The 144179-nt window shown below is 39.0% G+C and overlaps 1 protein-coding gene and 2 long non-coding RNA genes across 3 annotated transcripts; all 3 read right to left on the bottom strand.

The window, feature by feature from the left end:
• Nucleotides 1-1535: 1535 nt before the first annotated feature.
• On the bottom strand, nt 1536-23533 carry Itm2b (integral membrane protein 2B). The gene is made up of 6 exons (XM_046454139.2): nt 23242-23533; nt 7607-7735; nt 5629-5835; nt 4209-4319; nt 3444-3594; nt 1536-2275 (listed from the first exon to the last, which is right to left on the bottom strand). The coding sequence occupies exons 1-6, from the start codon at nt 23356-23358 to the stop codon at nt 2190-2192; spliced, it is 801 nt and encodes a 266-aa protein (XP_046310095.1). The 5' UTR covers nt 23359-23533; the 3' UTR covers nt 1536-2189.
• Nucleotides 18688-22288, bottom strand: LOC124099128 (uncharacterized). The gene is made up of 2 exons (XR_006853831.2): nt 19225-22288; nt 18688-19023 (listed from the first exon to the last, which is right to left on the bottom strand). It is a non-coding gene; the product is annotated as an uncharacterized LOC124099128 (long non-coding RNA).
• Nucleotides 23534-57567: 34034 nt separating the features above from the next.
• On the bottom strand, nt 57568-95816 carry LOC124099182 (uncharacterized). Its single transcript, XR_006853854.2, has 5 exons — nt 95468-95816; nt 91214-91324; nt 75392-75780; nt 73783-73998; nt 57568-58086 (listed from the first exon to the last, which is right to left on the bottom strand). It is a non-coding gene; the product is annotated as an uncharacterized LOC124099182 (long non-coding RNA).
• Between the last annotated feature and the right edge of the window lie 48363 nt (nt 95817-144179).

The raw sequence follows: 144179 nt of genomic DNA on the forward strand, positions 1-144179 counted from the left end.
GTGTGGGAAAGCTGAAAGAAGACCTTAGCTATAAAAAAGGGAAGACCTGCCTCTTCCAGGGATTCCGGATTCTGCCTTTTGGGTCCCCTTCTTCCTCTGGGGAGAAGTCCTTTCTGCTGTTCTTTAATAAAGCTTCTCCTTTCCACTCTAAACTTGCCTTGGTGTGTTTCTCTGATGTTATACTTCAGCATTCGGGTAAGCAAGAACTCGTCACCATGCCGATAAACAGCAGTAACATTATAATTGGCTGGTTATACATAAGTCCCTTTTAGTATACTGTAAGCCTCCACAAAGCTGTATCTTTTAACATACAGTGTTGGGTATATATAGGATGCTCAGCAAGTATTTGATGAATGAATAATATGCTCCTACATTTTTATCATGAAGTCATAAAATTTTAGTAGTTCTCCTTTTATCAGAATGCGATCATTATGTATAATTTAAGGCACCAATTTTTAAAAAAATGAACATAACTCTTTTAAAACGAATTCTCAATCCCTAGGTATCCACCTAGCTGAAATCTCTCTCAGGTTGGTTGGTTTGTTTTTTTTTTGGTACTGGGGATTGAATCTAGGGGAACTCAACCACTGAGACACATTCCCAGTCCCTTTTTTGTATTTTATTTAGGGACAGGGTCTTACTGACTTGCTTAGGGCCTTACTAAATTGCTGAGTCTGGCTTCGAACTTGTGATCTTCCTGCTTTAGCCTCTCAAGCCGCTGGGATTACAGGCATGTGCCACCGCACCTGGCACTCTCAGGTATTTTAAATGGTAGTAGATTCTGAATTATTTCAGACAGGAAGCAACCTTTGACAAATAAATTCACTATAATAGCTTGCTGGACTCCTTGATGCACATCTGTCCTCCCAGTTACTTGGGAGGATGAGGTAGAGGATCACTTGAGACACCCTGAGAAACACAGCAAGACCTCTTATTAACACCAAATGAACATCACTACTTTAACTCAAAATGCACCACTTTTGCTGGGCGCAGTGGCACACACCTATAATCCCAGCGGCTTGGGAGGCTGTAGCAGGATCACAAGTTCAAAGCCAGCCTTAGAAAAAGCAAGGCACTAAGCAACTCAGTGAGACTCTGTCTCTAAATAAAGTATAAGAAGGGCTGGGGATGTGGCTCAGTGGCCAAGTGCCCCTGAGTTCAATCCCTACTACCCCGCACCCCCATCCCAAAATGCACCATTGGTGAAGAGGATATACTCAAAAAAGCACAGCATTTTATGCTTCTTGGAAACTTTAGACTTTACTACTAGTCCTGCAATTAAACATAAAAGGTATTTTATTTTGAACAGCATCATTCAAGGTTGAGTCTTAAATGTTACTTTAATAGTATCCAAAAAGAATCTGGTTTAGTTATTAATGACTTATTTTTATTTTTTAAAAATCTAGTATTTTACTCACTGTATATAGAGAACTGAATTTTTAAAAAATAGTTTCTTTCTTTATGTGGATTATCTTAAGATATGAAGAACCAAACTATTCTTTGGTTTTATTATACGGGAAAAACAACACGCAGTCTAGTCAAACAACTTTGTGATATTTATATTCCATTGCACAGATATGGGTTATACAAATTAGTAACACAAGTTATTTCTTAAATTCCAAACATTTTCTAAAATATTATTACATCATATGCCTAGGATATTAAAACATCAAGGTGGAAATCATACTCTAAATAGTTGAATGCAACACTGAAAATACTGTACATTTTAATTAAAGGAAAATTAAAATGTGTGCTCAAATGCTCTAACAAACTAGGCAGCAGGGAACTAACAACTACAAATAAGTCACTGTGGTCCATTTTAATGTATGCACATATATGATTATTCTTTAGATAACCCCTCCTCTTGAAAATGCATAATTAAAACATAAAAATCCAGATAAATGATTAAGAAATTTTAATTCATCCTAACACTAAGATTGGTGGTGAAGTGCAGTATTATCCATGACTTCATACAATTACTAATTCGAATATAAAAGACACCACACTTAGAAAGAAGAAAAGATGTTTTTAAAGGTAATGGTTTTAATTGAATTAATGAGATGAAAAGATAGTGAAGCCCTGTTTGCTACTTACATGAAAGAAGATTTTAAAAAATAATCACTGCACAAAATACAAAGGATGGGGTTATGCTGTGGTATTAAATTTTTCTTCATGTTTTTCTTGACTGTTCAAGAACAAATTAAAGTTTCCACGGCAAATTTGTTTTCAAAATGCCGAATTGTGACACAATCACTGGCTTCACGTTTCTGAATACCTGTTTGGGAGAAAAAAGTTTTAAAATTTTTGGTTCTTTAATAAAAAATACTCACATTAATCTTCAGAGTAATATTTGAGATACATGAAAACATTTCATTATATTCCATAAACTTCTATAGCTTTGCTTACATTGCAGAAAATTTCTCTCCCTTTTCTGAATTAATTAAGCATCTTCATAGATCATAGCAACAATAATAAGACTTCCAGATTGTTTGCAAATTTTTCAACCTGAAGGTTTTGGAAATGTTTTACATCTTGACTGTGGTAGTATTTGCATGACCATGTGTATATTTGTGGAAACTGAGAAATGTACAATAAAAAGGAAAAATTTCGGTATATATTTTGTTATGTATCCATTTGTATGAATCAGTTTTGACTTTAAAAAATTATGAACCTATCTACAAAGAACAAATAAAAAAAATTATGAACCAAGATAATTTTTAAATGTAAGAAATCAAGTGGTAGTTTTCAGATGACTCATCAGCTCCAGGTAAAGAGAACAGTATTATTATTGTTAATAAAAGCCAGGAAAGCTGGGTGACACAAAGAAATCATACCACAGTGCATCTGAATGGCACTTCTTGATTTCTATAGTTCTGTCACAGGTACTCTTGTATTATTTTTACAATAGAAAGAAAATAGGAACATACTGTTATCCTTATTTCTCAAGTGAGAAAACAAAGGTTAAGTGATTTGGCAAAGTGACATTAGTTGGATCAAAGTTCTTAATTCCTCACCCTAATTCTTTTCTAACTAAACTATGATTATCCTCAATGTGATCTAAAAGATAAACAGCTTGCTTATGATCCAGATCACTGAAAATACAAGTGAAGATCTGGTCTGAAGAGACCTTCTGGATAACAGAATGGATGAGACACGGAGGGGATAGAAAGTCAGACTAGACAGCTATATGGAAAGTGAGACACCTGTTTTTCAAGACAATGCCATTTCAAACTGACTTGTTTTCTCTATCTGCAAAGGATATATTTAGAATTAAGATGATTGTATAAATCTGGAAATATTACATAGTGACACAATATCGTTTTATTTCCTCACTCACTGCAAGCATACTGAAAACGATGATCAAGCTTCGTCTAAATCATTTAACACAATGAAGTGGCATAATGAAATTTTCTTCCAACACTTTTAAAGTTAAAAAGTATTACCTTTAATAGTTTCTCTGCGTTGCAGTTTGTAAGTTTCCTTGTCATGACACAGTCGATAAATAAAGAAACCCAAGTGATCAATGTTTTCAATGCGATCAGTAATAACCATGTGCTCATGAATCAGGTATGACTGTGGCAGATAGGTTCCAGCCTACGTTTAGAAAATAACATATAAGAAAACCTCAAAATGTACATTGAACAAACTAGAAAAAAGGACATAATTCTTAGAGATTTTAGTATTATACAAGAATTGACAAACTACTAACCATCCACCATATACATTTTATATATATATATATATATATAAAAATATTTTTTTTTTCTTATGGATTTTCTTTTTTTGAGACAGGTCCTGCTATGTTGCCCAGGCTAGCCTCAAAATCTTGAGCTCAAGTGATCCTCCTGCCTCACCCTCCGAAATACCTGGGACCATAGGTGCAGGCCACTATGCCCAGCTATAAACAAAGAGTTTTGTTGGAATACAGTCATGCCTAGTTGCTTACATATTGTCTATGGCATCAGAATTAAGTAGTTGGCTAATACTTACTCTCTAGTCCTTTAAGAAAACTTCAGAAATTGTATTTTAATTTCAAAATATAAAACATTCAAAAACTAAAGAAGACAAAAGGTATGAGTCTGAGTAGTTCTTTGTAAAACTCTTGGTTATATTTTGGTAAGATGGGTTCCTATAGTGCTAATTTCTCAGCAGAGAATTCCAAGACACCGTGACAATATTATTAATGAAAATACTAAACATTTTTATACCTTGATGTTAATAAGTAACTCCAACAGGTTTCTGGGCGGCATAACAATGGAAGTGTTCAGAGGGATCACATAGCATTTATCCAGGTTAAGATCTAAATACGCAGTGAGTTTCTGGGAAGAAGATGCATTTTAGTTAGATGAATATCTGTAAGACAGGCAGCAACTAGATTTTTGAGATTAATTGGTACCAATAAAATGTGTTGACTTTAGAATGTATCAATCACCTGTATTTCAATAAATCAAGAATTTGGTGAGATAGGAAAATAAGAATGGGGGAGAAAAAATTACTACTAGTAAACAAAATTCTTACCAGGGGCTTGTTTCTATAATAAGTAATAATAATACCTATTAAAATTAATTACAAATACCTATCATTGGATTGGGAGATTTGATGCCCTTCATTTATAAGCCCAAATACCCCTTCCCCTCTCTCTTATGTATGTGAAATACTAGTACCATCCTTAGAGCACTGGGAAAACGACCTCTTAAAATGATTTTGTCTTCTGTGGTTCAGATGAGAAAGCCCAGTTCACAATATAGCTTTGAGGATAGAGTTAAAGTGAACCCTACAACACTGAGATTTCTAAGAACTCGGTGTTAGCTACTATTATTTACTATTTGCTTTGGCTAAGTGTTTTAACTTGAAGTAATTTCTCAAAATGGTTTATATGAAATGTCTGCAAAATTAACTGCAGGAATACATGTCAATGTACAAAATGGCAAAATCACAGGCAATCAATGAAGTTCTGAATCTCTGAATCCTGGTTTGAGGAAGCAAGTTCCTAAGACGAAAGTACTGGGGAAACTGAAATATAAACTAATATAACTAAATAATCATGTTAGTTTTCTTAGACATGATAATGACATTGTAGTTATGTAGAAGAATATCCCTTTACTTAAGAGATAACAGATTAAGTATTCAGGGGTAAATAGTCAAATGGGAGGAAAATAAAGATGAAGTAAATATGGCAAAATGTTGGAGCCAGATTGGAAGATTTGGGTATCACATCAACTCTTTTCCATTGCATAAAAATGTTGAAAAGTAGGGGGGGAAATGCAGAATGAGAACTTAGACAAAGATCAATAAATAATTAATTTCTGAAAAATTCTATACAGAAGTGGAACACAAATTACATCCTTCTAAGAAAATATGGGAGTAAGAAAAAAATAAAAGTAATTTGCCAGCAAAGGAAGAACAGCCATGAAGTGGGCTTTCACAGTAGGTAAGGCAAGGGAAGAATGGGTGCAAGATGTGAGAAGACCAGGTCCCTAGGGGTCTGCTTCAGAGAAAGCAAAGAAATCCAATTCCATTTTTAAAAGTAAAAATTAAACAGAAAATTTAACAAATACTGAAATTAAACTACAAAAAGCACAAACGAAAAACCTACATTCTTTTTAAAATTCTGGACACTTGGCTCACCTTGTTAAAGTCATGAACAATGTTAGCAGGATCACTATCTGCAAATTCTGGGACAGGCACGCTGATGAATTCAACCGCATCTTCTTCAAAGATTTTAATATTTTCTTCAATTGTCTGGTAGCGAGCAGCTGGGGCATCTGCAGAAGGCTCATTTAAGATGACATCATCTTTGATGTACTTTATTCCACAGTAGTACACGTCATCTGGCTATAGAGAGTTTAAACACTCATTTCAGCAATTCAGGGTGAGACAGGTTTTCAAATGTAAGCATTACTTAAGCTGCCACCTCTATCTAAATAGCATTTTGCTTGCAAACTCTTACTTTTAGATGACAGGTCAGACAGTTTAATTACAGAGTTAACACATTCTTTAAGATCAGGTTCTGAAGTAATATTAAAAAAAAAAAATGGCTTCAGAAGGAGAAAAGCAGCTGATTTTCCCTTTACTTTTTGTGGTAGATAAAAACAGAGTGTAGGAGAAATTATTCATCTAGCGACAAGTAAGTGTGAAGAAACACACAGGCCTACTTCTACCTGCAGGCACTGTTTTTCACAAAAGAATATATGCAGAAACAAGTCATGTTTTTGTCTGAAAGAACTTTCTTTTGATGTAATTTACTTATTACATGATTTTTCCTTTATTAGCCAATACTGATAATTTTCTTGAATTTTACACATAAGTACACATAAATCTGATTTTTGCTTTATATCATAATTAAGTGAAAAACATAGTAAATCTTTGTAATTGTATTATATTTAAATGTAAGCATTTCTGAAAATGCTACAAAGCCAAGTTCCAACCTCTATAGCCTTTTTCTTGCAAACTCTTTTATATTTCGATGATAAATAAACCAAAATATAGACTTCATGTGTGTGTACATGTGGGGGGTGTTTACAGTACACATATATACAATAAATATTGGAGGCCTATTAACAAAACGTTTTGGCGCCAAATGTTATCTCTGAACAGTAGAAATGCCAAATGATTTTTTTCTGTATCACATGTATTTTTATAAAAAAATTATATTTTTAAAAATGACTAGTGGGCTGGGTTTGTAGCTCAGTGGTAGAGTGCCTGTCTAGCATGTGTGAGGCACTGAGTTCAATTCTTAGCGCTGCATATAAATAAATAAATAAATAAATGCCCATCAACTAAAAAGACATTAAAAAAATGACTGGTATTTCAGTAATGTCCATCAACATGCTGTCATCTTGAATAATACAGAAAAAAGTATAAGATTTATTCATTCTATATTTCAAAATTAGTTACTTCAATTTTTAAAGTGAATTAGTTTTCAACTGTTTCTCAAAATTCTGAAACATTGAAATATTTGAAATAGTCATAAAAACTTAATTTCCTACAGCAAAATTCCTAAAGGGGAGAAAAAGCCCTACTGCATGATTGCCTAGAGGAATATACACAAAAGAAGTCATAATTAATTGAAAGAAAAAAACCTATGTCTCAATTCACTGGGATTACTATTAAAAATTCTAACATAAGCAAATTTTACCCTAGTTACTATATTATCACTGCTGCAGTTATCCTACTCTTAAAGAAATCAATGACTTTGGTCTGGGCTCAAAAGCAAATGGCTATTGTAGGGGTAAATCAAATTGGTTTACCCATTAGCCACAAATACTGTCTAATTGTCTAATTGTGGCTAATGTATTTATTCAAATGGCAATTCATGATACTATACCTTTTAGCCACTAATTATAGTAGGAAAATGAAGTTGAGTCGATTCTGAAAAATTACCCAACAGTCTAAACCCTTTAGTCAGCGACATCTCAAAATACTGCTATTCTGCCTTTTGGCAAACATATGATTAGGAGATTTTTTTAAAATACAGCTTTAAAACAGGACCACCATTCTGGCTAAAAGCCACAGACTACAAGTAAAAGCTTAGGACTAGTTAGGAAATCTTTCTGATACACATGATGGGAAGGCCAAATAAAAAAAAAAATTTTTCCCCACTTACTTGAAGTGCAAAATATTTGTACAGATAAGCTCCTCCAAGAATGACACCTGCTAGCATAAATGCTAGTCCAAAGCACATGCACCAACACCAGGCTCTTCTCTGGCCAACTGGTACCACATCATCTGGATCCTAAGATATAAAATGGACAGTTAATATCTCTGAGCAGAATCACAAAAGGCTCAGAATTAGAAAAACCTTAAGGATTATTGTTTTAATGAATGAAGACATAAAGACCAAAAGAGTTGGGACCCTGATCAAAATCAACCCAGGAATAATAACTGGTAGTAATAATAACCTCAATGCCTGCTCATCTGGAGGACACTGGTCCCTAAGGAGAATTAAACCGATTCTAATTTTCAATACCACATCTGCTAATCATGTCTAAAGCAATGATACACTCTATAATTTCTATTTTCCATGCATTTTTGATGCTATTATCTAACATCTAAAAATTCACAAAAGGTTACAACTTTGTCTTGCAGTATTATGATACTAAGCTTCATGTATTACACAGATCTAGGGAAACTATCAGATCAGTCTCAAAATTATGTGTTACCCTGCTATAAGTAGTTCATGCCAGGCATAAAACCATTCCTGATTCATTCATAAGAACAAGTAACAGGAAAATGAGAAAGGACAGAACAGATAATACGATGCTAAAATTCTTTAAAAATTAGAATCTCAAAGAGCACAAAGTTACTCAGAAATAACCCTATAATTCCATTGTTCTAAATTAAATAACAGTTTGCTAAAGTTCCTCATTTTATTCAAAATCAAAGCAGCAGAAAAAAAAAGACCTGTATTAATTAAAAAACTAATTCAATAATTAAAAACTAAAACCCAATATGGAGTATGTTAAGGGAGAAAGTGGATTTAACCTAAGCCATAGAATAGTATGTATAAATTTAGACAGAAAAACTGCATTAATGATGAACAAAAATATTGTGAGATTATCAGACCAAGAAAATATATGTGGTTGAAGCAATCCCTTAAGAAAGAGAGTATGATTATGTTTTTAATTCCAAGATAAGGAATTTTATCTTGATTTTATTGGGAAAAATTCAATCCCAAATGTTACAGCAACCAAGAGCAATGTAACAGTATGCTCCCAGATTGACTGAGGTTCTATTTTTAAAGATAGACTTTAACACTTAACAAATACTATTTAATCTAAGAATCAGATAGATCAAGCACTATGAGTATTACATTTTGCTGTGATACTTGTTCACATGCCAAGTGTGCACACTTAAGGCACTGAGTTCACCACTGGGAAGCAGTACACTTGCAGATAAGCCTGGAAGACATACGTGAAAATAAAGTTAAAAGAATACGGGGGAGTTACTGGGTATTATGACTCTTGAACGATAAAGTCTGTTTTGCTTGAGCCCTAGTCTGATACAAATATCTAGGGAGATAAGAAATTGTTCCTAACATAATTTCAGGGCAGAGACAGGGTGGGGGATGGGCATGACAGATGGAAATAAGTCATTTCCAACATTTGGTATCAGCTGCTGAGACAGTCAAATGTATGAACACACCCACCCTATCTAGCAGGCTTTCTCTTTTAATAGCACATAAATAGACAAAGACCCCAGGCAGATATCTATAAAAGAATATGCAGCCTTAACAGTCAAGTTTTCAAGCTTTTTGATATATCATTTTAACTGTTCATCAAACAACAATTTTCAGAAAAAAACTGTAAATATCTACCGAGTGCCAAGAGCTGTGGTAGGCACTGGGAAGATAGCCTCTGCCAAGGAAAAGACCAATTGGATCAGTCTGAAAAACAGATACATTTACAATTGTAAAGAATGTAAATATGATACGGGCACAGAGAACACATAAGGGATGAGTTTGGAAAGAAGATTTCTTGGGGAGAAAATAACTTGAGTGGAATGTTAAAGGATAAATATTCATTACCAAAGCAGAAGATTGAGTTAAAAGAAATTATATGTAAGACAAAATGATGAATAAAATCATGGAGCAAGAATGTACATTTCCAAGGACTATGTGCTATTTTTAGCTGTAGTACCCAATATGATAGGGAAGGGTCAAGACATGACAATTAGAAGTAACTGGGGAAGATTACAAAGGGCCATTACAGGCTACGGTATGAACCTGAATTCTCATGTTATTAAAAAATCACTTTTCAGAATTATTACAATAAAAGAAAAAAATAGCAATTTCTTGAAAAATTATACTTACAAAATACTTCAATTATTCACAGGTCATTTATTAAGTACCTCAAAAATGTGAAATTTATGGCTTAAGAATGAGAGAATAAACAGTCTTTGAATAATCAAATTATGAACCCAAAGTCCATGCACCATAGTCAGAAGCTTCATAAGAGCTACCAAGGGTTCAAAGTCTAATTTCTTTTTCCTTCTCTACATTCCTAGTAATCATTTCCTATCTTGTGTTATAAAAGTTCACATACAGAGCTTCTCTCTTCCTGATGCACTATAAGGTTCTTAGGAATATCCATTCATAGTCATTTTGTATTACTCGTAACTCAAAACTAAGCATGACACTTAGTAGGCATGAAAATATTTGATGCATGAACAAAACTTAGATACAGAAAAAAAAGTTTTGGCTACTAAATTTTTTATGATTTGCAAAAGTTACATCAGCAACTTACAAGATAATGCAGGAGGGAATCATAATTCACGATGCAACAATAAACTGACAATTTAGCAAAACAGTAGCCTTACTTACTTAGCCCAGTTCAACATTTATTAAAGGCCTATTGTGTGCAACACGGCACTAGATCCTGTGGCAAATTCAAATGTGATTAAGACATGGCTCATACCATGAGCAATTCATGGTCAAGAATTAACACTATGTATGACAGACAAATGTCTCATAATGTGAGTCATGAAAAACGGATTAAAATACATTCAAGATTTAAGTTTTGATTTAAAGTATTCTTAAGTGATTAGATTTTAACATTTAAAAGAGTAAGCTTTACTTGAAGAAAAGCTCCATGACTATCCTTCTGCAAACCTCATAATTACCGGTAAAACTTCAGATTTATATAATGCCTTTTCAAGTAAGGAATAGAGAAATTCCCATTAAAATTGTTTCCTTTCAACATTTTATCAGAGGTCCTAGTCAGTAAACAAGGAACAGGAACAAGAATAGGTATACGATTAGAAAGAGAAAAAAAATTGTCATTATTTGTAAATAATCTTTGCATAATATCTGAGAAAGTCAAATTATTCAAAACTAATTACAAATCAGCAAGATTGCTAAAAATCAAATATCCAAAATCCACTTAAAGATGTCTATGTGAATATTCATAATGGTATATTAAAAATAGCCTCAAACAAAAAAAAATCAAATATCTGTCAATGGTAAATGATAGTGATATATTCACAGTATGAAATAGAGCAATAAAAAGGAATAAAAATAACACAACCCAGCATGGCTGAATCTCAAAAACATGCTAAGTAAAAGAAGTCCAACACAAAAGAGTTTCGTTTAATTTCATTATGAAATTCTAGAAAAGACAAAACCATGGTGACAAAATGCAACTTAGTGGTTGTCATAGTGAGAGGCTGGAAAAACTGACTATACAGAAGCATGAGAATCATTTTAGGGTAATGGAAACATGTCCTATCTTGACTTTTACAGTGGACTCATGACTTTACATTGCTACCATAAACTCAAACTGTACAAATAAAATGGGTAAGTTGTACTGCATGACAATTAATTTCAATGTGGAAGGTGGGGAAGACATCAACTGAGTTCAGGAAATAAAGAAAGTCTAACAATACCAAGTGCTGGGGAAGGAATTGAACAAAGGGAAGGTGTCCATCAAGAGAATAAAGTGTTGGGGCTGGGGTTGTGGCTCAGCAGTAGAGAGTTTCCCTAGTACTTGCAGGGCACCTGGTTTGATCCTCAGCACCACATAAAAATAAAATAAAGGTATTGTGTCGAACTACAACTAAAACACAACTAAAAAAGAGAATAAAGTGTTACAGACTTATATAATACTGTTAAAAAGAATCAACTAGCCCTGTTGACTTAAACATAATAATGAAGTTAAAAAAAAACAGGCAAGTTGTACAATATGTAAGTATATATTTAAGAATACTAAGTATGATATTTAAGACCTTAAAAATACAGTATAGGTTCTCTATATATTCTCTATATTTTCATATACTTGGAATATTTCATAATTAAGGACAATGAAAAAAAATCACTAAGCAGCAGGAGCTTCTTCACTGGGGTATATAACTTTACCTGGCCTCATTTAATAGAAGTCACCCAGGCATTTCCTCCCCCTGTACTGTAATAAAACTGGTACACCTTAAATTGTGTTTACAAGGTAACGGAACTCCCACAGGTGCTGTACAATTATCATCTCATTAATCTCCCTGAAACCTCAAGATTTTAGCCCAGTTTATAAATGAAGACACTGAAGTACATGCTGGCCTATAAACAATAGCAGATACAGAAACGGCAGATATACAAAGTCACGGCTTTCAAAGTATTTCACTGTAGAACCATACTAATTTCTGGCTCAAATAAATCTTACTGGATGATAAAGTAGAATTACTTAGCCACTATATTTTAAAATGAAAGATATAAATTATGTTCTGTTACTTCTATTAGTTAAGAATCAGGTCATCTAAATCAGTTCTCTAAGAGGCTCCAGTAAATGTGCTTGAGTTATAAATTTATAAAATGTTTTTTCCAATAATTTTTTATTCTGTTCTCAAACTAACAAATCACTTCACATCCTCAGGCACTTCTACTGGCACCTTTTTAATATGATAAATGAAGCTTGTAAGAGACATTTTCAAAGCTCAGATGTACTATCTTCTATTATTAAAACAGCAATGCTATACTGAAGAGGAAAATATATCTTAGGTTTAAAAATTAAGAGACAGAAACACATACACAATGGCATAGAAACACTTTAACTATAAAAATAAAACAGAAACATGGAAAAGTACCGACATAATTTACTCAGAGTATCATGGGCTATTTAATCTTCAGAAGTAATTTTTTTTTCTGCTAAGAAACACAATATATTTTCAAAACATGTAAGACATGTAATACATGTAAATTCAGGTATACATAGGTCACCTACCCATGATGTGTTGTTTGGACCACATGTTTCCCCAAACAAAATCAGCTGCCAATATTTTTAAAATTTGCTTATTCACATTTTTAAAAAATGTTCTAGTGTTCTCAACTCCTCTCAACATTTTTCTTGCGGCTTGAAGATCAAACATACAATACAATGTTCTTTTCTACAGTGTTGCTTGATTTTGTACCCTGATCTTCATTTTCAGCTATGACTAAATAAGGCTCCTCCTGTAAACTTATTATTTAATAAAACAATTTAAACTACTTTTCCATATAAAAGATTTTGCATTCTAGGTTTTAGAGGCTGGTAGATGTTCTACTGACCTAACTTCTACTTAGATTACTTTCTTTAACACAGAAATATCAAAAAGACATGATCTAGTGATCTGTCCATTATTAATAGCCTTAATTACCAAATATATCTGCTATATCTAAAATAAACTCTCTAGCTGAGATGTTAACAATCTATAGATACCAAATATGTCTTTGCACTGTGTTCTTATCCACTTAAATCAGTATCTGCATTTTGCTTCCTAATTTGCCTTCTCAAATAGGACTGCTATTGTCTTAACTGGCATTATGAAGTCCATATGGAAAATATACACATAAACAGGAAGCAGTTTTCCAAGTGATTGGCATTATATGGTTAGAAACAGAAAACTGGCTTAATATCTCACAAAGGTCTCTGACCTTTTCAGTACTGGCTTTTGTTCAGCCAAGTTAATTAATATTGAGTCAAAGTTGGTAATTACACCAACATGTTATGATCAATAATATTATTCCCTTATTCTGCATTTGGAATGGGGGAAGTTTAAATAAAGGGGAGAGAACACTCTCCAATTACAATGTCTACAAGTATTTTACTAACATATTTTTTTTTATTAACAAATCCTACAAAGTATAGCAGAAATAGAGGAAGAAAATAAAACCAAAAAGCTATTGTATAACAGTCTAACTCTTGTGAGAAATCTATGGAATCTGAATCAAATTATCAGCACCAGAGAAAATTAGCACAGGCCTAGGTAAAGAAAAATGGGTCAGAACTTAAAAAAAAAAAAAATCAGGCAGGCTATAAAAGCATTTAGGGCTGGATCATAACTTAATCACATGTGTACCGTTAGTGACCAGCAGAGTATGTGGTACAAAGAAAAACAATACTATATGAATACCTTAAAATCTATGCTTTTTTCTATAGTTGAAAAGATGACCATTACTTCTATGTGGTATTTATTCAATCTATGGATAGAATTGTACTAGCAAGAGTAGTTTATGAAGTGAAATTTTAGCAGACTTTCAAATTCATATTTGGGAGTTAAAAGGTATTAGAATAGGAAAAAGAAAGCCTAGACTAGCACAACCAGATGTTTGTACACAGCGGTATTATAGGCAAATGTTCTTTACTGTGAATGATAACCTTTCCCAGGGAAAGCTAAATTAGTTATGACAGATTTTTTTTTTCCCTACCACTGGCTGAATCACACTGGGATCATATTGTTCCCGTGTCAACTACCTTTCAAAAAATTTAAAGCATGATAGGAATGCTCTACTCCTGTATAATTCATTATAAAATTGTCAGGATTGTAAAAGAAAAGCAAAACTGTTTTGGACTCACTTTTTGTATAAATGTTGGACTTTAATGTCATTCACCAAGATAAATATTACTCGTTCATATTCAAATATGGGTAATTCTATTTGAAATGCAGAACAGAATGCCAAGAAAGAGAGGGGATAGGGAGGAGTATTCACTTATTATAATATTGGAAATTGAATCCAGGGCCTCATGAGCTCTACCACTGAACTATATCCCGAGCCTATATAAAATAATAATTTAAATTTGGACAGTTATAGATTATCTTTCACCCAAGTTTGAAATTTTAAAAGTTACACAAAATGACTAACTAGGAAAAAAAAAAACTATAGTTCTTGATATCATGGATAACTGTTTCTCTATAGTGAGCTGGTGTGAAATGCTTTGACCCTTGGGCTCTAATGCCTGGCACTCAATGTGTGGACTGTAAATACTCGGTGAAATTATTTGCTTGCTTTTATTTTTCAGACTCTTGGACTCGGGGACATGATTTTCTTGTGAAAGCAGACACAGACATTTAAGTAGGTTGTGAGTAATTTGGTACATACTGCTTACATAACTGGTAGGTCTTTCCTAGCTACACCATGTGCTTCTGGAAGGCTGGGATGCTTAGGAATTTTTTAATTCTTCATATGCTATCTGACCATGGAGTAATTGCTCCTGAATATGTGATCAATACATTTATCAGAAAGAAAAAAAAATCCCCTATGAAGGACCATGAAAAGTCAGTTATCCCAATACATCGTTTTTTACAGATAAACCTAACAGAGCTCAGGGGAGTTAAGTAAAAATGATTTGTGTAACATTACAAATATCTGGAGCTAATAAGGTCTATCATCTGCCTCCACAGGCGACTTATGGAAAACATGGAGCTATTAGGTCAGCATCTGACTAGATAGCTTAGACAAATTAACTTAGGCAATAAATAAAGTAAAACAATGTCCCATTTGGACAATATACACCCAACCAGATATAATTAACCAGAAATTGCTATAACCATACCCAGAAAAATTGGTTACATGTGTAGTATGTAAATACAAAGAAAGGGCTAACTAGTCACCTTCCATTTAGATATATCTATGGGTAATATCTAAAACCACAAAACAAAAACTATGAAAGAGCAGTATAAGCCAGTATTTAAAGTAGCTGTTTAACTATGGTCAAGGACCTTTGGGGTGAGGGTGGGGGTGTCCATAAGGTCAAACTATTTCCATAATAAAATACTGACACTGCTTCACTTTCATTCTTACTGGTATGCAGTGCTTTCCAGAAGCTAAACATGTGATATCACAATAGACTGCTATTGAGCTATTCATTAAAGAACACTCTAAAAATGTAAAACAATGCTTAGTCTTTAAATCATTTTGGTTGCTTAGAAAATTTTATTATTCATAAAAATGTTATTTATGGAGGCTGGGGTTGTGGCTCAGCAGGACAGTGCTTGCCTTGCATGTGTGAGACACTGGGTTCAATCCTTAGCACCACATAAAATAAACAAAATAAAGGTATTGTGTCCATCTGTAACTAAAAAAAAAAAATCAAAAAATGTTATGTTAACATACTAAGGCTTATTATTATTTTAAATATGTTAAGTTGTAATACAGAAAATATCAAGATATATAATCTGCATAAGGCAAAAGCTCTGAACAATTTTTAATATAAGGAGTTCTGAGACCATAAAGTTTTGAGAACCCTGATTTAGAGAAATACGTAGCTCAGATCACCATGTATGGTCTGGGCAGGTTGTTTCTTTCACACAGATGCTAGCTAAGGGGATCAGAGGGGCTTGTCAAATCCACCCAACTCTATTCACCAAAACCCCAGAGAGGATACTTTTTTCTAATTTTCTCAAAAGCAGAATATGGTTTAGTGGCCACCCTGGAAGCAGAATACAAGAAGAAGCTAAGGAGTAAACATGATTCCTCTAATTAACTTAAGGGCTTAGAAATTAGAACAGTGATTGTTTCTAAGGAGAGAGGATGACAAACTCTAAGAGTATCAGATACATCTGAGTTGACAACAGTGTTTTATCTTTGTTTAGTTCAGGTGTAATTTAAAATTATCTAGCTAGACACTCAAGATCTGTGCATTTTACTATGTATAACGATATTATGATTTTTTAAAAGTATGTTCCTCTGAGGTAGGACAGGACTATTTGCATTTTAAAACTAAGTGTTAACTTTGGTAAAACCCAAAATTGAATTTTAAAAATTATATAAACACCTATTATGTAGGGAAGAAAAACAGTTTTAAATCCTAAGGGTTTTTATGTTGCAGGAATGAATCCTTGACAGTACTGCTTCCTCAACAGCACACCTCATTCAGTGAGGGCACTGAACAAAAGGGAGAAATATCATTCATTTGATTTTCCCCATCAACTATTTAAAAATGTACAAATCATTCCTACTTCACAGGCTATGGGAAAACAAGCATTATACCACATTTGAACACATGGGTCATAACTTTCCAGCCTGCTTTTTACTTTAAAAGGAGACTGTAAAATAACGGCCCAGTGTTTCTGGCTAACTTACTGCACGAATTCAAGTAAAATTCCTGATTTCTAGCTCACTTTTAAAAACTGGAGGATTAGACTGGGCACAGAGGCACAGACTGCAAATTCAAGGCCAGTATGGGCTAGTTAGCTGGATCCTCTCTCTCCACATTCCCCTCCCCACTCTCCTTTAAAAAAAAAATATTATCATTATTATTATTATTATTATTGGTAGCACTGGAAATTGTACACAGACCCTTGCACATGCTAGACAAGCACTCTATCACTGAGCTATACAGCCCCAGCCCAACATAAAAAATTAAAAGGGCTGAGGAGTACCTAAATTCTACTTCAGTACTGCAAACAAACTGGAGGATTGAAAAACAAACAAATGAAAGAAAAAGCTGGAGGAATATTGGGTTAAGGGTGGACTTCAGGGACAGAATGCAGTCTTAGTGTGTGGGAAGCCCTGAGTTTAATCTTCAGCACCATAAAAACTGGAAGACTGAGTATAAAAAAGAAAACCAAGAAAATTCTAACTTGTTTATATGGAAAAAATCATTTTGTTAATTCATCTATTTGGGCATAGGAGCACTGAGTGTACCATCTCTGCTTAACATGTTTAGCAATGCCCTAGTCAAAACTTAAGCTTGGGAAATTTTATGTCCTAGTAGTAAAATAATAGCAATGAAAAAATGAATTGAAGGAGAAAGCTATAAAATGTAAGATGAAAGACTAAAAATGATAATGCAGACCTAAACAGACTGTCTCTCAAAATTGTTTTTCCCAGCATAAAGATGAGGTCTTCTTTTATATGTTGCAATGATTCAAGAGGTTTAATTAACAACACAATTTACCATTTTTTACCATTTGGGTTTTTTTTTTTTAGACTGGGAATTGAGCTCTGGGTGCTTAATCACTGAACCACGTTCCCAGCCCTTCTTTTTATTTTTTATTTTGAAACAGGGTCTTGCTAAATTACTGAGGGTCTTACTAATTCACTGAAGCTGGCTTTGGTCTTGCAGTCCTCCTGCCTCAGCCTCCTGAGCCCCTGGGATTACAAGCATGTGCCACCATGCATAGCACAGTTTTAAACAGTAATATAACATTTTAATTATAGATAAGTTGAGAAAAATTTAGATTTAAGCTTAATTTTTAAACTTATTCTGAAAAAAAACTTGATGTATAATTTTGGCATTAAAGGTTAAATATTTAAATGTGTAAAAACCCACCCAAACTCCTTGCTCCTTAAAGTATGGAATTCAACTATGCCAAAAAGGTTTGTGTAAATATTTGAAATTTTGGAAGGATTAAGTATCTAACACAATGCTTAGAGTCAATTTTCCAAATAAACTTCCAGATATGTTACTTTTAAGTGGTATTTATAAACAGCAAATTTTATTTCAATGTTAATTTCTCTTGTCATATTTATATTAGCTCTAAGTCAAAAAATTACTGCTGAAAACTTATCAGGATTAAAAGATAAAAGCATTAAGTAAAAAAAAAAAATCAGAATATCTATCATACAAAGAAAGGGTAATTTTCTCATTTCTATAACTCAAGATTCAAATTTTTCTGTTTAGGATAAAGAGTCCATGTTCTCAAAATGTACAATTATAGAAATACTGCATAACCAATCAATCAGATTTAAAAATCGGTAATTACTTAATCTTGTTCATTCAATTGTTGAATGAGATTATATTAATTTCCTTAAAGCTGTTAAAAACATATCTCAACTACTGATTAAAGGGGATAATCACAATTAAATGGAGATTTTAAAAAACGATGTCCTCAGAATAATATCTGTAAAAGTAATTTTCAGTTGTCTATTTGGTAAGACTTTCATTGTTAACTTTCTGCAAAGAAGAGGGGCTGGCAATAACTACATTTATACATTACACAAGCTTAAAGTACAGTTTCATTGTTTATTTTCTAGATCATTTACACAAAAACCACCTCAGTTCACATTCAGAATAGTTAAATCCTTTAATAGACAGTAGTTATGGCCTGAAGTCCTTTGGTGTGAAAGTCCTTAAGCTCAATAAAAATAGCACATTTGCCAAAAAAGTTTAAGAGAGTGAATTCATTTGTCCTAATTGAAAAGATAAATTTATTTTTCCTGGATCTCCATTTACATGATGGTATACAAAACAGCTCACAAAGCTTCAGTTAAAACAGGAACTCAGAATTTCCTTTCCGGGGGGAAAAAAAAATGTGGCTTTTGAAGAGACACTCAGTTATCTGTGATAAAGAAAATGTCCCACAATTAGATTGGTATATTTTTTTTTTCCTATGGACAAAAGTCAAGCCTTAGCAATGCATAATAAGCACTTCCTAAATTAAATTCTAAATAAGCCTGTGCCAGAAATGTGTTCATCATTTCTGGTTAAACACACACACACACACACACACACAACAAAACAAAAAACAACTTCTACTCACATAAACCTCTTATACAGCAGAATTGAATTCCGTGAAGTCTTACTGGCTGATTATGCCCAGGATAGTACACCAGCTTGTCTATCTGGGAAGACTACAATCCTGGGAGACCTTCTGGCAGGTATCTTGCCCTCCGATGGCATGATATGCAACCTCACCCACACTCAACAGCAGCAGTGTCCAGCTGGGGATGAGTACCAGGAATGCAAACACAGGAGGTTTTGCCAAGGCACTTGGGACACACAGAGGCAATTCATTTATCTCCCAGCACTGAATCCTCACTTCAGATATCGACACCATCCATGGAGACCAAAATGTAATGACTATAAAAGTTTTACTGGCCAATGTTTGCAAACACAAAATTATATAACTAGGTAATGATATGTATTTGGTTAAAGAGAATTAAGTTTCCAATTCCTTTTCTTAATACATCTCAGTCCTATTATGCATTTTATGATCCTCCCTCAACCCCACAAAACCCATAAAAAACAGAAATCACTACCATAAACAATAAGCTGTATTATGAAATCCTTCAGTCCTAATTGTGCAAATAGGTATAAACAATTGTGCAAAAAGTATAAACAAGTAGGGTCCAAACAGCCATTTTGTGATGGGTAACTCAGAGCTTGGTTGTCTTTCGCTTTCTCTCATGCTCCCTTCCTGCCCCATTTTCTCTCCTATACAAGCACTTTATTTCTCTTTCTTTTAAAGACGTCTACGGACTTAGCAGGCAACACTCTGCATCAGCAAAACTGCTTGTGGGGATAACTAATGAAGCAAACGTAGGCTTTTTCAGGGCCTGATATTGGGAAAGAGGTTTCATAAGCAGGCATCGCAACAAAAGAGTTGTTGACAACTTGTCTGTTCTACAGTGAGGTAACCAAAAATGAAAATTTGCTTTATTACATAATTTCTTTATTCATCTCCTTTTTCTTCAGCCACTGCTACTTCAGATGAGGGAGGAATGTAACATGTTAAACATGGAAAGGAAGAAAGGGAACAGTCTAGTTAGAGTGAGGCAGTAGTTGTTATTTTTCACAATTAAAACAATTTAATTCTTGCCAAAATAAAATTATGCAATCCTAACATCTCCATAGAATTTTAAAAACTGGAAGAATCCTTACAGACCATCTGGTCCTACCCTATCTCACAGACAGGAAAACTAAAATTTAAGCCCAAGATCAAGCAGTTATATAATGACAAAACTGGGGCTTCTGCTTTAGTACATTCAGAATTTTCTTTGATATACCATATACAAACAATTCTCCAAGGTTCAAAGCTACAGACATAAAATAAATGGATTGTTACCTACAATATAAAATGTGTTTATCATTTCAAAATCATTTTTTGTCACTCAAAACGAATTCTATAGATTCTTTGGTGTTTCTATTCCTCCAAGAGCTTTGTGACCACCAAGCCAGGTACAGGAAGGTGAAAACAATTAACAGGAAAATTTAGGGGAAGAGAAAAAAAAAATGCAAGCTACTTGATTGAGATAATCAATAGAAATAGCTGCTGGGATTAACAGCTACTGAAAAGACAAGGCTGAAACCATAATAGAGCAATGGAACTGCTTCTGGAGGGTAGTTCTCCCCCTGTAGAGAGGAAAACAGCAAAAGACAGGAGCAGTGTAAAAGTATTGGAATGCATGTTATATAAGACAGCTGACTAGAGTGATCAGAATTCTTGTGGCATAAGGTAGTAGAATCTGCAGTTTAAAACCAGAACTCCAGATGATACCAGGGCAACTGGTCCTCAAGAGCACGTTTTGAAAAACACTAGTAAATAGATACTGTGGTCTAGGAGGGTTAAAAGGTATTAAAAATTCTTACTTGGGTAAAAGGTATTAAAAATTCTTACCCGGGTGTACTAGTGTTAACTAGCCTCACTAGATCCTCTCAACCAAGCAGGCAAAGGAAATGCCCCAGGCAAAACACATTAGGGCTAATTCCGTTCCCAGTCCAGGCAGTCAGACAAGGTGGTTGCCACACAGTCACCCGCAAGGAACAAGAGAACATTATGTAATCACTGTCCCAGCTTTAAGATGAAGAGATCAGAAGTTCTCTCTCAATTCTGTCATTAAGTAAGGTCTCCCTTAATCTATTAAGAGACTGATTATAAGAATCCTACTTTTAATGTAGAGAAATATTTTGTTACCCAGTGAAGAAAAAAGTCTTTCAGCTTATAGGTGGGAAAAGAATTCATTATTTTTCTATCTACCAATGAATCTGTGACTAACATGTTGGTTATAAAGGAAAAGTCTCTACTAGTTCCAGTATTTTTCTTTGAATATAGGGATCTGAGAAAATAAGAAATGAAAAACAAAGTACAGAGCTGTAAATGGTTACTTTTAATAGCTGCAATAACCACAAAATTTAAATTAGGATGAATTTGTGAGAAAGTCTAAGAACTGAAAATAGGGCCACTAATTCACAAAGAACAAAAACTGTCAGAAGTCAGACTTAAAGCTACTCAGCAAATTTAATTCTGATGTTTGTCCAGAGTTTCAAATCTTCTTCACTACAGTGGAACAGAGAAAAGCTATATGAAATGACATCATCCAATGCTTTCTCCTCTTTTTTTTTTTAATGGGAGGAGTTATATTTGTTTATAGGATTTAAAAATTACATACATATGTAACAGCATTACAAATATATATTTGAGGTTGTTCTGACTGGGTACTTGAATATTAATCTATTTCAGGTACCATGTATGTTAGATTAACAAAGAGCTAAGATAATTTGCTACTGCAATTTTTCTCTGTGCATTCCAAACATTTTCTTTTAAGACCAAGACTGTTTGCAATGGATTCAGGAAAACAATACTAATACCAAAACCAAAACCTTTAATCCTTTTAGGGAAATCAGTTCACTGTCCTATTTCAAGGCAAGACAAGTCATTTAAAAACCAACCCCAGTTATTTCTAACTACAACATTGCCAGAAAATAAGTACAGGCACATACAGATTATCATTATATTCTCAAAAATTTTATAGTATATTAGTGGCCCATTTTTCAGTAGTAATTTTCATTAGACCATATCAAAATTCTTATTACTCAGAGTTGGCACACAAGTCAAAACTAAAATTACCCTGCTAAGTCTTGAAGAGCGCTAAGGAAAAATAAACTAAGCAACATAACTTGTACAGTTAATTTCAACCGTACTGAATTTTGCAACCTAAAAGAAGATCTAGTAGGAAGAGGCAAAACTTCTGAGAAAATCATATTCATATTTAAACCACTAAAAGTTAATAACGGCTCCACTTGTGATTTTTACTTAGGGCCGAAGGGGGAACTTTATAAAACGAAGGAAAATTTTAAGGAGCTGGAGACAAATTTTTTTGGTTTCACTTTGCACAAGAGGCGCTCACAAAGACACTGATAAAATATTGAAATGTCAACTGCTGGTTTTACACTTACATCCACATAGTCATTACTGACCTTTACCTGGAATATAGTTTTAATTATCAAACCAACAGCCAGAACCTACTCCTAGCGGACTATCGCCTCACCCCCTGCTCCAGACCCCACGGTGAAGTTCACCTGCCAACACCGAAGAGCCGTGGAAAAGGAAGGTAAAGAAGAAAACGCTTTTTTAAAAATTAAGACTCTTGCAGTTGCTGGACTTAGTCCAAGTGCTGTTCAGCCTGGAAACGAAAGTAGGAAACAACAGAGGTTTAGGCTTGGAATGATGTCAGCCATTTTAGGCTCATTATTTATACTGGGAAGGGGAAGTGCCAAACTCGGCGGAGCTTGTTTTGCCTGTCGCAGCCGGTCCCAGGTGGAACCAGCCAGCTCCCGGCCCCGCGCACATCCCAGGACCGCACAAGTGGGGGGGGGGGGGGGACGCGCGCAGCTCCGCAACCCCGCGGGGGGCGCCGCTCGCTGCACACGCACCTCGGTACAAAGAAGGAACCGCGGCCGCACCGCGGGGGGAGCACGGGCTCTCCCGGGGTCCCCCACCCTGCGCAGCTGCCCCGCGGGGTCCAGCCCCCGCTCCCCGACCCTCCCGGGCTCGGACCTTGCAGTCCACCGCGACGGCGTCGGGGGGAATGATGAGCGCCTCCTCGCCGCTCTTGGGATCGTCCTTCTTGGCCTCCTTCTGGGCCAGAGCCGAGTTGAACGTCACCTTCACCATGGTGCGGCCTGGAGCGCCCTAGGCCGGCGGCGAAGAGCTGGAGGCGCGGGCTGCGGGATCCCGGCTGCAGCTGCAGCCTCCTCGGCCGGGCTCCGAGCGCGACTCAGAGGCGGCTGTTGAAGCTCCGGCGGCTTTGCAAGGGCTGAGGCGGCGACTAGCTCCGCTCTCGCAGCCTCCCAGCTCTGGCGCGGGGGCGGGCGGGGCCTGAGGTCGGGAGGGGCGGAGCTGGCGGGTGGATGGGCGGGGCCTGAGGACAGGGGCGGGGCCGAACTCTGCGCCAGACCCTGCCCAGGCCCCCAAACCGCGCGCAGAACCCTACCCGTCGCGCTGGAGGGGTGTACCTAGGGGAGGGCAGGTGGCTTCTCTAGGTCGCCTGGATTTTCCGGTTCTGATTTCGCTTTCAACCAGTTTACCTCCAGGCCCAGTGTTGGCAGGTTGGTGGCAAAATCGGGTGAACTTTTGTGGTTCGCCGCACACAATGGGTTAACCTCTAGCAGCACTAAGGCCGCCTCTTCCTTGCCCGCTGCCGCCACCGCGAACCTAAAGGCCAAGGAATTCTTGTGTTAGAAAGATCTCCATTTTTGCAATTTATTAGAGAACCGTTTCACTACAGCACAGAAATGTTCAAAGCTCTGTATTTGTGATCTGATTTTATCTTCCACAGACCTCGCCCAAGGGCGTTGCCTGACTGACTTGTTTCTCCCCTCCCTGGGGAGGTCATTGCCTGCCCTGCCTAGTCCCAGATCAGTTCGGATGAATCCTCTTAGCAGATTTGTATTTTGAACATCTCATACTGGTAAAACAAAATGTTCCTCTCTTGTGCAGGCTTGGAACGAGCCCATGTGAACACTGGACTGATTTGTGATTCAAAGCAAGGTACTCGATGATTAGTCCTTTTCTGCAAAGTGAAAACTGCTCATTTTAAGGCTAAAGCAAAATTCTCATATTTTGAAGAAGTTTCATTTACAGCTGAAACCTCTGTAGAGAGGGAGGATACTGGCCTGTTACTGTTTGTGGGTTTATGACTGTGTCACAGATGGCCCTTTGGACAATGGTTGATTCTGTATCCTTCTCCCAGTGCACTCTCCTGGTTCACCCCAGACTTGTGGCTGTGCTCTGCAAGATTCCAGCTGTGTCAACTCTGGCCTGGGTCAACCCTGAGAAAAGTAGGTTGAGTCTGAGGTCTTTGAGGATTTGACTGCTGAATGAGAGACTTAGGTATCTTAGATCTTTCATAGAAAGTCAGATCACAAATCCCCAAGAAACAACCCAAGGTTACAAATTTCAGAACATCTTGGACTGAGAAAGAAACCCAGGCCAGACTTGGAGCCATCTTGGGTATTCTGAAAGAATTAAGTGTTCAATAAGAGTAGGAGTTGGGTTCCACTTGTAATGAGATTTAACAGAAGCTAGCCATTGAGTTGGAGCAACTTATTTAAACTCCCTTGGTTGTTCTCACTTGGCCAGATGTCAACTCTGGTGTTCACTTTGTGAACTGGCATTTGGTAGTAAAAGTGGAATCTAATTCATCAAAGTTAAGTACTGCTAGCATCTCCTAGTTTTGCAGATTTCCTGAGACATGCCAACTGAAGACCAAGGAATTCTGGAAGCAAGATCTGAAGGATTATAATTATACATATATCAATCTGTGAGAAGACACCATTACAAGTTAGTTTAAGGATCTTAATTGGCTTTACTTTCAATTCTAGAGTTGAGCAACATTTCATTCCATAAAATAGAATAAGTTCCAATGAGGACCACAGAGGAGGTTAGTTTACAGATGAAAAAAAAAAAAAAAAAAAAAAAGCAGGGGGTTGGGAATACAGTTCTGTGGTACAGTACTTGCCTATCATGCAAGAGGCCCTGGGTTCCATCCCCAGTATGACAATAAAAAAAAAAAAGAAGAAGAAGAAGAAGGAGGAGGAGAAATGGGTCATTTCAAAGTCACAGGGACAAAGGGACAGAACAATAGAAAAATAACTGGTTAACATCAGTTTACTTCAGCTTACCTTCTTTGTGTGTAAAGATTAAGGCAAAGGGACTTCACTATCATGCCTATTAGGAAGCTTGACTATTACCTCTCTAATCCTGACTTCTCTTAAGAACAAATAAATACCTTAGTTTCAGCTTGCTGACATGAAGCTTTAAGCATGAGAGACACCGTTTTGACTTTTAGCTTGGTCTGCTGGGGTCTACTGCAGGAGCTTAGTCTAAGACAAAGGCATACTGTAATTCTTATTTAACACTTCTAGGTCTATGTTAGAATGAAATAGTAGAAAAGTACCCAAGGCATCTTATAGTAAAGAGAATTAGAGGGAAAAAAAAAATTCTTCCTGAACAACACTATTAAACAGATGAGGAAACTGAGGCAAACGAAGAACAAATGAGGTGGACAGAACCAGAAATCCTCCGTGATCCCAGGATCAGATGCCTGAATGGGAGACCTTTCATTATGTTGTGTACTAGCAGTGAGCAACAGTTTAAAATCAGTTGGCAAACAGTCTGGAATAATCTCCTGGTTTTGTTTCTCTGTTTTATCTGGTGTGTCTAGAGAGCTGTGTAGTGCACAACAGCCAGGATAATAAAGAAACTGGATCAAGACCAAACATAGCAAATCCAGTCTCGTGATTTATAAAAGGTTGCCCGTTGACCCTGGAAACCAAGGAGTTGGGGAGGAGGAGACTTGGTGACTCAACAAAAAAGTTAAAAACATAGTCATAAGTTACCATTAACTATCAAATATAAAGGAAGTCTTAGAAAAACTTTGTTTTCCTTTTTCATGTTGATTTTGAGAGAGCCAGAAAAAAAATCTGTTTTTCAAGTGAAACTAGCTTTAGATTTCACTAGGATCTGAGCTTGTTTTTCTACTTAACTGAAAAAGAAGACAAAATGGAATTGGGGAACTAAATTCTAGAATCATAGTTCATTTAGATTTGTGTGATATGACTGGACATGGGTTATTATTGTTATTTTTATGTTCTTTACATTTCTGTTTCCTCTGTTCTTTCTCAAGGAAGCAATTCCTTCTTCAGAGAAATTTCTTGAGGTTTAGCAGAATGAATGGAAAACATTTTTTTTTTTTTGCAAATATAGGGTCTTTGGTGAAACAACATGACTGAATATGCCCTTTGAAATGTACTCTTGACACCTCCCCTATAACCCAATGTGTGGTTTTTAGCTAGGCATCTTGTGGCTTTGTCTCCACTTTCATAAGGGAAGTGTTCCTTCTAGGGGAGAGGGGAAGGCTTCCACTTGCCTCTTCACACTTTAGCACTATTTTTCTGTTCTTCATAACTTTGGGCATCCTTTATTGCTTCTAAACTTCTTACCTCCCAATTTTATATTTATCCTCCACCTTCTAGCTCAATAGTATTATGCTTTTCAATTACTTTATCATATCAGTTATTTAAATTCAATTTTAAAATAATGATAATAAGTTATCATTATTTTCCTTAATGGATGGGCTAGATCAGTTTTTTTCTTAGAATCTTGGGCTACAATATTTAAGTCTGTTGAGAATTGTCCTAACAATGATTGCAGATCTCTTGATGTTTTGTTTGATTGTGAAAAAAACTGGATCTGTGGGTGATTCAGTCTTCTAGTTGTGCTCTCTTGGTTTCCCTCCTTCAGAGCAGGGTTTTTCTAAGAGCATTCCTGTTTAGAATACGTTTCTTCACACTAAAAAGGGGAGAAGAAAAGGGAAATGGTGAGAAACAAACAAACCAAAAGAAAAGAGTGAAATCAAAAGAATGAGAGGATGAGCCAAACACTAGGAGAAAATATTTGCCAAAGATATATTGAATAAAGGACTTGTATCCAAAATACACCAAGAACTCTTAAAACTGAACAATAGGAAAGCAATGACCCCATTAAAAACCAGGCAATCTCAATAGATACCACCAAAGAAGATATTCAGTTCAGATGGAAATAAGCATATGAAAAGATGTTTCACATCTTATGTCATTAGGGAATTGCAATTAAAACAGCCACAGGCTATCCCTACATACCTATTTGAATGGCCAAAGTCCTATTCATCAACAATACCAAATGCTGGTGAGAATGTGGAGCAATAGGAACTCGAATTCATTGCTGGTGGGAATGAAAAGTGGTTCAGTCAATTGGAAGACAGTTTGACAGTTTCTTGTAAAACTAAACATATTCTGCCATACAATCTAGCAATCATGATCCTTGATGTTTACCCCAAGGAATTAAAAACTTATGTTCACAGTCAAAATACATTCTACTGTCATATATAACTTAGTGGAACAACAACAATTGTTTTTATGTCTATCAAAAAATATGTCTATCAAAAAAAAACTTGTATTTTTCTACCTGTTTTGTTTATAGTTGCCAAAACTTGGAAGCAATCCAAATATCCCTCAGGAAATGAATGGACCCATACACAGTGGTACATACCGATGATGGACAATTATTCATCACTAAAAAGAAATGACCCATCAGGCTATGTGAAGACATAGAAACTTCAGATCATATCTCTAAGTGAAAGAAGGCAATCTGAAAATCTATATACTGTATGATAGCTGTATAACATTCTGAAAAAGGCAAAACTATGGTGACAGTAAAAAGATCAAAGGTTGGGAATTGGGAAGGATGAATAGGTGGTACATGTAGGATTTTTAGGGCAGTGAAACTGTTTTGTATGATACTACACTGTTATACATACTATATATTGTACATTTGTCAAAATCCATCAGATGCACAACGCTAAGAATGAACCCTAATATAAACTATACAGTTGGGGTGATAATGATGTGTAGGCTCATTGATTCCAACAAGTATACCAGTCTGGGATGGAATGTTGATAGTGGGGGAGGTTGTATGTGTGTGAAGACAAGAATTTATGGAAACTCTCTGCTTTCTTGCTCAATTTTTCTGTGAACCTAAAATTGCTCAAAAACAAAAAAGTTTATTAAAAAGAGAGAGAAAGAAAAGGCACAAAGTTAGGTGGACCAAAGTACAGAACCCACTGAACTCAGATTCTTCTGAGTATCTTGCTTAAAACTTTCCATATATTGTATTTTCATTGGCAATACAGTTACCTTTGTTTGCATGGAGGTTTGGTTTCAGGACCTTTGTAAATACTGAAATTCTTGGATGCTTAAGTCTCATATATAAAATAGTGTTTGCATCTAGCTTATGGAAATGTTCCTAGATTGCTTACAACACCTACTATAATGTAAATGCTATATAAGTAGCATTTCTTAGGGAATAATGACAAGAAGAAAAAGACTATGTGATCAGACAGATGCAATTTTTTCTCTTGAATATTTTCATTCTACCATTGATTCCATGGATTTGGAACCTGCAGCTATACCCTGCAAACAAACCAACTGTTTGTAGTAAGATATCAGAGTCTAGAATGAGCTTCAGTAGCCTTGTAAGATTTCGTGAAGAAGACAGAATTTTGGTTGGAGGAATGAAAGGTTTCAGAAGATAGAAGAGAAAGAATAAAAGCAGCCTAAGAAGAGGGAGAGAGGACTGAGCCAGGGGAGAGAAGCTTGGGCAATTGGAACCCATCTGCTGAGTAATTGTGGGAAATGCAGCTGGAAGGGGACTGGCGTTCCATGTTTGCATGTTGGGTGTGCTGGCCAGCTTTCTGTTACAGGAACAAATATCTGATATAATCAGCTTATAAAGAGGAAAGGATTATTTTGGCTCATAGTTTGGGAGGCTTAAGTTCATGAGTGCTTTGGGGCCTGTTGCTCCCAGCACATCATTGTGGGAGCACATAGGAGAGAGAACTGCTCACCTCATGGCAGCCGAAAGAGGAAGAGAAGGAGACTGGGTCCCACAATCCCTTTGAAGGTGCACCCCCAATGACCTAAAACCTCCCATTAGGACTTACCTCTTAAAAATTCTCCACTTTCTAATAGTGTCATTCTGGAGACCAAGCTTTTCACACCTGAGTCTTTGGAGGACTTATGATCCAAACCACAGCATCATGTTAGAATGTACTATGGGTTTTGTCTTCAAGGAAACTGCTGTAAATTTCTCCAAATCTGAGTTTAAAATAAAATGACTCTATAAGGATTAATCTGGCATTGTGGGCGAGTAAGAAGGAAGGAAACACCAGAGGCAGAAAGAGAAGTTCAAACCAGTTTCCTTCCTCCTCTTTTTGAAAATATGGATAAAGAAGATAAATTTCTTAAAGCTCTTTTATTTATATCAGTAAAAAGAATACTATGTCTAATAGAAGTGGTTATAAGTGAAAAGAGGTAAAAGACATATGCACTGAAGCTGATATCATAAAAAAATCAGTCGTACTCCAGTTGAGCCTTCCTAAACATTACACTGGGCTTCATCCTGGAAGGCTCTGGACTTCTAATGGCATGAAGTTGTTGTATTGTCCTAGCCATTGCTTTGGTAACATGGATCACAGAAGGCAATACTAATATTTCTCTATTGTGTCTGCATACACATATCCTCACATGAAACTTGTGTGTGCTTGTGTGTCTGTAATTTAAATTCCTCTATGTGCTTTTCAAGGCCCTCCATAACCTGGTAACATCCCTCCAAGTCCTCTTCTCATCTTCCATGTACTCTCTCCATTCTATTCTGTTCGGTCTGAAGACACTGAATTTGCCCTGTTTATGTCTTCATCAAAATCATTACTCAATTAAGATAAAGCATATAGTAAAGTTATTTATAACGAAAGTGGAACATGAAGTTAGTGCTAAGAAATTAATTTCAGTGAGTTTCTTAGATGCTTGACTGAAGTGCAGAGAAAGTTAGTACCATCTTCTTTATTTCCTCCTGCACTTTTATAAACTGAAAGAGATCTGGCACATCTATAGTAAGAAATAGATACCTGAAGGTAGACTCCATATAACCCCAATTTTAAAAATGCATTAATCACCCTAGGAATTAATTCAAATCCTCATGTGATCCCTATATGTATATTTTTTCCTTCCTTATTTTATTTATTTATTTAGATACTGGGGATTGAAACCAGAGATGCTTAACCATAAAGCCACATCCCCAGCCATTTATCTATCTATCTATCTATCTATCTATCTATCTATCTATCTATCTATCTATCTATCTATCTATTTATTTAAGACAGAGTCTCATTAAGTTGCTTAGAGACTTACTAAGTTGCTGAGGTTGGCCTTGAACTTGTGATCCTCCTGCCTTATCTTCCCAAATTACTGGGAATACAAACTCATTGTGCCCAGCTCCTTCCTTGTTTTTTTAACCTTTCCCACAGCTGGGATAAAAGCAGTGGTAACTCTTTGTCTGTTACTATTAACATTCTGACACATTTAAATGAGAGAAAGAGAATCTAAGGAGGGACGGAGGGAGGGAGGGAGGGAGGGAGGAGGAACAGAGGGGGGGAATACTTAACTCTAACTCAGAAAATGTTGTTTATAAAGTATAGATGCTTTTCTAAAAGTGAAGCATATAACAATATACACTATTTCCTAGAAATATTTTCGTAACTTTAACTGCTCAAATTTTAAAATTTACTTATCTAGAACTTTTATGAAAATGACTTACATAGTTTAACCATGGTTTTATAAATCACATCTCTAAATATTTTGTATCTTATATTTTCTATGTATTTATTAACTACATCTAAGACATAAGTGCTATTTGAATCTAAATCAAAATAGGGGTGGGGGGACATACTGGGCAAGAGTTTCAAAAGAAATAAAACATATTTGACTGGCTTGGGAAATTGAAATGTCTAAAACCCATAAATTTGAAGTCTCATGTTCTTATACTTAATAACCAGAGGACTTTGCCTTTTGTTCAAACGGTGTTCTAGCTAATAGAATCAAAGTACTGGAAAACAACTTTAAGAAGTCTCTGGTAGTTCTTTTTCTGCCTAGTCTAAGAACAGATTATAGTCCAATGTAATGGGAAGGTCATGCTTATTTAGACTTTATTTTTTTAAAAAACAAACCACAACAAAATTACTTTTCTTATGATCATTTAACAAAACTTCAAAAATCAAAGACATAGTTGAACTATTTTTGTTTCTTGCAGAAGTAAGATCAATGGCAGCTATTTGTGGGCAGGTACTAAAGTAATCTTTTCAGCCTCAAACTTCCAAGACACATTGCATCTGGCAATAGTTATTAAGCAAGGAAGAGATTCATAAAGCAGTGTAATTAATGCGATGAAAACAGTAGAGCTTTATTGCACACTTAGTCTGCATAACTTCTGGGTGGTGGAACAACCCAGCTACTCACAGTGCTGAGAAGAAGTCAGTTTCCTTCTCAGGAATCATTTCCTAGATCAGCATGACCGTCTCTGCCTAGTTAAACTGTCCATATTTTCCCAGCCCCTAGATGACACATAGAGCTGGGAAAGACCTCCCCATGAGTTACTTAGAAGTAAACCCTTAGAAGCAACTGGCACAGTTAACCTGTGTTGTCCAGACCAAATTCCTTCTATTGCTTTCTAGGGTGAGCGGAGGTGAAGCGTGGACTTGAAAGCCCTGTTTATTAAACTTGGGGAACACTTCAAGATCTTTGGACTGGTGAAAATAACTGGTTTTTATTTTCCTAGGTTTTGCCCTAATACTTTCAGTTTAAAAATTTTTAAGCATTTGCTTTAATGCTGAAGAGGAAACTTAAAAATATTTATTATCCTTTTAATAAAGTGATAGCTATAAAGCAAACTGGGAGTTTATAACCAAAGGAGCTCTAGGTGGGATAAAATTATAAGAAATGAACTGTGCTGTGTGACCTATGCCAGGCTGTAAAGAAGCACGTTTCAGAGTCTCCCTGTACAGACTGATTCCTACAATGTCCTCAGTTACAGAGGAGAATATCTCCTTCCCCAGTCTGCCTGGGTCCTGTGCTAATCAACTGGCTAAAGAATATGGGAAGTACAAACAGGTCCACCAAAGCGGGAGGCATATACTTAGATTTTTACAGTGAATCTGATGTGATCAACTTCCTTGTACTTTGAGTCTTTGAGTAATAGTGAGGACTTGTACCCAAGAGAAGCTTGTTTGTATTCTGAGTCAGAACATATCTAAAGAAACTGGTTGTGTCTGATCTTTCATCTAGTTTTCCTCTGGCTTGTTTCAAGAAAAGGGGAAAGGTTTGATTTGTTAAAATTCAAGAGAACCAAGATACAAATGTGTTGTGTAAAATACAAATGTAAAAACCCCTTTAAAACTTTTTAAAAATAAATTTCCCTTAAAGGATGTTTTGGACAGATAAAATAAGAGCAGAGTCAGGATATACCTTTTGAAGGCCAAGGGAGATTCATGTGTGTTAAATAAATTAAACACAGAAATTTCTCTTTAGGATAATCTTGGGTTTGGTCGATCACACTGCATAAAAGCCCTATAAATTCCATCTTAAAGAAGGTGCACAATCTAAACTAGAAACCGTATGTTTAACTGCCACTTGATTTAAGAGACCACACGGAAGAGAAAAAATATAAAAGAAAATCTGATCAGATGCTAAAAGATATGTGAAAGAAGTGGTCTGCCTTTGGTTTTACCAATGAAAACGGTAAAGGAATGAAAAACAGTCAGCACCTCCTTCCCTTTTCTAAGTTCTGAGTTCAAGACGTAAAATTATTAAAGGAATGAACACAATAAGATACCCCCATCACACACATCCCCAAATAAAATTACATAGAAACGCAAGCAAACCTCTACTTAACAGAAATTTTTTAAAAAATTACTGGTGGTTCAAGAAACACCCATACACTTAAGAGAATTTCCCCCAAGGAGTCTAGTCAGTTAAAATTGCAGAAGTTACTAATTGGGGTGTGGGAGGGGCAATACTCCAAAGTGACAGCATTGATATCAGGAAGAGGGCCTTTGTTCTACTTGACTCTTTTAGTGCCCTTTCCTGGTCAAACTATAGATGGATCAGGCTACACCAAATATGCCTAAACTAGTTTTTACTTTTCTTGGTTTGGTCAATTTTTAAACTTTGATAAATATGTCTTTCTAAGAGTGAATTAATTGCATTTTTCAGGGAGAAAGATGATGCTTTGGAGGCATGATAAAACGTTATGAATTATAGTCATTACGAAAAAAAAAATAGCATGGCCATAATTCTGAAACACCAGAGTTAGTTTTATGAAGAGTTGGAGTGCATATAAATAAAACAAATATGTAAACTGTAGACAGAGTCTTAACAGCATTTAATTAAAGCAATTTGATTCAATGTTTTAAAAGACTTTTGCAGTATTACCTATTACTTTTACAGAGTCAGGTCTGACATAATGGAGATGAGAAAGGTCTGTTGTTAATGGTAAGTAGGAGAGTGGTTGCAGAAGACTGTGCAAAGATAACAATAAAGAAAGAAATTGGGCAGAGAGGGCATAGGGTATGAGATGTGGAAGAGAGGACTGATGTCATTAAGAACAAGTGGTTCTATCAGGCAGACATTTGAATTAATAAATCCTGTTGTCTAATGGAATGTACTCCCAAAAGAAAATAAGCAGCTCAGTTGGTTGCAGATAGATTTCTAAGAAATTTTCTTACAGAGTTCCCAAGAATGCCAATATTTCAGAAGCTCTGATATCCATGATCAAACAGTATTTTCAAAGAACTGAGGAAGGAAGACAAGACTTGAAGTCATGACGTAATGAATAAAACAAGATAGTGAAGAATCGCTGCCAAACTGCAGTTAACCCTGTGCCAACTTGGTCAGAATAAACAAGGTTGGGTTCTTAGATGATGCGGCAGTCATTTGGGGAGCTTTCATCTCTAAGCCAAACTGAAGAAGGCTACTTGTAACAGGCTCCCTTTGGGAGGAACCTTAGGAAAGTCATCAAAAAAAAAAAAAAAAGAGAGAGAGAGGAAGCCAAAGAGTGTTTTTAGCCTCACACATCCTGTGCTTTTTTTTTTCCTGCTGCTATTTTAAAAGATAAACATTACATTTGTGGTTAAGTTTGTTTGTTTGTTTTTTCCAGGTTAAAGAAAACAATATGGTCATGAAAAGAAGAGACCTGAGATGCAGTTAATGACCTTGGAAATGCAGGCTCTTTTTCTAATTTCAAAAACAAAATTAAAACAAAGAAAGAAACATTTTAAAAAATGTGGTTTTAAGAACAGTGAGGCTCTTGCATCCATTAGGCCTACTGGTTCTAGAATGACTTAAACAAAAGACACTCTGTCTGCTGGGAAGCTCTGAGCAAAGAGATGGCCCACCTTGCTGTATAGCTGCAGTCGACTATTAGGTTTCATTCAATTGGTGTTTTGCAGGCAGGAAGTTGTGTTCATCTATTTTATGGAAACTAGACTGTTTCATATTATTTTTAGTTAGAAAATGAAAACAAATTTTATTTAGAAAGTATTTTAGTCTGTTTCATGCAGTTGTAAGAGAAGATGGGAGACCAGATCATTTATAAAGAAAAGAAGTATATTGGCTTCCAGTTCTGGAGACTGGGAAGTCTGAAATCAAGGGGCCACATCTGGTGAGGGCTTTGTGTGCATCATGCCATAGTGAAGGGCATTGCATGGTGAGAAAGGAGGTGTGGGCAAGCTCAGCTCTTTCTCTTTTTATAATGCCACTAATCCCATCACAGGGGCCCCATCCTCATGACCTCCAAACAGCCCACTTCCAAATACCACCAATATATATATATTTAGGCACTAAGTTTTCAACACATGGACTTTTTTTTTAAAGGGGGCGGGGAGAGAGAGAGAGAGAATTTTAATATTTATTTTTTTTAGTTTTTGGCGGACACAACATCTTTGTTTGTATGTGGTGCTGAGGATGGAGCCCGGGCCACATGCATGCCAGGTGAGCGCGCTACTGCTTGAGCCACATCCCCAGCCCCAACACATGGACTTTTGAGGAACTCATTCAACAGTAACAGGAAGCCAGTAGAGTTTTCTTATGGGCTTAAAGGCAATCCCACTTTACCACCAGGTAACTTCTGTACTTAGATTTCACAGATACCAAAAGTGGCCCTTATTTTATCCAGGACTCTGCTGTCATCACACAGGACACTACTAAAAGCTATCATTTCCTGGTAGATTAGATAATTGAAGAGGTGGAGATGAACCTATGTGGGAATGGTTGGGACAGTGGGTGGAAATGCCTGCTGTTCTAGATAGATCTTGAGAAATGACTCAATCTGCTGATAACAATCACTGAAAGGTGTTGCAAAGTGGCTTCCTTGACACAGTCTACAAGTGATTGACCTGGAATGGTGCCTTTACTGCAGAATTGGAAGACAAAAAGGATTCCAGGAGATCCCAGGTATATGGTTTTATATAACTCCCAAAACAATGTACTGATTGGCCTTATATTACTTTTTAATAAAATTTTAATGTAATTGCTCTAACAAATTATACAAACTTTGTGATATATATATATATATATATATCTCACAAACTTTGTGATATATATATATATATATATATCTCACAAACTTTGTGAGATATATATATATATATATATATATATATATATATATATATATATATTATTTCACAGGTCTAGAGGCTAAAAGTCCTAAAGCTGTGTCACCAAGCTGAAATCAAGATATTAGCAGGGTTGTGCTCTCTCCAGAGATTCTAGGGGAGAACCAGTCTGGTTTCAGTTTCTGTGGATGCTTTTTTGGGGGACTTCATCACTCTAGTTTTCAAGGCCTGCATCTTCAAATTTTTCTCTGCTCCTTCACGTGCTCTTAAATCATATGAAGATCAGAGAAGAAATCAGAACTATTGCTAAAATGGGTAATATTGCTAGAGATAAATTGTACATGCTTGAAAATGTTCAGTGGTTGATGTTCTAACACCTGTTCCATTCCAATCATATTAATAGGGGTTTGGCTCTGAACTGGGCATATATTCAATTTTTGCCATGGAGCCTAAATGTGAAGCAATACCTTTTTTCTATCAAAGAATTAAAAGAGTAGATGGCCTCTCTTCTTCATCTAGACTTTGACATATCTGGATATGATGCTTGTGATTATTTATCAATATTTGCAAATCAAAGAGAAGGATATAGCCTGGGTCTTTGATGGCATTATTAAATGATATATTGAGAAACTTCACATCTTACTCTATTCAGACTTTCTATTGAGTTACTTCAGACATTTCCTCTATGTTGTTAAAAGAGATATGCATGCTGTGTTAGTTACCTATTGCTAGATAACAAACCAACCCTAAATTTTATGGTTTATAACAATTATTAATTTTACTCATACATCTTTAATTTGGGCATGGCTCAGCTGGGATGCCTTACCTCTACCCACCCCCCACTGCCTCCCCCGCTTCCCATCACTGCCAGTGGTATGGCTAATTTGGGCACTGAAATGTGTGCTTTCAAGATGACTCACTCAGGTGACTCGCACATTGGTGCTGGCTGTCTACCGAGCTCAGCCAGGGCTGTGGGCTGGGCCCTCAGTTACACTCCATCTGGGCCTCTGCATAGATTCCTTGAGCTTCCCCACAGCATGGTGGCTCAGTTCCAAGAGCAAGAATATTGAAAGAACCCAAGAAGAAACTGTATTACATTTTGTAATCTCACCCGAGGTCACACAATTTCGCTTCTGAAGTCACAAGCCAGCCAGATTCAAGGAAAAGAACATAGCTGTCACCCCTCAATGAGACAAGTGTCAAAGAAGAATGTGTGACTTTGGTTGTTGCAGACAGATTGGGAAAGTACTCTGCCACAAGAACACATGAAAGAACACAGATAGGATGTTAGATATGAAATGAGAGAAATAGTCGTAATGTGAAAAAAAAAAGTTAGGGATGGGGTGTAGGTCAGTGATACTTTGCATGCTTTAGAATGTCTGAAGCCCTGGGTTCAATTCCCAGTACTAAAAAACAAAACAAAAAATCTAATTTAGAAACTTCCAAAAGAATAAATATATTTGAGTATCATATTTGGTTTGGCTAATGGTGCATTATAAATTGATTAAAGTTTTTTGGAAAAATGTTTAACAGTGGTGATATTCTGACACAATATAAAAATATATAAGCATCCAAATACTAACAAGATGTTAGTAAACATGATGATTTTATGGTTGAATAAGTATGTGGATATTAAAAATGTCAACTGTATAAATTTGTAGATAAAAGTGAATATACACATATTAACAAAACATTACAAAAATAGTATGCATGAAATATTAGAACTATGCTATGTGTATATATCTGTATTGATAGATTAGAAGTATATATGGAACAATGGAACTTGAGTTTAGTGTTTTTTTCTATAAACTTGCTTAGATGAATAGTACTGGCAGGAGGATAGCAAGTTAAAAGCCAACCTCAGCAACTCAGTGAGACCTTGAGCCACTTGAGATCCTGTCTCAAAATAAAATACAAAAAAGCATTGGAGATGTTGCTCAGTGGTTAAGCACTCCTGGGTTCAATTCCTGGTACCAATAAATAAACAAATAAAATTAGTACTAACAAATAATTTTAACACATTATATAAATCAAATATATCACAAGTTCCAATAGTCATAAATAACAAAACATTTTGTATTGTGAACCACCAGAGTTTTAAGGAATACCAAACTGAAAGACAAGCAGTAAATTCAATAAACATAAGCATGAATGCTAAAGGAAATAGTTATTAGAACAAATAAGATTTAAAATGAACTATAATTGAAAACCTTAGAGCCGGGCATGGTGGCACACACCTGTAATCATAGCATCTCAGAAGGCTGAGACAGGAGGATCACAAGCTCAAAGCCAGCTTCAGCAAAAGCAAGGCACTAAGCAACTCAGTGAGACCCTGTCTCTAAATAAAATACAAAAGAGGGCTGGAGATGTGGCTCATTGCTATGACACCCCTGGGTTCAATCCCTGGTACCCACACCAAAAAAAAAAGTATACTGCAATCATAATTGCTCACAATTTTTATTTTTATATTATTTTTAGTACTGGGAATTGAACCCAAGGGTGTCGTAGCACTGAGCCACATCCTTAGCCCTCTTTATTTCTCATTTTGTTATAGGGTCTCCCTAAGTTGCTTAGGGCCTCTTTAAATTGCTGAGCCTGATCTTGAACTTGCAATCCTCTGGCCTTAGCCTCCCAAGTTGCTGAGATTACAGGCATGTGCCACTGTGTCTGGACAGGCAGCTTTTAAAAAATTGTTATTGATAAAAATTAAAAATGATCATTGAAATAATAGGCCTACTAGACAAACCAAATAACAAAATAATTACACCAAAGAATAAAACAGTGAACTGTGAGAAATGAGCACAGGAATTCAATTATAATAGAGTATACCAGACAGAAACAGAAAGTACTGCAAAAAATAAATAAATAAAATAAAATGATAAATTAATGTATTTTAATCACATGAATATAATTTTTGAAAAAAAAATAAAAACTTATACCTACAGGTAAATGTGATAGGTAAACCTCTAAAATGGTCCCCAATGATCTATGTTAGAAATGCAATATTGTAAAGCTTTAGTTTGCTTATGTTCAGGAGAACTTCAAAGTATAAGTCGGTGAAGTTCTTCATAGAATTATTGTGAAAATAATTACCACAAAATACACCTTAGCTGCACTTTATGAAGTAAGATACTCTACTTTCCTCTCAACCATTGCCTTATTGTGTGACTAAGATTTTTTTTTTCTATTGCACAGTGGGATCTTAGCATCAATAAGCAGGTTTGAAATGATCCAACAACTTTCTCTTACTGTTGCACCATAGCACTGAGTCAGTTGGAGAAAAACAGCACATCTTAAGTCAGGTGAATAAGAATCACATTAATAATAATAGCCTTCAAACTGCATATTTACGATTAGTAGTTAATTGTAATGAGAAACTAATTATCCTTGTATCATAGTTCAGACAAGAAGAAAGGCAAAAGTTATATGATTTTTCCAGAGATGTCATACAACAGCAAAATTGGAATATTCTGTAATTTCCAGCTTTCTCATATTCCCTTGGACTTCTGTAATGGAGTTTTGGTTTAGATAGACTTAACTAGTTTCAAGTAAAGATAATAGGTAATACTGATTGTACACTGTTATAACCAAGAACTGTGCAAAGAGCTTTATATGTATTAACTCAGGTAATCCATCCACAGGACATCCACAAAAGGTAAGTATTATTATCTCCAATTCTAAAGGTAAGAAAAATTAGGTCCAGAGATACTCAAGCAATGTACTAAGGTCCTGCAGTTAAGTACTGGAGTCAAGTAGGAAGCAGGCAGTCTGGATATAGTCTTTGCTCTGAACTTTGTGTGCAATGGAGACACTTTGGTGCTGTGGGATGGAGGTGCTAGGGGATTTCAAATTTTCATGGGGTGGAAACTGTGAAATGAATCATTTTATTGGGCATCCAGGAGTTTCAAAAACAGTTGTCACTGCCTTGAGGTAAATGCTGATTCTACTTCTAACAGTTAATTTATACCCTCTTTCTTGTTGACTTTGTTTCTTCCTCTTCTTCTGTGGATTGACAGCTAAGGAGGAGTGGCCACTGATACCAAGCCAACAGGCCTCTTGTGCTGAACAGTATGTACACATGGAATCAGAGCTTAGAGACACCAGAGGGAGGCACACATATGGTGAACTTTCAAATTTCAAATATGGGAAGCCTCGTTTCATTCTTTTACCATATTGATGTTTTTTTCAAATCACATCTGTTATTGGTTTTGCTTTTGTCAAGATTTTCATAGAAAGACTTATCTGTACTAGCTAGTGACCATATTTTAAATTTTTAATAATTGGTAATAAAAATATATGCTAAATAATTAGTAACTAAAATATTGGTAATTAGTAATACATGCTCACTGTAACAGATTTGTATAGATCAAAAACATTTCACTTGGATCACAAATTTAAAGGCAAATACAAATCCACAAAATTGCTGGAAGAAAACATTGGCAATTTTTTCTCTTTTCAGTACTGGGGATTAAACTCAGGGTGCTTTACCACTGAGGTACATCCCCCATTTTGTGACAGGATCTCACAAATTTGCCAGGACTGGCCTCAAATTTGCCTCCTGACTTGGCCTCCTGAGTAACTGGGATTACACCAGGCCCATCTAAAACGTTGGTGAATTTAAATAATAATTTTGGATTAAGTTCAGGACTCTAAGAATAAAACAACATCTATAATAATAAAGAAAAAACATCAATACATTAAATTGCACAAAATCTTTTCATAATAATATACCATAAAAACTAAGAGGATTAACAAAATCAGGAGAATAAAAATTATAAAACCTATGATAAATAGCTCTTTTAAATACTATACAAAGAGCTACTTCAAATTAATAAGAAAATTATATCTATAAATATAACTAAAATTATAACTAAACAGAAATTTTGCAAATGATGTAAATAGTTTACAAAAGAGCACATAAAATTCTTTGCCTTCACTCATAAGTAAACATATTAATATACTAATGAAATGTAATCTTTATTTGATACCAAAGACTTAAACTTTTTATGGTACTCAGTGTTGACAAGGATATGAAAATGTGACCTGATATAACCTTTTAGAAGGCATCATTGTAGTATTTATAAACATTTTAAATTCTCAGACTTTTGGATCAAGTAATTCCACTCAGAATTCATTTTGTGTGTATATTAATAAAGACAAACCATATAATGTATGCCATTGTGCCACTGTTTTTAATAGGGAAAAATTGCAAACAACTAATATTCTTCAGCAAGGGAAGGGATAAGTAAACTTGATGTTTCCCTTCCACAAAATAGTGCCCAGTATTTAAATAATAATACAACAGTAAATTTGTTTACTTAGTTGGGCACAATGGCCTGTGCAGATGGTCCCAGATCCTGTTGAGATCTATATGTTTAAGTTCAGCCTGAGAACACAGTGAAACCCTGTTTCAAGTGGGGGGAAAAGTGCTTACTTGGAAAGATGGTCAGAACATATTATTTAATGGAAAAAGCCATTTGCAGTACAATATGTATGGTATGATCCATGTGGGTATGTGTATATTACAGTATTCGCATGTATTGATTAAGATGCCTTGTTACAAGTAAACAAGAAAGCATGGAATATATCAGATTCTGTAATTGGTTGTCTGAGTTTAGGGTTGGTGTTAGTGGCTTAGTCCAGTGGCCCAGCTTGGTTTCTATGATTCTCCTGGCTCAGCCTCCTCTGCCAACTCCTCCAACTGGTTCCTGCAATAGAGATCACCTCCAAGCTTGGTTTGTTTGAGGGGAAACCCCCAGCAGATTTCCCTTTGCCTCTTATTGCTCTGAACTGGGTCATGGTATTTGACTCATGTGCCCATTCTCAACCCAGTTCCAAGACAGGCAAACATCTATACTAGTCTCTTAGCTCTGGAGAAATGGTTACTGGCGAGGAAGAAAAACTGAACATGATTGTGTTCACCTAAGAATTGGGGCTCACCAAATGACATGGCAACTATACATAGAATGGAATGGATCAAGGGCTGTAGGGGTAGACACAGACTTTTAATTTTCATTTCTTCTTCTACACCATCACTTTTTTTATATAGTTGCATGTGTCTGACTCAGCATTTTAGCAGGAATTATATGAACAGATGGTGTACTCAAAAAGGTTTAATAAAGAGACTTTAGTGGATCAGAGGGGAAGGAAGATGGCGGCGAGGGGAGTGCATTACCCCCGTGTGCTGCTTCACTGTGTGGGAGTATGACAAGTCAGGACGGCTAAAGGATATCTTGTTAGGAATTTCCAGCAATAGTGGGGTGCGCCGGAACCTGGAGGAAGGATTTCCATCGCACGAGGATCGGCTACGGGGACTCAAACGCGAGAGGTTTGTCGCACGGAGGGTAAAACTGCTTATTCAGCAAATCGCCCCGCGGCTAGAGTCTGCAGCGCGCGCTGGGATAGAGACGCAGGGTTACAGCGCTGCAGTTTCTGCCAGCCGCGCAAGCACCGCACTCAGGGCTGAATTCTGGGTTCGAGACGGGGAAGGAAGCGGTCCATCTCGGTTCTCCACACCGGTCAGACCACAGAGGAGGCCAGCAGCCACCATGTTGGTAAACTGACGTCACCTTCCCTGTTTTTGACTGACCGCAGCTCATTCAGCCATAGAACAGGTAATTTCAGGCTGCAATTCGCCTGCGGCTTGCAGACAGATTGCTAGGGTTCAGCGCCTGGGTGCTTCTTAAAATCTGATCTTATCGGAGTGAACACCGAGCGCGGGGCGGCCGAGTTCCGGCTCCCGGAACCGTCCCGGAACCGCCCTGGCTCAGGGCTGCGGAGCCTGCGGAGGCTGCTTCTTGGACCCTGCTACTATCAGAGCAAACACCAAGCACTAAGAAGCCGAATTCCGGCTCCCGGAACTGAGCCCGCGGGGACTGCTTCTTGGAGCTTACACTTATAGGAGCTTACACCGAGCACGGAGCGGCCGAGTTCCGGCTCCCGGAACTTCCCTGGACCGGGGCTAAGAGCCCGCGGAAACTGCGTCTCGGTCCGGGTCCTGCTGAGGGCCGGTCAGAACTCACCCGTTGCTTGGGTTGCCCGGCAAGGGGAACGAAATGCTGCCATTCGCATAGGATACCAACATGGCAGAGATCTGATGTCAGCAGAAAGCGGTGGAGGAGAGATCTTCATCAATACCAGCGGTGACATAAGCAGTTGGTCTCCTGGTAAGGGGGGTGAGGCTCAGTCACCCGAGTCTCCTCAATTTGTCCTCGAGCCAGAGGGAAGGAGCCGGGCCGCCACCAGCCCCCGGAGCAGGCCCAGCGGCTCGCCAGCGTGGTGACCGCGTGACCCCAATTGGAGAGGGGGCGGAGTGGAGCCGCCACCCACACCCGCCAGGTGGGCAGACCCACGACCCAGTAGTACATGGGCGTGGTGGGAGGGGCAGGGCAGAGCCGCCCTTCGCGCTTGCAAGGTAAACAGACCTGTGACAGCCTGGCGGGTCAGGCCCAGTGGCCTGCCAGTGTGGTACATACATCATCCCAACTCGAGTAGGGGCAGAGCAGATCCTTCTCCCATGCCCGGATCAGGCCCTGCCAGTGTGGTGGTCACGTGACCCCAATTGGAGTGGGGGCGGAGCGGAACTGCCACCCGTGCCCGCAGGGTGAGCAGTCCAGTGATCAACCTGCAGATCAGGCCCAGGGGTCCACAGGCGTGGTAGGAGGGGCAGGGCAGATCCGCCGCCCGCGCCTTCAAGGTAGGCAGACCTACAACAGACCAGCGGATCAGGCCCAGGAGCCTGCTGGCGGGGTACAAACACCACCCTAATTGGAGTAGTGACAGAGCACAGTCGCCTCCCTTGCCAGGAACAGGCCCAGCGTCCTGCAGGCGGGGTAGTCACGACACCCCAATTGGAGTAGGGGCAGAGCAGAGCCTCCACCCGTGCCCGAAAGGTGGGCAGATCTGCGACCGACCAGCGGGACAGGCCCAGTGGCCTGCTGGTACGACAGACACGTCACCCCATTTGGAGTAGGGGCAGAGTAGAGCTGCCGCCCGCGCCTGCAGGGTAGGCAAACCTGCAACCGACCGGCGGATCAGGCCCGGTGGCCTGCCGGCGTGGTACACTCGTCACCCCAATTGGAGTAGGGGCAGAACAGAGCCGCCACCAGCTCCCAGAATAGGCCCATTGACCTGATGGCGTGGTAGCCACGACACCCCAATTGGAATAAGGAGAGAGCAGAGCCGCCGCCCGCACCTGCAGGAAAGATATGCAAGCAGTATGAAAAGACAAGGAAAGAAAGGACCACAAGCAATGCAGGTCAACGCAACTTTAGAAGAGGTAACAGCTGCAGCAGATGGAATGTCAGATAAAGAATTCAGGATATACATGCTTCAGATGATCTGGAGTATCAAGGAAGACATTAAACAGCAAAATCAGACAATGAAAGATCACTTCGACAACGAATTACGCAAACAAATCCAGGAAGCAAAGGATCAACTATACAGGGAGATAGAGGTTATAAAAAACAAGCAATCAGAAATCCTAGAAATGCAGGAAGCAATAAACCAACTTAAAAACTCAATGGAGAATACTACCAGCAGAGTAGAACACTTAGAAGATAGAACATCAGACAATGAAGACAAAGTATTTCAACTGGAAAAGAACATAGACAGCTCAGCAAGACTGTTAAGAAACCATGAGCAGAACATCCAAGAAATATGGGATAACATTAAGAGACCAAACTTAAGAGTCATTGGGATACAGGAAGGTACAGAGCTCCAAACCAAAGGAATGAGCAGTCTATTCAATGAAATAATACAAGAAAACTTCCCAGACTTGAAGAATGAGACAGAATCCCAAATCCTAGAAGCCTGCAGGACGCCGAATGTGCAAAATCATAAGAGATCCACACCTAGACACATTATAATGAAGATGCCCAACATACAGAATAAGGAGAGAATTTTAAAAGCTACAAGAGAAAGGAAGCAGATTACATTTAGGGGTAAGCCAATCAGGATAACAGCTGATCTTTCAACACAGACTCTGAAAGCTAGAAGATCCTGGAATAACATATTTCAAACACTGAAAGAAAATGGGTTCCAACCAAGAATTGTGTATCCAGCAAAATTAAGCTTCAGGATGGAGAATGAAATTAAAACCTTCCACGATAAACAAAAGTTTAAAGAATTCGCAGCTAGAAAACCATCTCTTCAAAACATCGTCGCCAAAGCATTACAGGAAGAGGAAATGGAAAATAACAATGAAAACCAACAGTGGGAGGTAGGACAGTAAAGGGGGGGGGAATAATCAAAGAGGAAAACAAACAATGTTTAGTAACAGAAATAAACAAATATGGCTGGAAGAACAACCCATATCTCAATAATAACCCTAAATGTTAATGGCTTAAACTCACCAATTAAGAGACACAGGCTAGTAGAATGGATCACAAGACAAGACCCAACAATATGCTGCCTACAGGAGACGCATTTGATAGGAAAAGACATACATAGGCTGAAGGTGAAAGGTTGGGAAAAATCATATCACTCATATGGACTTCAGAAACAAGCAGGCGTGTCCATACTCATATCAAATAAAATAGATTTCAAGCCAAAGTTAATCAAAAGAGATAAAGAGGGACACTACATACTGCTTAAGGGAACCATACACCAACAAGACATAACAATCATAAATATTTATGCCCCAAACAATGGTGCAGCTATGTTCGTCAAACAAACTCTTCTCAAGTTCAAGAGTCTAATAAACCACCACACCATAATCATGGGAGACTTCAACACACCTCTCTCGCCACTGGACAGATCTTCCAAACAAAAGTTGAATAAGGAAACTATAGAACTCAATAACACTATTAATAACCTAGACCTAATTGACATATATAGAGTATACCACCCAACATCAAGCAGTTACACTTTTTTCTCAGCAGCACATGGATCCTTCTCAAAAATAGATCATATATTATGTCACAGGGCAACTCTTAGACAATATAAAGGAGTAGAGATAATACCATGCATCTTATCTGATCATAATGGAATGAAACTGAAAATCAACGATAAAAGAAGGAAGGAAAAAGCATACATCAATTGGAGAATGAACAATAGGTTACTGAATGATCAATGGGTTATAGAAGACATCAAGGAGGAAATTAAAAAATTCTTAGAGATAAATGAAAACACAGACACAACATATCGGAATCTATGGGACACATTGAAAGCAGTTCTAAGAGGAAAATTCATTGCTTGGAGTTCATTCCTTAAAAAAAGAAAAAACCAACAACTAAATGATCTCATACTTCATCTCAAAATCCTTGAAAAAGAAGAGCAAAACAACAGCAAAAGAAGTAGAAGGCAAGAAATAATTAAAATCAGAGCTGAAATTAATGAAATCGAAACAAAAGAAACAATTGAAAAAATTGACAAAACTAAAAGTTGGTTCTTTGAAAAAATAAACAAAATCGACAGACCCTTAGCCATGCTAGCGAAGAGAAGAAGAGAGAGAACTCAAATTACTAGCATACGGGATGAAAAAGGCAATATCACAACAGACACTTCAGAAATACAGAAGATAATCAAAAACTATTTTGAATCCTTATACTCCAATAAATTAGAAGATAGTGAAGGCATAGATAAATTTCTTAAGTCATATGATCTGCCCAGATTGAGTCAGGAGGATATAGAAAACCTAAACAGACCAATATCAATTGAGGAGATAGAAGAAACCATAAAAAGACTACCAACTAAGAAAAGCCCAGGTCCGGATGGGTATACAGCAGAATTTTACAAAACCTTTAAAGAGGAACTAATACCAATACTTTTCAAGCTACTTCAGGAAATAGAAAAGGAGGGAGAACTTCCAAATTCATTCTATGAGGCCAACATCACCCTGATACCTAAACCAGACAAAGACACTTCAAAGAAAGAAAACTACAGACCAATATCTCTAATGAACCTAGATGCAAAAATCCTCAATAAAATTCTGGCGAATCGGATACAAAAACATATCAAAAAAATTGTACACCATGATCAAGTAGGATTCATCCCTGGGATGCAAGGCTGGTTCAATATACGGAAATCAATAAATGTTATTCACCACATCAATAGACTTAAAAATAAGAACCATATGATCATCTCGATAGATGCGGAAAAAGCATTCGACAAAGTACAGCATCCCTTTATGTTCAAAACTCTAGAAAAACTAGGGATAACAGGAACATACCTCAATATTGTAAAAGCAATCTATGCTAAGCCTCAGGCTAGCATCATTCTGAATGGAGAAAAACTGAAGGCATTCCCTCTAAAATCTGGAACAAGACAGGGATGCCCTCTCTCTCCACTTCTCTTCAACATAGTTCTCGAAACACTGGCCAGAGCAATTAGACAGACGAAAGAAATTAAAGGCATAAAAATAGGAAAAGAAGAAATTAAATTATCACTATTTGCAGATGATATGATTCTATATCTAGCAGACCCAAAAGGCTCTACAAAGAAACTATTAGAGCTAATAAATGAATTCAGCAAAGTGGCAGGATTTAAAATCAACACGCATAAATCAAAGGCATTCCTGTATATCAGCGACAAATCCTCTGAAATGGAAATGAGGACAACCACTCCATTCAAAATATCTTCAAAAAAAATAAAATACTTGGGAATCAACCTAACAAAAGAAGTGAAAGACTTATACAATGAAAACTACAGAACCCTAAAGAGAGAAATAGAAGAAGATCTTAGAAGATGGAAAAATATACCCTGTTCATGGATAGGCAGAACTAACATCATCAAAATGGCGATATTACCAAAAGTTCTCTATAGGTTTAATGCAATGCCAATCAAAATCCCAACGGCATTTCTTGTAGAAATAGAGAAAGCAATCATGAAATTCATATGGAAAAATAAAAGACCCAGAATAGCAAAAACAATGCTAAGCAAGAAGTGTGAATCAGGCGGTATAGCGATACCAGACTTCAAACTATACTACAGAGCAATAGTAACAAAAACAGCATGGTACTGGTACCAAAACAGGCGGGTGGACCAATGGTACAGAATAGAGGACAAAGAAACCAATCCACAAAACTACAACTATCTTATATTTGATAAAGGGGCTAAAAGCATGCAATGGAGGAAGGATAGCATCTTCAACAAATGGTGCTGGGAAAACTGGAAATCCATATGCAACAAAATGAAACTGAATCCCTTTCTCTCGCCATGCACAAAAGTGAATTCAAAATGGATCAAGGAGCTTGATATCAAATCAGAGACGCGCCGTCTGATAGAAGAAAAAGTTGGCTACGATCTACATTCGGTGGGGTCGGGCTCCAAATTCCTCAATAGGACACCCATAGCACAAAAGTTAATAACTAGAATCAACAAATGGGACTTACTCAAACTAAAAGTTTTTTCTCAGCAAAAGAAACAATAAGAGAGGTAAATAGGGAGCCTACATCCTGGGAACAAATCTTTACTCCTCACACTTCAGATAGAGCCCTAATATCCAGAGTATACAAAGAACTCAAAAAATTAGACAATAAGAGAACAAACAACCCAATCAACAAATGGGCCAAGGACCTGAACAGACACTTCTCAGAGGAGGACATACAATCAATCAACAAGTACATGAAAAAATGCTCACCATCTCTAGCTGTCAGAGAAATGCAAATCAAAACCACCCTAAGATACCATCTCACTCCAGTAAGTTTGGCAGCCATTAGGAAGTCAAACAACAACAAGTGCTGGCGAGGATGTGGGGAAAAGGGTACACTTGTACATTGCTGGTGGGACTGCAGATTGGTGCAGCCAATTTGGAAAGCAGTATGGAGATTTCTTGGAAAGCTGGGAATGGAGCCACCATTTGACCCAGCTATTCCCCTTCTTGGTCTATTCCCTAAAGACCTAAAAAGAGCATGCTACAGGGACACTGCTACATGGATGTTCATAGCAGCACAGTTCACAATAGCAAGACTGTGGAACCAACCTAGATGCCCTTCAATAGACGAATGGATAAAAAAAATGTGGCATTTATACACAATGGAGTATTACTCTGCATTAAAAAATGACAAAATCATAGAATTTACAGGGAAATGGATGGCATTAGAGCAGATTATGCTAAGTGAAGCTAGCCAATCCCTAAAAAACAAATGCCAAATGTCTTCTTTGATATAAGGAAAGTAACTAAGAACAGAGTAGGGACGAAGAACAGGAGAAGAAGATTAACATTTAACAGGGATGAGAGGTGGGAGGGAAAGGGAGAGAGAAGGGAAATTGCATGGTAATGGAAGGAGACCCTCAGGGTTATACAGTGGATGGGGTAGAGAGAGAAGAGGGGAGGGGAGGGGAGAGGTGGGGAGGGGGGAGGGTGGATGATGGGAAAGGCAGCGGAGCACAACAGACACTAGTATGGCAATTTGTAAATCAATGGATGTGTAACTGATGTGAATCTGCAATCTGTGTATGGGGTGAAGGTGGGAGTTCATAACCCACTTGAATCAAAGTGTGGAATATGATATGTCAAGAAATTTGTAATGTTTTGAACAACCCACAATAAAAAATTAAAAAAAAAATTAAAAAAAAAAGAGACTTTAGTGAAGAGACTGCTTATCAAGGTGTGGGCAAGTTTCAAAGAACAACCAACAACAAAAAAAGGGGGAGTAGGGAAGTATGCAGGAACTAGCAGCAGCAAGAAGTTGTCCTATGCCTAGGTGCAAAGTGGGGAGGGGTAGGAAGGGGAAGGCAAAATGGTGATAAGGGAGCCTAGGATGAGTTGTGACTAAGGAAAGACTGAAGAGCAGCTTCCACCTGAACAATAATGAGACAGGAAGGCAATGCTAGTGTGGAGAAATAATTAAATAATCCTTATACTCCAATCTCCTGTTGATGTTTCCCATTAGCCAAACCCAACCAGAAACCCAAGCACAATCGATAAGATGAGATAATCTACAGAGGTCAGCTTCCTGGGATTCATAGCAGTGGGAGAGTGATGGAGAAGAGATCCTATGGGGGCAAGGGTACACAGATGGGGCCATCAAACATATTAATTGAAAACATTAATGTGTTGGTTAGTTTTCCATTACTGTAACAAAATACCTGAGACAATAAACTGAAATAATAAATAAAGAGAAAATGTTTATGTTTGCTCACACTTTTGAAGTTTCCAATTCATGGTTAGTTGGCCTGTTGCTTTGGAGGCTGCAATAAGGCAGCACAACATGGCCAGAAATGCAATGATAGAGGAAACCCTCACTTCATGACCAGAAAGCAAAAGGGAGAGAGGAAAGGGAAGGGATCCCAATATTACCTTCAAGGGCATAGCTCCAGGGACCTAAACCCTTCCCACTAGGCCACACCTCTTAAAGGTTCCACTACAATCTAACAGTGCCATGGGGTAGACACCAAGTCTTTAACACATGAGACTTTGGGGGACACTTATCCAAACCATAGCAATGCCTTTTTAAAGGAATTAAACCAGAGACACTGTGCCTATTAGAAGAAAAAGTAGGCCTAAATCTCCATGTCAGATTAGGCCCTGAATTCCTTAATAAGAATCTCATAGTGCAAGAATTAAAATCAAGAATCAATAAATGGAATAGATTCAAACTAAAAAGCTTCTTCTCAGAAAAAAAAAATCAGTGAGGTGAATAGAGAGCCTACTATTTAAGAACAAAATTTTACCATAAGCATATCAGATAGAGCACTAATCTCCAGGATATATAAAGAATTCAAAAATCTTAACACCAAAAAAACAAATAACCTAATCAATAAATGGGCCAAGAACCTGAACAGACACTTCTCAGCAGAAGATATACAATCAATCAATAAATATATGAAAATATGTTCAACATCTTTAGCAATTAGAGAAATACAAATCAAAACCACTCTAAGAGTTCATCTTGCTCAAGTCAGAATGTCAGCTATTAAGAATACAAACAACAATAAGTGTTATTGAGGATATGGTGGGAAAAGGCACACTTATACACTGCTGATGGGGCTGCAAATTGGTGCAGCCAATATGGAAAGCAGTATGGAGAATCATTGGAAAACTGGGAATGGAACCACCATTTCACCCAGCTGTCCCTCTCCTCTCCTCGATTTATACACAAAGGACTTAAAAACAGCACACTACAGGGACACAGCCACATCAATGTTTATAGCACTCAATTCACAATAGCTAAATTGTGGAACCAACCTAGATGCCCTTCAGATGAGTGGATAAAGAAAATGTGGTATATACACACAACGGAATATTACTCAGCATTAAAAGAGAATAAAATCATGGCATATGCAGGTAAATGGATGGAGCTGGAGAATATAATGCTAAGTGAAGTTAGCCAATCCCCAAAAACCAAATGCAGAATATTTTCTCTTATTTAAGGATGCCGATTCATAATGTGGTTGGGAGGGCATGGGAGGATTAGATGAACTCTAGATAGGGCAAAGGGGAGGCAGGGGAAAGGAGCAGGGAATAGGGGTAGGAAAGACGGTGGAATGAGATGGACAGCATTACCTTAAGTACATGTATGAAGACACGAATGGTGTGACTCTACATTGTGTTTTACCAGAGACATGAAAATTTGTGCTCTGTATGTGTAATATGAATTGTAATGCATTCTGCTGTCATATATAACAAATTAAAATTTTAAAAATCATATTAATTAACCAGAGAAAATTTGAAATAAACAAAGCATCACAAGTAAGGAATAAACTCACTTGTAATATAAAAAAAATTTAAATATGGGAAACCCTTTGACCAATTTCAAGTGAATGAACCTTGAGGTTATTATGTTCAGTAAAATAAGCCAGTCATTAAAAAGTAAATAGTGTATAATTCCACTTATTTAAGGTAACCGAAATTGCCAATTCATAGACACAGAGTAGAGTGGTGGTTGCCATGGAGAGGAGGGGGAAATGGAGAGTTGTTGGAATGGTAGAGAATTTCAATTTTGCAAGACGAAAAAGTTCTAGAGACCTAGGACTCTTGTTCAGAACAACGACAATGCAAATGCACTTAACACAACTGAACTGAACATTTAAAAATAGCTACAACAGATTCTGGCCATTCTAATAATTGTTTAGAGGCATCTTGTTCTAATTTACATTTCCCTGATGACATTTGAATGTGGAGCATTTTTTCTTATTTGCCACTGTATTTCTTCTTTGGTGAGACGTTCATTCAGATCTTTTGTCCAGTTTTTTAAAATTTGGGTTGTTCATGTTCTTATTGCTGAGTGTGAAGAGTTGTTTGTATATTTTGGATATGAGTCCTTTAACAGATACATCACTCCCAAATATTTTCTCACAGTCTTTGGCTTGTCTTCTCATTCTCTTAACAGTGTCTTTTGCAGAGCAAAAGGTTTTAATCCAGCTTATCAATTCTTTCACTAACAACACAGAAGGACATGGAGTAGTGAGAAACCTCATTCATTCCTAATGGAATGTGAAATGGTACAACTACTTTGGAACACAGTTGGGCAGCTTTTTACAAAATGAAAAATATTCTTACATTCGACTCAGCAAACTTGTGTGTACACATAAACCTGCCGAGGGGTGTTTATGATAGTTCATAATTACCAAAAACTTGGAAGCAATTGAGTGGGTGAGTGGATAAATGAATTGTGACACATTTATACAATGGAATGTTATTCAGTTTCTTATCATTGTGATACTTAATGCCTCTGAACTTCAAACTTCAAATGGCTAACATGGTATCTTTTAGGCTATATATATTTTATCACAATAAAAAGATAAATGCATAAAGAAGCCAGTCACAATACAGTACTCTCATGTATAAGAAGGTCAAGGACAGGCAAACCTAATTGAAGATGGGGGTAGAGCTGCAACAGTGGTCACCTTGGTGGGTAAGGAAAGGATCCTGTGCATGGCCAGGAAATCGGAGGAAAGTAAAACAAAGTGTACATTTCAAGGAGTCTGAAAAGGGGACAAATTGGGGACTATTAGCTTAGAAAACCTGGAGTGAAGTTTTTTTTTTTTTTTTTTTTTTTAGGAAGGGGAAAATCAAATGTATTTTTAGTTTGAGGAACAGATGGAGAGGGAAGAACGACAGTGCAAGAGAGGGAAGGGACAGATGACATCCGGAGGTGTGAGGGGAGAGGACGGAGCAGGCAGAAGTGGGGTCATCCTCAGAAGGCACAGGAATACCTCTTACACTGTGACCATGAAAAGAGGGAGCAAGGACGTGTGAGGGCTGACAAAGCCAGGAAGTGAAAGGGAATCATGCCAAAAAATTCCGAGTTGCATGGTCTTTCTTCACCATATACACCTGCCTTCCCTGCACCCGTTCAATATCACGGATATCCTGAAAACTCTAGCCCCTCTCATTGATTTCTCTTTCAAAAGCAGCCTCTGCCACCAACTACTGTTTTTCAAAAATGTCTGCTGAGCTTCTTCCCATCTGAACATATAGGTATTTGATTAGAAGACCTCTGTTCAAGATGCAACATTTTGCTTTACTATGGATGTGAATTTTAGAATAAATCAGTTGGAAGATGTACGTATTTTTAATTTCCTCTGTGTCCTGAATTTAATAAATGCAGCTGGGAAAGAGGTATCTTATGCCAAAATTATGTTGAAAATAGAGAGAGCTATCTGCTTTCCCCACAAAAGTTCTGTTTTTTTTTTAAGTGGAAACTTTCTTTTCATTCCGCAAAGAATATTGATTTCATACTTAGAAAGCTAAATTAAATACATTTATATGCACTTGATGTATCCGAATTTTGTTAGTAGGAGGAGAATAATTGGAACATGATTCCCTGTCTATTCAGAACACTGAAGATTTCATTACATCCTATCAACCCATGATAAGATTCTGGGATGGCTCTAGAATGTGCGGTCTCATTAACTTGGGGAGTAGAGGCTTTTGTTGAAGGACAGGCAATATTGCCGTAGAGGCCTAGCTAGAAAAAAAGTACTTCATCAAAAGTGTTCTGAGAAGCCCCTATGGAAAGGCACACACAGGCAGTTCAACAGGCAAAAGTAGGAATGGTTAATGCAGGGGAGGGGGGGAATGGAAATCTCAGTAATATTTAAAGGATGCAAATTAAAATGATACTAAGACCCCACTTTATCTCTTATAATTAACAAGGTTTGTACGTAAAAGGGTAAAAGTGTAGAGGGAAATTTTATGGATTGCTTGTAGAATATAAATTGATGTAATTTTTTCAAAAAGCAATAGAAGGATGTCCATCGAAAGACTTGACAATGGCCATACCTTTTGAACTGATATTTGAGTGTCAGGATGCCATTCTTTAAAGAGTTCAGAAAAGTGAACGAAAGCTTTCTCACGTAAACATATTCATTACAGTGCTGATTATGATAGCAAAGGCTAGAAATACAGACGTCAAGCTATGAGAATTTCAGTGAAAGATATATATGACAGTGTAATTTTTATAGTCATTAAAAAAGTTTATGAGGAATTTTTAATGATGTGGGGAAAATGCTTTGTAATGATAAGTGGTTTAGTACTATTTCTACTGTGTTTGTATAGAAAAAGATTAGAAAACATCACAATTTAAAGTAGTTATCCCTAAGTGACAGGGTTTTAGTGATTCCCCCCTCTTTTATACAGCTCTCCATTTTTTTCCCACAATAGATGAATTGAAACTTATTCTTTGGTAAGGGAATAAAGTTCTCTTTGATCACTTTTGGTAATGGTTAAATTCCCTTACTCTGGTAAAATGGGCCACAACTTCTAGCTACAGTCAGCTATTCACTCAACAGTATTTCCTGAGAGTCTGCTGTATACCAGGCTGCACCATATGTTCTGGGAATCAAGGGCAAAGCAGACACCCAGACCTCAGACTCACGCTGGCCCTCACAATCTTGCATCCCAGTGAGAGCTACAGCATATTAGTTTTCTAAGGCTGCCATAATGAAGTACCACACACTTAGGTGGCTTAAAGCAATAGAAATGAATTTTCTCACAATTCTGAAGGCTAAAAGTCCAAGATCAAGGTGTTAACAACATTGGTTTCTCCAGAGTCTCTCTCCCTGGCTTGCAGATGGTGGTCTTCTCTCTTTTTCTTTGTATCATCTTCCCTCTGTGTGTGTCTGTATCCATATTTCTCCTTTTGGTGATACCAGTCTTGTTGGAGAGGGTCCACGCTAATGACCTCATTTTAACTTAATTACTTCTGTAGGTATTATCTCCAAATACAGTCACATTCTAAGGTACTGGGGGTTTGGACTTCAAGCTGTGAATTTTGAGGGTGACACAGCTCGGCCCATAACATCTAGCATGACCATCACATCAGGAAGAAGGGCTTAAAAAGCTGAGACCAAACATTATTCTTGCACTCTCAGCACTTAACTTCTAGAAAACAGTGTTAACTTTTAGAAAACAGTGTTGTGTTGACTGGATTTTGATACTTGCTGATTTCAGTTTTCCTCAGTGTATTTGTACATTTTGTAGCTTCTTTATTTCACAGATTAACAGGAGTGAAACACATTTTCATCTAGTTTTGATGAAATGCAACTGACATTTAAAATTTGTTTTCTCTTCAGTGTCAGAGAATGAATATTTATTCTTTGATGGCTGATATTACAAAGTCATTCATTATCTTTCAGAGAACAGATTGTGGTGTGAATTGATACCTCCTGAGTTCCCAGATGAGTATGTCATGATTCCCAAGAAGGTTTTGGCTGATTCTAAGTCCCTAGAGCTGTAAACAAACAGAGGTCTGGGGAATGAATAAATTCTGCCCAGGCTAATAACTTCTCTGTGACTCGTTTTCAATAATATTCAAAATTCAGAAGATTACTTTTTTTTTTGATACCGTGTAGATTCTAACTAAATTCACGATCTGCTTCCTACAAACCTCTCATTCTCATTTGTTCTCAAATCCTTCATGACATGTGGCTGTCTACAAATAAATTTGTTAAAAATAAAGCAGCTTCTGGAGGCTGCATGAATCACAATTGGAAAATGTTTGTTATATTGCATGCATGCCTACAATCCATTGCCCCTCCAGGCCAAGAAGGGATCGGATTTTCCATAATCACTTGAGCAGCTGTGGAAAGGTAGGGTAGTGTAGTGAGGAAGGGCCTGGGCTGTGGAGGCAGCTCCAGAACTTCTCCCTTCCAGGAGGATTGCAAAGATGGAGCGAGTGAATCCTCAGAGAGCTCTTGCAGTAGCTCCTGCTGCATAGTGATGTGTGCAATATTTGAGAGCTGCTATTATTAGATTTTGCAGTGCCGACTTCCTGTCTTTGATGGTCTCTGGCCTTCTTGCCCTTTTCCCATGCTGCCTCCAGGCTTAACTCTAGTCAGTTACCCAAGGTCTAGTTCAGAGTCAACAGTGAGTTCTCTATGACAACTTGGAGCTCTTCTGTGGGTGACATTTTAATAAAGGACACACTTGACCTCTTATCTATTTGAAGTTCAGCCTCCAGCTTATTCCATCCACACAATAGCAGCGATCCTCTTTTCTACGGCTAGCAAAATTAAAATTTGTGCAACTTTGGAAGGATATTTTTGGTGTTCTTCCATTAACCTAGAAGTACTTCTTATTCCCCTGGATTCCTCCAAGTCGTCTGTGAATAGTCCCTGTAGCACAGTCTCTGCCACCACCTGCTCCCTCTGAAGGCTCTTTGGTAGGTTCATAGGACTCAGTTGATTCCATCAGGATAGCCACGTGGTTGCTCTTCTCTGCTGGCAATACCCTTGTTTCTCTTCCCCAGCATGACACCTCCTTTATTAAAAAATGGAACCCAACCCTCTGGGATCTTGTCCCTGCTTAATGCTTACTTATCTTCTACGTTATGCTCATTTGCCCTTGTGAATTATTGCCTGGAAAGTGTGCTGCTTTATTTATATACTGTTTGGCACTCAGATTATAGCCTCCTTGACAATAAAGTACATGTCCCTGAATTCTTTTGTAGATGACCCTACTATTTTAGATATATACTAAATATTGCTTACATTGGTCTTTTTATTACCCCCACCCCCAATTACTCTCCTCTAGCTTTTCTAGCTGGTCTCCTGATGTTAATACAGACTGTCTAGACTTTTCTATCCTCTTTTATCTTGTATCCTCAAGTATCTTCTGATGCTTGTTTTACTTTTTCCTTCGACCCAATCTGTGTGAAATTAAATTCCAGTGAAATTAAGGAATGTTTCCAAGAGTATACAAAAGGGGGGAAATAGGCAAAGTGACCCACTCGAGGTAGAACTGAGCCTTTCCTCGTTAAGGCACCCACAGGCTTCTTTACTGCACCTTGTCATGTATCTTTCACTTATTTCCCTCTTTTTTTGGATTGTTAGACTATATCCTATTAGTCTCATTAATCTCTAGTTCTTGGCCCATTGCGCAGAACACAGTAAGTGCTTAATAAATGTTTATGGAGGAAATGAAAGATTTGCCCATGAGGATAGTAATACTTGTCCTACTCTCCTTTGTTTTCTAAAAACCTAGTTTTAGAAAAATGCTGTGATTTGTGGGCACTGGAGTCAGAATTCATGATTTTTACCCCAGCTTCACCACTTTTGGCTGGTGACAGAGGGCAAATTACCTTTCTGAGACTAGTTACATCATATGTAAAAACTCACAGGAATAGCAGGGCGCAGTGATGCACACACTTGTAATCCCAGAGGCAAGAAGATCGCAAGTTCAAAGCCTGCCCCAGAAGAAAGCCAGGCGCTAAGCAACTCAGTGAGACCCCATCTCTAAAAAAATACAAAATAGGGCTGGGGATGTAGCTCAGGGGTCTAGTGTGCCCCTGAGTTCAATCCCAGTACCCCCCCCCAAAAAAAATCTCTCAGGGATGTTGTAAGAATTTTAATATTTAGACCACTACACAGTATATAGTAAACACCTTAGAAATTTAGCTATAGTTGGATTTTTAAAAGGATATTAAAATGTATTAATATTTATTTATGCACAGAGACCAGGAAAATGACTGACACACCATTTATTGAGTATGCAGTTCTCCAGAGACTTTATAGAATAGGGACAGAGTTTTTACTCACGCAAATAATCAGCAATATCAATATCTAGACATTTTTTCACAATTACATTTTTTATTTTAAAAATTATTGTAAAATGTGTGTGACCTAAAGCTTGCAATTTAACCATTTTTTAAAAATTTATGTTTTAGTTGTAGGTGGACACAATACCTTTATTTCATTTTTATGTGGTGCTGAGGATGGAACCCAGTGCCTCATGCATACTAGGCAAGTGCTCTACCACTGAGCCACAACCCTAGTCCCCCATTTAACCATTCTGATACAGTTCATACAAGGCATTAAGTTCCATTGTGAAGCAATCATTGCCACTATTTCCAGAACTCCTTTTGTATTGCAAAACTGAAACTTTACCGTTGAACTCCCCCGTCACTTCTTCCTCCAGCCCGTGGCAGCTACCATTCTATTTAATGTCTTGATGAATTTGACTGCTCTGGATACTTCATTTAAAAAAAAAATATTGGTTCTCTTTAGTTATACATGACAGCACAATCTATTTTGATATACAAGCATTGAATATATCTTATTCTAATTAGGACCCCATTCTTGTGGTTGTACATGATGGTGAGCGTCACTGTGGTGTATTCATATGTGTACATAGGAGAGTTATGTAATATTCATCCCACTGTCTTTCCTTTTCTATCCCTCTTCCCTTCCCTTCATTCTCCATTGTCTAATCTACTGCACTTCTATTCTTCCCCTCACCTACCCTCTTACTGTGGGTTAGCTTCCACATATCAGAGAAAATATTCAGCCTTTGGTTTTTTGAGATTGACTTATTTCACTTAGCATGATAGTCTCCAGCTCCATCCATTTACCAGCAAATGTCATAACGTCATTCTTATTTATGGCTGAGTAATATTCCATTATGTATATCTACCACATTTTTTTTTACTCCTTCATCTATTAAAGGGCACTTACTTTGGTTCCATAGCTTAATTATTGTGAATTGACATGATTGCACCACTGTAGTATGCTGTCTTTAAATCTTTTGGGTATATACTATGGATTGGGATAACTGGTCACATGTATGTACTTCGTTTTAGTAAATTCATCCCGTGTTTGTCCTTTTACTTCTGTGTTATTATACCTCACATGTCTTCAAGCTTCATCCATGTTAGATCATGTACCAGAATTTCCATTCTTTTAAAGCTAAATACAATTTTTTAAAAAATTTATTGGTTGTAAAACATTCCCTTTCTATTGTTGTGTGTTAATGTGTCCTGACTTTTCATAACTGTAACTAATGAAAATTGAGCTCTGTCTGTATAAAGTTATCCAGGTTTTTTGAGGCCTCAAACAATAATAGAAGATTTTTTAAAAAAGAGGAAGAAAGACAAATCTGGTGTTCAAGAAATCTCATTAAAAACATATCTTTTTGCTTTTACCAGAAACGCATAGATATATTAAATGCATCTGAGAGTCTGTTCAAGAAGCAAAGAAAAAGAGTTGCTACAATGTGTGACTTTGCTGTTATCTATCACTGATGATTGCCACATCATCTTGGTTAATGTATTCACTGACCATAAAAGATGAAAATGTGCACTTCCTTGATAATATTGAGAATGAGTTGGCAAATGATCTCTGTGCTCTGAGATGGGTGGAAAGGTGAAATGGAAGATGTCTAACCTGGGCTGGGGCTGGGGCTCAGTGCTGGTGCACTTGCCTGGCATGTATGAGGCACTGGGTTCGATTCTCAGCACCACATATAAATAAATAAATAAAAGGTCTTCCAACAACTAAAAAAGAAAAAAAAATTTAAATTTTAACTGGCCAAGACTTGAGTTCAAGCCCCTAAAACAGTTTCGTTTCCAACAATTGCTAAGATTATTAAATTGCAAAACTGGATAAGGACACTTCTGGCATGTATTTTACTTCAGACAGCAAGCTACTAATGAAAAAACAGCGAGACATCAAGGAAAGAAAGAGCAAAAATTACATATAACAATCTTGGTACTTGAAAATGTATGTTTCAATATGAATGAGAATTCTGATAACAAGCGCAGGAAATTTGCGAGGTATAGATGTTCTCTTTTCTTTTAAGAGGAAAAAATTTTAAATTGGATTTTATGTTGTTACTCCAGGTGGAAGAAACATTTTCAAATTCATTATTTATACACTGCCTAGCACAAGAATTATTTGAGGCAAGTGAGAGAGTATTAAAAATGTAATGTAAGAAATCTGAATAGAATTTCTCCTGCTTGCCTTTCTTTGTCCAGGCGCTGACCTTTACTTTGAAAATATTAACAGAAACATTCACAAAGAATATACGACTACAGGGAAACAGTTTTAGCAGCGTCTGGGATGGCAGTGCTGTGTCTTATCTACCTAGGGTTGGTCAGTTGGGCTCTCTCTTGTAATTAGGATTTTCTTGGCCTGTAAATACAGTAGCCATATGTTCTAGATTTTTTGGGACAGCCCCAATTAAAACATTCTTTCCTGTTGTTAGACCATGTGTCAGACCATGTGTTCTGATATTTTTATGTAAAATGTGGTCAGCTAAACCAAAACCATTAGTATTTCCCTAATGGCCCTTTTCTTCAGGGTCCGTATAGGCCTGTGTGTCTGGGTTGGGGTCCAAGTCCTAACCATTGTTTGAGATCCAGCTGAGGTCTTTGTATTTCTGTAAATCCCATAAATCTCAATCTGATCTCTTCAACCCTCCCCCATCTCCTCCCCTACTGGAACAGAGGCTCTGCCTTGCAATGGATGGCACACAGTCTTATATAGTTCTGTGTTGTTGTATGTGGGTGAGTCTCATCTCCTCGACAAAATTCTACAGTACGGAGGAAAGGAACATTGTCCAAATTTCCCCCACAACTCCTACTGGGCCTCACTCAGTCTTGGAGATATATATATTTAAAAAAAATATATATATATATAATATTATATATATATAATTTATATATATATAATTTTTGTGTGTGTGTCTGTGTGTGTATTATTCAGGACAGTGACATCTTTTTATTTAAATAAGTCTAGAACCCTAAATGAACCTGTAAATAGTCTTAATTAACCCCTCACCACATCTTTCAGAGTTGATTCTGCAATCTGTATACGGGGTAAAAATGGGAGTTCATAATTCACTTGAATCAAATGTATGAAATATGATATGTCAAGAGCTTTGTAATGTTTTGAACAACTAATAATAATAATAATAATAATAAATTTTTTTTAAAAATCAAAAGTATATTTTCAGTGTTGGATTTCTCTGTCTCTGTATGTGTGTGTGTGTGTGTGTGTGTGTGTAAAACCTAGCCTTTGGGGCTGGGGTTGTGACTCAGAGGTAGAGCGCTCGCCTACCATGTGTGAGGCATGGGGTTCGATCCTCAGCACCACATAAAAATTAAATAAAGATATTGTGTCCACCTATAACTAAAAAATAATATTTTAAAAAAACCAAGCCCTTGGCTTTTCAAGTGTCCTAAGGTAAGTTCTATGACTTTGTTATGTTATTCTAGACATATAGCTAGATACATGTTAGTTTTCTGTCATTTCTGTTGTAATACTTCTCTTCTTGGTGCACTACTTGCTAAACATTGGCTCCGTGGGAGACCATTTCCCCTAGATGATTTCTAGCAAATCTGCATCCCTCTGTTACTGTCTAGGGGTTCTGGGTTCCTTGTTGCTGTTCAGCAAAGAATTGAAGAACAGGCCATAGAGATAGCAAGCAAGAAGTAGGTTTATTGTGAAAGAGACAGACTTCTCTGAAGAGAAGGGGCCCCAGAGCTGGGAATCCGATGGGGGAGTTTGGGCCTATTCTTTTTACGGTTTCTGGAATTTCCTCCCCTGTCCACACTCTCATTATTATATTGATGGGTCCCATGCATCTGTTTTAGTATTTCTATTGGATCCCTGTATAGGAGCAGGAGTACAGAAATGTCTGTCTGATTGGGTCCCCCCCCTTGTGTCCATGAGCAATTTCATCAAGCTCATGGACAAGAAGTTGACCTCATCAGAAGACCCTCTCAGGATCCTTTGTTCTGACCCGGCTCCCGACCTCCATCTTGCCCTGGCTGCCTTAGCCCTTCTACCTCTCCCTCACCTCCCCTAGCTCTTCTCTGCATTCCTGCATTAGGCAGAGGGTGTAAGACCTGGGGAGAAATGGGCAACAGCAGGAATCAGGTTAACCTCTTCAAAATATTCACAGCAGATGAGATTAGATAGGCCCAGGGTGGGGTTGGGGCCTGTGTATCTTTTTTTTTTTTTTTTTTATTTTTATTTTTTTTTTATTGTTGGTTGTTCAAAACATTACATAGTTCTTGATATATCATCTTTCACACTTTGCTTCAAGTGGGTTATGAACTCCCATTTTTAGCCCATATACAGCTTGCAGAATCACATCAATTACACATCCATTGATTTACATATTGCCATACTAGTGTCTGTTGTGTTCTGCTGCCTTTACTATCCTCTACTATCCCCCCTCCCCTCCCCTCCCCTCCCCTCTTCTCTCTCTACCCCCTCTATTGACCTTCATTTCTCCCCCTTGTATTATTTTTCCCTTTCCCCTCATTTCCTCTTGTATGTTCTTTTGTATAACCCTGAGGGTCTCCTTCCATTTCCATGCAATTTCCCTTTTCTCTCCCTTTCCCTCCCACCTCTCATCTCTGTTTAATGTTAATCTTCTCCTCATGCTCTTCGTCCCTACTCTGTTCTTAGTTACTCTCCTTATATCAAAGGAGACATTTGGCATTTGCTTTTTAGGGATTGGCTAGCTTCACTTAGCATAATCTGCTCTAGTGCCATCCATTTCCCTGTAAATTCTATGATTTTGTCATTTTTTAATGCAGAGTAATACTCCATTGTGTATAAATGCCACATTTTTTTAATCCATTCGTCTATTGAAGGGCATCTGGGTTGGTTCCACAGTCTTGCTATTGTGAATTGAGCTGCTATGAACATCGATGTAGCAGTGTCCCTGTAGCATGCTCTTTTTAGGTCTTTAGGGAATAGACCAAGAAGGGGAATAGCTGGGTCAAATGGTGGCTCCATTCCCAGCTTTCCAAGAAATCTCCATACTGCTCTTGAAGGGCTCCACGGTTCTGATTTCAGAGGACGACAGTTCCAGAACTCTTAGTACCAATTTCTAATGGCACGTTTTAAGGCTTCTTGTCAGCAGGTCTGAGTCATACCACCTTCTCTATCCAATTTCCCTACTTTATTCGGTATTAATGCTCTTCTTTTTTTTCTGAGGAATTGGAATGTTTAAGAAGATTAATTTGCTATAATTGTATGTTTAATGTGTTAGATTTATAGGAGTTATTTAAGAACTTGGGAGAGGTTTTGCTCATTAGGTGATAAGTTTGCTCTGCAGGCATTTGAAATGTTAAAATAAAAATTGACTATTAAATTTATAAATACAGTTTAAAATGTTTAAGAAGATTTAATTATCCAAGTTTATAAATGGTACTGATTTCTATGTTTAGTTTCTTTAACACAAACCCACTAATTATTAATCAAAGAGAAATGAATTACTCTTCATTTGCATATCAAAATTAGTAATTTAAACTAAAACAAAATCATGTTTTCATTTTGTAACTTTAAAAATGGAATTTAATTTGCTATCCCAGTATGTATGAATTATTTTTTCTACTCCTAAGGATTCTTTTCCTGCCCAAGTCATGAAAATAAGAAAACAAACCTCTGATAACATCAAAAACAGACCCTGTGTTTAAAACTAACTGACATCTTAAAGTCTTTTTGTTTCTCAGAGTCCTGCAATTTCTGGAATATAAATGATCCATGAAGCCTTTCTTTAATCTGAAGAGAACTATTAGCATTTTTAAAATTCTCTGTTAAATATAAAGTTCTTTCAACCATCAGGTATGGAATATGCAATACTTTCACAGAATGGAATTTGCTCACTTGCTTTGTAAGCGAACTATGCTAATGCAAAAGCATAACACTAAACAAATGATGGTGACTCTTCTATTAGCTGGAAAAAGATCTCATACCTGGCACCCCAACCACTAAATCACTTTTTTTTTTTCAGAGTCAATCTAGGTTTAAAAGAAGAAGGGAGAGGGTTTGGGGTTGTGGCTCAGTGGCAGAGCACTTGCTTAGCACATGTGAGGCACTGGGTTCAATCCTCAGCACCACATAACAATAATTAAATAAAATAAAGGTGTTGTGTCCATCTACAGCTAAAAATATTAAAAAATAAATAAATGAAAGAAGAAGGCGAGGAAGAAGAAGAAGAAGAAGAATCACTGTGCCAGCAGATTCAAACACAAATGCAAAACCTAGTTTCTCTGATATTGGGAGAGTTGAAATTGTAGACTGCTCTTTTCTAACTTCTAGACTTTGCACATCTGTTCGCATTAAAGTGCAAACGAAGCCACTACTACTGCATAGGCCCACTATCCTTGATTTAATATCTGGATAGATTCCAGAGTATTTTTCAGGCTAGCACACATCTGGGTCTACAGTGAGAACATGGTAAGAAATGACCTGTATGTATGAATGTATGTATGTGTGCATATATATATATATATATATATATATATATATATATTTTTTTTTTTTTTTTTGGTACTGGGGATTGAACCCCAGAGTGCTTTACCACTCAGCTACATCCCCAGCCCTTTTTATGTTTTAACTTTTGAGACAGGGTCTTGCTAAATTGTCCAGGCTGGCTTTGGAACTTGATCCTCCTGTCTCAGCCTCTAGAGTTGCTATGATTACAGGTGTGTGCCACCACACCCAGCAACAAGTGACCTATATAATGGCTTATCATGATAATCCCAAACTATCTTTGGCCATGAAGTTTAAATTTTTTTTTTCTTTGGCACTTCTTGCTATTTGTGTTTTTGTTAAGGAAAAAAAAATGCCTACAACACTACCTTCTGGATCAGTTTAGTGGAAGAGTACCATTCAATTGCAAAACAAACAAAAATTGCCTTGGGCAAGTATTATTTGTGCAAATACAGATTTTTTTCTTGCTATTTTAAACCAAAATAAAATTCATGAATAAATTGGATGCTCAAACCAATATTAGATGCGACTATCTTCTTTTACTCCAGAGTTAAGACTTTGTTGATTTCACCAGCCTCCTTTAGTTTTGGTGTACTATATTATAAGTACATGTTATACGTTCAAAGCTCTCAAATACACATCCTAAAAAAAATACTGGTGTTCCCCTGCTCCTGCTTCCCACTTTATACTGTTGGTATTTCACTTTTAGAAAGTGTTCCCTGCCAAGGAAAATTTGAAAAGCCTCTGGTTGACCTTAAGCTAAGGGCCCCTAGTTTTCCTGTGGGATTCTAGTCTTTCCACTCTCCATCTGATGGAGTGCACCAACCCTGACCACATATCAATTTTCCTGAACATTTCATTATATTCCTTCCCTTCCCAATAATCTTTAAAGGCTCTTTGTGGACCACTAAATTCAATTCCATGTTTCTGGCTTGGCTTTTCAGATAGACACACTGACTTTACCCTAGTTTCCCTGAGTCACCCACCAGACCTCCTAGTCCTGGAGAGGCGTGGTGCCTCTATTTCCTTTTCTCCGGCCCTTGACAGGTCTGGCTAATCCTCCTGCACAGAGCCATTACCAGCCTCTTAGAACTGCTGTGTGAAATGAAGCTCTTTTCTAGTCAGCCTGCCTCTTCACTGTGTCCCTCATGTGCCGTGCATTTTGGTTCATTACATCATTAAATCTGAGATTCCCCCTGCTTCTCCTTTCACCTACTCTGATTCTTCTTATCCTTCACGGTCCGTATACCCATGAACACTTTGTTAGCATCCTGAGTTCACAATGATCTTTTCTTCCCACAGACTTACAACTAAATTTTGCCTAAGAGCTTTCTTTGTTCTATGATCTTCCCACTGGGGTCACAAACTTCTACAATTTTTTTTTTTAATTGACAAGCTCATTCCTGAAGAATGAAAAGAGCTCTTTTTTTTTTTTGGAGTGGGGCAGGTACCAGGGATTGAACTCAGGGGCCCTTGACCACTTTGCCACTCCCCCAGCCCTATTTTGTATTTTATTTAGAGACAGGGTCTCACTGAGTTGCTTAGCACCTTGCTTTTGCTGAGGTTGGCTTTGAACTCTCGATCCTCCTGATTCAGCCTCCTGCCTCAGCCTCCCGAGCCACTGGGATTACAGGTATGCACCACTGTGCCTGGTGAAAAGAGCTCTAAAATGCAATTATAGGACCTGAATTTAGTCTCTGGTTTTATCATTCACTGATTCTGTTCTTTTAACCAAATCACTTACACTTTCATATTCTTGCTTTTTCCTCTGTACAAGAGAATAATAATCTTGGTTGTGTTGTTTAGAAGTATTTTTAGTTGTAGGTAGACACAATACCTTTATTTTATTTAGCTGAGGATTGAACCCAGTACCTTGCACATGCTAGGCAAGTACTCTACCACTGAGCTACAAGCCCAGCCCCCTCTGCTGTGTTTTAAAATAGAATTGTCACCCATGGAATGGTCTGCTGCTTGCTCTGGTGAGCTTCCTTGCTGCAGTCACCAGGGATGGTTGTTAAGCCATTCCAGTGGAAAAGCCTGATCTTCAAAACCCATCTGGAGTTACAGGCTGTAGGAATCTGACTGATGAGAATGGTGGAAGCAAGACTGGTGGCTCTTGCTTCCTTTCTACATTCTCTCCCTAGGTAACTTCTTGAATTCCAAGGGCTTACAATGCTTTTCAGATACCAGTGACCTCCAAATGTTTGGGATACCCCAGACCTCTCCACTAAGCTTCATTGCTATATTATCTAAGTGCACTTTTCTCTTGGAGGTTTCACATGCTTCTCAAACGGAACAATTCAAATTGAACTCTTGCTTACTCCATAATCTTCCCACTCACATGCAGAGTCATATCTGATCTATTTCTCCTACTTCATTTTAGTGAACGAGAAATGGCTCAGGTCAGAATTCTGAGACTGCTCTTTAATGCTCCTTTGCTAATCAATCACCAAGCTCTATTATCTTCTCTCTTAAACATACTACAAATTGGTCCCCTTTTTTTTTTTTTTGTCTTCTGCTACCACTCTTGTTCAAGTTACCATTATTCTTTGATTGGACTCGCAAAATTCTAACTTGTCTTTCCATGTCTACTTTAATGCCCCTTCAATCCATTCTTTACTCAGCAACCAGAACCTTTTTTTTTTTTTTAACATTGCTGGGGATCAAACCTAAGATCTTGTGCATATTAGGAAATGTTTTACCACTGAGCCACATCCCCGGCTTCAAGAATTTTTTTTTTCTTTTTTTCTGGAACCAGGAATTGAACCCAGAAGTGCTTAACCACTGAGCCACATCCCCAGACCATTTGATTTTTTTTTTTTTTTTTTTGCGACAGGGTCTCACTAAGTTGCATAGGGCCTCACTAAGTTGCTGAGGCTGGCTTTGAACTTGTCATCCTCCTGCCTCAGCCTTCTGAGCAGCTGAGATTACAGGCATGCACCACCGTGCCCAGCCTCAAAGGATTTTTTAAAAGCCCAAATATTATTATGTCTAATCTTATCCTTTCATTTTACACTCCAAGTAAGTCTACACTATTTCCAAGTGGCTACTAAGGGCCTTTGTGACCTGGTCTCTGCCCACTTCTTCAATCTCATTTCACAAGCTTTCTGTTCTCCTTGATTCCTTTCAATCTTATTGACCTTTCAGATCCTCCAATATACCAAGCTCTTTACTCCCTTCTGTCTGCCAGCTTTCCCCTCACCAAGGGTCTAACCTGCCAAGAATTGAGTTAAAAATCTTAAAACTGTTTCTTTTCCAATAATTGCTAAGATTTTAGTAAGTGACACTCCTCAAAGTGTCAGAAAAGCTTTTCCTATTCCTCTATTCTAATACAGTCTTTAGCACAAGATGCAATGGAACTTTTATTTTTAGGATTATTTGTCTTTCTCCCCATTGGAGTATAACAGGAGAGCAGGAACCACTTTCCACTGATACCTAGCTTACCGCTGTGTCAGCATACTGACAACTAGGACCAAGGGATTCGTAAGGTCTCAGAGAAAAATGATCTGTAAATTTTATCTCTCTGGCCTCTCATAGCCATTCCTCTTCAGGTTGTGCTGGGTAAACATTACCAAATTCTGCTTTCCCCCTTCTTCACTTCTTCTGCCCTTCTAATATTTCTATATGATCACAAGCAATCACATTGCTTCAGATAGATTATGATACCATTGACTAGGTAACAGAAATACTCTACTACTAATAACAATAGCCACACCACACACATTTGCATCATACTTCATGATGTTCTAAGTGCTCTCAAAGTCTACTATCTCATTTAATCCTGGAGTCTGGGTCTGAAGATGTATTTCACTACCTCATTCCTGTGGATAGTTTTCAAAGCTGTATTGACAGCAGCTTATATCTAATTCATCACTGAAGGAAGGATGACTTTAGTTGAAGGCTGAATATATGCTTTTTGATGTTAACTTTTGGTAGTTTCATTTCAAGACTGTCACCTTTTACCTAAACTTACCTGTACTCAAATTCTGGGGGGCTATGGATATAGCTCAGATGGTAGAGTGCTTGCCTCACATGCACAAGGCCCTGGGTTCAATCCCCAGCACCACAAAAAAAAAAAAAGAGAGAAAGAAAGAAATCTGGGGACTCTTACTGTACGTTCCTCTCAGCTCACTGACTATAATTCCTTTTAGGATTCTTAGGACAGATAAATGAGATACTACTAATTCATATTTATCAAATGCTTATTATATGCCAGATAAAACCCCAATCGCTTTTTATTCATGAATCCATTCCAACTTCACAACTGCCTGTGCCATAGGTTGCTTTGTCAGACCCACTTAGGGAGAAATTGAGAAAGATACAAAGAAACTACATCATTTGTCACGTTGCTAGAAAGAGGGGAACTTGGAATGTGAGCTCAGCAGTCTAGGCTTTTTTGCAGCATATATGTGAATGCTTGTTCTTTAATGACGTTATTCTTTAATGTATTCACTAGCACTTTAAGCAGTGCTTACTGTGTGCCAGGCATTTGGCATGGTGCAAACACATAGTTTGCAACCTAGTGAAGAAGATGAGTTTGAACAAATGATTAATGATGTGTTAGGAAATCCCACCCTGTGCTGTGGGATCATAGATTGGAGGGACCTTGTCTAATCTGGAGGTTGGGGAAGGCCTCCCTGAGGAATGGCTTTTGGCTGAGGCCTGCAGAATGTGTGTGCATAGGTTAAACAAAGGGGTGCTCAGCAGTGGGGCAAAGCAGTCCAGGAATGCTTGAACAACTAAAAGAAGCCAGAATCTGGAGTTTCTAGAATAAAGAGGCCAGAGGGATGAGGTGATGTTGGAGGACCAAGCACCAGTTCCCATGGCAGAGGGCTTCTGATGCCATAGTAAGGGTCTTGGGTAGCTACTGAAAAGATTTGAAGACGAGCAGAGCCTTTGAAAGACTGCTACAGCTTCAGTGAGAAGGAGGCAGTGATTAGTTGGGGGATGTCTTGGTCCATTTTGTGTTGCTGTGACAGAATACCTGCCCCTGGGTTATTTATAAAAAAAAAAAATTATTCTCACAGTTCTGGAGGTTGCAAAGGTCAAGAGCACAGCATTGACATCTGGAAGGGGCCTCTGTGCTACTCTGTGCATGGCAGAAGGGCAAGAAAGCATGTATCAGAGAAAAGCAAGAGAGGGCTGAACTTGCTATTATAGCAACCCTCTCCCTTTGTACCTGAGATAGTGGCGTTAATCCATTCATGAGGGCAGAACGCTCATGGCCTGATCACCTCTTAAAGGCCCACCTCTTAATACTAATAGAAGGGCAATTAAATTTCAACATGATTAATTTTTTAATTTTTTATTTCTTTTGATGGAGATGGACACAATAATTTTTATATTCTTTATGTGATGCTGAGAACTGAATCCAGAGCCTCACGGGTGCTAGGCAAGCGCTCTACCACTGAGCCACAGCCCTAGCCCTCAACATGAGTTTTGAAGGGGACTTCACAACATAGCAGGAGGTTGTTGCCATCTGACAGGAGAGAGAGGCTGGTGGAGGCAGCAAGAATGACAGTAGTGGGGCTGTGAAGGAGTGGGTGGGGTCAAAACAGATCTAGGAGGGGAAACAGAATTTGATGATTGATGATTGGATGTGGAGGGTGAGAGGAAAGAAATCAAGCTTTCTGACTTGAACAAAGTTTTTTTTTTTTAATATTTTTTTAATTGTCAATGGATATTTATTTATTTATCTATTTATATGTGGTGCTGAGGATCGAACCCAGTGCCTCACACATTCCAGACAAGTGCACTGCCGCTGAGCCACAGCCTCAGCCCCTTGAACAAAGTTTTGATAAAGAGAAATGGAAACAGATTTGGGTGAATGGATTGATGAGATGATGGATCTAATTTTAGGGTGTTGAAATAGAAGCAAGCACATGTGTCCATCTAGCATTTGGATTATAAGGGTCTGAAGCTCAGCCAAGTGTAGTCAACAATATAATTAATATAATTTCTTTAGTCCCCAAATGAGCATTTTTCACCTTTACTTTCTAAAAGTAAAATGTGTCTTAAAATAATTTGTCTGTTAAAAACGTTTTTTCTTCTGAAAAAATATTATTAAATTAATGATAAACTATCATAAAATGAGAATGTCCTATAAAAACCTCATTAATTTGTACTTAATGGTGTTTTGAGAAATCAGAGGAGACTTTAAAACATCCTTTGGTCTGGAAGAAAGATAATTAACAAAGGCAAAACTCAGCACTAGCACTGAATTTTGGCACAAATGCCAAATCGGTAAAGTCCAACTTAATGAGGCTTTACCACAACAGTTAGCAGGCTTGAAGTGTTTGCTCTTTTTAAGTCAGTCCAAATCATTCCTTCCTCCCTTTCTACCTCCAACACAATTTTGTTTACACCATTAACTTGATTAGCAGTCTCTGTCTACATATTACAAATGTATGCTTTGTCAACCTTGGATAGAATAATGTGCCTAGGAACTTCAGAGTGTTTTTCTGAGCATAAAATGCTGCCTCTTTTAGTGTAATTGTGGCAGGGTTCATTGCCCCCACGCTCGGCCACCTAGGTGGGAGAAGATTTATAGAAAGAGAAAACTTAGTTTAGCAAAAGAAATTTCAGACAACCTTTTCTGAAATTTTATATCATCTACTGACTCTAAGGTATTTTTTGGCCAATTACCATATTATTTTCATTATTAATTTAATATTCATAAGGGCATGTATAACTGTTTCAACTAGATTTTTCACCTGGTAAGGGAGGAAACACTTATAGCTACTCTTGGGAAGGTTTTTTTTTTTTTTTTTCCCATGCTGGAAATTAAACCCAGGGCCTCATACAAACTAGGCCAGTGTTCTACCACTGAGCTACCCTCTTTAATCTCTAGCTTCAGGCTTTTTACTGACTTTCTGCTCCCTTCCTTCTAGTCCTACCTTAATTGGGTTCTCTAACTAAGATCCTTTAGGTATCTAAAGACTAAAACACTGGTATAACAAAGGCACAGGAGACTTTAAAAAACAAACCTTTAATTATTAACTTGTTCTATGAAACTGGTATTACCTTAAGACCAAAATCAGATAAAGGTATTACAAGAAAGAAAAACTACAAACCAATATCTCTCATGAACATAAATGCAAACATTCTCAAAATATTAGCAAATCAAATCCAACAATGTATAAAAATGTATACACTGTGGACAAGTGAGATTTATTCCAATTATGCATGGCTGGTTCAACATTTGAGAATTAGTCAATATAACGCACCACATCCACAGGCTAAAGAAGAAAAATTATGTGATCATATCAATTGATAGAGAAAAATCATTTGACAAAATGCAACACCCATATTATGATAAAACCTCTCAGCAGACTAGGAACATAGAGGAACTTTCTCAACTTGATAAAGAACATCTACAAAAAAACATAGATAGCATCATAATTAATGATGAGAATCTGTATGCTTCCCCACTAATATCAGAATAAAGGCAAGAACAGCCTTTCTTGCTGTTCCTAATCAACAATGTACTAGAAGTCATAGCCAGTAGTGTAAGACAAAGAAATAAAATGTATATAGATTAAGAAGGAAAAATTAAAACATACCTTTATTAAGAAGTAAAGAGAGACATTTGAGGTCTCTTTTAGAATCTGTAGACTTTTCTTACTGCATATTTTCTTTCTATTTCAAACATGTCTTATCTTTATTATTGCTTTCCTTCTAATTCCTCTGGATTTAATTTGCTGTTCTTTTGTAACTTCTTAAGATCGAAGTTTAGACCCTAGGCCATTAACACTCCTGTATCTAGACGTTTTTCATGTTTTCATTATTATTTAGTTTAATTTTTTTCTGATTTCACTGCAATTCTTTTCAGCCCTACAAACTATTAAAAAATATGTTGCTTAATTTCCAAATGTTTTTTTAAATTTTCTTTTGTAGTTGTAGATGGACAGAATACCTTTATTTTATTTGTTTATTTTTATGTGGTGCTGAGGATTGAACCCATTGCCTCACGCATGCTAGGCAAGTGCTCTGCCACTGAGCTACAGCCCCAGCCCAATTTCCAAACATTTTTAAATACATATTTTTATTAGTTACTGATAGATCTTTATTGTATTTATTTATATATATGCGGTGCTGAGGATCGAACCCATTGCCTCACACATGGTAAGCAAGTGCTCTACCACTGAGCCACAGCCACAGCCCCTCAATTTCCAAACATTTTATGGGAGTTTTCTGGTTTTCTTTTTTCTTATTCATCTCTAGTTTGGTTCCATTACAGCCAGAGAGCATACTTTGTATGATTTCAAATTTGTGAGACTTGTTTTTTGGCTTAGCATATGGTCTATTTTGACAAGTGTTCATGTGCTACTGAAAACAATGTATATTTTGCAGTTGAGTATAGTATTCTATATATTTCAATTGGGTCAACTGCCTTGTTCAAATCTTCTTCATCTTTACTGATTATTTATCATTTGTTCCACAGATATTGAAAGAGTGCTAAAATTTCCAATCATGACTGGGGATTTATCAAAATTTCCTAGTTTGTTCACTTTGCCTAATGTATATTCAAATTATGCTATTTTTTATAAATTATTTACATATTATAAGATTTTAGTTGCATGCAAATTTAGATTGTTTGATTTTACTGTTAATTGATCCTGTATCCTTATGAGATTCCCTCTTTATCTCTAGAAATATTTCTTGCCTCAATGTCTATGTTGTCTGCTATTAATTTCTTTTGCTTTATGTGGCTTATTTTTTTCCATTCTTTTTCTTGATGACTTTGTGTCCTCATATTTAAGTTGAATCTCCTCTAAACAACATATAGAGTCTGCTTTTATATCCAAAAGAAATTTTGGTCTTTTAATTGATAATCCATTAACACTTAATGTAATTAAAGCTGTGCATGGTGTATATGTCTGAAATCCAGCTACTTGGACAGCTGAGGCAAGAAAAGCCCTTGGACCCATGACTTTGAAACCAGCCTGGGCAACAGAGCAAGACCCCATCTCAACAAAAACAAGAAAAACATTTAATGTAACTAGTAAAATATTTATGTGTAAATTTATTCTTTTATTTATTTCTATTTCTACCTTTTATTTCATTTATCTTCCTTTTGGGGGAAGGGAAGATTCAATTATTTTTTATTATTCCCTTTTTTGTCCTATTGTAGCATATTGGTTATGAACTTTATGAGGCTCTGGATTATTTTATGTTCTCCTAAAATGGAGGCAGACAGAATGCAGGTGGGTCACCTTAATCCTGTTAAGCTAGGTTTGAAGCTTTATTAAGTTAAGTCTGTTTCATTTTTGCCTTTGTTACCAGGCTGTAGTCTTTGGGGGATCTCAACTAGAAATGTGGGTGTTGCTATTCCACCTGGGTGGGCCTCCTAGCACTCTCTTCAGTAGCTAGGAGCTGCAAAAAACCTTTGCATAGCTCTTCAGCCTCCCAAGATGCTGCCTTCTCTTCCTTTTCTTGCAGCCTCTGCCTGTGCTTGCTCAGCTTAGAAGTTGGCAAACATCTCAAGGAGGGAGTTTGGGGTTTGCTTCTCTGCAGTACTTCTCTCTGGGATTTTATTACCACCACAGCCTAGCCACATTAGCAGCTTTGAACAGCACTCTGTCTCTTCAGCTCAGTGGAACTGCTGCTTGCTCTATTTCCTGCCCTATGAATTGGGCCAGGGTGAATATGAAGCTTACTTGGATGTGGCTGCTTTGTCTTAGACATCATCTTCATTCGTCCCTTTCCAGTGCCTTCAACTGATTATACGATGTGTTTTAACCACCTGTGTCGGATGTTTCCAGCAGGAGTGTCAGCTCAGTATAAGCTCCTCTGTTATCGTTGTAATCAGAAGTCTTCTTCTTTCATAATTTGGCACACTATACATCACAAATTTTTAAAAAGAACTCCAGAGACTGAAATAAAGAAAATACAAAAGTAAAAAGTAAATTAAAGGCTATAGAACTTTAGTCCTAAGACCATCCTCAAGTCTTTCAGGCTCAGTATTATGCATCGAACACATGCCCTTCCTTTCTCATCTTCAGTTATGTTCTTTAACAAGAATTTTGTACTTGCACTAAGAAAGCTGAGGTTTGTTCTCTAGATTTATATATATATATATATATATATATATATATAAATATAAATGTGATCCTGAAGGAGATCAGAGAAGGTACTGGAGAATGAAATTGATCGAGTCATATTATGTGCATGCACAAGTATGGCAGAGTGAATCCCACTATTATGAATAATTGCAATGCATGCATAAATTAATTAATTAATTAAAGAAGGTTGGACTGAGAGCTAGGAGGCTTGAGTTCAAGGCTACCATTTGTTTCTGGCATGAACTATCACTGTTTTACAATAATCCCTTTTATTTACAGGGGTTCCAAGATTCCCCAATGGATGCTTGAAACTGCAGAACAGTATATACAGACCTATGATAAAATTCAACCTATAAAATACACACAGTATACTGTATGTTTATATTAATATAAACTAATTACATTAATTTAACTAAAAATAAAATGGAATTATAAAAATATGCTATAATAAAAGTTATATGAGTATTTTTAAAGATGTGATCCTAGACAAACCTCTTCCTTTTCCCACTTTGGTTGTATTATTAGTCAAGGAGGATGGTCATTAATGCCTGCTTAACCTTAAGTTCTTTTAGGAGCAAGCAGAACGTAAGTTGAGTAAGGAAACACCACATAAAGTGGCTTCCCCATCTTCCTAACAGTGTTGTATGAGATCAGCTTAGCCCTGAAGGCAAGGTTCAAGGGGTGCTTACCCATAGGGATGTAGGTGAGTTCAAATTTGACAGTTTCTTCTCATGCTCTATTTTTCTTTATTTCCCTTAATTAGAGCTGTGGATTAGATAAAACTGTGACCGATTTTTCCTGCCCAGTCTAGGTCAAATGGTCCTGCTTAACCTCTAGAATAAAAGAGAACGCAGGTGTTTGAGTGGGATGCTGGTTTTGGCAGAGCAGGCTGGCCTGGTGGGCTGACTGGAGAAGACTCCCTGTGGACAGGCTAGAGAGGAACCCAAATGATCAGAAAGGTTTGGGTCAGTGTGCAATCTGAACAAGAAGGGCCAGAAATGTGATTCAAAACTGAATGGCATTAAGCTTAAATAGCCAGATTGGTGTGCTCTTGTGATTGGAATGACCTAAAACTACTGAATTATTGAACCTGACAGGACTGAGCTTCAGAGGCACAATCTCACTTTGTCTCTGATTACCTTTTCTGGGATTTACCTCTGTCCAGTCCCCTGCTGGTGGTCATATTGTCCTTTATGTATTTTACCTGGATGATGTTCTTGTTGTTGGTCACTTCATGGTCCCCTCACATCTTTGCACACAGACTTTATGTTCTCATTGACAGCTTGGCTCTTAGAGGATGGCTTCCTATTTCTGACTTTGAGGTAAAGATCTTGTTATAAACCCCATGTTCTAATTGCACGATGAATCTCATAAACTTATCTCCTGACCTTCACACCAGTCTGGAAGGTCATCACTTTCATTCCAAAGACATGGAAACTGGGGGGTCACAAAGGCTAAGGTATCTGCCCAAGGTCACAAAGCTTAATGTTTTTCAGAGCTTGTGTTCAAATTCAGGTCTGAAGCCCCAAACTCAGAGATCTGCCTGCTGCTCCTGCTGCTGAATGAGTAAATTCCCCGGAATCCTGAAGCCATCTGTAGAGAAAATGGAAACCAGAGGGGAAAAAAAATTGATATAGTCAAAGAATTCCCTAGTCTAACATTCTTTCATATGCCGTAATTTATGTTCCTCCTCCTAGAATTCCATTTGTTCATGTTTACTGAACACTTGGTATGTGCTAAGAACATAAGAACACAAGACATAGTCTAGTAAAGTATAAATTGGTACAGCCTCTAAAGATGGTAATTTAACGGTATTTTTCATCTTCTAAATATTCATAACTTTTGATCAGCAATTCTACTTTAGGAATTACACATATGCATAAAGCCTACAGTCTAATTAATGGGAATATTGACAAATACATAAACACATGCAAAGTATATGATCCTAAATTGAGATAAATATATGATGAAGGAAAAACAGTGGTCTATCAGTCAGGGTTCTACCAGAGAAACAGAGCCAATATTTACATATACATGGCAGGTAGGGAAAGAGGGAGACAAGAGATGGCTTAGGTAGTTGTGGGGCTGGCTAGGCAGATCTGAAGTCTGTTGGGCTAGGAACTCAAGCAAGAGCTAAAGTTAAAAGGGGGAATTTCTTCTTTCTCAGGAAAACTTCAGTTCTGCTCTTTAGGCCCTTAAGTTGATTGATTGGAGCCTCTTCATATTAACAAGAATAATGTCCTTTCAGACTGGAGTCATTTGAAGCTGATGTTAATCACACCTAATCTTCACAGCCACACCTAGATTAGCGTTTGCTTAAAGAACTGGGCACTAAAGGCTGGCCATGTTGACATAGCAAACAACAGGAGAGGGCTAAAAACACATTGCTTCAGAAACAGAAAATCTAATCCAACTGCCTTAAACAATAAGGAAATGTGTTGGCTTATGGGACAAGAAATCCAGAAAGTGGCTGACTGCTTTGGCTCTGACCATTCTGAGGGCCTTGAGCTCAGGCTGCTTAACAAGATGGCTGCCGCAGTTTCCAGGCCTCATCTCTCACATAAGGGAGAGAGTAAACATCACTCCCTGGGACTGGGAAGATTTTTCAGATGCCTCCAGCAAACCTCTTTTCACATCTCATTAGCCCAAATTGGGTCTCTAGTCCTTATTTGGGCCAATCGCTCTGACTGGGGAATGGCGTGCACCAACAGGCTTGGTGTTGAGGGACTAAGTCCCCAGTGAGAGGAGTGGGTGACTGTGATTCCCTCAGGCCAGGACCTCCTCTACTTTTTACAAATAAAAGTGCTTGTACAAACAGGAACAGCTCAAAGCAGCCCTCCTAGGGCTCCAGATGGCCCCACCATCCCTGGCTGTCACAAGGGATAAATATCTTTGCACACCGATGGGTGGAAGCTCATTTAGTGAGTTAGACAAATTCCTCCTCTTAGGAATAAGATCCGTTCCCAAATAATGAGGCTTCTACCCAATGGGGGAGTGAGCAGAATGGCTATTGAGAAGACATGGGTAGTAAGGAGAAGGTCCAGCAATCCTAGATGTTTCCTAGGGTTCTGGTTTCAGTGACTGGGTAGATACCAGTGGTTTGCTACAGCTGTATTGTACCAGCACACAAAAGCCATTTACATGCACCTTGTCCTAACTCCATGTTTGGTGGTGGGAATATTTACACCACAGAAATTGACAGATGATATAAACCAGTGCTTTTTACAATGGGGGAGCGGGGGTTGGCTGTTACTCCTTTATCATCAGCAGAGCAGTGATAGTGCTATGCCCTGAATGACAGGTGTGCTGGACAGTCTTGGTCTTTAGTTCCCTGTTGGAATTCTGCACATCCTTTTCATGGTTATCGTTAAATTGAAGTGAAATTCATATTAACACAAAATTTGCCATTCTTTTCAATCTTTTAAAAGTCCACACAAGCTCATGTGTTATGGCCTCTTTACTGTTCATTATGATATCCTATTTTATTTTTGAGAAGGTAATACATGGATGTGATTCAAAATGCAGAAGGTACAAAGAAAGATACAATTCTAAAAAATCCCCCCAATTCTTTGCCCCAAACATCCAATTTTCTTTCCTAGAGAAAAACAATGTTTTTCTGCCTACTTCCAGAAAGTTACACAATAAACAAGTACATAAATATATAGAATGTCTTCAAACCCATAGGTGCACGCATGCACATACATACACATGTACACACACGGAAATATTGCCGTGACTTTGCTTTTCTTCATGTAACCAAGTACCTTGAAGATTGTTCCATATCATTACACAAAAAACTTCCTTATTCTCTTTTACAGCTGCGTAGTAATCCACATGCCAATAAACAGAGCTGTGGTGAATGCCTTTGTCCATACTTTCATTTATGTGTGGATATGTCTGGAGGGTAAAGTCCTATAGGTAAAACTGTTGGTCAAGGTTATGCACATTTAAAAGATAAAAGACATTGCTAAACTTCCTTCTGCCAAGATCATGCCCATTTATACGCTTACTGGCAATGGGGAAGAGGCTCGTTTCCCCTCAGCATGACCCAAAAAGTGCATTATCAAACTTTTTGTTCTTATTCATCTAATAGACAAAAATGATATATCATTGTAATTTAAATTTCCTTGCCTTTTTGAGTGGGATCAGTATCTTTTTTATATGTTCATGAGCCATTTCTATTTCCTTTCTAAGTGACAGCTTATATCTTTTCTCATCGCCCCCCCCCAAGGTATTTGGCCCTTTTTAGAAAATATTTTATTAATTAATTTATTTTTTGTTGTTGTTGTCAATGGACACTTGTTTTTTTTTTTATTTTATTTTACTGTGCTGAGAATTGAACCAGTGCCTCACACGTGCTAGGCAAGTACTACGCCACTGAGCCACAACCACAGCCCTGTATTTGGCCCTTTTTTAAAATTTTTATTTTATTACATTGTAGGAGCTCTTTTTATCTGAAAGAAGTTGCCCTTTGGTCTAAGAGTTGTAAACACTTTCTCCCCCATTTTTCATTTGTCTTTTGGTTTTATATCTGGTTGGTTTTCCCATGCAGTTTTTAAAAAATGTATAATTGAAACTATCAAAGTTTTCTTGTCTGGCTTCTTGGATTTATACTTAGGTCATGTCCTCACTCTCCCCCATGGGATTATATGGTTTCTTCAATATGTTCCTTATTCTAAAAACCGTCAAAAAATTTAATACTTCACAGAAGAAGAAATACAATCAATCAACAAATATATGAAAAAATATTCAACATTTCTAGCAAATAGAGAAATGCAAATCAAAACTACTCTAGGATTTCATCTCACTCCAATCAGAATGGTAATTATCAAGAATACAAGCAACAAAGAATGATGGTGAGTATGTGGAAAAAACAGTACACTTATACATTGCTGGTGGGACTGCAAAACGGTGCAGCCAATATGGAAAGTAGTATGGAGAATCCTTGGAAAACTGAGAATGGAACCACCATTTCACCCAGCTATCCCACTCCTCAGTCTATACCCAAAGGACTTAAAATCAGCATACTACAGTGACACAGCCACATCAATGTTTATAGAAGCTCAATTCACAATAGCTTAACTATGGAACCAACCTAGATGCCCTTTAACAGATGAATGAATAAAGAAAATGTGTATATATACACAATGGAATATTATTCAGCCTTAAGGAAGAATGAAATTATGACATTTGCAGGTAAATGGATAGAGATGGAGAATATCATGTTAAGCAAAAAAAAAAAAAAAAGCCAATCCCCCAAACCCAAAGGCCAAATGTTTTCTCTGATATGCAGACGCTAATTCACAATGTGTGTGTGTGTGTGGGGGGAGCGGGGTTAGGGAAGAATATAGGTACTTTGGATTAGGTAGAGGGGAGTGAAGGGAGGGGAGGAGTATGGGGGTAGGAAGGATAGTAGAATGAATCAGACATTATTACCCTAAGTACATATATGACTACACGACTGGTGTGATTCTACATCACGAACAACCAGAAGAATGAGAAATTATACTCCATTTATGTATGATGTTTTGAAATGCATTCTACTGTCATATGTAACAAATTCAACAAACTTTAAAAAAGACATAAAAATATTAACTGCCGCAGTCCGGCTGCAGCAAAATAACCGGGGGGTGACGAACAACCTGTGTACGTTGATACAGCAGGAGTAGGGGCCGTTTATTGCAGGACAGGAGCAGTATTTATACATTCCACACAGCTTATCTAATTAGCATAAACTAGATACATCAGTCAACCAATAAGGAATCTCCACACTTAATGGCTCGCTTTTGTTACTTCTCAAACCACTCCCTCTGGCATTTTGCCAGGCACCATCCAGACTTGTTTACGAACTTTAACATTCCCCTGGCAAAATGCCAGGTGTTATTTTGACTTGTTTACAGACTCTAACAATTAACCTTTTTTTTCTCTAATATTTTTGTTTTTACACTTAAAGCTGCTTCATCTGGGTTTTGTCATGTTCCCACTCTCCCTGTGGGGTTATATGGTTTCTTCAATGTGCTTGTTGTTATTTTAATCTGTTAGGTTGGGGGGGGGGTTGCTTCAATATTATATATTATAATATTCATCTTTTCTTCTACTGTTTTAAAAGTCTGTCTTTAGACATTCTCTTCTAGGAGAGAATGCTGCAAGAATTGATACCTGCCACTTATACAAAAAGGAACTCTTCCTGGTTTGGAGAAGTGACGGCAAAGCATATGGCTGCATGTTTAAAAAGATGTCTACGTTTGATTAAACTTCTTACTAAATTTTATATGTGGCAAGGGTGAGACAGGAAACACAAAAGTTCCTATGAAAGTTGAGAAAATGGGTTACACAATTTGTTGTTCCTATTGTCCTTTTTATTGAAGAAAGGTCATATATGTGAGAGAAGGGGTGGGGGGGTGTAGCTCAGTGGTAGGGCCTACGCACGCTAGCAGGCCCTGGTTTTGACAGCCAGTATCACCAGAGAGAGGCAGGGAGAGAGAGAGAGAGAGAGAGAGAGAGAGAGAGAGAGAGAGAGAGAGAGAGAGAGAGAGAGACTCTCAAATAGAGAACTAATCTCTATTTTGACCCTCTGTTTTCAACAGCTTGGTTAGTTCTTCTCTTTATCATGAAGTTCCTCATCTATTTCTCGGGTAGCTTCAATTTTGCTATTAACCACAGTTACACCAAACAAAAATGAGCATCGTGACGCTCTATGAAATATTCTATATCCAAGGAAGTCAAGTTCCTACTCATAAAACGACATTTTGTTCATTTTTTTTTTTGAGGGTAGAGAATTTCCTTTTGACTACATCTAATCTTGTCCCAGAATCTCTAGATAGTGGAAACTTTGACAGTCATTATTTTTAGCAGAAAAAGTGAAAAAAAAAAAAAAAAGAGGAAGTGCAGAGACAGCTGACACAGTGGCCGGAGGTTGTGGCTGTCACATGCTGGTCTCCAGACGTGGTCTAGGACCAGCAGACCAGCAGCTGGGTGCTCTGGGGAGGTGAGGGTCCAGGCCATGTGTTCCTTCTGCACCACACCTTCTCACAGGGCAGGGCTCTGGGCAGCAGCACAGAGCTAGGAGGCCAGCCATGTAGCCTAAGGGATGGCTTAAGCAAGAATCTCCACGGAGGGGAGAGGAGGGCTCGGCCAGCTGAGGCTTGAAAGTAGAAGTAACCTCGTTCTCCAAACTACTTCTAAACTTCTGGAGAATCCAGATGGGCTTCCCCCATCTTCTGTCCACACTGTGCTCTCACAACCCTGCAGAGGCTTCTTAACTTTTGTGGGGTCCTTGGTGTTGATTTCATATGATTTCACCTCTGTGTGTTACAATGGAGAAAAGGAGACCAACAGGCAGGAAAGGTGCATTGCATACAGTCCCCACTCTATAGAACAACCCTGGGTTCCATGTACCACCCCTTGAAAACACACCCTAGGTAAGGCACAGGTAGAGAGCAGCCTCTGGGGTCTTCAGCTCCTGCTTCCCCATGGAGGTGGTTGACCAGGGCAGGCTGAGAGGGGATGCCTTTCAGGTTACTCTTTTGCCAAACTGGGAGGTAAAAAAATGTTGTCCTTGGTCTTGTTTTTTCAAACCCCCAACTCACTCTTTACTGCCCTCTGGAACTTTCTAGGTGATCCTGTGGCTCTAGGTATCTAATAATTATTCCGTCACTCTTTTTTTTTTTTTTTTTTACACAACAGTGGAATGCATTACAATTCTTATATCACATATAGAGTACAATTTTTCCTATCTTTGTATATAGAGTATGTTCACGCCAATTCATGCCTTTATACATGTACTTTGTTTTTTTGTTTTATTTTTGCATTACAATTCTTATTACACATATAAACCACAATTTTTCATATCTCTGTTTATATATAAAGTATGTTGACACCCAATTTGAGTCTTCATACATGTACTTTGGATAATGATGTCCATCACATTCCGCCACCCTTGCTAATCCCCTTTGCCCTCCCTTTCCCTCCCACTCCTCTGCCCTATCTAGAATTCATCTATTCCTCCCATGCTCCCCCTCCCTACCTCACTATGAGTCAGCCTCCTTATATCAGAGAAAACATTCAGCATTTGTTTTTGGGGGATTGGCTAACTTCACTTAGCATTATTTTTTCCAATGCTGTTCATTTACTTGCATATGCCACGATTTTATTCTCTTTTATTGCTGAGTAAAATTCCATTGTGTCTATATGCCACATTTTTTTCATCCATTCATCCATTGAAAGGCATCTAGGTTGGCTCCACAGTTTAGCTATTGTGAATTGTGCTGCTATAAATATCGATGTGGCTGTGCCCCTGTAGTATGCTGTTTTGGGTATAATCCGAGGAGAGGGGTAGCTGGGTCAAATGGTGGTTCTAATTTCCAGATTTCCAAGGAATCTCCATACTGCTTTCCATATTGGCTGTACCAATTTGCAGTCCCACCAGCAGTGTATGAGTGTGCTGTTTTCCCCACATCCTCACCAACACTTATTGTTGTCTTCATAATAGCTGCCATTCTGACTGGATTGAGATGATAGAGTAGTTTTGATTTGCATTTCTCTGATTGCTAGAGATGATGAGCACTTTTTCATATATTTGTTAATTGATTGTATATCCTCTTCTGAGAAGTGTCTGCTCAGGTCCTTGGCCCATTTGTTGATTGGGTTATTTGTTTTTTCAGTGCTTAGCTTTTTGAGTTCTTTATATACCCTAGAGATTAATGCTCTATCTTATGTGTGAGGTGTAAAAATTTGCTCCCAGGATGTGGGCTCTCTGTTCACCTCACAGATTGTTTCTTTTGTTGAGAAGAAACTTTTTAGTTTGATTCCATACCATTTACTGATTCTTGATTTTAATTCTTGCACTATAAGAGTCTTGTTAAGGAAGTTGGGGCCTAATCCCACATAATTAAGATTAGGGCCTACTTTTTCTTCTGTTATACGCAGAGTCTCTGGTTTAATTGCTAGATCCTTGATCTGTTTTGAGTTAAGTTTTGTGCATGGTGAGAAATAGGGATTCAATTTCATTTTGTTGCATGTGGATTTCCAGTTTTCCCAGCACCATTTGTTGAAGATGCTAATTTTTCTCCAGTGCATGTTTTTGGCACCTTTGTCTAATATAAAATAATTGTAATTTTGTGGGTTAATCTCTGTGCCTCTATTCTGTACCATTGGTCTATCAGTGTGTTTTGGTGCCAATACCATGCTGTTTTTGTTACTATTGCTCTAGTATAGTTTAAGGTCTGGTATAGTAATGCCATCTGCTTCACTTTTCTTACTAAGCATTGCTTTAACTATTCTGAGTCTCTTATTTTTCCAGATGAATTTCATGATTGCTTTTTCTATGTCTATGAGGAATGCTGTTGGGATTTTGATTGGAATTGCATTAAATCTGTATAGTGCTTTTGGTAGTATGGTCATTTTGATAATGTTAATCCTACCTATCCAAGAGCAAGGTAGATCTTTCCATCTTCTAAGGTCTTCTTTGATTTCTCTCCTTAGGGTTCTATAGTTTTCATTATATAGATCTTTTACCTCTTTCATTAAGTTGATTCTCAAGTATTTTTTTTTTTGAGGTTATTGTGAATGGGGTAGTTTTCCTCATTTCCTTCTCATAAGCTTTGTCACTGATATACAGAAATGCTTTTGGTTTATGGGTGCTGATTTTGTATTCTGCTACTTTGCTGAATTCATTTACTAGTTCTAGAAGTTTTCTGGTGGAGTTTTTTTTTTTGGGGGGTCTTCTAGGTATAGAATCATATCATCAGCGAAGAGTGCTAATTTAAGTTCTTCTTTTCCTATACATATCCCTTTGATTTCTTTCATCTGTCTAATTACTCTGGCCAGTGTTTCAAGAACTATGTTGAATAGCGGTGGTGAAAGAGGGCATCCCTGTCTTGTTCCAGTTTTTAGAGGGAATGCCTTCAATTTTTCTCCATTTAGAATGATGTTGGCCTGAGGCTTAGCATAGATAGCTGCCGCAGTCTGGCTGGGCACAAATCACGAGCCACTCAAGAGGAACAAACTTTATTTCTGAACTCCACCAGCATACTCCACACACTCTCCCTAGGAACTCTCCCGAACTCCACGCAGCTCCTCCAGGAACCACCAACCGGAAAATCCCCAACCAATGAGAACTCTTCAGTAATCCCCGTGAGAGCTCAACCGGAACTCAATGGTAACTCTGTGAGAACTCAAAAGTCATCATCTTAATGGCTCGCTGGCGTCACCTCTCAACCACTACTTCTGGCAAAAATGCCATGCGTCATCCCGACTTGGCTATGGCCCTCAGCAGATAGCCTTTACAATATTGAGGTATGTTCCTGTTATCCCTAGTTTTTCTAGTGTTTTGAACATAAAGGGGTGCTGTATTTTGTCAAATGCTTTTTCTGCATCTTTTGAGATGATCATATGATTCTTATCTTTAAGTCTATTGATGTGATGAATTACATTTATTGATTTCCGTATGTTGAACCAACCTTGCATCCTGGGATGAATCCCACTTGATCGTGGTGCACAATCTTTTTGATATGTTTTTGTATTTGAATTGCCAGAATTTTATTGAGAATTTTTGCATCTATGTTCATTAGAGATATTGGTCTGAAATTCTCTTTTTATGATGTGTCTTTGCCTGGTTTTGGGATCAGGGGGATATACACCCCATAGAATGAGTTTGGAAGTGTTCCCTCTTTTTTCTATTTCCTGAAATAAGTTGAAGAGTATTCGTATTAGTTCTTCTTTAAAGGTCTTGTAGAACTCGGCTGTGTATCCATCTGGTCCTGGGCTTTTCTTGGTTGGTAAGCTCTTTTTTTTTTTTTTTTTAAGAGAGAGAGAGAGAGAGAGAGATGAGAGGAGAGAGAGAGAGAGAGAATTTTTTAATATTTATTTTTCAGTTTTCGGTGGACACAACATCTTTATTTTATTTTATGTGGTGCTGAGGATCGAACCCAGCGTTGCGCGCATGCCAGGCGAGCACATTACTGCTTGAGCCCCATCCCCAGCCCAGTTTTGATGGCTTCTTCTATTTCCTCACTTGATATTGGTCTGTTTAAATTGTGTATATCTTCCTGCCTTAACCTGGGCAAATCATATGACTTAAGAAATTTGTCAATGCCTTCTATTTTATTGGAGTATAAGATTTCAAAATAATTATCCTCTGTATTTCTGTAGTGTCTGTTGTGATATTGCCTTTTTCATCACATATGCTGGTAATTTGAGTTCTCTGTCTCCTCCCCTTCGTTAGCTTGGCTACAGGTCTGTCAATGTTATTTATTTTTTCAAAGAACCAACTTTTTGTTTTGTCAATTTTTTCAATTGTTTCTTTTGTTTCAATTTCATTGATTTCAGTCTCATTTTAATTATTTCTTGCCTCCTACTGCTTTTGCTGCTGATTTGTTCTTCTTTCTCTAGGGCTTTGAGATGTAGTGTGAGGTCATTTATGTGTTGACTTTTTCTTCTTTTAAGGAAGTAACTCCATGCAATGCATTTTCCTCTCAGTATTGCTTTCATTGTGTCTCAGAGGTTTCGATATGTTGTGTCTGTGATCTCATTTACCTCTAAGAATTTTTTATATCTCCTCCTTGATGTCTTCTTTAACCCATTGTTCATTATTCCTTCACTCTTAATGTCATGAGATAGAAGTAAGGACCTATTTTTCCTTGTGATAGTCACTAGCCCATTGAGAGAGAGAAAAAAAAGGCCAACTCACATAAATAACCACATACTCAAGTCAATTATTAAACCTATGTTATATAAAGAAAATGCAACATAATTTAGTAAATACAATACAAATACAAATTGCATTCCCACTATGTTTGCCTCTTGAAGGGGAGAAGGAAGAAGGGAATATAATAATAGAGAAAGTAGAGAGAAAAGAGAGACAGGATATAAAAGGGGACCCAGGATTCAGGGTAGGAAAAATGACATTGTTGACTCCAATATAGACTTTCCTTGGAAACATTGAATTAAAAAAAAAAAAAAAGCAACTATTTATACTTTTCCATGGTTTTCACCCTTAACTAAAGAGGGTTGTTTCTGACTGTGGTAGTCAAATCATTATCCAAGTGGAAACCATTTTCTAACCTGCAAAACAGGAACTAAAGTTAATGACACCAAAGTCCTGGCAGAAACCAGGGAACGGGAGAACCCGCCTATTGTTTGAAGGTCGTGGTTGTAGCAGGGGAGCATGGAATATGTGCGTGTGTGCCAGGAGCCCATATTTGAAAGTTATCTCAAGGATTCTGATGCCAGTGAAAATCTTTGGCCAGCATCCTAAGTATTTGCCTTTTGATATGGGCCTCTTAAATGCCAGGTCCCCCTGCAATATATATGGAGGAATGAGTCACTAATGGTGGCACTTCCAGTGCTACTACAAGTAGAGATTAGTTTCCCTGGAGGGAGGGAAGAACTTTCCATTCTAGCTGAAACAAAAATTAAAAAAAAAAAAAATTTTTTTTTAAAGATATTTTTAGTTTCAACTCCTCCATTGAATGGAAGAGATCCTTTCTAGAAATATTTATGTCAAGATGTATTTTCCCCATTTCTCACCTCTTTCTGACATTCTCCACATGCTAAGTGCTATATTTTTTGTTATTGTTGTTGTTGTTGTTGTTGTTGTTACTGGAGATCTGATCCAGGGGCACTTTACCACTGAGCTACTTCCCCATCCCTTTCAATTTTTTTTTTTTTTTTTTTTTAACAGAGTCTCACCAAGTTGCTTAAGGCCTCACTATGTTGCTGAGGCTGGCCTGGAACTTGTGCACCTCCTGTCTCAGCCTCCCAAATTACTGGGATTACAGACGTGTGCCACCACACCTGGCTAACTGCTACTTTTTAAGTAGCTGCTACTGGGAAAAGAGAGAAGAGGTTGTGTGAAGGGGATGTTCCCCTGTTTCAGCTATCATCAGCTTCTCTGGCTCCTACTTTTATGAGCTGACAGAGAGGGTCCCACCCCCTGTGACTAATACCCCTGTTGAAACACTTAATTTCTGTCCCCCCCGAAGCATCTATGCAACCCAGGTGCTACACCCCCACTCTGACTGATAACAAATAAGCTACCACTGCTGCAGGAAGCATTTTGGTGTTGGGGGTGAGCGCAGAGAATGAGTCACTGTTTTTTTCATTTTCTAGAAACTTCCATAGCAGAATGCCCTTAGAGAGTTGGCTAATTAGCCTCTCCTAGTCAATAAAGCCAATGACAATTTCATTCCCAAGAACATAGTTGGTTTGGGGGTAATGATTTGCATGTAATGAAACCAATAATTTCACACAGCCTCTGGAAAACCCAATTTGGCTCGAGTGTGGTGGAAAGTGCTTTTTTTCTTTTGTGCTATCCCAGTGAAGCTTCAGAGTTCGGGGGTTTTCTTCACTACCAGTGGATTCATAAATATAAATGGAAAGTTCTTTGTCAGCAGGTTGGGGAGGTAACCAGCATTCAGAAGATCCTTGTTACCTACAGCAGGAGGAACTGGTTTTCTGCAACCAGTTTTATAAAACCGGTGGGGAAACTGATTACCATCCAGGCAGAAGTGCTGCACCTGGTCTGTTCTGGATTTTCAGGCCAACCTCCTTCCCAGCCCTTACCTTGTGTCAACTGAAGGGAGTTCTATCTGCCTTGGTTTCAATTTCAGAAATGCAATTTCTCTGAAATGGCTCTTCACTGACAATCTGAGTACCCTGGGCTGCCTCTGGCCACACCTTGCTGCTAAGGCAAATAAGCAACTTTAATTTGGGCTCCCAAGTGAAAATAACAGATAGTCATCAAGAACAGAGGGCCCTTGTCTGGACTTGCTCAGAAAATCCCCACTGCAGAGGAGGGTGCAGCAGTCTCTCCCAGCTCCCTTGTTACGCACCCCTCGTCAAGTTGGCAGGAAGTGTAATTATGTCAAATATTAACCCTTGTCCTGAAGGCCTTGGTGGCTTTAGTGGAGAAATGAGGATAGAGAATGAAGGAAAAGTGAAAAGGAACGAGCCGCAGAGCGTAAACAGAGGGTGAGCCAGGAAGTGAGGCCCAATCAGAAGGAAGAGATGAGCGTGAGAAGGGGTCAGCCGGTTGGCCAGACTCAAGGGGCTTCTAACATCACCAGCTGATCAGCTCCGAGGCTCTGTCAGAGGTTCATTCTTTATTACCACGGAAAAGAATATAATTACTGAGGGGGAAAAGTCAGGATGAAAACAGCATTTTCAATAGGTTTCCCCTCTTAAGTATATGTTTGCGTAGATTTTTGGAAGGTTATGAATAAAAATTTTAATTGTTACTTTGGAATGGTAGGATTCCACAGATGTGTGGGTTTGTTAGTTAGATTGTTTGTTTTGGTACCAGGGATTGAACATAGGGGCACTTTACCACTGAGTCACATCCCCAGCTCTTTTTATATTTTTTTAAATTTAGAGACAGGGTCTCACTGAGTTGCTTAGAACCTCGCTAAATTGCTGAGGCTGGCTTTGAACCTGTGATCCTCAGCCTCTTGAGCCACTGGGATTACAGGCATGTGCCACTGTGCCTGGCTATAGATAAATTTTTATTTTCTTCTTTTTGCTTATATGTGTTTCCTACAATGAATGTCTATGTCTATTACTTAAAATAATGAGTCAATGCTATTTTTTTAAGTAAGGGGAGAGGACATAGAGGAAGAAAAATATAGAAATGGGAAGTTTTATGAGGCACATGATGATCCAGATATTTAATTGAACTGTAAATTTCACATTGTTAATTGCCTTCTCTTTGCACTCAGTAGCCATTTGCCTACCATTTCCAGATTGTTTGTTTGTTTGTTTTTAAATATTTATTTTTTAGTTTTTTAAGTGGGCACAGTATCTTTATTTTACATTTATGTGGTGCTGAGGATTGAACTCAGTGCCTCAAGCATGCTAGGTGAGCACTCTACCACTGAGTCACAACCCCAGCCCCCATTTCCGGTTTTTGAAGGGCACATTTTCTTGAATTTTTTGAGTTGAATTTCTTAATCATAGGTGTACATGGGAATCAACTGGGAAATTTTTCAAAATATCCTGGCTAGGACCCTACCCAGGGAAGTTCTGATTCAGATGACCAGGTAGAGTCTCAGTAGGAGTCTTTTGAAAAAGCTTCCAAGGTGTTCTGAGCCTTATCCTGCTGGAGAATTCCATGGAGTGCAAAATGAGTCTCTGGAATAGTGAAGGAAAATATTAGAACTCATTTTATTTTCCATTGCATTCTATTAAAGAATCTCTACTTGTATATATTATGCTATGTCGATATGGATATGACATGTGCAATTTGCAAATAAATTGACATATTTGAGGGTGTGTTAAAATATTTTTCTTCAAAGGATGGGCAATCGAAAAGTTTTGAGACAACTGTTGGAGAACCAGACTAAGATTCTGCTCTGGGCTGAAGTAACAACGATGAGAAAAACTTTACACACCACGGCTGGTGACTCACTCTGACCTACTTTGTTTCCTGCTTGTGGGTGTATTGTTTTTTTACTGGTCTGGTGTCATCATTTATGGGCATATTATCATCCCAGGTAGGCTCAGCTGTTTCCTTAGTAAATACACAGGCACATACACGCAGCTCCTGCTGAGGTCTGCATTTGGGAAGCACCGGAGACGTCAAGTCTGATCATTATTTCACAGTTCTTACAGGCTATTCCCTCATCTTCACTGAAGTTAAAAAAAAAAAAAAAGTCAACTGGATTGTCTTCACTTGAAAAGTAACACAATTCACAATAATTAATAATGGTGACCAAATATTGATTAACAATTAAAACAACAGAAAAAGATCAAGAGTGAAAAGGAAATCTCCCAATTTCCAGGTAAAGATGGAAGATAGAACACCCACATGTGCACACCACCTTTTTCTCTCTTCTGAGAAAGGAAAGAAATAATAGAACTTTTCTTTCTTTCTTTTTAACTTCCCGTAGCAACATTTTGAAGGCAGGAAAGTAAGAAATGTGGTCAAGGATAACACAGACACAGGAAAACTGAATCCTAAATCAGCACTGAGGAAATCTGAGAAACCAACCAGAATCCCCAGAGGCTCAGGAATTGGCAACACCAGGCTGCTCTGGAAAGAGGTGGGGCAGGCTAAAACCAGGAGTGGTTCTGTTTGGGAAACAACTAGACTCCCAGACTCCTCCGCTCCCTGCAAAGCCAAGGAAGCGCCCATCTCCAGAGAAACCAGAATGGAAGGTCTATAGACTGGAGGACACTGGGCTGGGTGCAGTGGTGCAGGCCTGTAATCCCAGCAGCTAGTGAGACTGAGACAGGAGGATCATGAGTTCAAAGCCAGCATTGGCAATTTAGTGAGGTGCTAAGCAATTCAGTGAGACCCTGTCTCTAAATAAAATACAAAACAGGGATGTGGCAAAGTGGTCGAGAGGCCCTGAACTCAATCCTCAGTACTAAAAAAAAAAAAAAAAAAAAAAAAAGATTGGAGGACACTGGGCAGAGCTAAGGACTGGGTGCTATCCTGGAAACTGAGGGATGAAGTGGACCGATGCTGAGCAGAACTGCTCTGTCCCAGTGGGCTCCACAATGCTGGCAGTCAGAATTATACGCTCTGGGCATGAGCCTAGAAGAGACTTCTCACAGGAATTTGGTCTCCCCCAAGAGAAAAAAAATTAAAAGCATTTATGTGGGGGTCCCCCAAGTAAAAGACCCAGTCAGAGCATGTGGTGGAGCCTCTGGTCAATAAGCCCCTACATTTTCAGAACTGCCACTCAACTTTATAGCCCCCATCCTTTTTTTTTTTTAATTTGTTTTTATTTTTTAGTTGTTGATTCACTTTTATTTTATTTATTTATACGTGGTGCTGAGAATCAAACGCAGTGCCTCATATGTGCTAAGCGAGTGGGCTACAACTAAGCCCCAGCCCCTTAGCCCCCATTCTTAAATAAGAGCAAATAACCTAGACTTACCAGACCTTGAGGAAAGCCTCTCACATGAAATAGAGACCAAAATGAATAGAAAGGAGCAACTTCGAGAAAAGGGAGAGACTAAGAAGGTTGAGGAAAACATCAAATACCCTTTGATTAATATCCTCAGAGTTAAGGTATATACTCACCAAAAAAGAAGATGACGTGAATACAAGAATGTTCAGGAAACAAATAAGAACCCTTCCATATTCTGATTTCTCTTCAGAGTGTATAAATCTTTCACATTTTCCTAAAGATGTCTGTGGAAAGAAACAACTCTAAATTTTAGATGGATGCCCTGGTGTGAGCCCGTAATCCCAAAGACTTTGGAGCCTGAGGCAGGAGGATCAAAAGTTCGAGGCCAACCTCAGCAATTTAGCAAGATCCTGTCTCAAAAAAACTAAAATGAAAAGGGCTGGGGATGTAGCTCAGTGGTAGAGCACTCCTGAGTTTGATCCCCAGTGACCCCCGCCCCCACACACACACACGGAAGTTAGAAATATGATAAAAATAAAATTTTGATAAAAGAGCTAGAAAATAGAAAAGAGAATATCTCTCTGAAATTTGGACAAAAGAGAGAAAATAGACAAATGAAAGCAAAGATCAGAAAATCAAGAGACCAGAACAAGAGGTCTGCTATATGCAAATAGGAGATCCGAAAAGAGAACAGAGAAACCAGAAGAGAGGAAGTCCTTAGGAAGTCATTAAATAAATAATTCAGCCTTTTCTCACAGCTCTCAGGCATGCATTTCAGGAATAAAAGGGCCACCAAATGTCCACGGGAGGATGGAGAACACCCACCCCAAGGTGCACCAGTGGGAAATCTCAGCACATTGAGGACAAAGAAAAGATGCTACAAGCATCCAAAGAGGAGGAGAAAATGAGCCCTGGGTAATGACCCTTCTCAAGAGGAAATCATTTCCAATTTAGGATTTTATATCTAACCCAAACAACTCAGCAAGTCTCAGAGGAGATTAAAGCATTTTCCAACGTGCAAGATTGTAAAAATTTATATCACGTGCCCCTGCCTCAGGAAATCCCCCAAACACTGTCAAAACAACAAGTAAACAAAGACGGAAGGCACTCCTTTCAACCAGAAGGAAGGAGAATCCCGGGATGAAGGTGAAGAGAGATTCCAAGGTGGGAGGGGCGGGGAGGGTCTCAGATGCATGCTGGAGCAGGGGGGAAGGCTCCAGGAGACTTTTTTTTTTTTATTTTATTTTTAAGGATTGGTGAAATTATTAGAGTATCTGAAGGTTCTGAATGTCTTGAAATGGCAAGTATAAATACATAGAAAATGAAACCATTTCTTAATAATAATGAAACTGTCTTAATAATAAGACAGTTATTAGCCCCAGGGACAACAAAAAGGTATGCAAGAAAGGAAAAGTTATCGCAGTTTACTAGATGGCTCAGCTACAAAGAGTGTTTTCTAGTCTTGAGGACATAAACAGTGAAGATCCACTAACCAACATGACCACAAAGTATATTGGAAGAATGGGGGTGGGGGGAATTAGTGTGTATGGTGGATAAGGGTAGAGGGAGGAAAGACACCAAATCCTGATCTTCTGTGCTGGGGAAAAATGCAATAATGGTTAAAATGGAAACATCAAAGAATAATGTTTCAACCATGACAATTTATAGAACTGGAGATAAATAACGAAAGAATCATCTAAAAGAGATTAAAACATAGGGAAATGGTGCGAAAGGGCAGGGAAAGTTGTCTTGTATAATAAACCTTGTAGAACTAGTTGTTAGTAGATTATGTACATACATAACTCTGGGGGAAAAGGAAAAATAGAAGAAGTACCTATTAACACTCAGGAAAATAAACAAAGTCAGTCTCCTTTCCTCTTTGGATTCCAATTCCTCCAGCCCTGTTCACTATGAACCCTCATCCTGTATCCTTAAATAATGCCCCATGGCTGCTCACATATGCTGGCTCCATCAACTGGCCAAATCCTCCAATCCACCACCGATTCTACACCACTGGCCTCATTTTTTGAGGCTCCCAATACATTAAAAAGGATAAGTTGTAAAAACGGGATCATAAAACTGTGGTATGCTTTGCAAACAAACACCTTCATCAGAGGGCTAGGGTTGTGGCTCAGTGGAAGAGTGCTCGTCTCGAATGTACGAGGCCCTGGGTTTGACCTCAGCACCACATAAAGATAAATAAATAAAATAAAGGTATTGTGTCCATCCACAACTTAAGACAACAACAACAACAACAAAGAACACCTTTATCAGATACTAAAAGATGTCAGAAATCTAAATTTCAGGGCTGGGGATATGGCTCAGTTTGTAGAGTGCTTGCCTCACATGCACAAGGCCCTGGGTTCGATCCTCAGCACCACAAAAAAAAAAAAAGTGCTTAAATTTCAGTGCCTTTGTGAATGGGAGGCCTAGGCTGAGAGGCCTTGCTGTACCCCTGGCACCCCAGCACCACACACCACCCTGAGACAGGCCTGGTCTCCAGAGCCTTTTCTAATGTTGCACTCTTCCCCTGACCTGCCTGTTTTTGTGCTATTTTCTTCCCTTTTCCAGAAAGTGCACTACTCTGCATCTGCCTCCACTGAACTGCGTTCAGTTCCCTGCAACTCCTCTGGCCTTCCCTCCCCCTGCTATTGCCTGTCCCTTGAATCAATTAGCCCTCCGTCCTCACAACCATCAATCATTAATTAAAACACCCTCCTTGGCCTGTTTTCTACTTTGGAGGTGTTCGTGTTTAATGGGAGCATGCTCACCATTCCACGGTGCAGGTCACACGTGAAGTGTTGCAGTGTTGCCTCACCAGACCCCGTCTCTGCGGTCACCCCATGTGTTCTGTCTTCCCAGGTTAATCATAATCCACGGGGACTCACTCTCCAGGTATGCGGCCACCTCATAATTATGTGGGTTAGAATTGCATTTTTAGACCAGTGATTTGCAAACCTGGCTGCATACTAGAGACACCTAGGGAGATTTTTAAAATATAGATTCTGGATCTTACCACCATCCTATTTTAACTGTGTTAAAAACTTGGCCTAATAAAGGAGCCTGTTCTCATTTCATTAAAAAAAAAAAAATCTTTGTTTCTTCAAAGACAAGAAAAGGAAACTGTTGGTGATGGTTTGCAGGGCCTGGCCATACAAAGAAGTCTGTCAGACTTTCAAGTTCTACTTTCCTTTTCTTGCATTCTAAAAAAATTTTTTTTTCTTTTTTAGAACTTGGTCATGAGTATTGTTTTTGTTTCCTATTTCTGGTAGAAGGGGAAGAAATTACCTTAAATTTGGTGGCCTAAAACTACACAAATTTATTATCTCACAGTTTGGGAAGTCAGAATGTGGCAGGGGTCTCACTGAAGAGTGACAGCTGCAACGTGTCCCTGCTCTTAGAGGCTACCCACATCCCTTGGCCTATGGCCCTATTTGTCCAACAGTGTTTAATGGAATCCTTCTCGCATACTCATCTCTCTGGCCTCTCTCCTGCCTTCCTCTTCTGCTGTTAAGTACTCTTGTCATTACATTGGGCCCACCTGATAACCCAGCATAATCTCCCACCTGAAGACAGCCAACTGGCAGCCATCTCTTTTTGCTACATGACCTCACATATTCACGACTTTAGGGAGTGTGACATGGACATCATGGGGCGTGGGCAGGCATTATACTACTTCACAACCATATTCAGTTTTCCCAATAACCTTTAGGTATTCTATGAGTGATTATAACCCCTACCTCCGCTAGAATTCTAGATGAAGGTCCCAGGCCCTGGCACAGTGACACACTCTGCCTTGAATCTGGAGGCCTATCCTGGAGCCCAGGGGCCTGCTGTGTCCAGGCTCTGCTTTCACATCAGGCTGGAAAGAAATTATCCAATGACTGCAAAAAAGATCATCTCCAGGTTAACTTCCATCTGCCATTAATCTCTACAGCTGCACAGCAATGCTAAGCCATACGCTCCCCCAGGGAGTCTGGGTGCCTTTCTATGCTGCCTTCAGAGTCCGAAACTCAAGTGGTAGGGCCCAGGAATCTGTATTCTTTAAGACTACCAGCTTACGTCAGTTAGGTGTAGGAATTACTGCTTTAGACCATTATGTTTTAGGTTAATGAATATATTGTAAGGAATAAAATTTAAACTTTGTAAAAATAAGGGCATGCTAGCAGCATCCATTAATTCTTTTAAATACAGTTAGTGTGTGTGTGTGTGTGTGTGTGAGAGAGAGAGAGAGAGAGAGAGAGAGAGAGAAGGCAAAAAATGGTCTTTTTAAGAAAATCCAATGGATTGAAACCAGATTTACAATAATAATAATAATTTCCTCTAAGCAGCAAATTCCCCTGGAAATTTAAAGTATCCATCAATGTGCAAAATCCAATTTATATATCATTTTCAGGAACATTTATCTTACATGAAGCATGGCGTACCTGAATCCTGAAGAAGCCTGGGATTGTAGGTTGTACACCTGACTTGTCTGAGGAGACTGTTGACCACGTCTTCTTCCCTCAGGTGCCAGCTGCCAGTCTTGGGCAGATGTGCTAGTTCAGCGATGTCCTTGTTTCTGTAATTGGCTCACCTGCAATACCTCTCAGCTCAGCCCTGCGCTCCCTTCTGGGATGTCTCCCGGTGTCAGAGGAGTTTCAGGAGCCCCCAGTTCATCACTGCCCCAGGCATCCAACAGCCCTGATCTTTGTCCTCACTTATTTTCTAAAACATGGTCCACACGTGGAGCTTCTGCTTGAAGTTTCTGCCTTCCTTGAAGCTTTCTTACTGTTCCCTCCAATGGCAGGCTCTGACAATGTATAACTGGAAACCTTAACTGTGTGCAGACCTTGAGCTTGACTCTCACAAGACATGCTGCAGACCATGAGCAGTGGTGCAGGAGTAGGCCTTGCTGTCCCAAGCTGGGGACCTGACTGCCTTAGTGATGGGCTCCTCCACTCCCACTGTGTCTTGCTCGAGTAGTCCCATTCGCCTTCTTCATACTGGAATTCAGTTCCCTGTCTCTATTTGCAGCCTTGGGCTGGGCCTCAGCCTGCTTGTGTGGACCCTTCACATTCTGCTCAATTTTCTTTTCTTTTTTTGGTACAAGGGATTGAACCCAGGGGTGCTTAACCATTGAGCCACATCCCCAGTTCTTTTTTTTTTTTATCCACTTTTTTTTTTTAGTCATAGACAGACACAATACCTTTATTTTATTTGTTTTTATGTGGTACTGAGGATCGAACCCAGTGCCTCACACATGCAAGGCAAACGCTCTACCAATTGAGCTACAACCCCAGTACTTCCCCAAATCTTTTTGTTGTTGTTATGCTGGGGATCGAACCCAGGGCCTTGTGCACACAAGGCAAGCACCCTATCAACTGAGCTATACCCCCAGCCTTTCCTAGTTCTTTTTAATATTTTATTTAGACACAGGGTCTTGCTGAGTTGCTAAGTTCCTTACTAATCTGAGGCTGGCTTTGAACTCTTGATCCTCCTGCCTCAGCCTCTGCAGTTGCTGGGATTACAGGCACACACCACCACACTCGGCACCCTGCTCAATGTTTGACTGTTTCTTCTCCTTCCAGGATTACAGTGCACATCCCCAGCTGTTTATTGAGCTCTTGCTTCTAACCAGATCCGATGTATCTGTCTTAATGTGGGCATTTCTTCCATCTGAGAGCAGTCTCTTAGATCTCCACACTGGCCCAGGATGAGTCTCAGGTCCAATGTCTGATACAGGGGTTGGAACTGTCACCCATCCCTCATGTACTGTTATCCAACCTGCCCTGAGGTGGGTTAACCTTGCGTCTGGCCCACAGTGTCCTGGACTTATCTGAGTCTCAATTCCACCACATAATCCATGTGAGACCCTGGATAGTTTGTTTAACTTATGTGATGTTCAACAAGCCTGATGGCTTCCTAAATGATAGGATTTACTTCTTAAGGTGGCTGTGGAATAATATATGTGAAATTACTTGTGTTTAACATAGGGTAGGGCAGTACTACTATTTTTTTTTTTGTTTTTTTCCCCTTACTCCCCAGTCAGTACTGGACCAAGTGGCTAGAGACCACATATGTCTCATGGCCAAACAAGTCCAGAAATTCCTATCTGTTTCTCCTACCTCATCTCTACTTTCTCAGAGGTTGAGGGAAGCCTAAGCCACTTGCAATTATCAAGACTTTCAGTAAATTCAATAAATGTTAAGCAAATGGGGGCTGGGGCTGTAGCTCAGTATTGGAGCACCTGCCTAGCATGTGTGAGGCCCTGGGTTGGATTCTCAGCATCGCATAAAAATAAATAAAATAAAGGTCCATTGACAACTAAAAAATTTTTTAAATGTTAAGCAAATGGAAATATAGGAAACAGATTAAGAGAAAATATTTATCTGATAAAATAGCCAACAAAGGATTTGTGTCCAAAATGTACAAAGAACTCTTAAAACTCAAAAAGAAGAACACAAACAAAAAGTGGACAAAGATTTGAAGTGGTTCCTCACCATCGAAGATATACAGGTGGCAAATAAGCATATGAAAATCTGTTTTCCCAGGGGGGCTGGGGTTGTAGCTCAGTGGTTGAGCGCTTGCCTCGCATGAGTGAGGCACTGGGTTCAATCCTCAGCACCACATCAAATAAATAAATAAAACAAAGATATTGTGTCCATCTACAACTAAAAACAATTAAAAAAAAAAGAAAATCTGTTTTCCATCATGTCATTAGAGAATTGCAAATTAAAACAGTAATGAGATACTGCTTTGCGTACATATAGACAGGCCACTCCAAAACACTGACAATGCGAAATGCCGAAAAAGATGCGGGGCAGCAGCAACTCTCCTTCGTTGCTGGCAGGAATGCAAAAGGAGGCAGCCACTTTGGAAGACAGATCAGCAGTTTCTTACAAAGCTAACGTAATCTTACCATATGATCCAGCTGTTGTGCTTTTTGGTATTTACCCAATTGATTTGAAAACATATGTTCAGCTAGGCACGGTGGCACACGCCTGTAATCCCAGCGGCTCAGGAGGCTGAGGCAGGAGGATTGCAAGTTAGGGCCTCAGCAACTTAATGAGGCCCTAAGCAACTCAGTGAGACCCCGTCCATAAAGTATAAAAAAGGGCTGTATAAAAGTACAAAGTATAAAAAAAGGATTCAATCCCTCGGGAGGGAGGGAGGGAGGAAGGAAGGAAGGAAGGAAGGAAGGAAGGAAGGAAGGAAGGAAGGAAGGAAGGAAACATATGTTCACAGAAAAAATGCACATGAATGTTGATAGCAGCTTTATCCACCATTGTCAAAAATCAGAACCAACCCAACCAACACCTTCAACAGGTGAAGAGCTAAACCAAACATGGCACATCCAGACATTGGTATGTTAGTGATAAAAAGAAATGAACTATTGTGTATCCACAAAACATGAAGAAACTTAAAACACATTGCTGAGTGAAAGAAGCTAATTTGAAAAGGCTACATTCTGTATGATTCCAACTATATGATTTTGTTTGGGAAAAGGCAAAACTAAAGAGACAATTTTTAAAAATCTGTGGGTTTAGGGGAAGAGGGTGAACAAGTGAACAGTGCTTGAGCCACATCCCCAGCTCTTTTTATTTTTTATTTTGAGACAAGTTCTCACTAAATTACCGAGGTTCTCACGAAGTTGCTGAAACCGACCTCAAACTAGTGATCCTCCTGCCTCAAGCCTCCTGAGTCGCTGGGATGACAGGTGTGCACCACCACATCCAACCAAAAACTCAGTGCTTTTAAATCAAACAAAAATATAGTGCAATATGACGACACTGCTCATAAAGTAATTGTGGGATGATAAACCCTTAATTCATAATGTGTGACAGGTGAGTGGTCTAGAAATGACAGCGCACTCAAAGCGGGAACATGAGTGTCATCTTCTTTCAATGTTCTGAGTGTATTGCTAAGAATATGAATCCTCACTTGCAAATTAACAACTTGGAGATCCTTCCTGACTGCGAGGCCTCTGTTAAACGCAGCACCATGATGGGCCCCACCAGGGCTTAACTTTGTTCTTTCAAGTCCACCCTTGACCCTGCCAGTTCTGATCTTGGCCTGTAGCAGGGCAGCTGCCTGCAGGGGGCATTTCTGCAGTGTGCCATGCCTCTCTGCCTAGCCTCCCCTGCCTCCATGCCTCCTCCTGTCCCCCATGCATCTGCCTGAGCCAACTACGTAACTGGAGAAGTACAAGAGGGGCGCACCCTTTAACTACTTGCTTTCCCCACTCAGCCAGGCTTTCTCTTATCGATTTCCAGCACCAACAGAGATGGGGCTGGCCATTGAAAAAGGGGACGTGGTTTCCTCATGAGCAAGGCCTCCTGCCAGAGCCACTCTGGGTCCAGCTCCACTTGCTGGGCTTCCTCTCTCCCAGGGATAGGCCAGGTCCTGAGACAGCAATCAGGACGCTGCTGCCTTCAACTTTCTTTGACTTTTTTTCCCATTTTTATGCCTAATTATGAGAGTTCTGGTCCACATCGAGCACAGGCAACAGAATGGGGGTCCCTCTTTGGGGAGTGGGCTGGCTGTGGAATAAGAGCTAAGAAAGAGAAAATGGTGAACAAACCACCGTGCATGGGGAGTCATTTTGAAAAGTGGGGGGGGCAGGTGGGCTCTTGGATCTTAGGGATCAAGCTTCCACACCAGGAAAGAGAGCAATGGAGCCCAGGTTTGCTTTGTTTAGATGGGGGAGCACCAAAGGTTTTCGATGGAATGTTCTTTGCCAAATAACATGGGAGGTGGGCTGTCCAGTTCCAATGGGTCACGCCCAACTCGGGAGCCACAGAGCTGTCGCACTGGGAGAGCCAGGATGCAGATCCCACGCCTTGGGCCACCTGATACCCACGGGATAGTCCCCAAGGCAAACACCTAAGTCTCCGTGGCTTGGTACCAAGTAAAGACCCCTCAAGTAGTTCACGGGTGGCTTCCCACAGAGAGTGGGGAGTATTCCTTTCAGAAAATTCGTAAGTCACAGGAATGGATAAAGAAACACAGAAAAAAAGATCACCCCGAGTCCCGGGTCACCCAGAATCATGGGCATTGCTGTGGTCTTCGCGTTGTACACTTTGGATTCTGCTTTCTTGAGTTTACTGAAACCGCTCTCCCGCGCTCAGGGTTTCTTGGAGGCAGTCTTTCCGGTGTGCTTTGGACTCTGTTTTGTTTCCTTCTCAGGGTCTTCACTCCTGTGATCATTTACCTTTTCCTGCCTTGGCAGTCTCTTCTTCTCCTTCATCTTCTTTATTTTATGGATTTATTTATTTTGGACCAAGGATTGAACCCAGAGGTGCTTAACCACTGAGCCACATCCCCAGCCCTTTTTTATATTTTATTTAGAGACAGGGTCTCACTGAGTTACTTAAGGCCTCGCTAAGTGGCTGAGGCTGGCTTGGAACTCCTGATCCTCCTGTCTCAGCCTCCCGAGCCCCTGGGATTACAGGGGTGCACCATTGTGCCCGGCGAGTCTCTCCTTGATTGACCCTTTCCCCGCCGGTTTGCAAACATGCCTTAAGAGTGTTCATCCTGAAACCTCCCTTAACCCCCGTATTTCCTCTCCTCTCCTCTTATGGGAGAACATCTCCGAGGAGACACTCTCCCTCTCACTTGCCTCCTCTGCCTCCTCACCTCTGGCCTCTTCCCTTTATTGCAACGGGCAGTGTCTTCCTCCGAAAGGGCTCTACCAAGACTGTTGGTGGCTTCCACTTTGCTGAGTCTAATACTTCTCTCTCCTCATCTTGCTTCACTTCCCTTGGCATGGCTCACTTCCCCTTTCTTCCAGAAATAACCGTGGCCTCTGTGGAGAGCACGCTGTCTTGGGTTTTCACTTAGCTCACTCCTCCTTGGTCGACTTGTTTGCTGATTCTACTTTCTACGTCTGACTTTTCGGTGTGGGTTAACTCCAGGTCTGCTCTCTAGAATCTGTGCTCGGCAGTCTCCCATCCCATTGTTATAAACATCATTCCACATCTATAGATCTCCAGTAATGGCCCTTGGAATCAGGTGAGATTGCATAGGAACAGCCCCTCTGGCCCTACTCTAAAAGCGTTTGGGTCTTTTTTTTTTTTTTTAATTCAATATCTGAGAAATTTGAAGGAAGGAAAACTGGGACTGCTGTGGTGACTTGGCAGCCCTCAGAGAGTCTGGAAACTTCTTTTTATCTGCTTTATTAATCCTAACCTAAACTTTGGCTTCCATCCTCAGATGGCTGCTGGAGTGCCAGCTATTTCATCCACATCCTCGATTGCAAATAGGAGAAAAAAGGGAGGACTAAGGGGCTCACCTCCAGTTAGTGTTAAATCTTTTAAAAAGAGCCTTTCTAGTTGTTTTTCATAAAACTTCCCTTTATATCTCACTGGCTAGAATTTAGTCACATGACCACACTTAGCTTCAAGGAAAACTTAGCTTCATTTCAGATGCCATGTGCCCAGCTACATACCAGGATTCTGTCACTAACGAAGAAGAGGGGAGTGAATGTCAGGTAGGGATCTAACAGTCTTGGCCCCACCTGCCCTGACTTCTCTGAGCTGTCTCCCATGTGATAACTCCTTTTAGATACATAACAGGCATTTCAAACTAACTTTGGACCAACCTCTTGATTTCCCCCATCCTCAAACTTGCTCTTCTCAAAGTTTCTGTTTAGTAAATGGCTTTATCTCATGGTTCAGACTGAGAAACCTAAAGTCATTTTAAAAACGTTTATGAAAACTCAAATGTATTGAAAAGCAGGGGGGGTCTCCTTGTGCTGGAACATTTTCTTTGACCGTCTCAACCTCCCCTCTCCCCTCACATCTGTCCTAGGTGGGTCCTTGCCATGAGCAGCCACACCTGCCTAAGGGTAAGACCTGAGCTGATTCCCAGAGTCTCCTGTGCTCCACTTTCTGCTTCTTGTCTCAGTTACATTCAAAGTAAGGGTAGTACCACTTCCTACAGTGCCAGTCCTTGCCCCAGTTAAGGTACATACTCATGGGTCCCTCTCTCTCTGCTTCCTCCTGCTTGGGTAAGACTGACTTCTGGTTTGTATGACCCTTGTGGTGGGTGGTGCCTCCCTCTCTCTCCAGTACCTGTGCGGATAACACAATTTGTTCCATGCTATTTTGCTTATTTGTTGGTCAGAGGAGTATGGTTTGCCTTCTTCTCTTGAATATAAAATCCACATGAGTGCCTAGGGCCAAGCATGGTGCAGAATATGCAAGCAGTAAACGTGGAAGAAATCAGTCCCCGGATATTGACAGACCTTGCTCTGAACCTCAGCTCTGTGTCTTACCTGATGTGTGGCACATTGCTTAAGAGGTCTCACTTTCTTTTTTCAAAAATGGCATGAGAATACCTATCATAAGGCTATTTTAAATTAGCCAATCCACTCGCTCACTCCCATAACTCAATCACGCCCCTCTCTGTTGGAAAATCATGTAAAACACTTTGTATAGCATTTGGCAAAGAGCATTCAAAATATGATAGCTGCTATGGTCATTCCTGCCATTAGTCACTAAATCTCGGCGGTATTTGGTCCTTGGCAACATTTCCTCCCATTCTGTCCTCTCTGGCTTTCTGGAGACCACGCAACGCTGGTGTTTGTGTCTCTGGAATGCTTCCGAGCACCTGCCGTGACCACAGCCCCATCTGAGGACTGCCCGATCTCTGCTTCCCACACTGGGCGTCTGGTATGGCGAGGCCACAACTGTCTGGGGAAGGAACGGGCACCGGATCCAAAGGCGGTATCCATGGGTTGGCCCAGGAACGACTCACACTCAAGAGCTCTGATCAGACCTTCTCTATGATGGGTGATAAGAGGAACATGGACAATAGAATATCAGAAGAGCTGACGCAGGGGCAGAGTGCTCAGGGTACCAGTGCTGGGCTGATGAACAAGAACTACTCTGTGCCCTGATGGCCTTGCAGGCTCCAGGAGTCCTACCTGCTGTTTGAGAATACCTTCTGGCCTCCTGCACAGCTTCCACAGTAACCTCAATCCCTGAGGCCATTTATCTCTGTTCCCTGCCTGGCCAAGGAATCCAGCGAGCACCCTCCCTTGGCAGCCTCACTGTGTTGATTCAACAGCTTCTCATGATGGTGAGCTATGATTAGTCATCCACTCGCTCACTCCCTAACTCAGTCACACCCCTCTCTGCTGGTGATTCACCAACTGCAACTCTGTCCCCACCTGTGCCTTGAAATACCTACTCTAACCTCTGGGCTACCCTCAAAAGAAGCACCTTCCCAACAGACTCATGATTTCTTCCTTCCTTCTCGGACACAATCCTCTCCTTTTTCACCTGTTCCTTGTCTCAAATGACACCACTTTGCTGGGCTCAGTGGTGCACGCCTGTAATCCCAGGGGTTCAGGAGGCTGAGACAGGAGGATCTCGAGTTCAAAGCCAGCCTCAGCAACTTAGCGAGGCCCTAAGCAACTCAGCAAGACTTTGTCTCTAAATAAAATTTTAAAAAGGGCTGGGGAAGTGGCTCAGTGGTTAAACACCCCTGGGTTAAATCCCTGGTACCAAAAAAGATACCACCTAGTTCTAGTGACCAAGGCCAGAGTCCCTGGAGAGATCTTTGCCATGTTCATCTCTATCAACCCTCATAAGTCATCAGTATTTGTTTCTTTCTACTTACAGTTGCCTTCAAGGCTATAACAACCTCCTCCACCCCATCCCTGCCACTTCTCCCTTGCTCAGTCTGGGGAGCCACATGGACCCGTCCTTGAACAGGTCAGACACAGTGGTGCCCCAGTGCCTTTGCATATGCTATTTCCTTTACCTGCAAAGAAAAACTTGCTTTCTTGAACTCCATCCATCACCTTCCCCATATGTTTGCTCAAATGTCCTTGTAACCACCTTTCCTTATTATCTTGTTTAAATCTAAAAACATGCCAACAGCCTCTCTTTTATTTTCCTCCATTGGTATCTATTATGCTATAAAATTTACTTCTACCTTTTACTTATTTATTTTTTCCTTCTCCCTACTGTGTGAACCCACACCATAGATTGTGTGCACCACAAGGGCAAGAATTTTTTTTTCCTTGGCATTGGAGATTGAATGCAGGGGTGCTTAACCATTGAGCCATGTCCCCAGCCCTTTTTATTTTATTTTTTAAATTTTGAGACAAGGCCTCACTAAATTGCTTAGAGCCTTGCTAAGTTTCTGAGGCTGACTGTGAGCTTGCGATCCTTCTGCCTCAGCCTCCTGAGTTACTGGGATTACAGGAAAGTGCCACTGCACCTGGCAAGGACAGGAATTTTTATCTCTAAGGCTCCCACTAGTGAACACTCGGGATATATGAGGTTAATTAAGTAATTAACTAATCAACTACTCCATATTTTCCCTGCTGCCATTCTTGTACTCTCCCTATAGCGCTGTGCCATGGGTAGGTTTCTGGTCCACATGGAAACATCACAAGTCTGACCGTTGGCACTGCCATCTGGGATGCCATGGACTTTTTCTAAGAAGCTGTGTTTTCATCCTTCAGGATCACTCAAGGCTGATTTGTCATGGTGTTCTCAGCTACAACAAACCCTCCTTTGTCCTTGCCACAAAAGCTAGCCTCCTGTACCTTCTGAAAACTCAAAGTTCTATCTGGATCTTTGAGTAGTTTGATGGGGACCGAGTCCTTCACATCTCTGTGAACTTTTTCTTCTAGATTCAGAATGAAACTCTCTTTTCTAAGATGTAAATATCAGTTTGGGTGATTAATTTCTATCCAGAAGCCATGGAATATTCTGTTTAAAAAGAAACATTTTCTAATTATAAAAACAATACATGGCACACACTTGTAATACCAGCAACTTGGAGACTGAAGCAGGAGGATCACAAGTTCAAGGCCAGCCAACCTAAGGGGGATGTAGCTCAGTGATAGGGAAGCCCTGAGTTCAATTCCCAGGACAGAAAACAAATAAACAAATGCACATTTCATAAACAATTTTAAATACAGGGGGAAAACCACTCAAAGATAATCACTATTTGTATTTGTTCCATCTCTTTCTGTGAATATTTTCCTCCAGAATATGTGTTTATTTCCTCTTTCTAATAAAGATTATTATGGAACACCAGGTGTGGTGACACACACCTGTAATCCCAGCAGCTCTGGAGGATGAGGCAGGAGAATCTCAAGTTCAAAGCCAGCCTCAGCAAAAGCAAGGTGCTAAGCAACCCAGTGAGACCCTGTCTCTAAATAAGATACAAAATAGGGCTGGGGATGTGGCTCAGTGGTCTAGTGTTCCTGAGTTCAATCCCTGATATCCCCCATCAAAAATAAAAAAGATTATTATGGAATAAGACTGTGTGTGTGTGTGTGTTTTGCTGGGGATCCAGCTCTAGGTCTGTGCATTCTAATTAGGTACCAGTCCCATATTTTTTTTTGTTTTTGGTACCAGGGATTGGACATACAGGTGCCTAACCACTGAGACACATACCCAGCCCTTTTTTAGATTTTATCTAGGGACTGGGTCTTGCTAAATTGCTTAGGGCCTTGCCAAGTTGCTGAGGCTGGCTTTGAACTTGGATCCTCCTGCTTTAGCCTCTCAAGCTGCTAGAATTATAGGTGTGCACCACCACTCTGGCCCATAATAATTTTTTTAACTTTATAAATATTTTTGTTTTATTAGTTATATATGACAATAGAAGGTATTTATGCACTTTGATATATCATGCATAAATGAGGTATAATTTCTCATTTTTCTGATTGTACATGTTGTAGAATCGCATTGGTCATGCAGTTTTGTGTGTACTTAAGGTAATGACATCAGTTCATTCTACTATCCTTCCTATCTACATATCCCCTCCCCTTCCTTCACTTCCATCTACAGAATCTAAAGTAATTCTATTTTTCCCTAGCTCCCCACCTTACTGTGAATTAATATAATTCTTTTTATTTTTTAATTTTAATTTGTTATCTATGACAACAGAATGCATTACAATTTATATTACACATGTAGAGCACAATTTTTCTTATCTCCGGTTGTGCACGAAGTAGAGTCACATTCTTCCGGTCTTCATATGTATACTTAGGGTGATGATGACCATCGCATTCCATGGTCTTTCCTACCCCTGTGCACCCTCCCTCCCCTTTTCCCCTTTGCCCTATCTAGAGTTCATTTAATCCTGCCATCCCCTCACCCCCCACAGCATATTATGAATCAGCCTCCTTAAATCAGAGAAATCATTCAGCATTTGTTTTTGGGGGGGGATTGGCTAACTTCACTTAGCATTATCTTCTCCAGCTCCATGCATTTACCTGCAAATGCCATGATTTTATTCTCTTTTATTGCTGAGTAATATTCCATTCTGTATATATATCACATTTTCTTTATCTATACATCTACTGAAGGGCATCTAGGTTGACTCCACAGTTTAGCTATTGTGAATTGTGCTGCTATAAACATTGATGTGGCTGTGTCCCTGTAGTATGGTGATTTTAAGTCCTTTGGGTATAGACCAAGGAGAGGAATAGCTGGGTCAAATGGTGGTTCCATTCCCAGTTTTCCAAGGATTCTCCACACTGCTTTCCATATTGGAAATTTGCAGTCCCACCAACAATGTATGAGTGTGCCTTTTCCCCACATCCTCACCAACGCTTATGTTGTTTATGTTCTAATAGCTGCCATTCTGACTGGAGTGAGATGAAATCTTAGAGTGGTTTGATTTGCATTTCTATAATTGCTAGAGATGTTGAACATTTTTTTCATGTATTTATGGATTGATTGTATATCTTCTTCTGAGAAGTGTCTGTTCAGTTCCTTGTCTCATTTATTGATTGGGTTATTTGTTTTTTTGGTGTTGAGTTTTTTGAGTTCTTTATATATTCTAAAATTTAGTGCTTTACCTGACATGTGTGTGGTAAGAATTTGTTCCCAATTAGTAGGCTTTCTATTCACCTGTTTGTTTCTTTTTCTGAGAAGAAGCTTTTTAGTTTGAATCCATCCCATTTATTGATTGTAGATATTAATTCTTGCACTATAGGAGTCTTATTAAGGAAGTTGGGTCCTAATCCAACATGAGGGAGATTTGGGCCTACTTTTTCTTCTAATAGACACTGTGTCTCTGGTTTAATTCCTAGGTTCTTGATCCACTTTGAGTTGAGTTTTGAGCATGACGAGAGATAGGGGTTCAATTTCATTTTGTTGCATATGGATTTCCAATTTTCCCAGCACTATTTGTTGAAGAAGCTATCTTTTCTCCAGTGTACGTTTTTGGCATCTTTGTCAAATATAAGATAGCTGTAATTATGTTGGTTAGTCTCTGTGTTCTCTATTCTGTACCATTGGTCCACAGGTTTATTTTGGTGCCAATACCATGCTGTTTTTGTTACCATTGCTCTGTAGTATAGTTTAAGGTCTGTTATAGTGATGCCACCTGCTTCATTCTTCCTGCTGAGGATTGCTTTAGCTATTCTGGGTCTCTTATTTTTCCAGATGAATTTCATGACTGCTTTTTCTATTTCTGTGAGGAATGTCGTTGGGATTTTGATTGGAATTGCATTAAATCTGTATCGTGCTTTTGGTAGTATGATCATTTTGACCATATTAATTCTGCCTATCCAAGAGCAAGGTAGATCTTTCCATCTTCTAAGGATGGAATTTCTTTCTTTAGAATTCTGTAGTTTTAGTTGTAGAGGTCTTTCACCACTGTAGTTGATTCACAAGTATTTTATTTTATTTTATATATTTTTTGATGCTATTGTAAATGGGGTAGTTTTCCTTGTTTCCCTTGCATAGGATTTGTCACTGATATATAGAAATGCCTTTGATTTATGGGTGTTGATTTTATATCCTGCTACTTTGCTGAATTCATTTACTAGTTCTAGAAGTTTTCTGGTGGAGTTTTTTTTTGGGGGGGGTCTTCTAGGTATAGAATCATATCGTCAGCAAATAGTGCTAATTTAAGTTCTCATTTTCCTATATGTATCCTTTTGATTTCTTTCATCTGTCTAATTGCTCTGGCCAGTGTTTCAAGAACTATGTTGAATAGAAGTGGTGAAAGAAGGCATCCCTGTCTTGTTCCAGTTTTTAGAGGGAATGACTTCAATTTTTCTCCATTTAGAATGATGTTGGCCTGGGACTTAGCATAGATAGCCTCTAGGATGTTGAGATATGTTCCTGTTCTCCCTAGTTTTTCTAGTGTTTTGAACATGAAGGGGTGCTGTATTTTGCTGAGTGCTTTTTCTGCATCTATTGAGATGATCATATGATTCTTACCTTTAAGTCTATTGATGTGATGAATTACATTTATTGATTTCCATATGTTGAACCTACTTTGTGTCCCTGGGATGAATCCCACTTGATGATGTTGGACTCTTTTTGATATGTTTTTGTATTCGATTTGCCAGAATTTTATTGAGAATTTTTGCATCTATGTTCGTTAGAGATATTGGTCTGAATTTTTCTTTCTTTGATGTGTCTTTGCCTTGTTTTGGAATCAGGGGGATATAGACCCCATAGAATGAGTTTGGAAGTGCTCCCTCCTTTTTCTATTTCTTGAAATAAATTAAAGGGTATTGGTATTAATTCTTCTTTAAAGGTCTTGTAGAACTCGGCTGTGTATCTGTCCCATCCTGGGCTTTTCTTGGTTGGTAGGCTTCTAATGGCATCTTCTATTTCATTGCTTGAAATTGACCTGTTTAAATTTTGTATATCATCCTGATTCAATTTGGGCAAATCATATGACTCTAGAAATTTGTCGATGCCTTTGATTTTTTCTATTTTATTAGAGTACAAGTTTTCAAGATAATTTCTAATCATCTTCCGTATTTCTATAGTGTCTGTTGTGATATTTCCTTTTTCATCACATATGTTAGTAATTTGAGTTTTCTCTCTCCTTCTCTTTATTAGCATGGCTAAGGGTCTGTCAGTTTTATTTGTCAAAGAACTAACTTTTGTTTTTTCAAATGTTTCTGTTGTTTCAATTTCATTGATTTTTAGCTCTTCTACTGCTTTTGGTGTAGATTTGTTTTTTTTCTATGACTTTGAGATGTAACGTTAAGTCATTTATTTGTTGACTTTTTTCTTCTTTTAAGGAATGAAATCCATACCATGAACTTTCCTCTGAGAACTGCCTTCATAGTGTCCCAGAGATTTCAATATGTTGTATCTGTGTTCTCATTCACCTCTAAATATTTTTTAATCTCCTCCTCCTTGATGTCTTCTGCAACCCATTGTTCATTCAGTAGCATATTGCTTAGTCTCCAGGTGTTGAAGTACTTTTGTTTCTTATTTTATCATTGATTTCTAATTTCATTCCATTATAATCTGATAGAAAGCAGGGTAGTATCTCTACTTTTTTATATTTGCTAAGAGTTGTTTTGTGGCATAATATATGGTCTATTTTAGAGAAGAATCCATGTGCTGCTAAGAAGAAAGTGCATTCGTTTGTTGAAGGGTAAAATATTCTATATATACCAGTTAAGTCTAAGTTATTGATTGTATTATCGAATTCTATAGTTCTTTGTTCAGCTTTTGTTTAGAAGATCTATCCGGTGAAGAAGGGGTGTGTTAAAGTCACCCAAAATTATTGTATTGTGGTCTATTTGACTATTGAACTTGAGAAGAGTTTGTTTGATGAATGTAGGTGCTCCATTGTTTGGGGCATATATATTTATAATTGTTATAAATATATATGGGGGACCCAGGCCTAGGGTAGGTCCAAGTTTGCCACCCATCGCTTGTTGGTGTATGGTTCCCTTGAGCAGTATGTAGTGTCCCTCTTTATACCCTTTGATTAACTTTAGCTTGAAGTCTACTTTATTTGATATGAGGATGGAAACTTTTCACCTTTAGTCTGAGGATGTCTCTTGGAGGTAGCATATTGTTGGGTCTTTTTTTTTTTTAATCCAATCTGCTAGTCTATGTCTTTTGTTTGGTTAGTTTAGGCCATTAATATTCAGGGTTATTATTGAGTCATAATTTGTATTCCCAGCCATTTTTATTTATTTTTGGCGTTTAACTTGACTTGATTTCTCCTCTGATTAGTTTTTCCTTTAGTGTAATACCTCCTTCTGCTGATTTTCATCATTGTTTTTCATTTCCTCTTCATGGAATATTTTGCTGAGGATATTCTTTAGTGCAGGCTTTCTAGCTGTAAATTATTTTGTTTATCATGGAAGGTTTTTATTTCATCATCAAATCTAAAGTCTAATTTTGCTGGATATGAGATTCTTGGTTGGCATCCATTTTCTTTCAGAGCTTGGTATATGTTATTCCATGATCTCCTGGCTTTGAGGGTCTGGGTTGAAAAACCTGCTGAGATATGAATTGGTCTTCCCCATATGTGATCTGATTTCTCTTGTGGCTTTTAAGATTCTATCCTTATTCTATATGCTAGGGATTTTCATTATAATGTGCCTTGGTGTAGGTCTGTTGTAATTTTGTACATTTGGTGTCCTGTAAGCCTCTTGTATTTGGTTTTCCAATTCATTCTTCATGTTTGGGAAATTTTCTGATATTATCTCATTGAAGAGATTGTGCATTCCTTTGGTTCAAAACTCTGTGCCTTCCTCTATCCCAATGACTCTTAGATTTGGTGTTTTGATGCTGTCCCGTAATTCTTGGATGTTCCATTCATGGTTTCTTACTATCTTCACTGTGTGGTCATCTTTATTTTCCAGATTGTATACTTTGTATTCATTATCTGACATTCTTTCTTCCAAGTTATCTAGTCTGTTGGTTATGCCTTTTATTGAGTTTTTTTTTTTTATTTGGTTTATTGTTTCTTTCATTTCAAGGATTTCTGACTGGTTTTTTTTTTTTCAGAGTCTCTATCACTTTCTTGAAGTAATCTTTTGCTACCTGTATTTGCTCTCTTATCTCTTTGTTGGAGTGATCAATTTTTACCTGTATTTGCTCATTTAGATCACTCTTTAATTCACAGATCATTCTAATTATGAACTTTCTGAACTCCTTCTCTGACATTTCATCAACTTCGCTGTCCATGGGTTCTGTCATTGTAGTATCCTGGTTTGTTTGGGGCACCTTCCTCCCTTGTTTTTTCATGTTGTCTATGTGTCTTCCTTTCTTGCAGCGTGGATCTGACATATTACAGTTATACCCTGTATTCTTATAGTACCCATGCAGATTGTCTGTACCTCACCCTGATGTTGGGTGTCCAGACCCTGCTGGTGTCCCTCAATGTATGCTACTTCAGTAAAGGTGGTGGTGTAATAGCCAAGGTAACTTGAGATAATAGTGGAGGTGCTCCAAGATGGATGTAATGTCTTACAGAGATAGGGCTGAAAGGGTAGGCCTTACGCTGTCTTTGAGATGCCTGTTCTGAGATGCAGCTACTTCTAGGCCCTGTCTATTGTCCAAAAGGTAGGGGTTACTATGTGAGGAAGGCTATGGTGATGTCTGTAGTATCCCAAGATGAAAGTGGGTTAGGCTTGGGTAAGGGGGCACATGTGTGTGTGGCCAAATCAGACCTACCTGGGCCTGGGTCCCACAGGTTGGTGTGAGTAGATCTGGGCCAGGCCTGAACTCCAGTGGGTGTCTGCTGGTGGCAGGAAGGACCTAGGCCTACTGTGAGCCTGGGTCCCGCACAGGTCGGTATGGGCAGATCTGTAGCATCATTCTTAATAAACATTCAATCTAATTTAGTTAACTACATTTTTTCTTTTTTAAAAATCATTCTATGTTTGGACACAATAATTCCAAATTCTTGTGTTAAACTAAAATTGAGATGAGCTGCTTTGTGCACATCTTTTTTCTAACTGTGGGATTATTGTCCTTGACAGAATTCCCAAGAAGAATTCTGGATCAAAGGCTGTGAGGTGTGAAGGGAGATAAAGCTCGTGAAACCTACAGCTAAACTGCTTTTAGGAAGTGTTTTATTTGAGCTCCCTTGGAGGCAAGGAATCACTCAAGTTATCTCAGTGATTGGAAAATTTGCAGGAATGACAAACTCCTCAGGGTAGGAATCCAAGCCATGGAATCAGGCCTATAGTAGGGCAAGAATGAACAGGCACTGGCTGCACTTGACGATGCTCCTGAGTACCAGGGACTGGCTACCTTATCCTTCTGCAGCTAGAGAATGGACCCTCTGTGTCTAAACATGATAATCTGTGCATAATTATTTTTAAGATATCAAGCCACCAATGGCACAGGCACCTCAGTGGTCACTTAATGTGCGTCACGGAGTGTCCCTGCTAGATACCTAAACGATAACTCAGGGGACACAGGGATCGGCCTCTCCAGAACCAGTATATGTGCACACCCATCAGGAAGGCTGGAGACCACAGCAGCACCATTCACAATAGCCAGAAGGTGGAATCAACCCCAATGTCCATCAGTGGATGAATGGACGGAAAAGGTTCATGTAGTAGTATATCATCCACAACAGAAAGGAATGAAGCAATAATACATGCGACAGTGTAGGCGAACCTTGAAAACATTATGCAAAATGCAAACAGAAGGAAGCCAGACACAAATGATTTAGTTTATACAAAATATTCAGAATAGGAAAACCAATAGGGGCGGTATGCAGATTGATGGTTACCAGGGACTGGGACTGGGGCTGGGGTTGGGGTGGAGAGAAACTGCTTAATGGATCCGAGTTTTCTTTTATTTTGTTTTGGTACCAAGGATTGAACTCAGGAGCACTCTACCACTGAGCCACATCCCCAGCCCTATTTTGTATTTTATTTAGAGACAGGGTCTTACTGAGTTGCTTAGCACCTTGCTTTTGCTGAGACTGGCTTTGAACTCATGATTCTCCTGCCTCAGCCTCTTGAGCCACTGGGATTACAGGTACATGCACATGGCCCAGCAAGGTCTCTTTTTGGAATGATGAAAATGCTTTGGAATTAGAGGTGGTGGTTGCTCATCCTTGCCAATGCACAAAATGCCATTGAACTGCTCACTTTTCAGTGGGTAATTTTATGCTATATGAATTTCAGTTTATCTTTTTTTAAGTACATTTAAAAAGGTGTAAAGTTGCTAATGGCAAGCAGACACTGGTCTTCATCTTCAGTTTTGGCAATTTTACGGACCAAATCAGTTTCTGGTTGTTCTAAGGTCCATTTTTTTTTATTATCATCCACGTGTACTCATTGGTTTGACCAGTATTTACCAAGTATCTTCTGGGTGTTGGGGACTGCTCCCAGAACTGTGGGCATGGCAGTGAGTGACAACCTCTGTCCTGTGGGAGGCTAGGAGCCTTTCACACAGTGCATTGAACCACACCTGTGCTGAGCACCATGAAGGGGGCTGCACAGGTGCTTCACAAATTCATAATGAGTTTCCTGGTTTAGTCTAGAAGAGCTCCCTGACAAAGTGAGTTTTTATGTGAGATCTCAAGAGTGAGCAGTTGTTGGATAGTTCATAGAAGGTGGAAGAATGGATGAGGCCAGAGGATAGGGCAGGAGGGGGAGGGTGCATCAGTGTTTAAGATCCCTGAAATAGTAAGGACACTTAAAGGATTTTGTTCTTTAATCTTTTAATCCCTGTAAGCCATGGGAAGTCTTGAAGGGAAGAATCTTGAGGATTGTGTGTATTTGAGGTATAACTAGATTAATCTTTTATCTCACTCTCAGGACTGGAGGTATAGCCCAAGGGTTAGAGAGCTTAGCATGCATGAGGCCCTGGATTTAATTCCTGATATATATATATAAATCCCACTGTAGATCCAACAACCTTCCTACTGGGTATTCAAAGGCAAAGATAGCAGTGAGTTGAAGAGCTACCTGGACTCCAAAGTTCTTTGTAGTATTACTCACAATAGCCAAGACCAAATCAACCGAGGTGTCCACTAATTGATGAATCGATAAAGGAAAGCCAGTATACAGACACTGTGGAATACAATTTTCTTATTGGTTGAAAACCAAGGGATGGAATACTTTCATTTGTGACCAATTGGATGAACCTGGAGTATGTTGTGCTAAATGAAGTAAACCAAACCCAGAAAGATGAACGCTGCAGGATCTCACTTATATATGGAATCTCAAAAGAAAAGTGGATCTGGTAGAAGTCAGGGGTAGAAACTGGGAGATTGGGAGGGAGAGAAGAATGGGGACACTTTGGTCAATAAGTACAAAATTACAGTTATATAGGAGACATAAGTTCTGGTGTTCCATTGTACAGTACAGCGGCTATAGTTAATATTATATTGCATATTTTTTAAACTAGACAGGATTTTTAATGTTCTCACTACAAAAAAAAATGATGAACATTTGAGGCGGTGGATTTGCCTAACATCCTCGTTTGATCATTATTCAAGGTACAGATGTACTGAAGCATCACGCTGTGCCCCATACAGAGGTACAATTATCATGTTCCAATTAAAACCAAAACAGAGCTAAAAGAAAAACAAAGGTCCCACAGTGTCCGGAACGTGGTGAGCTGCAGGAGTGCAGAGAGGCGAGCTCCAGAGTATTGCCCTAGGCTTTTCTTTTAAATGACAAAAAATCATATGTATTTATGTGTAGAACACATTCTGAAATCTGTATACACTGTGGAATGGCTCAATGACATAGGAACTACTTCATGTGCTTGATTCTGAGGTGAGAACATCAAATTACTCTCCAACAGATTTCAAGTGTACATGTGGTACATCCCAAGAACTCACTTCTCCTGTCTAAATTTTGTACCCTTTTATCAACATGCCCCCTCCCCACCAATTCCTTTTCCTCCCTCATCCCCTGGTAACCACCATTTACGATACTTTCTTGTTTTGTAAGTTCAGCTATTTTAGATTATGCACATGAGTAAGATCATGAGATCTTTTGCCTTTCTGTGTCTGGCATATTTCGCTTAGAAAATGTCCTCCAGATTCATCCATGTTGTCACCGATGACAGGATTTCATCTTTTTTTTAAAGCTGAATGGTATTCCACGTTGGATATATGCCACCTTTTCATTATCTTTTCATCCACTGGTGGACATGTCTTGGGCTATTGTGACACGTTGCCATGAACTTGGGAGCAACAAGTATATTTTCAACATACAGATTTCTTTCCTTTGGCTTTCTATTCAGTAATGATAGCTGGATCATATGGTAGTTCTGTATCTAGTTTTTTGAGGGACTTCCAAACTCTTTCTATAATGACTGTACTAATTGACATACTCACCAACAGCATACAAGCGTTTATTTTTCTCCATATCATCGCCAGTACTAGTTATCTTTCAATTTTTGATAATAGCCATTGTAATGGATGTGAGGTGATATTTCAATGTAATTTCAATTTGTATTTCTCTAATAACTGCTGATATTTGGGCATTGTGTTTTTGTGTGTATATTTGTTGGTCATTTGTGTGTTCTCAGAAATGTCTATTCAGATTCTTTGCCCATTTTGTGCAAATCTTTTTCTTTTTTCTTTCCCTATATCAGAGTGAACCCATATTCTTTACCACTGAGTTACATACCCAGCCCTTTTTATTTAATTTTGAGACAGTGTTTCTCTTAGTTGCCCAGTCTGGCCTTGAATTTGCAATCCTGCCACAGCCTCCAGTTACTGGGATTACAGGTGTGCGCCACCATATCCAGCATAATTTGGTGAAAAACTTAGTGAGAGAAAGTAATGGCTTGGACTAGAGTGATGATGATGCAGAAGGTATTTAGAAGGTGAAATTCAAAGGAAATTACAATAAAATTTCTAATTTTCAAAAGCTAACAACTCTCCTGAGTATCATAGAATCCCCCCCCAAAAAAAAAAAAACAAAAAAAAAAACAGAAAGCCACTGATACACAGATAGTTTGTTGGTAAAAATGCCTTTTTCTCTCTTTCCTTTTTTTTTTTTTTAATTTGGGGGATATATGCCAGAAAACAAATATACCTATCACCTCCATTTATCTAATTTTAAATGTTCACTGTGACTGAATGGGGGGGGGGTTCTCTCTTTCTTGACTACATACCCTTCGATTACCAATTCATGTGACCACAATTCTGTAATATCACTTTAAAAAGAAAAAGTAGAAAGATGATTCGTTCTCTTCTTTAGTGTGATTGATTGAAAGTATTCATTTTATTATTGACAGCTGAGATGCATAAAGCATTCCATTTCACATAGACATGTTTTCTATTTAAAGTGCTGCTGTAGATTTGTGTCCTACAACCCAGAAATTTAGATGATTCACATAATTCCCATTAAAAATTGTAAATATAGCCAGGCATGGTGGTGCACATCTGTCATCCTAACAATTCAGGAGGCTGAAGCAGGAGGATCATAAGTTCAAAGCCAGCCTCAGCAACTTAGCAAGACTCTGAACAACTTAGCAAGATCCTGACTCAAAAGAAAAAATAAAAAGGACTGGGGATATAGCTCAGTGGTTAAGCACCTCTGGGTTCAGTACCCAGTACCAAAAAAAAAAAAAAATTATAAATGTATGGTGCATTTATAATTGCTGAACATTCCCAACGGGATAAAACATCTATTTTGACCAGATACCTGTAAAAACTAAACATTCTGTTAATAATCTTGCATGTCTAACACTAAATCAATCTCCCACAGATTGACTTCTGACTCCATGTGTCTCAAACCTTGTTTCTTTTCTACTACCTATATAATTCTGGTATCAAGCATGCTAGGACATATTCATATTTTAATATGACTGCTGGCCCTATATGGGCAGCAACTGCCCCCTATATGAATGAGTCCTACTACACCCAACCTTAATGTTATCTTCAAGTCCATCCTCTTTAGCCAGATTCCCAAAGGGTCCATTCCCACTCCATTCACATTTTACAGGAGCAAATGGGATGGAGGGACATCTAGGTTTAAAGACAGCAGTCATTTTAATCAATCTTGATGATTAAATTATCTTATTTTGCAAAGTTTTCAAAGACATAGAACATGTTGAAAAATTGTTGAGGCGCCTGCCAGGACTTTGAGAAGGACCTGCAAGCACATGGGCCTGAGGTGTACACGGTAGTAGTTTGGTGTTAACTCTCCCTCAGGCTCTATGCATTTGTGACTTTGATAGATATTGCCAAATTATTTCTCCTAGAACTTGTACCAGTTTTCTCTCCCTCCTAGTCAGGTCTTCCCTTCCCAAGGTCTCAAACTTTTAGATCTTTGCCAATCTGATGGGGAGAACAAAAGGACCGAGTATAATTGTATCATTCATTTTTCTCTGATTAGAAGTTAGTCTGAGCATCTTAGGTTTAAGCGCTCTGTCCTTCATCTTCTGCGGACTCTCCGTCATTTGCTTTACTCTTTCCTAATACATTATCCATCCTTCTCTTATTGTTTCTGTGTTGGTAGATTAGCTTTTTATCTCAATCCTGTTGGCAAATCACTTTTATCACTTTGCTGATCTTTTATTTTTCTTGTATGTGTATGTTTTGTCATTGTTTTGCCAGACTAAACTTCTTAATTATCATATGAACTTTATCTGTTTCCTTTTATAACTTCTGAATTTGTCATAATAGGAGAAGGGTCTTTTCCACTTCAGGATTGGTTTCTTTTCCCCCCTTTAAGTATTTGATTTTTTTTAATTTTTAAATTTTTTGTTGATGTGTTATAATTAAATGTAATAGTGGAGTTCATAATGCCATGTTTTACATGTATATAATTTCAATTTCATTCCCGGTACTTCTCCTTTCCCTCCCCATCTGCTTGCCCTACTTCATTGATCTATTATTATTTTTATTTAAATCATTATTTTTATTAAAATTAGTGCATTACAGTTATATATGTATATATAAATTTATATATGTATGCGTACATGGAATTAATTGTGGACATAACATGTTTGGTAGATTTCATTTCTGTATTTAGTATTTTATACTAAATTACTTTTTATATTTGAACCCTTGGATCCAGTGTGGTGTGGAAATTTTTTGAAAATTGATAGTTTATGTGAAGTTTCTTCTGATGAAGGTGGAATCCTAGATACTATGCAAAGATAGGATAGTGATGTTCCTGAGCCTTATCCCCCAAATTAAACCTATACTTCTAAGTAAAGTTTAAGTATCACTTTGCTATCTTTATCAAGCCGATATTTAAGGACACCTATTATGTGTTGTGTCATTACATTTCCCTTCGTTGACAACCGCAACATGGGGAAGGCAAGAGTGCCAAATAGGACTGGTGTCCTCTCAGAAATAGAAATAATAAATAAATATAAGGCTCCGTGGCCAGAAATAAAAATGCTTTATGCTTCCCAGACATCTTAATATTTATAGCCACAGAGAGAGCCCTGTCCTTTCTTCATGGTTGGTGCCACACGCTTCCTGTTCAGGAACTTGCCCTTCTGGGGATGAGCAGCCTTCCCTTTGTAGTACAGGTACTTATTTTCCAAGAAAAGATCAAATACTCCTCTCGGCTGGAAACACCCACTCTTTCCTGTTGACTCAAAGAGTATCTTACTCTCATATTCCAGACATGTCCAAACTAAACTCTGGTCAGAAAAATGGCTCTGATTCCCTCAGCAACCTCTTGTCTTTTATTCTGAAACTAAATCAGAGAAATATGCTAAATGGGGAGAGGTAGGTGAAAGAAAACAAAATAGCAAATAGGTAGGACCAACAAGTCCAGAAATCCAATGTAAGGGCGTCAGGGCTCTACTTAGTAATATTGCTTCATAAGTGGGGGGATGTATTTTTAAAGAGTAGATGTTAGGTACTCTTGCCACATGCACATACAGACACACACACACACACACACACACACACACCAAAAAAAAAAAAAAAGTGAGATGCTGGCTATGTTCATTTGCTTAACTTCAGCAGTATTTTCACTACATGTATATCAAAACATGATGCATGCCTTAAACACATACAAAAAGTTTAAAAATTTGTGTGTTCTTTATTCATGATCCTAATTTAATAATTATGTAAGGCTTTTTTACATTAATTAACACTCATTTAATATTCCAAAAGCAGTCTTTTCTCTGACATTGATGGATCACAGTCAGCTCTATAGTTCTTCCTTTGGAACTTAACAGAGCTCTTTGAGCAAATTCAGAGAACTGGAATCAACTCACTACTGAAGAAAAATGCCCATCTGTGGAGCACGATCAGAAACTATAGACAAGACTAAAATGAAAACTGGAAAGTGCCTTTGAGGGCTCTCAATTGAGCCCCTCATTTTAAAGATAAGGCAGCAGACGCCCGGAGACACTGAGCTTAATGACATGTTACCTATCTTCATCTCAAGCCATTACGCCCATACATAAAAGAGCTACTTAGCCTCTTTCTTAATTTTATTTAATTTGTGTAGTTACTATGTTAGTTTTGTTTATCCTTTAAAAATGTGGAAGTATAAAAAAGTAGAGGGGGGCGGGGGAATTACCCCAAGCCTCCCTACATGGGAAAATCGTGGCCAGACAGAACCCCATCCGCCTCACCATTCATTGGCTGTGTGATTGTGGCCTAGTTAATCTGAGTCTTGGCTTTTTGTTTTGTTTTCTTTTGAGACAGGGTCTTGCTAAGTTCTTGAGGCTGGCCTCAAACTTGAGATCCTTCTTGTCTCAGCCTCCAAGCTGTTGGGATTACAGATATATGCCACCATACCCAGCTAAGCCGTCTTCTTCTTCTTCTTCTCCTTCTCCTTCTTCTTCTTTCTTCTTCTTCTTCTCCTCTAAAAGAAGGATAATAATATTCATCTCATAGTGAAAATTAAAGTATATCACAGAGTAAAGCATTCAGGTTAGTGAGGCATTGTTATATTTAATTGTTAGTGTACTACAGTTGTGATAAAACTCTATAAACTTTTGTATTATACTTTTTTAACTCATCATAAATTTCCCAGGTCATCAAATAATTTTCATTAATACACATTTTTTTAAAAAAATGTCATGGCTATCTTTGTAGAGAAAAATGGGTTGTTTTCCATTTTGAGTCCAATTTTACATATACCTTCTTTCTAAGAGAGAGGGAATAAAGCTAAATTAGCAGCTCCCAACAAAACAAAAAAGGAAACAAGGGTTAATTCAGAGGAACGATTTTGGAATAAACAGCTGGGTTTATAAGGTATGCACATGGGAATGCTTTGATGCATGCATTTAGAGAGTAAAGGATCTGGAATAATTGATGGCTGTATTGGCAGATCAAAGCATCTCAAGTGCATCACAGACTGTGCAGTTAAACTGTTTGCACTTTTCCTGCATTTAGTGTGTGTATTTTGTGAGCATAATAATAATTTGTCCTCATACAGGACCTTTCATCTGAGAAGGAGCTCAAAGCACTTTGAAGATGTTAATAAGAAAAAGACCTGCTAATTAAGATTGCTTAAAAATAAAAACTCTCCTTTCAGCATGTTTACGTGATTGCTGGAAAGGTCCTGACTCAAAGAGATCTACTATCAGGCAAGTGATTTCATATGTTCTCTTTTTAAAACACACGGTTGGATTTTGTGTACTAACACAGTGGTTTTCTCCGGACAATCACACTGGAGGTAACATGAATAATTTAATAGTTTATAGCATTCTTGATTGGAAGGCATACCTTATAAATCAAATCCAGAAGAACAAGTTTAGGAAGACAGAGTATTCCCACATCATTCTGAAATTATATTTGTCAAAGGAAATTTAAATAGCAAACCTTGGAGAGGCATTTGTCCCTGTACATGATAAACAAAATAACTTTGTTAAAACTTTGTTAAAAACTTTGTTTTCCTAAAATCTTCCACCTCAACTTCCCTACATCAAACATACTGAAGCAATTCCCTGCACAGGTGGGTCAGTTCAGTGAAATCTTGCCTAATCTCAACCTTCATACAGGATACTTTTCTCTCTCCTACCTGGGAAGCTATATTATCTCTTTGTCCAACTATTCAGTATTTAAGTCACTTTTTAAAAATTTAAGTCATTTTTATGTTAGTTTTTTATAGTTCTCCTACAAAGGGAGTAAACCCAAAAAGACTGAAAATATGTTTTACTCCCATTAATATTCTCTAGTAGGCTTAGCACAAAGCTTGATTCTTAACACAATATATCCATTAAGAACTACTCCTTTTAAGCCACACTGGCACATGCCTGTTAATCCCATCAGTTTGGGAAGCTGAGGCAGGAGGATAGAGAGTTCAAAGCCAGCCTTAGCAACTTAGTGAGGTGCTACGCAACTTAGAGAGACCCTGTGTCTAATAAAATAAGGGGGTGGGGGCTGTGGCTCAGTGGTTGAGTGCCCCTGCATTCAATTCCTGGTACCAAAAAATTAACTACTCCTTTTAATTAAGAATTTTATTACAGCATTTTTGAAATAGAAAAAGAAATGGGAAACACCACAAATGTCCATCAACTGTGCACTGACAAAAGTTATAGAATATCTATACAATAGAATATTATGTCACTACTAAAAAGAATAAGAGACATTTGGAAAAGTTCAATGATACAGTGAATGAAAAACTTATGTAGAAAAAAATATATTTTAAGAATTTCTTTCCCCCCAGAAACCAACTAGACAGATAAATGATTGATAGATGCATGGAATGAATGGAGAACAAAACAGACTGATACATTTTTTTTTTTTTTTTTTTTGTAATTCATAGAGAAAGGAAACAAATGATCATTAGGAGTTTTTCTGGTGTGTGGAGCTGAGGCAAGAGGGCTGGCTGTGAGAAGATAGCCCTTTACTTTTTACTTCTATATTGTTTGAAGTTTTCACAATGAACAAGTATTTTGGCCATTAAAAAAAAGGGGGGGGGGAAACTATTTATTGGCTTGACGTTTAAATTCATTGAACTTGCTTCACTTGGGCAGGTGACCTAATATCCCATATTTCTCAACTTCGCGGACTTTCTCCCTGACAGAGCTTTTGGCAGTGAGGACAAAGTCTTCCTTTTTCCAGAGTAAGCATTTGGCCCGATTCAAACTGACTCCCTTGGGCATCTCCCTAAGGCACCTTTCCAGGGTCTTGCTTTCTAAACTTGGTATACTAATGGGCTGGGACACATTCCCTGGCCCTTTCTGGAAGCTGTCAAAATCTCTCTGGTAACTTTCCTAGTCCCTTCTGGTCTCTAATGAGGCATCGACCTTTTTCATTTGTAAATCAGTTTAGACAAAATTCAAGCAGGAGCTTTAGCTGATCCTGAGCCCCCCCTACCCCCCTTGGCTCTTCCCAGCCAGCTGTTGAGTTCTCACTTACTTGAAACTCCTGCTCCCCTAGAGATAATCAGAAACTGCTACCTGGACTGACTTCATTCTTCATTCTGGTGGGTGTTCTGATCGCAGGAGAATCTGTAATCCATTTCCCACGGTAGGTATAGGATGGCTCCCTGCCAGCATGATTCTGTCATTGAAGGAAAACTCAACACTCTCTAAAATAGGAGGACAAGAGGGAATTGGTAGAAATACTGGAAATTAAGTCACTTTGATGGGATGCAGCCTGGCCATTTTTAGTGAGGTGGGTTTAGGGTTGGTTCGAGGTTACATAACCTTGCCAACACCACGGAAGAGGAAAGGATACCCCCTGGTGGTAAAATTCTATCTCTGCACTGTTTCCCCTAAATTTCAGCTCCTGCTCCACTTGCACATTTATTCACAGGAGTCTATGCATAATCAAATCAATCTTAATTCTGAGTGATATACAGAGATATAAGCATTAGAATTTCCATTTCCTTATTATGCTTCCCCCCGCCGAGTTACTGTTATTTATCACACAGATGAAGATGCTTAACTTTGTTATGTCATTTTATTATGGAAAGAGAGCCTCATCATGACACAAACTCTCGAGCCTTAATTGGGTTTTGTGTGCCATTATTAATGAGGTTGTTATACTTACTGTTATGCTCATTTCGGGATCATTTTGCTTTTCAAAATGATGAAAGAGGTATTGGGGTGCTTACAACGTGTGTCTCCCTTCTGCTACAGCATTCAGAAGGCACTCATTGTCTTAGACTGGAGTCTTCCTGTCCACCTAGTTACTCGCTGCAGAGAACATGATCAAAACAGATGCTCCAGCCCTGCAATGAGCAGGCCTGGTGTGGAATGTTCGGTGGAAGTCAGCATTCCTGAGGATCCTGGACCTTGGCCTTCCTGAGCTCTGCCTTCGACTTTCCTTTTGGGAATAACGCCAGAAAGGTCACACTGTTTGTGGTTCAGAATATTCCTTTTAGTTTCTATTTTGTGAGAACTCCCTTTAAAGCCTTTTCCCTTGACCATTTGTCCTCCTACTCCTGAGATTGCTTCTGAAGTAGAGAATTAATAAATCCAGGGTTCCCACTGGGCCCCTGGGCATTGCTACTGGCTCCTTCACTTTTCAGTGGAGAGTAGAACTATGTCCTTGGTGAGGCTGAGGCCCTGGGACTAAGTGGAGAGAGGATAAAGAAGGTTCAGTCCATTATCTAAAATTTGCATTTGCTTCTTGTCCAGGTGCTCCGTGGCCAGCTGGTAATGTAAGCAACCTTCCCTGTTTGCCTGAGACTTCAGGGTTACCCCCAGGACCTGGGACTCTCAGTCTAAAACCCAGGATTATCCCAAGCCAACCAGACAAGTTGATCACACCAGTGGGGGTTTTTCATTGGGTGAAGAGTCCTCTTATTTCCCCCAGTTAATTGGCATTCCTTTCACCCCCTGTCCTTCAGTGCTGTTCCTGATCCCTCCTGGTAATATCTATGATACTTGAAAACGATGACACATTAAGGGTTTACCTCATTTCAGAAGGGTCAACCATGGAAAACTTTTCACTTGAGTTTAAAAAGTACATGGACATGAACTTGAGACAGGCCCACCTACACCGCTCTCCTGGAATAACTTATCTTTGTTTGTGGGCACATGCAGTGAAGGTTGACTAGAACTTGCAAGGCCCCGTGGTGAGGCTGAGGAGCTGAAGGGATAAGCCGGTAAATGCCAGGAGGCCTCCCAAGTGCATGGCGTGGGAGGTGGAAGAACAAAGGAGAGCCGTGGGCTGGGTCCACTGGCAGCAGCTTAACACAGGAAGTGGGATGTGGAGAGGGCTGGAGAGGAATCGGAAGAAGAGATAGGCCTTAGATGAGAAGAGAAGCTATTGCAAGCAGGGGAAATAGCTGCCTGCAGACCCAGGAACGCCTGGGTGGAAGCTGCATGGCTGGTTTCCTGAGATGAAGTGAAGTTTCCAAATGGGTGATCCACTGGAAGAGGGTGTGAGGACAATTCCCATATTTCTGCATTGTTGCTTTTGCATTTGTCGTAGGCACAATGAACATATTACCAAACAGAGGAGTGTTTCTTTTACCTCCTGTCCCTCTGCCAAGTTTTACAGTGTTAGGCCTGGTCTCTCTAAAGAATTACCCGACTGTCTCAGTAAATACTTGGGGTGCAGAGAACTGGAACACTGTCAAAACTCTGCACTGCTCCACCCTTCCTTCTATTGATCCCAGGGCAGGGTGGGGCAGCCCAAGGAGAAGGATCAAGGAAGCCATCCTTCACCTCCTGAAACTAAGCGCTGGCACAGATGTTTGGAGCACCAGACTGGTGCTCTTGTTCCCAATAAATGCATGAATATTTCCACATGAAATGGGATTTGAAATGAGTACTGGTCTTCCTGACACTTTGGTTCTGAGAGTGGGTCTCCCATGGCCTTATCACAGATTGGACGTAGCAAAATATCATGGCATGATTTTACCTGAATGGTCTCTTCCTTACAACAATCTCACTGTTCGTTAGTGAAAGGAAACTTTTTCTATCCAAGCAGACAAAATGTGAAGATGGGTTTGTAAACCAGATCACCGTCATCATAACCGGTACTAAGGAAAACAGGGACAAAAACCAAAGGTAACTCCAGTAAGATTTGAGAGAAGAACACCAGGAAGGTTCTTCTAGCTCATCCACCAGTGCTCAACCTGAATGGTTTATTCCCCTCAACCCCATTTAAAGAGAAGTTTTTAAATACTCCTGGGAAGATTTTGCCTCACTTTAGTCTTACGCTAAGAGCCTGCATCAGTGTTTTCCCTTTGGTGAGGAGTAGATGGGGCCTTTGGTAATTAAAGAGAAGACACTTGCAGCTATGAGGAAACATTGCTAAAAGGGGGGCCTAGGATCAGGTATTAGTCTCCCATCACTGTGATTAAAACACCTGAGAGAATAAACTTACAAGAAGGAAAGGTTTATTGTGCCTCATGGTTTCAGAGATTTCAGTCCCTGTTCACTTGGCCCTGTCACTTTGAGCCTCCTGTGTCATAGTACATCAAGGTGGGCATGCATAGTGGAGGAGACCTGTTTATCTCATGGCAGTCATGAAGCAAAAATAGACAGAAAGGGGCTAGGACCCAATATCCCCTCCAAGGGCATGCCTCTGAAAGCCCCCACTTGACCTCACTCCTTCCACCACTTCCCAAGAGTGCCACAGGCAGTGTCCAGGGCTTTAATATGTGGGTCTTTGGGGGACATTCCAAGATCCAAACTGTAGCAGATCATAAAGCCAATGTTCTTATTGTCAAAATTACTGAAACTCATACTAGCTTTTCATGGAAGTTTCAAAATTACTGAAACTCATAGTAGCTTTTCATGCTTTGAGTCACAGCAGCCCTAAGAAAAATAGTCTGTAGTTTCTTTCTTTTCTTTTTTTTTTTTTTAATTTATGGTTCCTTTATACATATCTGGTGTGGTCTTGACTACCTATTACCTTCTTTTTGCCTCATTTTCCTTCTTCCTGTAAACTGTTTTCCTCTGCACTATTTCTGACCGTGAACTTCACCTTGGTTCTCACTGGCTGTGTTTGTTTATTAGCTTGCAAGGATTGCTTCCTTTCTCAGGTCTAGGGAAGCATGACTGCCACTAGGTAGTCTTCTGTCCTTTAGAAGACATGAATTCCGGATTAGATTATTGAGTTAAACAACTGAATCTATTAAAACTACTGTGGTTGCCCTTCTGCTTTTTGTTTGATTTATTTGAAGACATCAGTTGGTAACTATTAAACTTGTGCTTGTAAACATGGGAGGGACATTTATTAGATTGTGTGAGTGTGGCTTTCTACTTCTTTTACTTCTTTTCTTCTACTGGTCCTTAATCACATCTATAGCTGAGACAACTCCTCCCCGGCATTCAGTTTGTCTCAGATATCCTCTTTTCCACATCTTTTTGTAAATCATTATTTAAAAAAAAAAAAAAACACCTTTGCATTTGTTTTTGCCCTTGGTGATATCAGTTAGATCACTATCATTGGAATTAAATGCTGAAGTATGGTGTTTGCTATGAGGTTAAAGATTTTTTTTGGAGAGGACCCAGTTCTTTCTTTTTTTTTTTTTTTGATAAGCACCTACTTTCAAAATCCTGACTTGAAGATCCTTATTTTGAATGTCCGAGACAACATGGGGCATCTCCCAAGTCTACCAGACGGTCATTGACCCTGGCACTGTACATTATAGGTCTAGAAGAGTACACAGGCAGCCATAGTAGACCCACTGAAGAGTGATCTGGCACATGAACCAAGGACAGCTATAGAAAAATATTCTATTCTTTCTGTCAGTTTAGATATCACTACCTAGTCCTGGTGCTGTCTACAAGTTTGGCCTGGTTTATGGCTGAAAACACATTGCATATGTCAGACCACTGGCCCTTTCTACATGCTTCTGGGTCAGGGAGCTGGCAAGGAGAAATAACCCAGTTTCCAAGTGTGGACTCAGAGGCATAGCGAATTTAAATAACTGTGACAGGATCCCTAATTCAGACAGCAAAGTGGTGTACACACATGTAAGACCAGGAAGGGATCATAATGGTCCACAGGCCTAAAGGCAGAAGCCTCTGCAGTGCCGGTGCTCCTCTGGATAGCAGAAGAGCCGACTAACCCAGGGCACCTCTGCCTGGAATGCCCCCTCTTCTTAACCCTCAGAGGTAACCAGGCTGACCAGAGGCAACGCTGTCCACCTAGGGAAATCTGTCTCTCCTGTTCTCTTCTGAGTCAGTTTTCTTTTGGTCCGTGGCTAAGCATGTGGACTCCTGGGCCAGAAATACCAGAATTCAAACATGGGCCCTACCAGGATGACCCTGGGCAAGTTATCTCACCTCCCTGTGACTGTGTTTTGTCCTCTGTAAAATGGACATTAGTAACAGTACCTGCTTCAAACAGAGTACGTTAGAGACTGCATGACTTAATCCATGGAAAGCCCATAGAACCTGACGCAGAAATGCTTAATACGTGTTGTTTATTTTGTTCTCATTTAATGTGCTTCCTTCTCTTCTTTGGAAAGCCTTCCCATGCCAGGGCCTCTCGTTCTTTTACTTCATTCTTAGAGGAGCCTGTCGCCTCTGCCAGCTGGTTGTCTTGTTAAGCTTTGTCTCTAATTGTAGGATGAAAATACTTACACCCTGATTAAGGAATTTAGGGGACCATAGATGATTGGTAGGGATGGGAAAAGTGGGAGATGAAAAAGATAAAATTTCAGTTACTCTTGAAACCCTCCAAAAGAAAGCTAAGTGTTTTTAGGAGTATTTTTTTTTTTAATTTGTTTTGGTAGTTGTAGATGGACAACATGCCTTTATTTTATTTTTTATGTGAACCCAGTGCCTCACAAGTGCTAGGCAAGTGCTCTGCCCCTGAGCCCCAGCCCCAGCCCCTGAGCTACAGCCCAGCCCATTTTAAGTTTTTATGTGAGACAAGGTCTCACTAAGTTTCACAGGCTGGCCTCGGACTTTTCGATCCTCTTGCCTCAGCCTCCCGAGTCACTGGGATTACAGGCCACTTAATTGTGTGCCACCACACCTGGCTAAATGTTTTTCTTAAGATTCCTCTTCTGCAAAAGCCAAATTCTACCTACCTAACCAGAACCCCTTTCCTACCATATTTTTTTCAATAATGCCCTCCTCCATCCCTATCCTGTTCCTATCTCAGCAAGAATATTCCCTAGGGCTGGGGATATAGCTCAGTTGGCAAAGTACTTGCCTTGTATACACAAGGCCCTGGGTTCAGTCCCCAGCAACACACACACACACATACACACACACACTCTCTCTCTCTCTCTCTCCCTCCCTTTTCTTACCCTTAGTATTTTGTCCTCTTTTCTTCCTCTCTAACCCAAAACCTCCAGTCATCAAGTATGTAGGGTTCATGTGTCCTCTGCTCTCCTGGGGGCTGTGGTGGTGGTGGTGGTGGGGCTTCTGACCTAGTTCTGCTCATCCCTATGCTGTGTGCCATGATTATAATATGCAGACCTGAAGTGAGAAGACAGAATCATGATTTTTCATATATAAAAGAGACACTAGTTACATATGTGATTGCTTATCAATTATGCCTAATGGCCTTACAGCCTAATTTTGTAGTCTATGTTATTAAATATATGAGGCATTCACTTTATTAGTCTTTATCTGGAAATAGCAAAACTATTCACACCATGGTCAGCCTTCTTAATGAATTGCTTTTGTAGCATTTCCATGTGATCCTGGCCCTGGCCTTGGTGTTTCTGCTGTCCTGGCATGTGTAATTAAAGACACAAAACTGAAAACCCAAGAATTCCCCCAGGCCTGGTATGACTTTCCCCTGGGCTTGTCCCTAAACTTTACCACCCACAGGAAACCTTCTAAAACCACAGGCTTCAAAGGTTGTGCTTCTTAGATTTAAGCTTCAGTCATCCTTGAATGACTAGCTAGGTTTTTGTTTTTTTTTTTAAAACAGAAGTAGATATCAGAGCTTATGGAGTATTTTGAAATGACATACATAACCTGACTCATCAGAAACACTGGCTGTTTTACTCTCAGGTCAGAGAAAATTTGAGGTTGTTAATCTCAGTCTGACTTACTTATTCTCATTTCTCTACTTTTTTTTTTTTCTTTTTTTGATGCTGGGATTCAACCCAGGGCCTCGTGCATTCTAGGTACATGATCTTCCACTGAGCAACACTCCCAGTCCTTATATTTTTAAAATGTCCTTTATTAAAATTCCATCACCCCCCACCCCCACCATTCCTACCCTTTTCCCTGTGTCTGCTTTCAACCACAGCAGCCAGGGAATCAGGAGCCCTTTGTCCCAGTGCCCGTCACTGGAACCGGCCCTGTGGTCCTGTCACACCGCATGTGAGAAGCAAGGTGCTGGGCCTGTGGAAGGATGTTTTCTTCTTGGTGAAACAGAGGCTCTCTCTCACTGCCCTGGCATCCCTGTTTCCTGCCTTGTGATCTTGTGATGTAAAGATGTGATGGTTGGAGTTGCAGAAGCCACTTTGCAACCATGCCCTTCTGCCATGATGTTCTACCTCACATGGACCCAGAGCTATGGAGTTGACTGACCACGGACTGAACCTCTGAAACTGTAAGCCAAAGTAAACTTTTCCTCCTCTTGGCAGATATACAGTGACACAAAAACTGACTAAAATACTCTTTAATAGTTAGAAGAGAATAAAGTGCAATAATCTACAAAACCAGTCTTTCCTGGTGTACAGTAAGCTGGTACCATATCTCCAGTACACCCCACTTTGGCAGCTGTATGAAGTACAAGCTTGGAATTTCAGGTATCTGTGCTAATCACGTCCCAGGAGGCTATCCCTATACGGGTGAGCCTGGTAACTGTTTTTCATGTAGTTAGTAGAAAGCATACGCATACACTCAAGCTTCCCTGGCCATTAGAATGGCAAGGACTGTGTTGTCTGTTGTCTGTTCCCCTGGTACCACCTCTTCCCCATGGCCATAAGGACGAGAAAAGCAATCCTGTCCCCAGGCAGCTCCTTCAGCTCCTGGTTGCCCTACAGTCTGATGAGCTGGCCCTGGAAGCTGCCCTGTCCTCTCTGCTTAGAGATTTGCAGGGCTTTTATGAGGGGCTCCTTCTCCATAGTTTGGAGGGGTTGATAGATTACTGTTCTAATATTTGATCCCATGTTTGAGATGTCTGGGGGACAAAACGGTTTATACTGCTGGTTCCTTATTACAATAAGGAACCAGCAGTATAAATTCTATCTCGGAGTGCACCCTACCAGGGTAGTTTCCTGCTCAGAAGATTGTGAACCAACTGAGAAAAAGAAAGTCTGAAATAATTAGTAAAGAAATAAGAGCCAGAAAGTAGATTTAAAAAGGGGAGCTCTTGATAGGTTCTCCAGTTGTGGTAGAAGCTGGAGCTGAACAACTAGAAAATAGCTTCAGTTCTTTATTTTAGGAAGAGTACATCAAAGGCAGGGATAGAGTTTCAGCAGGTTGAGTCTTGCAATCAATATGTTGACTGGCATCTTGGCAAGCCACACTCATCTCTGAGAGGTGGTATGGCTCTGTGTTGCCAATAAGTCACCCTAACTCCAGTGCAGTGCAGAACTTAGGTAGGATATCACATATACTGGGTAGTCTCAAACCAGCAGGATTGCTACTGTGACTTCCCAGATACCAGACTTTCCTGCTTAATGGCTTCCATGTTGTTTTTAGTTCATGCACAGTTCACAGATAGCTCCCAGCAATATCCCTATCTACCAAATGACCTCCCCTGGAACTCACCACTGCCATAGTGAAGCCTGCAAACAAGATCACACTAACTCCACTCCAAAAGCTCCTCCACCACTCTCTCCCCAGGGTCCTTCCCTTCTGGGTAGTAGCCATGCTGAGCCTGTTGTAATGATGACTACACAGTGGCTAAAGGAATTGGTAACCTGTCTACTTCAGAAAGATGGAGCCCTTGCCTCTCAGAGTTACTATTCCGTGGACAGAAATGAGGTAGATACGTCTCTGTTCTTCTCAGTGCGGGAGTTCTTAATTTTTAAAATTCATTTATTTATTTATTTTGTGGTAAAGAGATTGAGCCCAGGGCCTCATGCTTGTTAGGCAAATGCTCAACCACTGAGCTACAACCCCGGCCCTCTAATTTTTTATTTTATTTTATTTTGAGACAGGATCTTGCTTAATTGGCCAGGCTGGAGTCCTCTTGCCTCTGCCTCCTGAGCAGCTGGGATTACAGGCATGTACCACCATATCTGACTCTTACTTATTCTTGGGTCCCACAAAATAGTCTTGTTTATCCAGTTGCAGCTTTCTCTACTAGAGGCTCAGACCAGCCTCCTGGGTGGATGGATTAGAAGATTAAAAAAAAAAAAAAACCTATGAAAAAAAGTGATTCAACTTTTCTTCTTCTCAATGATTCCAGGATTAAATTCTTTCTTAGTGATTCTTTTGGCCTCAAGTCAATCTACCTTGTCCTCCCTTTACTTGTGCATCATTTCCTTTATTGTCATGATTTTTCTTTAGTGCCAGAAATCCAGAATCTATCCATCCACCCAACTGACCATTCGGATACCCCTCTAGTAATTGATCCTCTTATTATGAAACATTTACTAAGCCCCTCCTCTAGGTAGCTTCCCAAGCTGTTGGGGTTAGAATGATTAATAATACATAATCCTTGCACATGAGGAGCTTATACTCTATTGAAAAAGATTGAAAAGTAAACAGGCAATTAGAGTTATCACACATTGTAATAAGTAATGTTATTGCCTTTCTGGCACCGAGGAGATGCATATAAGATGCCCTTGATCTTCCCCTTCTCTTTTTGGTGAACAGGCATATTCCATCCCGTTGTGACTTCTGATCAACCTCCAGGGTCTGGGCTAAAGTTCAATTTGTAAAAGGGAAATGGAAAATGCTGCGCCATTTGCTAATGAACCCATTCATTTCAGAAGTAAAAGTAATATGTCAATGATCCTGGGAGAAAACATGTTTTGCAGTTTGAGTCAGCTTTTCCTCCTTTCCTTTTAAAAATGAATTACACGGAGCGCTGGCAAACGCTAATACCTAAAGTGTCAGGGAGTTTATCCAGTCAATTCAAAATATTTACTTTGAATTGCAAATTCACTTCCCAGGGTTCTGTGGATGCACTGTTTGCAGTTTAAAATGCTGCAGATGAACAATTATTTTGTCACGCAACTCGACTCCAAGCCTATCGAAGAAGCAAACTACCTTTTCGTTCTTTCTTAATGTTCTAGACTCAGCAGCACATTCACATTTCCGATGGGGTTTAACCTGGAACAGCGCTGCTGCTTCAGCGCGCCCCCTGCTGGCTTCCCAGATAACCTTGATTTAGACCTTGTCCTTCATCCTACTACTTCAGAATGTGTCATTGAATTAAAGGTCTCTCATTCTTGGATTCCCAGTTTTGTCAGTTCTTTCCCTCTGCAAGACACCTTGATGTTTACAACAAACACTCTTTGAGTGTTTGGGCCCTGTTGGCCTAAACCATTAATGGCAGCCAGGTGTGGTGGCGCATGCCTGTGATCCCAGCAACTCAGAAGGCTGAGACAGGAGGATGGCAAGTCCAACCTCAGCAACTTAATGAGACCCTGTCTCAAAATTTAAAAATAAAAATAAAAAAGTATGGGGATGTGGCTCAGTGGTAAAGTGTTCCTGATTAGATCCCCAGTGCTAAAATAAATATATAAAATAAATAAACAAATAAACCAACCAATAATGGCTTTAATGCCCATCTTGTTCCTGTTGAAAATCCCCTTGGATAGAGAAATTAATATTATCAGCACCAGATAGATTCTGGATGTTACGATAAGCATTTTCACTTATGTTATTTAATTCTCAAAATAACTCTATACCGTGGGTAGAATAGTGCCTACCTAACATGTGATAGAAGCTCATAAAACAGTTGTTGAATGAATGATGAAATGACAATCCCCATTTTATGGACTAGATTATTGCAGATGACAGAAGTCATGTTGTTTTACTTTGGATCACTCAGGCCTATTTCTTCGTTGTTTGTGTCCCCTGTATCACCAGCTCTCAGAGTTAAAAAAAAGTAAAAGTTAAACACACTCTCCAAGAAGGCTTACACAGCATCATCAGCTGACACCCTGAGCATTCTTTTGGCCCCAAGTTAATCTATCTTGTCCTCTGAAGTCATTAGGAGACTTTCCTAAGTCATTGCAGTCAACACTTACTAAGCTCCATCAGATAATCAAAGTCCTTTAATCCTCAAATGTGAAAGCAAAAGATGAGGCTGTATCTTTGTGTCTATGCTGGATAAAAGTCTCTCTTTAATTTCATCTGTCTTGTATATCAATTATCCAAAAAGTATAGACATTCTTAGATAAATTCAGAGGATAAAATTAATGTTAATGATTATAAGTCACGTAAGAACCCATCATGTCACTGTACCTTACTGACAGAATCTTTTCCATGTCTCTCTTTGTCTGCCTTGTTGTGTTCAAGTTCCTTTCCAGGCTGCAGGACTCCCTGGAAGCCTTTTTCCATCCCTCTTCCACCCAGATGCCTGCTGGGTCCTGATCTCCCCTTAGTCTGTGGGTCATTAATTTGAATTGTTCCTGTAGCTGAAAGACGACTGTGTCTTCCCAAGACTTTCAAAATCAAAGCTGCTGTCCTTGCCTGACCACACTCCTGTCTCCTTTCCTGAATTGTGATTGCATTAGAAGACATTTTGGGCACTTAGGTAGATCTTAGTTTTGTCTTAGCAACGTGATTGGATATGTAGCACACATCTGAACTTACCTTAATTGTTCCCAGGCAAACTGTGAATTTAAAATACACCTATCAAGTACTTTTAATAAGTACTCCAACCCCAACCAGGCATCACATAAAAGACCAACACGGACACTCACTTGCCTTCATGATCTTAAATCTGATTTTCTTACACACATACACACACATACACACACACATAGGAGAGTCTTGCAGGTAATTGCATTTTACAGAGTTTTCTTTCTTTCCGTAAATGGGACTACAGGTTGTGTTTCTCAAACCCAACAGCCCAAAGCTAAACTTTGCATTACTTTCAAGACCAGTTCTCTTGAATTTCTTACCTAAATTGATGATATTGCCTCCACCCAATCTCCACCACCAATCTAATCATCCAACTCTTTCCCCATCCCCTCAATTTCTCCCTCTCTGTCCTACTAAACTCAATCAGCTGACCAGTCTTTGTTATTTTATCTATTAAATATTTCTCAAATCATCTGCTCCTTTTGATTCACCACTACATGCTTCAGACCCACATCATTGCTTTCCTGGCCTGTTGCAATAGTCCTTAATTGGTTTCTTTGTTCTTATCTCTCCCTATACCCCTTCAGGGACTTCACCATGTGATCATGTTACTCCCTTGCTTAAAAATTTTTCAATGAGGGATGGGGGTTTAGCTTAGTGGTGGAGCATGTGCTTAGCATGTGTGAGGCCTTGGTTCAACCTCTAGCTCCAAAAAAACATAGATAAATTCTTTAAGTTGGTGCATTATAATTGTAAATAATATTGGGCTTCCTTGTTACATATTCATATATACATATAAGATAATTTGGTCGATTTCATTCCCCAGTATCTCCCCTTCCCTAACCTTCTCCCTCCCCCAGTTCCCTTCTTCAACTCTAAAGGCCTCCCTTCTATTTTGATAAGATCACACATCCTCCATCTCCCCCTCACTGTTTTTCTCTCTGGCTTCCATATATGAGAGAAAACATGTGACTTTAACTTTTGGAGTCTGGCTTATTCCACCTACATAATGCTGTCATTTTCCTATAAATACCATACTTCCTTTCCTCCTTATGGCTAAGTAATATTCCACTGTGTATATATACACCACATTTTCTTTTTCAAATCATCTGCTGATGGACATGTAGCCTGGTTTCAAAATTTGGCCATTGTGAATTTTACTGCTATAAACACAATTATGCATTTATCTCTATGGTATGCTGGATCGTATTGTGGTCCCATTCCTAGTCTCCATACTAGTATCTGAAGTGGTTGTACTAATTTACAATTGCAACAACAGTATATAAATATTCCTTTTTCCCACAACCTCATCAGCATTTATTGTTATTTGTATTCTTGATGATTGCCTAACTGGAGTGAGATGAAATCTCAGTGTAGTTCTTACTTGCATCTCCCTGATTGCCAAAGATGTTGAACATTTTTTCATATATTTACTGGACATTTGTATTTCTTTTGAGAAGTTTCCCTTAGTTCATTTGGCAATTTATTGGTTAGGTTATTTGTTTCATCCGTGGTAAGTTTTTGAGTTGGGTAATAATCCTCTGTCTAAATAGTAGTTAACAAAGATTTTTCCTATTCTGTAGCTTTTCTTTTCACTTCTTAATTTTTCTTTTTATTTTTTTGCACAGAAGTTTTTTTTTATTTGATGTCTTCCCATTCATTAACTCTTGGTATTATTGTTTGAGCTTTAGGAGTCTTGGTGAGGAAGTTGTTGCCTGTATCTATTTGTTGGAGTGTTGCATAGTTACTGGTCTAATTCTTAGGTCTTTGATTTTGTGTTGATTTTTGTGTGGATGAGAGAGAGGATTCTAGTTTTATTCTTCTACATATAGATATTCAATGTTCCCAGCATCATTTGTTAAAAATAGCTCTTTTCTCCAATGTATGTTTTTGGTGTCTTTGTCAAAGATCTGATGACTCTAGATGTGTGCATTTGTCTCTGTGTCTTCTGTTATATTCCATTGTCTGTGTCTCTGTTTTTATGCTAGTATCATGCTGGAGATTTTGTTTGTTGTTTTTATAGTACTAGAGACTGAGCCCAGAAACACTCTACCTCTGAGCTACATTCCCAGCTCTTTTTAAATTTTATCTCCAGACAAATTCTACTTAAATTGTCAAAGCTGGCCTCAATTGTAATCCTCCTGTCTCAGCCTCCCAAGTATGAGGGTTTACAAGCGTGTACCCACATGTCCAACTAGAACCACACTGTTTTTGTTAATATAGCTCTGTAGTATTATTCAAAATTAGATATTATGATATATCTCACATTGCTTTCTCTCTCCCTCTCTCCCTCCCCACCCCGCCTCCTTTTCTCTCTCTCTCTCTTTGGCCATTTTGGGTCTTTTATTCTTCAATATGAATTTTACGACTGTTTTTTCTAGTACTATGAAGAATATCATTGGAATTTTGGTGAGAATTGCATTGAATCTGTAGTTTGCTTTTGGCAATATGGCCATTTTAGCAGCATTAATTCTGCCTATTCAAGAACATGGAGAGATTTTTCCATCTTATAGTGTCTTCTTCAATTTCTTTCTTTGGTATTCTATAATTTTCTTTATAAAGGTCTTTGACCTCCTTGGTTAGATTTATTACTAAAGGTTTTTATTTTTTTGAGGCTACTGTCAAAGGAATTTCCCCCTGAATTTTTTTCAGCAGATTAATTATTGGTATATAGGAAAGCTATTGATTTTTATATGTTGATTTTTGTATTCTGCCCAGGTTGTTTTTTCTTGAACTTCCCATGGGGTAGTTCAAAAAAGGCAATCAGTCAAGCTTTGACCAGTCAAATAATGTATCTGTTCTGCTTCCTCATTTACCTTATAAGAAGCTTCTCTTTCTTGCTCCATTGGTGGAACCCCAAGCTTCTGCTGGTTTGGAGCTGCCCAATTCATACATCGATGGCTTTTTACATAAACCTTTTAAAAACTGAATATGCCCAAGTTCATCTTCCAACACTGTGTGTGTGTCTGTATTTCTCCGTAGGCTCTGAGTCCTGAAGAACAGGGAGCAGACCCTCATTGTTTTATTGCCGCATACAAGGCTGGGACATGGTGGGTATTTTGCTCAATTCTATTGTGACCAAACTCATTTCCAACCAGTGCCCCTTCCTTGAGTCCCACCCCTCTCTTCTCTGTCCCCCTGACATCCAACATCCTTGACCATCAGGGTTTCCATCAACCCTTCACTTCCCCTTTGCCCTTTGACCCAGTTGCTCAAGAATATGCTGGAGCAGTTCTTAGCCAAGAGTCAGTTTTCCACCTTGGTTCTTTTGCCTCAGGCTTCTTTGGGAACCGCTTCTGGGTTTGTACCCTCCTGCCTCAGAAGTGGTTCTTGTGGTTCTGCATCACCCCCAGAGAAAAAAAAAATTAGAGCAAGATGGATTCATGAACATCATGTCCAATATTTCTTGTTCTGAATCATTCAAGGTACTTTTTTTTTGTGAGGGTTCTTTTTAGATATACATGATAGAGAGTGAGTTTTGACATGTTATACATACATGAAGTATAACTTATTCTAATTAGGATCCCATTCTTGTGGTTGTACGTGATGTGGAGTTACACTGGTTGTGTATTCATATATGACTATAGGAAAGCTATGTCCATTCATTCTACTGTCCTTCCTATTTCCATTCTCCCTCTATTCCTTTCATTCACCTTTGTCTAATCTAATGAACTTCTATTCTTCCCTCCCCCCACTTATTGTGTGTTAGCATCTGCATATCAGAGAGACTATTTGGTCTTTGGTTTTGAGGATTGGTTTATTTTACTTATCATGATAGTCTCCAGTTCCATCCATTTACCAGCAAATGCCATAATTTCATTCTTCTCTATGGCTGAGTAATATTTCATTGTGTGTATATACCACATTTTTTTAATCCATTCATCTGTTGAAGGGTACCTAGATTGGTTCCATAGCTTGGCTATTATGAATTGAGCAGCTATAAACATTGATGTGGCTGAGTCACTGTAGTATGCTGATTTTAAGTCCCATGGGTATATGCTGAGGAGTGGGATAACTGGGTCAAATGGTAGTTTCATTCTCCAAGGCTCTTTTTGATAATCATTGGGACTACCATATTGCAAAGCAGTTGATCCATACACATGAACACATGTGATCACTCACAAGTTATATTTCTCATTTTAACTATCTTAGCCGGGTGTGGTGGTGCGTGACTGTAATCCCAGAGACTCTGGAGGCTAAGACAAGAGGATTGCAAGTTCAAAGTCAGCCTCAGCAAAAAGCAAGGCACTAAACAACTCAGTGAGACCCTGTCTCTAAATAAAATACAAAAAAAATCATTTTAACTATTTTAATTTGCATTGAGGAAATGTCTTATATAAAATAATTACTATTTCTCACAGATTTTTTACATTGCAAGAAAAAAATCAAGTTAGCTTGTACATAGATTGGAGAGGCCACCGCATGTGGGGCAAAACTGGAGACAGGGATCAAGGAAATTCATGAACATGAACCTTCAGGCAACTGAATTTAGAAAGTTGCCAAGAACCAGGCCATTTCTAGAAAATGCCACTGACCCCTCCTTTCCTCTTTCATGGGCCACTTGGCCTCTTTCTTCTTACTACTTTTTTTTTTCCCCCATACAGTACTCTACATAGCTTTTGTCTTGCTTATAGCATTTACATATTCTTGGAAGGACTTCTTTATAAAATTTGGTTTATGTAGACCATCATGGCCTCTTCAACTTTTCTCTGCATCAATTTCATTTCGTGTAATTTTGTTGGCTTGGTTTCCTTAGAAAGTTGGCTCCAGGTTATCTTTTTAAGCCTTAGATAAATATATGTGTAATCGGCCTACTTTGTTTCATCCCTTGGCAAATATTTTGATCAAATAGCTGTCATCTCTCACTTGAATTAGTACAATACCTTCTAATGTCTTTTACAAACACTATCTATCCTGCTCCCAACTCGTTTTCCATACCCTTCAGAGATTTCCTATTGTTAGCATGATAGAATACAGTTAGTTGAACACCCTGACAGGACTCCTGAGGTCCTAACCTTTTGACTTGGTCCCTGAGCATATTCTAATTCCCAGCCTCACTTCTCACCTCTCAAGCTTGCACTCTGCCTCCCACCATAATGAAATTAGTTCACTTGTGTAAATATACCAGGTAACCTCTCTCATCCAGTTGGAGCCATTCCTTCCATCTGGAAAACTTTCCGTCTTCCTTGACAACTGGCCTTTTCCTATTCAATCTTCAGCTCACCTTAAGCATCACTTACTCCAAGAAGCCTTCTTTCACCAGGTTCCTTGACTGTGCTGCTCTGTGTTTCCAAAGCACTGCGCTGCCGCAGTCCGGCTGCAGCAAAATAACCGGGGGGTGACGAGCAACTTGTGTAGATTGATACAGCAGGAGTGGAAGCCATTTATTGTAGGACAACAGAGGTATTTATACATTCCACACAGCTTATCTTAATTAGCATAAACTAGATACAGCAGTCAACCAATAAGGAATCTCCACACTTAATGGCTCACTGGCATTACTTCTCAAACCACTCCCTCTGGCAAAATGCCAGGCGCCATCCTGACTTGTTTACAGACTCTAACACTGCGCTCTCCCCATCATATCAACATAATTCATTTTGTCTGCATTTAGCCGTCAGTCTTTTGGGTAGAATGTAAGTTTCATGATAACCAGGACTGCATCTGTCTTGCTCACTGGTCTATCCCTACTAGATAACAGGTACTTAAATATTTGATAAATGAGTGATAAATAGCACAGGTCACTGGTGCTATTAGATATTGGAGTGGGCAGTTCATGACAAATATGTGTTCTTTCATCCCAACTGATACACCTTAAGCAGATCAATGAGAAGAGAAGCATCCTTCGCAGGGGCTATGACCCTGATAGGTAACATGATCAAAATGTTTAGCATTGTAATCTAATCTGTTTTTGTGAACTGAAAAAGATGACCCTGGATGTAGAATGACTTTATCAGGTTGTAGGCCTCTCATGAAGCTCCACTCAAAGCAACCTACTGCCTCTCCACTTTCATTGTAGCAAGAAAAAAAGACCAACCTCTTGCCATGATCTGCAAAGACCTCTGTTTTATGCTCACCTTGTCCCATCTACTCTGGCTTACCCTGTCCCAGCCTTCTTGTTTCCTCACAAACCCCCACATCACCCTATCCAGAGCCTTGTGTTCACTCTGCTTGGAACTCTCCTCCCTAGATCATGGGACAGCAAGGCCCTCCCTTTGGTCCCTTGGTTCTTAGCTAAAGCACCATAGTCATATTCAGCTTTTTTCACTGCTGCGACTAAAAGGATCTGTCCAGAACAACTGTAGAGGAAGAAAAGTCTATTTGAGGACTCACGATTTCAGAGAGGTCTGAGTCCATAGAAGGCCAGCTCCATTCCTTGGGGCTCCAGGTGAGGCTGAACATCATGGCGGGAAAGTATGGCAGAGGGAAGTGGCTTATATGGTGCTCAGGAAGCAACAAGAGAGAAAGAGACTCCACACTCCAGATACAAAATATATACCCTATATCCATGCTCCCAATACCCCTCCTCCTCCAACCACAGCCCACCTGCTTTCAGTTACCATTCAGTTACTCACATCAGGTGATTAATTCACTGATTGAATTAAGGCTCTTGTAATCCAATCATTTTTATTCTGAACCTTCTTGCATTGTCTCACGCATGAACTTTTGGAGGACACCTCACATCCAAACCACAACAACCACCCTCCTCAAAGAGGCTTTCTGCGACTACCTTATGTAATGTGGCCCTCATCCCTTCATAACATTTATCACAAACTAAATTGATCTGACACGTTCTGCCTCCCCATTAGAAAGTAGGATGGTAGGGAATTGTTTGGCTTATCCTCTCCTGGAACATCAGAATCTACAACTGTATGCTTAGGACCACGGTTGCTCAATAAATACACTGAATGAATGAATAAATGAATGAATGAACAGGAAATCTTGTGCTCAGAGTTGGGCACAAACTTTCTTTCAATTTGAGCTCTCTTCAATTTCTACCACCACATTCAGTTTCTTAAGAGAAATGCAAGAAAGAGACAGTTGATCCAGGAGTGCACAACTCTGCCTGATAGAGCCTCCTGGGTAAGTCTGCTCTGCCCTGTGGAATTCTCCCTCATCTCTCCCCTGCCAGCCTCTGACCTTGACCCTTTTTCATGATGGCTCAGGGCAGAGGAAGTCCCAGCAGATTTTCTTTCTCCCTTTTCCCTGGGGCCACCCTGAACATACCCAGGTCTCCGAGGACATGCCAAACATAAATTGTAAGTATACCAAGTATTACCTGAAATAAGAGAGGATTAATTCAAGTTTTATAATTTCTAGACTTTGTTTTTAAACCTCATTGTCCTTGATGACGAATATGGGCCAGGCTCTTCATTCATGCTGGGGATATAAAATTAGCTGATCAACACCTTAGACTACAAACAAGCCAAAAAAGGCACAGTTTGGGCAAACAGATTCAAATATGCATCTGACAGAGCACTCACTTGCCAAATGATGTTTGTGTTCTGTAATTTCACCACTTTACATTTAAATCCATGCTCTGTGGGTTTGGTGTCTGAAGACTTAGAGAAGAACCATTGATCTAAACTCTCTTTGAAATTGTAAGGTTTTTGTTGAGGAATGTCAGTCACAGTGTCCTACCAGAACCTGAGAAATACCTCTGGGGTGCTTTGCCACAGCACATTGGTGGGACAGGAGCATTGTGTCCAAGCAGATCTTGGAAATGGATTGCCTGGTCATCAAGCAAGTGAAGCATTTTGTGTTGTCTGGTTGAGAAGAGATAAAAAGCTGGATCAGACAGAGTGAACTGCGGCCAGCGTTTGGCAAGGACTTTCCATCGAAAATAAAAGGTCTTAACAAAGAGCAAGGCATGCTATTTCAGAACTCCTAGGAGAGAGAATTTGGTGTCTGTAATTAGAAATTTTATATCAGGTGTTACATTCACAACATGGGCAGACAACTTTCTGGAAGCCTAACTACTGGGGACAGGGAATCACTGTGTGCATTGCTGCTTTGGGGGCTGCCCCAAGGGAAGAACTTATGGGGAGGTTTAAGAACCAGACCTGGCTGAGGCCCAGCATGTCGAAGAGCAGCATGTTATCCAAGAAGAGGCAAGGGCCAAGCCCCAGAGAATCTGAAAGGACAAAGAAGCCACTGTTCTGCTCTGACAAGTGCCAAGAAGCCTGCTTTAACCTTATTGCATTTACTCAAACATGTAGCAGTAAATTCATCTTTATGCCTTTAGTGGAAAAAAATCTGTCCAGGGTCAGAATCTGATAACATGAGTTTGGATGCATTTGAAAGTAAATAGAAACATGGTAAATAATGATGATATAGTTATTGAGAAAGTTAAATGGGTTGGGAATTTTGTGGTTTTGAGGTGGATTCAATTCTTCATTTCCTGGCACTCCGATGTTTATCTCTGTGCCTTTGTGAGGGGATACAGTGACTCATTTGCACATAGGGTCATATGGTACTTTCTGGATGATGATAAATATTCAGCAATAAGGTTGAGGCAATCTAAAGCAAATTTTGCCAATTGAACTGCATTGTTTTTCTCATAAAGCATTTTTCTAAATAAAATCAAATCTGTAAACATGTATCAAGCATCTGTCTATCCTCTAAGAGGCTAACACACAAAACCAAACAGATTTGAAATGCAAGGAAATGAAAAACAAACCAGCAACACCGAGATTATAGTCAATCTTTTCTGAATTGTCTCCACAGAGTTAGAGACAGGAAGTAAACTAACTTACTAATAGCCCAAAGGGAACTTTTTTCTGGGAAATCTCCCTCAATATAGCCAAAACAAATATTTTGATCTGGAAGAAAACAAAGGTTGAAACGAATATAAAACCGACCTTCACATTAAGATGCTAGATAAGTCAAACCACTTCAATAGGAAACTAACGCTTACAAGGTAGTACAATTTGTACAAAGTCAAAAAGATATCAGTGACATCCATAGAGACAAATTTAAACATGTATTATTCTATGCAAAATAGGTATTATTCTATACAAATTTTTTGTTTCCTTATCTTCAAGCCTCTGTAGTAGCACCCCCTCCTCCACAAAAAATCTTAACTGGGCTTTTCCAGAAATCTTCACCATGGCTGATTTTAGGACTGTCAGCAAAAGAGTCTCTACAAAAGAGTTCAATGTAGATAACCTTTCATTTTTCCTGTTGCCCTGTTTTACTTGGCCACTGGCCGGGAAGAAATCGGCACTCCAGTGCTGGACACCCCCTTAGTAGTTTTTCACAAACGTGTATCCAGTATAATGGTTTGTAGAAATGTGTAAACAGGCCTCTGGCCTTAAGCTGGGGCTTCACAGAGATGGCTACATTTCTAAGATAAGAGAAGTTACCAATTGGGCACCATGGTCATACCTGGCAGGGGAAGGAAAGAGAGGGGAGAAGCTCTCCCCTTCTCAGGTGTTGTCCTTGAAGAGTTAACTTTCCCAAAACAGTGAAAGAAAAAGATGCTTTTATGTGAACTTCTGCAGACTGTGAACTTCTGAGCTCCTCCCTTTACATGCTGGGTATAAAATTCTGAAACTACCTGAACTTGGGGTTCAGGGGATTGATTGATTACAGCAAAAGCTGTGCCCTCTGAACTTGACTGCAGCCAAATAAAACTGTTTCCTGCTATCTTTAGTGCCTTTCTTTGTCTGTCCCTACAACACCTCTATTTTCTTTTTTTTTTTTTTTGCTATTGGTTAGAAGTATTAGAGTGAGAAGAATAAAAAATTATTATATGTGAAGTTCATGAATTTGAATTTGGCAAAGTTTGTCTTGGATTTTGTGTCCATAATATGAAGAAATGATGGATTTGTATTGTACTCTGGCAGCATTGATTTATTGATCAATGGCTGTGGAGAGCAATCAGTCTCCACATTAAGTCTCTGAATCCAGAAGTATCTTGAAGGCATCAAGCCTCTTGGGACTTGTCTGACGTCATTTTGTGCTGCTATAACCAAATACTATAGACTGGGTAATTATAATGAACAAAAATGTATCGGAGAACCATTCTGCAGGATAGGAAGTCCAAAATCAAGTTCAGTCCCATGACACATTTGAATGAAGAAGTGGATGAGATATTTTGATTCTCTTGCTGATGTTGATTCCTTGCTCTATTTCTCTTCCTCTCTTTTCAAGCCAAACTTCAATGCTTATCCCACTGAACTTCCATCTCAAGAGTTTTTGCTTTTGTTCCTTGAGGAAGACTTTCTTGACCACTGTAGACTTGTTTACCTCTCCAGGCACAGCACTTACTGTGGTTCTAGCACATAAACACAGCTTATTAAATATTTATTGAAATAATAAGTGAATATATCAAAGGAGGCCAGTGATGATGTACATCTTTCTTATGAATTACTGACAACTGGGAAGTTTTTAATGATGCCCGGAAATTTTCAGGGAGAAGATGAAACTATTTTTAGGTCTGATTAATTCTCAAATATCTTTTCTGCTGAAACCACACCACAAATATTTAAAAGGAAGGAGAAGTAAAACCTAAACTGTTGGTTTTTTTTTTTTTATGTCAAGGAACAAGAATGTAGGGAGTTGAAGGCAAATGCTCCACTCACCGCAGGGCTAAGAATTTTAATTACCACTGAGCAATTTTGGGCAGTGGGAGTTTTTTGTTGTTTTTTGAGAGGAGGATGGGGACTCTTCTGATGAGAGCTATAGGGTAACTAGCTGGCAGGGTAAAGGAGGTCAGGGGTCTTACTCAGATGGGGAACCATCTCAATGCAGAGCAGCCCAAGTTATATTTAGCCAGGATAACTTGGTTTATGAAAAACAGTTCAAATGACACGCTTTGAGACTTTATCATTGATTTTAAAATTGGATTTGCTGCTTTAAAAGACAGCAATTTCCTGGAAACCCATCCTTTTCCCTGGTAACTTTTTGA

This window comes from Marmota monax, unplaced genomic scaffold (assembly GCF_021218885.2).
Source record: "Marmota monax isolate L192 unplaced genomic scaffold, Marmota_monax_Labrador192_F-V1.1 WCK01_AAM20220418_F8-fsc00011, whole genome shotgun sequence".
Classification (NCBI taxonomy): domain Eukaryota; kingdom Metazoa; phylum Chordata; class Mammalia; order Rodentia; family Sciuridae; genus Marmota; species Marmota monax.

Excerpts from the sequence above, each read along its gene's own strand:
- Itm2b (XM_046454139.2), bottom strand. The coding sequence starts at position 23,358 with ATGGTGAAGGTGACGTTCAACTCGGCTCTGGCCCAGAAGGAGGCCAAG. Across the intron at positions 4,320-5,628 it reads TTGTTCATGACTTTAACAAG|AAACTCACTGCGTATTTAGA; the intron begins GTGAGCCAAGTG and ends TCTTCTTCCCAG. Across the intron at positions 3,595-4,208 it reads AGTTACTTATTAACATCAAG|GCTGGAACCTATCTGCCACA; the intron begins GTATAAAAATGT and ends TTCTAAACGTAG.